This window comes from Alligator mississippiensis, chromosome 2, assembly GCF_030867095.1.
Source record: "Alligator mississippiensis isolate rAllMis1 chromosome 2, rAllMis1, whole genome shotgun sequence".
NCBI classification, from domain to species: Eukaryota; Metazoa; Chordata; order Crocodylia; family Alligatoridae; genus Alligator; species Alligator mississippiensis.
In genome coordinates, this window is record NC_081825.1 from 124,665,240 (window position 1) to 124,770,301 (window position 105,062).

Below are 105,062 nucleotides of genomic sequence, written 5' to 3' on the forward strand. Positions count from 1 at the left end.
CAGCTTACAGCTTGCTTTTCAGCCCCTGAATCATTTTGGTAACCCTTTCTTGACCTATCTCTATTATTTTCACATATTAGAAAATATGTTCACACTTTATGAAGTAGCAGTCTTACTTTGTAGAGACAAGACCTGTATAGGAGCAAGACCACTTTCCAAATTCTCTTTAATATTCACCATTCTGTATGTTGAAGGATCACATTAGCCGTTTTTGTTGCAGCATTGCAGAGAGCTCATGCTGAGTCAGTTATCTATGATGAGCTCCTTCTCTGAGTCACTGTTTTCTGTCTCCCATTCTGAGGTTTTATTTCCCAGATGTATCATCTTGCATTTCTTGTCTTGTTTCAGAGACCTTCTTAGCTAGTTCCTTTTAAGATTCTTGGGTATATAGTATTAGGGACTATTGTTTTAAAAATGTTTAATTTTTGCAGATGTGGCCTTTTATTCTCATTTAACTTCATCCACAATATTAGATGTAGCTTCATTCCAAATAACAAACAAAAATAGCTACAAAATTTTCCTACGCCACTGTTTACTTTTACCCTCTGCCTCTAACAATGGACCTTTAACTCTCCTAGAGTGTTCCATAGTTTTAATATTATAATATTACAAAAGCCTTAGTCTTCTGTCCGTAACACTTTATTCCCACTCTGATTGGTTGCCTTGGCAGCCAATCAGAGTGCTCTGGACAGACAGAGACACATAGCAGGGTGCTGGCATGACAGTGGGGACTGAGGGGTGGAGTGGGGAGGAGGGAGGCCAGTGGTGCTGCCCTCAAACCCCCCCCCACGCTCCTTGGAGGTGGGGTACTGGCTGCACAGCGCTGCCCTCACCCCGCCCCACATGGCAGAGCACCGCCATAACAATGAAGACTGGGGCCAGAGCTAGGGGGCAAGGCCAGCAGTGCTGCCCTTGCCCCTACCTCCTTTCCACCCTGCTCCTTGGAGCCAGAGGCTGGAGTGCCCCCCTCCCACAACAACAGCCAGGGAGGAGAGGGGGAGGCAGAGGGAAGGAAAGGAGGGGAGCGGGAAGGGGAGGGGGGAAGTGACTAGTAGCTGCACCCCACTGCAACTGCCACTGCAAGCTTCACCTCCACTGTGACCGCTGCTGCGGGCCCTGACCCTGCTTCAAATTGGCAGGGGGGAGGAGCAGCCCCAGCCCAAACCAGCAGGGGGGATGCAGGGAGCAGCCCTGGCCCCCACCCAAAACAGTGTGGGGAGTGGCCCTGGCCTCAGCCTGAAGTGGCAGGGGGATGTGGGGAGTGGCCATGGCTCCAACCCGAGGCAGGGAGGATAGGACCAGACACAGCCATTTGTTCCCACCCCCCAGTCATTCTTGATGGGAAATTTGCTAGTATGTTTTATAAAAGCTCTGTTATCTTTAATATTTTTGGTTACACATATTTGAGTTGCCCCTTTGGTTACCTTTGTCATTTACCTATATATTTTATATCTCTTGCTATTTATTTTCCCCTTTTTTTCCATCCCTTTTGTGTTAATTATGTATGCCTTATTTTCTCTTCCAATTTCTTTTATTCAAGATGGCTAGTAGCTAAGTGTAATTTTTTCATAGCTGTAGAATTGTAGCTTCAGACTACCCTAGTTAGTAGGTAACATGTCCACACATCTGAAAATGGAGACTTCTTTGTCTGCCTTTCCCCTAGCCTCAGTAATCCACAAATTCATCCCTAACAGTTCATAATTAATACTGTACAATTTCCCTGGGGCTGACTGTGAAGGCTGTGCAAAAACTTCACTAGGTTTAACATACAAAAGCCAACCTAAAACTGAGAGACAAAATGTGACATATAGCAGAACTGATCTAAAGACCCCACTGGCTTCTTCACTTAGTTCTAGTTCTTCTTCAAGGTCCTAGTCTCCATATTTTAAGCTACTAATGAGGTAAGATCAAACTGTTTCCAAAACCTCTGGTCTTTCTACTATATAATGTAGAATTCGAGACTTTTCCATGCATGATATAGAAAGTTCCCAGCTTTCTTCAAAGGCTGACTGCCAGGGGAAAAAGATCAGCCCAGCTCACATCAAAATATCAGAGGCTGCAGTGGACATGATCCTAACTGGTGTCATACAGGACATGTACAGACTTTCAATTTCTCTTAGGAGATTCGTTGCTTTCCCAAGAGAATCCACAAGTGTACAGATGTTGAGAAATTTTCTCAGAGCAAAAATGGCCACTCTGAAAGAGAAAAACCCTGGAAACAACCAGGCTTAAAGCACTTCTGGGAGAGCAAATGTCTATACAACTTATCCTTCTAAAAGAAGCCACAGCACAGTCCTCCAGCATCCTAGCATGCTTTGCTCCCACCTCTCACCATGTCTTCCCCCCTAATCCTAGAGACAGTGTGTCATTCAGGCTGGACTCTACTACTCCAGCCAAGAAGGGAGAAGAATATGCCCCCATCACTTCCATTATGCTGCAGGGAGATACAGACTAACACTGAGCAGTCTGCCCTGTGCACTGCTGCCACCTGTCACCAGGCAGACTGAGGAAGCCTGCAGAGCATACTGAGATATGGTCACAGGGCCCCCCACTGTGATGTGTGCACAGGGCCCCCCTGTGTGATGTGTGTACAGGATCAGCACTGCTAACTTTCTGCTCCTCAAGGGTTCAGCATTCAAATGTTAATTTGGCCACCTGTAGGTAAGTTTTTCTAACTTGAAAACAAACCCAGGAGAATTTCATAGGTTATTTGAATGTGTGTACATAGCCTTATAGTAAATGAACTATTTGGAGTCAGTGGCTACTTCCTGGGGTGAAGGTAAAATGGAATAGCCACATAAAGTAAATAATTGCTATTATATGGAAGGAAGGAGGGAGTTATAAATTTTCCACAGGCCAGAAACTATTGAAACACTTTGGAGGAAGACAGAGCTATAAATAACAAAGCAAATATAAATTGTGTTGGATTATCTGTCATCATTTTTAAGTACAGCTGAGAGGATGAAACTATATTTCTATATTTCCAACAGAACTAGGAAAAATCACTGACATAAGTTTAACATTAGATTCCATGGCAGAGAAGAGTAAAAGCCACAATGGACACATCTGTGAAAAATCTTTCCTGGTAGTCATCCAGGTGAGCACGGGGCAACAGCTATAGGAAATACTAAATGTATAAATGTGTGCGTATGTAATGTTCTGTATATTTAAACATCATATTCTAAATTTTCAAGAGTTTTTCCCCTTTTGGGAAGGCACAGTTGGCTGAGTGGCGGACCTTCTGAAAATTCAGCTATATATTTTTTTTGGCAGGTACTATAAAGTATCATTAAAATTCAGTAAACGATGTAATCTGCGTAAAGATTTCAACATATGGCACAAGGTTCATGTTTTGTATGGTATATAATCATCCATACAGTGTTTCTAATATTTAACAGCTATTTAAAACATTCCCAGCTTTAGAAGCAGTGAAATAGCATTCTTCTTTTTTGAGAACGTACATCATTCCAGTCTTAAAACACCCCTCCCTTAATGCCAACAGTACAGGACAGCTCTATTGCAGCTGTGCTCTCACAACCTTGAAATCAAATACTTCCTAAGAGACAAAATGCAAGGCTTAAAACTTATTTTATGCTACAAATGCACCCTCCTGACCAATCAAAACAGGCATTTTCAGTTTTATTGAAAAAATGTACTGCTTTGTGAACAATAGGCTGTGGTGATGTTGGATATTGCTGAAATCCCTAAAGAAGGCTATGCCTTCATAAACTAAAAATTCCTTTCCTTACAAACTGACACAAGTCACAGTTGTAGAATGACGAGTCTCTCTGAATATATATTCCCTAAATATTTTAGATGTCTGTTTCTTTAAGATACATTGCCTTGGCCAGGGTCTCCAGCTCTGCCCCTTCTCACTGCATAAGTTTTAAACAAGGTAACTATTTAAAACTTATAATCTAGGACAAATATATGAAGATACCTGTGCTGCAACATGTAAGATAACAAAAATGAGCTGAACATTTTGGCATCCTGTCTCATAGGAAAGTAATGCATTTTAGTCATCTTGGGCTAAGTTTTTTAAAGGAAACTAATTGGCCCAAGCATCTCACCATGGCACATGGCAACCATTTAGGTTCAAATGGCTTTTTTCAGAAGTTGAGTAAAGCCCAGTAAAGTTCTGGAGCAGCACACTTACAACCAAATGAGAGGCTAAACCTTGATAGGTATTCAAATCAGGTTACAGCTTGCCTCCAAGTGGAATTTCAACAGGCACTGAAATAATGATAGTGGGAGTCTTCCGACCATGCTTAGGCACCTAAACAGCATCTTGAATGGGAATGGAGATACTTACCGTAGAAACTGGGCTCCAAAATGTATGCATACAAGAACTGCATTAATCCATCAACTGCTGTCTCCAGATATCTGACTAGACACTTACTGTAGTTTGCAGATAACACTTCAAAGACTCAAAGGGTACACCCACACATGCAGGCACATGCACTTGAGCAGCAAAAAGAGGAGCGGCACAAATTTGAGCTGGGGTTTTTTGCCTCAGCGCACGTGTCCAGACATGCACTTTGGTGTGGGGCAAGTTATGCCAGTTGGGGCAAAATAACCCTGCCCAGATCCTCCCGAATCTGCAGCCAAGGGGAGCTAGAGGCTGGGGCCAGCACTTGTGCTCCAGGTCCAAGTTCTCCAGGACGTTGAGGTGGTGCTGGGCTCCCTGCTGCACCTCCGGGTCCAAGTGCAGGGGCTGGTCCGGAACCTTCTGAATGTGTACTCCCCTGTGAGGGACCCGGAGTTGGCGGATTTTTCCGGGGACTGTGGGTGTGTGGAGGAGCTGTTCAGGAGGAGTGAGTCCCCTGCCCCCCGCCACAGGGTGAAGCCCCTCCGCACAGCACGTGGACTTCCCCCCTCCACCCAGGACCCAAAGCTTTGCCCCACAAGGCACATGTTCCCCTCTCCATGGCGTACACATGCCCCCACAGGGCCCTCAGGCACCCCCCCACAGGGCCCACAGCTCGCCCCCACAGCAGCAGCAGCTGTGGGGTGTGCTCAGGGCCTGCTGCAGCCAGAGCCCTGAGTGGCGTGGTGTGACCCTAATTGCCTCTGAGCTGGCACCACTTGTGCTGTCTGTCACAGGACTGGCCTGGGCCAGCGTGGCATAACACAGGGCCATGTGGCTTCAGGCAGCACCAGGGCTGCTCAAGCTGTCACCCGGGGGCTGGCGCCACTCACGCGGGCCACGTGTCACGCCACTCCAGGTCCTGCTTCCATGGGCCCTGCATGCCATTGGGCCGGGCCGGTTAAATGGAGGCATAACCTGTGGTCCCCGTGAGCAGCACTAGCCCCCGGGTGACAGCCTGAGTGGCCCTGGTGCTGTCTGAAGCTGCACGGCCCTGCACAGCACCGTACCAAGTTGGGCCAGTTCCGCAACAGGTGGCACAAGCAGCGCTGGCTGGCAGGTGATCAGGGCCATGCCACACCACTGGGGGATCTGGCTGCAGCAGGCCCTGAGCGCCCCAAGGCGGCAGCTGCTGTGGGGGGGGGTCCCTGTGGGGGACTCACATCCCCTGACCAGCCCCCTCCCCCCACAATGCCACCCACCCCCCAGGCCCTACTTACCAGGGACAACACCCAGGTCACAACCTTGCACCACTCCTACAGCACACTAGGGGAGCAGGGGGCACCATAGAGATGCTGTGGCTGTGTGCCAGAGCATCTCTGGAGGTCCAAGCCAGGGCTTGCCAATGGGCACGGTGGGGAACTCTGCCCTGTGCCACTTTTCTCTGTGGTGTTTTTATATGATACCTGGAAATCCAGGTATCAAATTTTGAGCCAGCACTGCAAATATGCAATGTGGGGAACATGTTTTCATTCTTAGTGTGCCTCCTGCAGCGTCATAAACTGGTTTGAGATGCCACAAGAGGCACGTGTGTGCTCATCTGGACATGCCCAAAAGAGGCAATGGATGGGACAGAAAAAAAAAAACAAACAAGACAGACAGGCAAAAAGAGTAAGAGACTGGTTTGGAGATTTCCAGGATGGTAGATGGACAGTGATTGGGTTAGAGATGCTAAAAATAAAATATGGGTACAGCTCAGATACAGTGGAGCTGAAGGCAACCCCTTTGTAAATTTGGCTTCTTGTGGGTAAAAGAATCCAACTGTTCTTCTGAACTTTACCACAGAAGCAGTTGGTTAGCAGAGGGATAGGTATACATATCTCCTCTGATCTGATAGTCACTAGTGACCCCTGTGACTTTCTAGGTTAGCAAAGGATTGTTATGGTGTCTGCCATCAAAGTATCAACTTCTCACATTGATGCACAGTGTGAAATGCATCAGCTTGTTGTTGTTTCCAGAAATAGCTGTATTTCAGCAGTACTGCATATATAATTTAATATCTTTTTTTTGCTTTGGGGAGAATGGTGCTGTATAAATGGAAAATGGTGGCACAGGTCTTTCCAGCATGGCAAACTAGAAATACTACAGATCCTTACAAGTTTGAAAGTTTGAATCTTTGCTAGAGCTGCCACAAGGGGCATTTATAAGGCTAAATCCTGAACTTCCCAAAGTAACTTTATTGGCATCAGTAGAATATCCAGATTTACATCATTGCAGGCAGCTGAGATCAGAATCTGGACCTTTGCCTGTGAAATCCTGCAGGGATTGGAGGAAAATGTGCATTAAATATAGAATAAGTTAATAGCAAGGTTCTGGTTATGTCATAAGCCAAGAAGCAACTCACTTGTGGAATCTGATAATTCCTGGGTATCACATCTGTGAATTAATTATCAGGTTCTACCAATGAAAGCAAAGGGAATGATGTCACTCCAATGAACCACCATATTTTTATTCATGTTTATAATATGTTGTTTCCAGCAGTGAGTCCCTGGCAAAAGTACAGCATCCACTTGGGAAAAAAAGATTGCCTCATATTGCAATGGATAAGTCCAATTTTTCCCCTAGTATAAAGGTACACTGAGGATAGTGATGTGCAAGATTTAAATGAACAATAAGGCAGTATTAGTAGGAAACATTAAAATTATATTTCTTGCCCTTGGAAACCTTAAAAATTATATGTGTGTATGGCAAAGTTATTTTTCTTCCCACTACAATTGTAATCATTAAACTGGGCAGAAAACCCTGTCTATCTGTTCCAAAAAAGCAGCTTTCTAGATTCAAGCAGAACTGCTAAGCCCAGTGAAATGCTCAGTCTAAATTCTAATCATTCTGAGATGCTAAGACAGCTTTGACCTAAAGGTGGAAAAAACGAAACCTCTTTCTTTCTCTCTAAAGCTGAGCTAAAAGTTTACAAGAATTGTTATAATTACTTCATTTAAATTTTTTCTTAACGAATTTATTCACATTTATTCCAACATTCTCTGTATATAATTTGCAGTTCCTATGTTTGTTTCCACTACCTTGTATCGCTGTTATCTTGAATCTCATTTGGACTGTGTGTTCACACAGGAAATCCCATTAATGCACCCCTCCATAGATAATAGGTCTCTGTAAATAACAGTATGCAGAGCTGCATTCCTGCTTACTCCCTCACCAGAAGAGGTAAGGTTTGGCTTCCCCTTTTGACCAGCCGGCCAGTGTAGTAATGGTAACGCAGAGCAAGAAAATATGAAGGTGTGTTCTTTCCAGCTAGGGACAGACATTCAAAAAGCCTGAGCCTGAATTGACTCAATCTTTGCAGGTTACTCTAACCTGCCTAGGTTGAACCAGTTTGCAACTGTTCAGACATTCCCTCTGGACAAAGGAAATTCAGGCACATGCCTGCAGTGGCTCAGGCTAGACGCTAAGGAGTGCTAGAGCAGCTCTCCCTTCCCTTGTATGGTACTGAGCTGAGGTGGGGTGTGGCCGGGCCCCTGCAGGACATTCTGATTAGGGAAGGATTTAAAACCCCTACCCTGCCTGCACAGTCCTAGGCTTTTCCCTGCTTGTTGCTCAAAGGACGAGAGTGTTGCCACACCCTAGCCCCTGGCTAGCACACTGAGGCAAGGGGGGGAGGGGGGGGCGTGCCGTGCATGCATCTGTTGATGATACTGAGCTTTTCAATCTCCCTGTCCCTACTTCTTTACTGCCTGCAAACCTAACAGGTAAGGGTGCCAGCAGGGAGCTGATAACACAGCGTCTATCAGCCCATCAAGAAAACAAAAGCATCTCTCATTAGTTAAAGTTCTTCTTTAACAGCTTTTTCCAAAGAAGGAATGGAGGGACATTACCAGATGACCTGCTGATTAGCTCCAAAATGCCCTAAGCAGACACTGTTCTGTCTGCCTGGCCCAGTGAAATTAGACACACACACACGCATACACACACACCTCTTTCAGCATTAGCTAGCACACCACATGTGTAAGGTCCATGGGGCTGGGGTCCATGCTGTGAGAGATGGGAGGTAGGTGGGGGGATCCCTGTTTGAGCAATGAAGGGAGGGGTGCAGAGGGAAGCCAGGCAGACACTGCTGTGCCTGCAGTCTTAACTGGAGCTCTGGGTAGGGAGGAGAAGGGCGGGGCCAGCCCTGTCCTCTGGAGCAGAGAACACAGCCCAGCCCAGGGCTGCGAAGTATCTGGGATGCTGGAGGACTCTGGTTTAACTTAAACCAAGAAAGGGTCTGGGGCAGACATTGCATAAACTGGTTTGACCCAAATCAGTTAAGTCTAATACTACATTCAACCAGGTTTATCTTAAACCAGTTTCAGCCACTTTGAAACTGGTTTATATGCACTGAACATCTGTTCTGTTAAAGGTTTAAATCAGGTTCTGATCACTGAAACCGGTTTCTGTGTAATGTCTGTCCCTAGTCTCCCTGGTGGGGAAACAGGCTTACATGTAACTCCAAACTTTGAACGTTCTATTGTGTCTGCACAAAAGAATAAAGCCATTTGTGGAAATATTTTAAAATCACAAATTCCCTCTTATCTCCCTCAGCAGCAAATAATTAGCCCCTGGGACCATGGAGGAAACTGAAGAGGGACTGTAAGTCAGGGGAATGTCTCCGAGTTGCAAGGTTTCCCAGGGTTATGCCTGAGTTGCTGCTGTTAGTGGTCCGGCCTTTCTTCAGAATCTAAAATCAGAATCTAGCCTTACTATATTATTCTTGCTCTCTTTATTAACATAGAGGCTATAATAGGCTTTGGTCTAACAATTTTGATATTTTTTAGGTTGGCCTGCATTTTGTGAAGCCATTTTCTCCAGAGTTTGCATATGTGTCAAAGGTACATCTCAGGAATGAAGAGGTTAGATAGCAGACTGGCCAAACCTATTGTACAGACCACAATCAGTGAAGCACAGACTGAATTCTCAGCCCACCTGCTTTTTTGGCTCTGTTACATGCAGTCAGTTTTAACCATTCAGAATTGGGCTGATAGCCCATACTAGCAATTTATCTAGCTAGTATTAATGTTATATGAGTAATGATAGTACTTGTAGTAATTTACATTATTAGTCTTGTAACAGCAACAATATTATACAACTATACTTAAAAATAATATGTAGTAATAAATGTTTGTTATGAAAAAAAAAATAGATTACCTAGCTGTGGATATGTTTTACAATATATTGTGCACAAGGTGACCAAACTGTTAATAGTACTAGTCCGGCAGAAGTCCAGTGGCAAGAAAATTGCAATTGTGACTTAATTATTTTTCTTGGTCCTATTTTGGGCATGGCCATGTCTCTGTACTGTCAAGAAAGAAGCTGCAACAGGTACAATGATTACCATGAAGTTGGGTACACAGTTGCACAAAGGTGTAACAAGGCAGCCAGGGATTTGGGGTAATAGGAAGCATAGGTGCAACAGTGACTGCTGCCATGATGCTAGCACATCTGCAAAGGTGTGGCTGCAGCTGTTTATTTTTCCATGCCCCCTAAGTTGGTTCCCTGGGGCTGCTGCCTAGTTATGTTATTGAAGCTATATCCCATTTTTCCCCCCAATTACTCCCCTTACTACTTCAGGGAAGGAAGGCTGTGTCATTAGACAGAAGAGCCTTTCCACTGAGGTGATCTTTTATGTGCCAGTTAAGTCAAATTTACAACCTGATGATGCCAGGAGCACAGCTTGAAGACGCCTTCCTATAAAGTAACCATTAAATACTACTTCAGTTACTGTACTTAAGTGCTCACCAATACATTACCCTTAAATTCAGTTTTTTGTGAAAGTTAAACATTTCTTTTTCTTAAGGGTAAAATATTTGCTACAACTTTCACTCTCCTTTTGTTCCAGCTTCACTGAGAATCCTGGTTAGATCGCATAATTCATTCTTACAAATATAGTGACTCTAAAGAACTTCTAAAGTGACATATTCAAAAAAGTGTTTCCCCCCCCCCCCCGCCCCCTCAGAGCCAAACATCTTTACAATAAAGTCAATGTTGTGCTGTGCTGACACAAGTCTATTTTGCAGGAAGTGGCAGTTTTATCAAGCATGCAGAGAAACAGAAGCCAGGTTTTTAGACCTCTGACAGTGACTGCCACTCAATGTTTTTATTTGTGTCTGGGTGATGATGAGCAAAACAGCTTTGTACTGCTAAGGCAGTCACTATGATAAGGCAGGAAAAGAAAATAGAAAGGCGTGTTCTCTTCTTGCTTGCCAATAGGTCATTATCTAAAGATAATTGCCATTACAAATGCACATAAGAGTAAAATCCATTTATTCAAACAGTTAAAACTCAAACACCTTCTTATTTGAATCTCTTATTCTATTCTGTTCAGTTGCATTAATTGTTTATTCAGTAAGGATCCTGGTTAGCCAGCACCCTGTTTATCACATATTTTGGATGTTCTGAATACTTTGGATAAATCAGGTTGTGCTATAACTCTTGTTAATAAACGTAAAAAAATTGGACATGTGACATTGTATTTTGCTTAAACAATGATAAATTTAAGAAATAGAATTTGATTCTGATCTTTGCCTACTCTTAAACTACTCTTAAATTGGCATGTATCATGTATAGCTAGCAACTTAGGTGGATCAGAATCTGATGAAGTTCAACGTCGAGAAATGTAAAGTGCTCCACCTCAGGACGAACAATCTCCAACACACCTACAGGCTTAGCAGCACCAAACTGACTAGCACCATGAATGAAAGAAACCTCGGGGTAATAATAGACCACAGTATGAATATGAGCTGGCAGTGCAATGCTGTACCAGCAGGGCAAATAATACTCTGGCATGCATCAATTGATGCATCGCCAGCAAAACCAATGAGGTGAGTCTTCCGTTCTACTCAGCACTGGTAAGACTGCAGCTGAAGTACTGCAACCAGTTCTGAGCACCACGCTTTAACAAGGACATGGACAAGTTTGAGAGAGTCCAAAAAAGAGCCACCTGTATGATCAGAGTCTTACACATGTATCAGGCTTACCTTTTCAGGGCTTGGGTAGAGTCCCAGGCTCGAGGATCTGCTGTTTGATTGGTGGAGCTCATCCACCAATCCAGAGACAGCAAAAAGAAGCAATACCATGCTCTTTTCCAAATGGAGGGGGGAAAGAGCAGCTGGACCTGAATCAGAACTGCGGCAGCCAGGTCCAGAGAACTTGGGGGGTGGAGCCCCTGAAGAGTATAAAAGGGGAGCGTGCTTGGCAGGCTGGGGAGAGACGACGAGGGACAGTGAGGAGAGAGAGTTCCAGAGACATCCATCCTCGGGACCCCGCCTGAACTTCAGCGGTGCATGGGTCAGCACGTGAGGAGCTGGCCCTGGAAGCAGCTCGAGGCTGCTCAGGCTCCACATAGTGTGCGGGTTGGCACACAAAGAGTCCACCCTGGGTGCAGCTCGCGGCTGCTCGGGCCTCACCCTGTGCGCAGGTCAGCACATGGAGAATCTGCCCTGGGAGCAACTCGTGGCTGCTTGGGCCTCACCCAGTGTGCAGGTCAGTGCATGGAGAAACCACTTTGGAAGCAGCTTGCAGCTGCTCACATTAGCCCCCATCACTAGGCTGAGTGACCGGAGCCCTGCAGTGCAGCTCCACCTTTAACTAAAAGATCCCCGGTGCCCAGAGCAGGGCCCGGGAAAGTAAAGAACCCCCAGTGTGAGACTGGGGAGTCAGAGCCTGCAAGGGCTTGGCCCGCATGAGACAGAAAGAGCCCTGGGCTGCCCAGTGTGGGGCACCGGGCCATTGAGGAGAGCTGAAGGCACCACTGGGGAGAGGCTCTTGTGGCATCGGTCACCAGGGGACAAGCCTTGTCTTCTCCAGAGAGGAAGCATGAGTTACTGGGAAAGTGGCCCCTGCAGAGGAGGCTGACATGGACCCTCTCCCATGAGGAGGGTCTGCCACCTCCACCCTCCATTGTGGGAGGGGCATGTCCACATCCTAGGGCCCTAAATGGGAGGGGCTTCAGGGAAACCCCTTGGGGAGGTGCTGAGTGCACTCCCTATTTTGAGGTTGCTGTTGTGTTAAGGGCTATATAGCTAGGGGTATTCTTTAAGGGGATGTATATAGTTTATGTGTTTTAATGCCTCAATGTATATATTGGTATCATTATTTGTGAAGGTTTAAAGAAATATTATTGTGAATTTACTTGGGTTATATAGGTTAATATCCCTATGTGTTAATTGTGTTGTATAGGTTGTAAGTTATTTGGTTCATATTTGGCATATGTGAATTGTGGAATATTATATATAGTATTATATGTTAAGCCTTGTAAATATTCTATGTTTTATATTAGTGTCTATATTTATTTTTGTAATAAATTGTACATAGTTAAGTATTTGGTTTTGGCCTAGCTCTATAGAGAGGGGAGGAAGCCGCTCTAGTAGCTGACCCTTTCCTCAGCACTCTGCCTGACCACCACCACCATCATCAGAGGACAAGGCATACCCCCCGGGTGTACCCGGGCAACACACGGCAAGCTATACGAAGAAAGGCTGATGGATCTGGGACTCTTCAGCCTGAGGAAAAGAAGGCTGAGAGGGGACCTGGTAGCAGCTTACCACTACACTAGGGGAGTACATCAAGGGCTCAGTGAGCAACTGTTCACCAGAGCACCCAAGGGGAAAACCAGGAGTAATGGCCACAAACTCCTGGAAGATTGATTCAGGCTCAACATTAGCTCCCTCCAGAGGTGGTACAATCACCTACCCTAGAAATCTTCAAGAGGAGACTAAAGTAGACAGTCACCTTGTTGGTGTCACCTGACCCCCAGTTATCTTTCTTGCTTGGTGCAGGGGGCTGGACATTATGATCTTCCAAGGTCCCTTCCAGCCTTACAATCTATGAAAAGTCTATGAATATAGTGCTGTTAGGCCCAGTCATTGTATAATGAACTATAAATCCTATTTAGCCAAGTGACAATTTTTTGTCTCTTTTAATCCTTCTTATAACAGTTATTTGTAGAGGCAAAATAATACTTTAATCCCCATTTACATTTGTTTTATGTTTTGTGCTGACTTTTTGTATTTCTCTTAGTGTTTCTCCAAATAGAAAAAATTATACTTGATTCTCTAACAGGGATTTAAACTAAAATGGAAAAAGTTTTTCTTATTCTGGAATAAGTATCCACATAGGGAGTGTAACAAGTCCAGCACGTCAGAGGTGGCTATCATGCCCTCTGGTGGCAACTTGGCTTCTGACCCGCTCTAAGGCAGAGGTCAGTAATGTTTGTAGCCGGAGTGCCAAAATCACCCCAACCTCCACTCACTCTTCAACTTGGGGTGCCAGAGATGGAGGAACAACAAGGAACCTGATTCTCATTGCTGGTGGTGGCTGCACACATGCCTCCAGGTGAACAGCGGGGGAGGGACTGGGGTTGCACTGCCCCAGCCCCTGCCCCACCATGCACTGCAAGCCATGCGTGCACCTACCACCACCACAGAGCCAGTGCTGGGACTCCAGAGCCCAACGCAGCTGTTCATAGCATCCCAGCTGCCTTCCACAGCTGGCTCAGGCTCTGGGCAGCTGTAGCAGGTAGCTGGAAGGCTTCAAACAGTTGTGCAAGGCTCTGCAGCCCTGGCACCAGCTCCACGGTGGTGGCAGCCACATACTACGTGCCTCTGGGTGGATGGTGGTGGGGGAACCAGGGTTGCACTGACAGAAGCTGCCCAGAGTCCGGGTCAGCTGTGGTGTGTCAAGGAAAATGGTCTCATGTGCCATGCTGTGGCACACATGCCAGGGGTTGCACATCCTGGGTTTAAGGTCTCTAAATTGGAAAGGGGGCCTTAGAGTGAGCCTGTAGCCTATCATATTACCCAAACATCCCTCTCAAACTCTTCTGCTCTCAGTCTATCTTTTCCACTAGGTGGGTCCTCTTGGCCTGCATGTGCCATGCCCCACCACTGGACATCCATTGCCTTATGGACTAATTACAGCCTCCAACCTCTCCTCATGCCTCACAAGTGTAACAGTCAACCAGTTCCTCGGGCCCTAGGCCCCAGTCTCTCATCCACACTTCTTTGACAGTTCAGTCTTTTGTTAAACTCTACTTCTCCTGCTCTGTACCTTCTCTATCATCATTTCTACCCCCCCTTCAGGTGATGGGCTCTTGCTAGAGTCTTTTCTGCCCCACCTGGTCTGTGGGCTCAGCCCTTCTGGGCTGTGGGGTCTCGCTAGCCCTGTATTTGCTCCTCCAAGGCTGTGGGCCCCTGGCCCTGGCTCAACCCATCTCAGCTGCTGTACTACCACTTACCCTGCCCTCCCAGCACTATCAAGCCTCATGTGCCTTGCTGGCACTACTGGGATTTCCTCTCACTACTTTCTGGTCCCACCCAAATTACCAGTTAAAACACAAACCAACATACCAGCTCATTGGCTGTAACTGAGTCCTCTAAGCACAATGGATATCTGAAATCCCTGCCCCTACAGAGTCTCATCCCCCTGCTAGCCCTCAGCTCCTTACCAGTATATCTCAGGGATAGCAGGATCTTTATCAAGCTCTCATCTGCAAGTATCTTACTGCAAAGCTCCTTTCCCTTCAGCTTCTAGGGCCAGACTGACTGCTCTGGCTCTGGCTCTGGACCTGGCCCTGTCTTATATGCCAGCAAAGCCCTACTCCCTTCCAGTCAGGTGACTCCCTGGGAAGTCTGTAGGTGTTTCCTAATGAGCTTGGCTTACTGGCCTTCAACATAGCCTATAGCAGCAGACCTAATGCAGACCTACTGTGTATTAGCCTTCCCTTATCTCCCACATAAGTCTGTGTCTTGTGCTACTGCAAGGAATCTGCCAGCCCTGCAGTTTGTTTCTTGCTTTTCACACAGGTTATTCCATGAACGACTCGTGCCCACAGCGGCTGGGGGGGCACAGTGGCGGTGGTGGTAAGAGTGACAGGAGCATGGTGGCAGTAAGCAGGGGAGCTCCTATAGACACTGCCGGCACTGTCAGCAGCGGGGGGTGGCAAGCGCCGACCAAAGATCAGCGACCACCCGCAGCCACTGCCAGCAGCATCAGCAGTGGCCAGCAGGGATCGCAGACTGCCTGCAGACACCACCAGGGGTGTTGGCAGCAGGGTGGCCAGAGGCGACTGCCCGCAGGTGCCACTGATAGTCTCGTCGGTGTTTTTTTGTAGGGGGTGCATGTGCACCCCCTATGTGTCACCCCTGGGTTATTCAACTACTGTATTATTGCTGTACTATTAGCAGAGCAATAGGCACTTCCCATTCCTGGGCTCTGGCTGCCTATCTCTTTATAGCTAGCCCTCGTTTTGTCAATCTGGGCTCTATTTGTCCCTATTTTTCCTCTCTAATAGGAGCCATAGGCTACCTGTTACAGGGATTTATAGAGTCATAGAGAAGTAGGGCTGGAAGGGACCTCCAGAGGTCGTCTAGTCCAACCCCCTACCTGAATTATACTGGTATAAATTCCACTAATTTTACTCTGTATAATTATACCTGTGAAACTTTGCCACATAATAGGCAAACCCTTAGGTTGTAGATTTGGGCACCTATACCCATGACGGACCTCAGATTAATCGAGTCTGCTGGAGTATGCTAATTAGCGTGCTCCAGCAGCCTTCATATCAGGTCTATTCAGTGTCCCCGCTTTTCAAAATGGTGGTGGGGGTGTTTTAACTAAAGCTCATTGAATGAGTTTTAGTCAAAGCACCCCCACAGCCATTTTGAAGCATGGGATGCTGAATACACGTGATGCTGTAGGTGCTTTAATTAAAGCAGCTCTCACAACTGCTCTAACTAAAGCGCCACCCCCTTCTCTCCTCCACCCCAAAGCACCTGTGTAGATGCCCACATAGTTTCACTTTCAGGTTCTTACTCTTGCAGTGGAATGTTTATTTGTTTTAAAATAATTGTTTTCACTGGAAATTTGATAGTGGAAACATTTTTGTTTGGTTTTAGGTTTTATAAAAATTTCTTTTTAAATCATTTACATTTTGGCCCCACTTAAAATTCTTTTAAGATGGCATTCTTTTAATTTCTGTCCAGCTACATGACACCAAATGTTGCTATATATTAAATTATGTCTGTCCAGGCAATTGACCAAGCAAAATCTCTGCTTAGGCAGTTACACCAGATTACCTTAAAAGAAAATTAAGGGCTTAGCCCAGATGCGTCTAAGCTTAATACAAACATAAATTGATAATGGGCACGTGTACATGAGATGCTTACTGTGCATTAACCTAATAAAACTGCACAGTAGTATAGCATGCTAATAGCCTACTGCGCAGAGTTTTTAAGCTAATGCACAGTAAGCATCACTGAAAAACCATGTGCCAACAATACTGCACAGTAACTCTAGTTACTGTGCATTCTATTAGAGGTACTTATTATAGGTACTAAACTAAATGCACAGTAACTAAGGCATGTTAATGAATGCGTAGACACATCTATTGAGTAGGAAGAAACTTTGTATGATTACAAGGACAGTTAATTTCTGGCTTTCTTTGCACCTTCCCCTGAAGCTCCTAGTACTGGGCAGTGGAAAAAATAGATGCCAGAAGAGTACAATCAGTAGGGTCATCCTTAAAGCCATAAACAATATGATTATAATAGATCACCAAGTTCCTTGTATAATATTACATACATTGTATAATATTATATAGTTTTACAGTAGGGAAGATGTGCCAAACACATAGGGAAAATATTACTCCAATAATCACGTTCTCTAACAAGATATTCACTATATAATATTAGGTCAAAAGGGCAGTTTGTGGTCTAATGTAGAAAGAATGCTTCATAGAATAGGTTGGGTTTTCAACACTCATGGGAGAAAAAGCCTCATTTTCTTCAAAATATGGTGGGAACATTCCTGTTAGTTGAAATATTTCTCTGGGAAGAATGCTGTACCTCTAGCTCCTAGTGCTGCTGCTTTGAACTTGTGCGCAGTGCAAAGAAAGGCTCCAGCAGTGCTTCAGAAGGGTGATGGATTTTAGGTGGTGTTCCTTTTGGGTAGTTAAGAGTTAATAAGTAATTTAGTTTGAGTAACCTTGTTCATGTCCTGGTGACTCATGTTAGATAAGTCAAACCACCACATTTGCTTCAATTTAACTTATCCATGCATGAATGTTCAGTTTCAGCATGCTTCACTGTTTTTAAAGGTTTTAGAGCACAGTATATCACCCCAAAAAGGGGGAAACGTGATGTTTTATGTGACATAAACTGCTTCATACATAGATTTGAAACCAACTTTTCAAACATTTCTAATACATAAAAAAATGTATATTCCAGGAATTTGTTCTACTGGCACCAGAATTAAAAGGGGTAGTAATAAATGGGGCTGGTTTGTGGTTGAAAAGAAAGCCTGCATGTTCATAGTTTCCAGGGTTATTTTTTTCCCCTGTGGTGATTCCTGAAGTACTGCAAACAATCAATATTTGGGGTGGGGGGGGAGAAAAATGACTATGAAACCTCTGGAAAAGTGGAGTTGGGATCAGATCAAACCCACCAGATTTGCTTGGGCTTGTTTTCAAAGGGGAAGAGTTGTGAGGGAAGAAATCACAACAAAAGATGCCACGCTGAGTTGGCTGCCAGGAATGTCCTGCCCAGAGAGCTGGCACCAGGACTGCTGAGAAGAGCAAGTGGGCAGCAAGGCCAGACAGGAGTTGGCAGGGAGGGGGGATCCTCATGTTCAGCTGCTGTTTGAGGGGGCACACAGAAGTGACATTTTTTTTTTCACTCAGTCTAAACACAGAAAGCGGTCTATAACCATGGCCAAACACAAGTGCATGGCTGCAGAACACTTCAAAATGGCTGATGGGGTAAAAATCTGAACCCTCATTGCATGAATGCCACATGCCCCTGGAGGCTGGTGGGGCCATGGCGAGCTCCAGCAGGTGGCAACACTGCTGTTGGTGGTGGGAGCATGGCAGTGCTAAGCGGGGAGCTCCTGCAGGCAGCTGTGTTGCTGTCAGAGGCAGGGCAGGGGGTGGCGGCGAGCACCAACCAGTGGTCAGTGACCACCCACGGACACAGTCGGCAGTGGCGGCCAGCAGTGATCATGGACCGCCCACAGATGCTGCCAGCGGTGTTGGCAGTGGGGGAGGAGGGTGGCGAGCAGTGACCGCCCCCAGGCACCTTTTCGTAGGCAGTTCACCATAACACTCACAGGGTGCACATGCACCCACGTGCACCCCCTACGCATCACGAATGCCTCATTGCATGAGGGTGCAGATGACGTTTCAAAAGAAAGTGTCTTCTGTAACTTGTATCTGCCCCCACAGTGTTGGGAGCAGAGCCAGATTAACGCTTTAGTGGGCCCCAAGCAAACAAACTTGAGGGACCCTACTTAATACTGATATATATCTATAGTTATAGATATCTAGATAGCTATAGATATCGAGCTCTCTCTCGATCTACATATTGATCCATAGATATATCTAGATATCAGTATTAAGCAGGGTCCCACAAGTATTGAGTGATAGTGATATATATATCACTCAATACTTAATTTCATAGTCGTTAGGATCTGGAAGGGACCTTACAGATCATCAGGTCCAACCCCCCTGCCTTTGGGCCACAAAGGCTGCTCGGATCCAGGGCTTTTTGAAGACTGGCATGTAAAACAATATGTAAATTAAGCACAAATGGGCCCCTTCTTCACTTAGGGCCCTAGGCATGTGCCTCGTGTGCCTGCGCATTCATCCGGCCCTAGTGAGGAGCAGGCCCCTAGTCCCTTTCTCTCTTCCCTTCAGAGCCGGGGACAAGTGGGGGGAACCTGCCCCTGTGTGCGGGGAGAGAGGCGAGGCGGGGGAAGCGGTGCGGAGACTCCCCTGCCCCGGGCCGGGGAGAGGAGCTGAGGGACCAGGGACTGCCAGGGAAGAAGGGGAGAAAGGGAGAGGAGGGAGCTGCCGGGGCCGGGGAAGAAGAGCGAGGCTGAGCTGCGAGCGGGGCAGCCCTCCCGCGCTGCCGGTGCCCCGGAGGCGGCCAGCCTAGCCCAGCCCGGCGCGGCGCGGCGCGGCGCGGCTCGGGACAGGACGGGGCGGGGCAGCAGCTCTCGGCCGAGGACGAGCAGCTGGAGCCGGGCGCGAGGCTGGGCGGGGAGGAGGAAGACCGAGGCGGCGGCGGCAGAGGAGGCGGAGACGCTGCCGCGGGGCGAGCCGCCTCCCCCCGTGCCCGGAGCGGGCGGCGGAGGCAGCCGGCAGCATCCCCGTCCCGCCATGAGCCGCAGCCTGCCCGCGGGCGGCGGCCTGGGCACGGGCTGAGCCGGGATGCTGTGAGCCGTGCGCCCGGGCCGGGGAAGATGCTGGCGGCGGGCGTGCTGGCCGGCTTCTCCGCGCTCAGCCTGCTCGCCTACGGCTACCTGTCGTGGGGCGGCGCGGAGCCCGGCTCGCAGCCCCACCTCGTCTTCATCCTGGCGGATGACCAGGGCTTCCGAGACGTGGGCTACCACGGCTCCGAGATCCGCACGCCCGCGCTGGACCGCCTGGCGGCCGAGGGCGTGAAGCTGGAGAACTACTACGTGCAGCCCATGTGCACGCCGTCCCGCAGCCAGCTCATCACCGGCAAGTGAGTGCGGCCCGCGGGGGCCCGGGGGCATGTCGGGGGGAGCGCTTGTTGGACCCGGGTGGCTGAGGGTGAGGGCCCCCTTGCCCTGCACGGGGAGTTTGGAGCGCTTCACCCCTGGAGAGTCCACCTACTACCTCCTTAAGGGGCACGTCTACACATCACCCTAGGTGGCTGCATGGTATACTACAGAGATGTGCAGATCACTTGTGCCTGCACGGGATCACCAGCCACATCGCTATAGCAGCACGCTCCCTGGCTATATTGGCGCCACTTCAGCGCCGTAGCAATCACATGTGTCTACTACATGATCGCTAGCTGTGTTGCTGTAGCAGCACGCTTCCTGGTTATAGCGGCACCATAGGGATCACGTGTGTCTATTACATGATCGCTAGCTACGTTGCCATAGCGGCACGTTCCCTGGCTATATTAGCACCACTTCGCGCTGTAGTGACCACATGTGTCTGTACATAATCGCTAGCTACATCACCATAGCAGCACGCTCCCTGGCTATATTGGCGCCACTTCTGCGCCATAGCAATCACATGTGTCTGCATGTGATCGCTAACTACATCCCTGTACCAGCACACTCCATGGTTATATTGGTGCCACTTCAGCAACGTAGCAATCATGTGTCTGCATGTGATCGCCAGCTACATCAGCCATAGAAGTGCACTCCCCAAGTATGGGGAGTGTAGCGACGAAATCTAACTGTGCACCACGCACATGGCGCAGTAACTGCCTGTACTGTGCTGCGCTTTAGTACTTCCAAAAGCACTGTAGCAACATCACCATATGGTGACATGTAGGTGCACCCGAAGTAGTTTTAAGTGCTTGTTATATGGCTCAAAGTTACACTGCTCCAGGGCAGGATGATCTCTGATAAGCACTACCCATCTCCACTTTTGTTCAGGTGCGGCCACTCCCAATGTGGAAGGCCTCCAGTATCCCAGGTCTCTCTTACCCTAGCCCCTAGAGAGGGAGAGAAGCCTGTCTTGGCTCACGAGTCCTCCAGTTGCAGCTCCCAGCTACAGCTCCAAGTCCTGCCCCTGTTCCCCAGGCCTCATGGCCAGTCACAGCTGTGCAGGTGGGGGACAGTCAGAGAAGGTTTCTAGACTAAGGGTGTGGTTGATCCTAACTCCAAGCTGGCACTAATACCAGCCAGCAGTGTAAGGTGTAACAAGGCCCTTAAATGTGCTGTTCCAATGCGAGGTGAGCTTCCTCACGTCTGGGTAGTACCAGTGCAGTACAGTTAAGAAAATCAGGGGAGGGGAAAGGAGTTATGCCACCGCCCAGAGAGGTGGTGGAATCTCCATCCTTAGAGACCTGGGTAGACAAAGCCTTGGCTGGGATGAGAGAGTTGGAGATCATCCTGCTTTGAGAAGGGGGTTAGGCTGGATGGCCTCCTGAGGTCCATTCCAGTCCTCATTTCCTGGGAGAGCAGGACCTTTAAAAAAGAGCAGAGGATCAATCACACTTATCCAGTGTGAGAAGGATTCAGGGATCAAATTAAGTTATGATGTGCCATGAAACCAATATCAGCGTGAAGTCCTTGGTTCTACATTTTCCCCTTGGCTAAAACTGTCATTTTTTTTAAACTAATGACAGCAATTGCACTGTGTTATCCTGTCACCCAGTAAGAGTTCAGCGCTGTGAACAACCCATTTTGCAACATTTTAGAAGCGGATTAGCATTCATTTAATCTAAAGACGAGCTGTAACTTCATGTGTCAGTATTACTGAGGAGCACTTGCTGAGATCCGTGGTGTGCTTTTACAATTAGCAAATAGGCTGACCCAAAGTAAAATCCCATGTTAGTAAAGCAGGATGAAAGCTGCACGTTTTGCTTTACCTAACACTATGCAAATCACAACTCTGGTTACACTGAGTCTTGCTTTAATGTGAAGTCTTTCTATGAAATTAGGACTTTTAAGGGGACTCCATTGAATTTCAGCTTGGCATGAGCTAAGAATTCTGCAGGACTTTATGAACTGGGGTATTTCTTTTCTTATAATGTAATTGCCATCCTGCAAACAGTTAAAAACTTATTTCCAGTGCTACTAGAAGAATTTCCACAAATGCATGTCACAAACATGGGACTGAAGATGTCCTACCTTGTTCTGCTTGGTAGTTTTAAAACAGTCTATTGAGTAACTAATGTATCCAATGTAAGGGTTAATGCATATTATGTAAGGATGTGAATTTGAAATGCTGTAGCTGTTCCTGAATAACTCCAAGTGTGGACAGTTGTAATCTGGTCCACGTAGTTTCCGTTCAGCTTAACCTACTTTGACAGGATATTGTTGATATCACTGGATATAAAAGAAACATTTTTCTTAAAGCAAATAGCCCCATGTCTCACATTACTATTTGATAGAATCAGAGTTGATTCCTGTTCTCAGTTTCCCATTGTCCAGGCTTGCTGGGGAAGGGAGTTCAGCACAGAGAGCTTACTCATTATCTGGAGCAAGAGTTCTCAAACTCTCTCATACTGAAGACTGTATAGCAAAAGAAAGATTGTCTTGTAGGCATTCCCTAATTCACAATCATATAGCATCTCTGTGGCAAGTAAAGCAACAGATTATATAGGAAATTTGAGGTAGTACACAATGCATTTTTGCTTATCTTTTTTTCAGTGTAGCAGGGGTAATTGGGATCAGAGCCAGCTCTCTGTGGACCACCAGCTAGTACTCCACAGACCGCAGTTTCAGAGTCATTGCCTACAGAGGGAATATCATGCTGCAGAACAATGACTCATTCAGTGGTTTAAAGAATGACATTATTGGGTTCCAAAAGAACCAGTGTGCTGTGCTGTCTTTCTTGAGATCAAGGGATGCTACAGGAGAAATACAGGCATTAGCAGGACTCTGAAAGGAACAAAAACAAAATGCAAGAAGAAAAAAACTGAGTTTACCCTTCCTTTACATATAAAGCATTATATTTGATAACTTTTTATACTAATAAAAACAGAGAAAACTCATGGGCATATTCTTAGGAACCCTGCTGTTTTCATCAGGCCACTAGGAGAAAATAACTGAAAACAACTGCTGTGTTTTTGGAACCTTTTATTGGGTGAAATCTTGAGATGAAATACCCAAGATTTTCTTATGCTTCATTCAAACATCTGTTCCCCATTCCTCACAAAATAAACTTGGCTTGACCTGTCCCAAACTTCCCAGCTAGGGACAGAAGTTGCATGCAAACTGGTTTAAGTGATCTGAAACTAGTTTAAACCTGTAACAGAACAGAAGTTCAGTGCATATAAACCACTTTCAAAATGGCCGAACCTAGTTTAAGATAACCTGATTGGTTTAAGACAACTGATTTAAGTTAAACCAGTTTATTGAACTTCTCTCCCAGATCTATCTGACTAATCAACAAGGGGAAAAAATAGAGGGACTACTATAAACCATGTTCATGAAGAAGTGCTAATTGTCATCTAATATAAGATTCAGGCAAAGGAACTGCAAATTCTATATTCCTTGCAAATCTCCAGATTGTCCCAGTGAGATTTATGTTCACAACATCAAATTATGTTTATTTGTAAATAAAGCATGGTCTTATAATGAATGTTTTCAAAAGTCTTCCTAATAATGTCTTTTTTCTCTTAAATCGTGTATATAATTTCCCTTGACATAGGTTACAAAATTAACTTCTCTTGGTAGTTCTCAACTTTGTGTAGAGTGAGGGGTGGTGGGAATCCACAGATTATTTGGACTGCTAGGCTTCCTAATCTGGGGAATCCTCCAGATTATTTGGACTGCTGAGGAAGCCTAGCAGTCCAAATAATCGCTACCCCTGTTTTGTCTGTTTTCTCTTCCCTCTGTTTTATGTCTATTGTCTTCTTCTTGGGTTTTGATTTTTCCTTTCCTTTCTGAATTTCTCGTTCTTTCCACCATCTTTTTTCTTACTTGCTTATTAATTTATGAGAAACCTGCTGCATTTAGGGAGATAGTCCAGTTCTGAGATTGGGCTTCATGTGCTATTAGCAGCTAAACTTGAATCTTGGGAGTAGAGAAGAGAAATTTGAGCCAATGGGCTTGATGCCATGTGTGATCTACTCATCTAATAGAGGCCAAAACAAGGAGGTAAAGGCAGGCAGCTTTCAGGAAGCAGCTTGCCCTGGGATCTGCAGCTGTGAAATTCTGATTGCAACAGAGAACTGGTTGGATCTAAGGCTCATTTTCAGGCTTGCTGTGCTCTTTTCCTGGGCTCTACATCCTGAGATTTATTTCTCTCTGGGTTTCCATAGCTAATTTAGAAATGTCATATTGATCAAGAATATTTTCTAAGGAAAGGGGTTTTTAGGTTTCAGTCTTTCCTGTTTTGACTTTCTACATTCAGGTAGCATTGGGTTGAGCTGAACAGTGGCTCAGGTATACTTAATGAATTATTGACTATAACTTTACAGCCAAGTTGTCCCCTGTCCCCTTCCCCCCCTGCCCATGCACTTATACGAATGAGCATAACATGCAAACAACACTGGATCCTCCAAACTGAATTCATTATGTAGAAGGCATGGCAGGGCAGCACCTTACAGACTAACTCATTCAGTGAGGCATGAGCTTTCATAAGTTATAGTCTACTTTGCCAGATGCTATGATGAAGCATCTGGCAAAAGTAGGTTGCAGTCTATAAGTTAGTCTATAGACTGCCATCTGCCTTACCTTTTGCCTATCCTCAGACTACCAAATCTAAGTACCCTTTTCTGTTGCATTAGATGTTGTAGTGTGTTTGTTTTTACTTTTTCTTTAAAAATAAATGGAAGTCTTGAGAATTCTCCTTGAAATAGCAATAATTCAGAACATGTGGCTTGCAGAACTGCAGCTAAGACAGAAATTTTCTTGCATGAATGTTGGTTGTCTTGTTCTGATCAAATGGTTGAGAAGAAATCTGAAGGGTGTCTTCATCCCATGTGTTATCATATCAATTTAAAATACTGGAACACAATGAAGGACTACCATTTGGTGGGTCCCTACATGTAAGAAGAAATTGAACCCCTTATGTAAATGGGTTGGTCTAATAAAAGATATCAAATTCACCCAAGGAACCTTGTCTGCCTATGTCCTTAGACCAACACAGCTACAACCCAAACCCCTGCAACATGGAAGATATTTAATTCATCCGTCTGAAATGGAAACTGTACAACATGAAAAAGAAAGAAGCCAAACTCAACAGTGACATATATTTTCTAAGCCTTTGCAAGAAACACAACATCATTCCCCAAGGACTAAACATCTACAATCCCCTGACTACTACACACAACTCCAAATATGCTTCAGAGCTATGCAGAAGAACTTCAGAGAAAATTAGAAATCATCTACTTCACCTGCTCTACTCCAAAAGAGACCAACTCAGGAAGGAAATCATCATACACTACAACATCTTAAAAGATAGAAATCCATGCATGTTCCCTGACAATATACAGTGGATACAAAGAGACTACGAAAAACTTTCTACAGCATTCATCCTACATAAAAAGAAGAAATGGAACAAATTACTCCAAGAACAAGCTACCCAGCCACAAAACAACCATCAGAGGAACAACACCAACACCTTACGACCTTCCAACCTCAGACTCAATGAGACTGAAAGCAGCAACCAACCCACAAATATTATCAATCTCTCCACACACACACTTACCAAAACTGAAAAATCTGTCCTTTCTAAAGGCCTAAATTTCTGTCCAGAAAAACACCCTAATAAAATACTTCAATGTGGAGAACTAAAAGAATTCTTCCGACGCCTGCGCCTCAAAGAATATTTCCACGACCAAACTGAACCCACTCCCAACAACAACTCATCCTCTGACAACATTCAGGAAAGGATCAATGCCAAAAAGCCCAAAAAAACATCAGATTGGACACCTCGCAGTGACCGCTACATTGACTGCTTCAGGGAAAGAATGAACAATGAAATAATCAGCAAGACACACCACCACAACAACCTCTCTCTACCAGAGAAAAAGGCCATAGAATCTCTAAGATCTAACCACCAAATAGTAATAAAACCAGCAGATAAAGAAGGAGCCATAGTCATCCTAAACCGTGAGGATTACATAAAGGAAGCCAAGAAACAGCTCTCTGACACCACCTACTACAAAGAACTACAAGAAGATCCTGCTCTCCTTTTCACCAAAAAACTCAACAATACCATCAAATCATTTCCATCAAGACTACAAGAAAAACTACAGACCTTGATCCCCCCGCTACCTGACCCAGGGACTTTTTACATGCTCTCTAAAATCCACAAACAAGGGAACCCTGGCAGACCTATCATATCCAACCATGGGACCCTAACTGAGGAAATATCAGGTTTCGTTGAATCAATCCTAAAACTGCTTGTCACCCACAGAGCAAGTTTTGTACAAGACACTACAGACTTTCTACGGAAACTTAAAAACATAGACCACCTTCCCAGCAACACACTCCTAGCCACCATGGACATTACCAGCCTATATACCAACATCCCACACCAGGATGGCATCCAAGCCGGCCTTACATATCTACAGGAACAAGATTACAACCCAGAATACAGACCCAAAGATATTACTGACCTTATACACTTCATCCTCACACACAACAATTTCACTTTTAATAATCAACACTTCCTCCAAATGATGGGCACAGCTATGGGCACTAAAATGGCCCCACAGTATGCCAACCTTTTTATGAGCCACCTGGAAGAAGACTTCCTCAAGAACTGCACCATCAAACCCTTGCTATACTTAAGATACATCAATGACATCTTCATCATTTGGACTGAGAACCTGCAATCTCTGATTGAGTTCCATCAGAAATTCAACAGTCACCATCCCTCCATCCGACTTTCTTTAGAATACTCCAGCATCAACATCTCCTTTTTAGAGACAATGATCAGTATCCAGAAGTGTAAAATACAGACCACAGTATACAAGAAACTCACAGATCAACATACATATCTGCACAGAACCAGCAATCACCCTAAACACACCAAAAAAGCTGTGATATACAGCCAAGCCCTCAGATACCATCGCATTTGTACTGAAGAGAACACCCGGGATCGCCACCTCACCAATCTTAAAAAGGCTTTCACCCAGCAAGGGCACTCCTCCAGAGAGGTAGATCACACGTTTGAAAGAGCCACCTGGATACCACGTGAAGAACTGCTGCAGTACAGAAGAAAAACACCCACAAATCGCACACCGCTGGTTATGACATATCACCCATCCCTTGAACCTGTACGGAAAATCCTCAAAAAATTTCAACCCATACTAGAAAGAGACCCTATTCTTAAAAAGATCTTCCCAGAGCCACCCATGCTAGCCTTCAAACAAGCACTGAACCTCGCCAACCTCATCACCAGAAGCAAACTTCCTCAACCCCAGAACACACCAAAAGGATCCAGACCGTGCCAGGACAAGAAATGCAAAACCTGCCAACACATCTCTACCACCCCCACTATTACTACACCCCACAACAGAGCCATCAGCATCCCAGGATCTTACAGCTGCACCTCCAGAAATGTAATATTACCTCATCCAATGCACCAAATGCCCTGATGGAAGATATGTAGGAGAGACCAAACAACAACTGCGCACCAGAATGAATGCACACTGGAAATCTATCAAAGACAGAAACACTCAATTACCGGTGGGGGCACATTTCTCACAGGAGAGCCAGTCTCTCTCCAATCTCTCAGTCCTGATCCTCAAGGGAAACTTATGCAACACTTCCCAGAGACGAGCCTATGAGCTCCATTTCATCAACCTGCTGGATACTAGAGATCATGGACTAAACATAGACATTGGATTTTTGATACATTATAATCTGTGTGGCAACTGACGCCCCAGCCCAGCCTCTGGCTTCTTCACTTTTCATTCCATCCAGGAAGAGCGCACCCCAACTGCTGAAGCTTCCTTAGCCTGATGAAGGGTTTTTGAACCCGAAAGCTTGCTCAATAACTATTCTCCAACCATTTGGGTTGGTCTAATAAAAGACATCAAATTCACCCAAGGAACCTTGTACACCTAGTAAATGAACTCTAACTGTTTGAAAAAACTGTTAATTTTTTACTTTTAAGGAAGTAAGTGGTTAATAGAACATGGTTTCAATGGTAGTGAGGGCCAACCTTTTTGACAGTCATGTCACAAATTAGCCCTGCATGCTTCCTGTGTGTTACTCCAATCCCCTTCCCCTTCCTGATCTGCTGCTCTTCTTTCTGCTTCCTTCCCTGTGCTTCTGCTCTGCCTACTGCTTTGCTTTCTGCTCCTTTCCCTGTCTGCCACTGTGCTCTCTGCTTGATCTGCCACATGCACAGATGCTAGCTGTGCCACAGGTTGGCCACCCTTGGTATGCGGGTAGGCCTTGATTTACAGAATAGTAACAGATTGAAAATATTTACATGTTTTTGTGTACATATGAGTTAGGTAGGAGAATAAATTACGGTGAGAGCACAATATGTAGCCCTTGGTTTGTCAGGTGAGGTATTGCTCTTTTGGACAGACTTCGTAAGATACGTTACATTGACTGATTTCCTATAGCAAGTAAGGATTACTGATACATATTCAGAATATGGACAGTTTGCCCATTGAATTTTGTTGAGAAATGTCAAAGGATTAAAGTTAAGAGAAAAAGCATTTCTTTGGGTAAAATATTGTTGAGGTATGAAGTTCTCACAGATGATAAATATGAATGAATAGTCAAACAAACATACAGGTCCATATTTTAGTGCAAGTATGGCACAATGTAATTGGATGTTGTGTCAGTAGCTAATTTAATTTGAAAATACCCCAAAATGTAAAGCATACTTATAATTAAAAAAGATATGTATTCATAATCATAAAGATATACACACTTGTGCTTTTGGGGGGTAAAGATCATAGCTGCATTTCCTAAGTTGTACAATTATAAATTAGTTATGGGCATCATACTTGCAATCTTAGACCTCAACCATGCATTAGGGTCTGCTGGTTTGGTGCCCTTGAGCACCTGTTAAACATCTGTAGGACTAGTTACCTAGTAGATCATGTTACATTATAAAGGTCACAGATCACTAAAGAAAAGCAAGAAAAAAATGGAATGCGTACAAACCATAGAAACTCTACACTGTGCTTAAGTATGGGCTTTACATGATGGGGTAGTATATGCTCCCTTTCTATTGACTTCTTTTGATCAATATGTAGAGATCTCCAAAGCAAAAGATGGTGAGTTATCATTTTCCACATGGTCAACAGCTGATGATCATATATATGTAGTATGTAAAGGCTCCTGGAAATGTGTATATATGTGGGAAGGAGGAGATAAATTGTTGAAGAAGTCTTAATCATGTAGTATGCTTCCCCTCTGCTCTATTTTGGTGTACCTTCTGAAAGTAATATCTAGTTAATCAACACTGGCATGTATACTCTTAACACAACAGGGATCTAAGTATCAAATTACTTTTAATGCACCATTTAAAAAAAAAGCATAATGAAGCAAAACAGTGGGGAAGAAGACAACACACTAATATTAAAAAAACCTAAAAATAATAACAGGGAAAGAGTGGAAAGCAGAATGGATTTTGGTATGGCCTCATATTTTCCATACACTAGTTCTTGGCAATTTTAATTATATTTTTAAACTTATAGGAATAGACTTGGGTAGGTTAGGCCTAAAGCTTGCAGCATTGTACAGGCCCCCAAATCTATTTAAAACTGGTGACAATATACATCATTTATATGCATATCAGATAGGTATACAATTCATTTAAATTCAGAATACAATGTTGTTTTATATTTTTATCTGTTTACGTTACAACAGTCTTCAGTTATCTGCATATTACTTATGTGCATAAACTGCTTAAGTCCACAGAAACTCGTTGGCCCCACTGGGTACCTTGTAATATAACAGCACTCTATATTACTACAAAATTGGTAAAAATGCCTAAGAGACATCAATTTAAAGGCTTCTAAAGCAGGCCTGAACTGACAATGTCTTGTCAATTTCAGGATTGTTATTAGCTGTATACGGACATCTGAGAAAATTACCAACCTTAATGAGCTACAAAAAAGCTGTTCCTGTGGTTGTTGAGCTCTGTTTATATTGAATTCCAAGAAGTATATACTTTGGGTAAGGCCATTGATTGCTTCACTTCTGAGGCTATGCACTTAAAGGGAGTACACTATCATTTATTTTCATTGGCTATGAAGCATACATACATACATAGCACTATAAATGATCAAAAGTATACACTCTTTAGAAAATTTATAACAAATAAAGGTATTGTTCTTAATGATGGTAAAAAGTTTATATTTTTTTTAACCTGACTTTATTTAAACCTGTTTCATACTTTCTGCTAAACAAGAATGTTCTTGTTTAGGACAATTATCAAAGAAAAAGTGTAATGTAGACAAGGTGTATGGAATATAACACGAGTAGAAAGATTTTCAAGTTCTCTGGAATGTGTCTGTTTGGTAATGATTATACATATTTCATTGTACACCTGATGAAGTGAGCCTCAGCCCATGAAAACTTGTGCCTCCTCTATATATCTTATTTAATCTATAAGGGTGCATATAGAATCATAGACACATAGAAAGTTAGGGTTGGAAGGGACCTCAAGAGGTCTCCTATTTCAACCCCCTGCTTAAAGCAAGACCATCCCCAACTAGATTATCCCAGCCAAGGCTTTGTCTAGCTGGGTCTTAAAAACCTCTAAGGGTAGAGAGTCTACAACCTTTCTAGGTAACTACCCTCTTAGTGAGAGAGTTTTTTCCTCATATCTAACCTAAGCTTCCCTTGCTGCATCTTGAGACCATTGCTCCTTGTTCTGTTACCTACCACCGCTGAGAACAATCCAGCTCCATCCTCTTTGGAACCCCACTTCAGGTAGTTGAAGGCCAACTACTCTGAAGGGGTTATTCAGGTTTTGAAAGATATATCTACCCTGCCTTCTGAATGACTTTAAACTAATATGGCTAACTACCCTTTTCTATGCATATTTCTCTCCTTACGAGTAAGCTGATACACGAATAAAGCATAGGTGGGCTCTCATGATCAAAGCTGTCATATTTGAATGTATCTTCCCTAAAAGTCATTATTTGAAGAGAATCAGTGCATAGGTCATTTAGTAATTTGGGGGGGAGGGGGGTGGAATGTGCTGTATAAGACAGTGTTTATTGAAGTGCAGAGGGATGTAGACATTGTAACATCCAAACCATCTCCAGAATAATCAAAGCTAGCATGGGGCTTAACATTTGGGAAACAAAACTCAAATGCCCATTAGAATACTTTTCACATGGTAGAAATGCCAGTCAACTTACTTTACTGCAGGTTGAGAGAGGGGAAAAGAAATAAGCCTTTATTATCTCTTGCCTTTGAAATAGTGATCTTAATCAAGATTCCAGGTGTAGATTTTTGCTTTGATCATATCTGTTGTTTTTATTTTAACTCTGAGTTATTCTGTTCAGTTGTTTTTAATAGTTTTTGCTTCCAGTTTGTATAGTTACATAGTTGGGTCTCCTGGTTGCATTACACCAACTGTCAGAAGGTGACATCTGACACACAGTTCTGGACATTTCACAATTCTATGGACCCACAAGTAGTTTTCACCATTACAGTAAGGACTACTGTAGCTGCACTGAAGACAGGCTGTGCAGAAGAGCTGAGTAGTGTGGTCAGGTTTACAGAAAGTTGAAAGGGAGAGGTAAGTAGCTGGCTTGGGGTGCAATGCTGCCTGTATGTGGCCTTATTGCTTGCAGTATAGCAGCCATTATTTCTTGACCTGATGCAAAATAGCCATGTTCCTGTGGTACCAGGTGGGGCTCTACTACCTCCTCTCAGGTGACACAGCAGAACAGACTCTAGTGACAGTTTGGAACCAATATTTCAATTTGAGGTTGAAGTCCTGTTTTAAGGTCTCAGAATGCAGAGCTCTCAGGAAACTTCAGATAATTGTTGACTTTGGTCATGTTGATGATTGAAGGTGCGCAGAGGTCTCAGAACATGATAATAATTATTTTAAACATTCCGTTGAAATTTGTTTCTGCTTTTGGTTTCCTGATGTTTGTTGAGCAGAAGTGAATTAAGACAAATTTTATAGTACTATTTTATTAATATATGCTGTATGGCCATAAAATAAATCCATAAACAAAATATGATAAAAAGGTAATCTTATGCTATATGTCCACATACCAAGAGAAATAGGTGTTTTGTTGAAAATTAAGGGCAGAATCCTATTTCACCTAGTACATGACCAAAGTGAACCTTCAAAATAATTCTGAGTTACCCAGCTATTGTGTAGGAGTCACTCTATTTACCACTTTGATCACATAAGTGCCCCTCTTTATAGGAACAGTATCATTCTCCAAAGGCTCTTATGAGGGCTCTTATGAGTCCAGGTAAAAAAAGATTTGGTGGAATTTGATAATTTCCACCAAAAGTTTTAAATATTAAAATTTCATAAAATGCAACCTGATGCAGATCAGCGGTTTAATCTTCAATGCATGCAGTGTTATGTGGCTTCCTTCATCACCTAGTCCCAATTTTTTTTACAATTTCACTCCGTATTGGCACCTGCCATACTTTTGCTAGTTCTTATTATTCTCTTAATTGTAATGCCACTAAATTTCCCTTTATTTTCAATGAATGGATGCTTTTTCACCATTTGTATTTGTTCAGCATGCACATTTTCAGTATCTATGTAACCCTGCTTATGTTTTTATAACGATAAAAAAGAATGAGGTAATTTCAGCAGACATGTAATATTGCAGTAATGTTAGAACGTCAAGCCTGCGTCCCAGTTTGTAACCTATTTTAAAAGCTATGTTACTGCTATGCTACCTGGGTGCATCTACACATTCACTTTAATGTGCCATAGCCTATTTTTACTGTGCATTAAAGTGTCATGTTAAAAATTGCTAATATGCTAATGCACAGTAAAAATAGGCTACAGTACATTAAGCGTCATTAAAAAAGCATACACTATCGCTACTGCACGCTAGGGCAGCCTAATGCACATTTGTTTAGTACCTCACATTAGAGAGCACATCTACATGTGTGCTTTAATATGCATTTGCCTATTATAATGTGCATTAAAGCATAAAAAAAAAAAATACTTTCGCTAATGTGCATTAAAATAGGCTAATACACCTTTTCTTAGTACCTCATAATGGAGGTACTAAATTTAAATGTGTGTCTGTAAAAGTGCATTAATCAACATGTAGACACACCCAGAGGTATTAAATTTAATGCGCAGTAGCAAAAACACATTAATGAATGTGTAGGTACGCCTGCCATGTGCAGGATGTGCTCGCTTTCTTTATACCTATAATCTTTAAAGCATTACTTTGCCATTGATATTTTAATACCATGTTTAGACATGTCTCCTTGCAACTAACAATTTCCTATAAGCAAATGCATCGTTTTCTACCAATAATTACCTAGCCAATTTATTGCCATTTTTTTTGTTAAACTGTAGGAGATTAAGATAATCTGCTTGTATTAATTCTGTTTTTCGATATTTGGTGGCCTTCTACTTGATATGAAGACTTTAGGAAAGAGATTAACAGTAGTATTAGGCTACTGCACAGTAGCATCACAAAAAACCTGTTTGGTGGCACTGCTGCACAGTCATTTGGTACTTGCTAACGGGTACTTAATGACTGTGCAGTTAGTCTCTCACGTAGATGTGACCAGTGGTTCATAATGAATAACCTTTCTAATTCAGTGGGAATATGGGCAGTTTGTAGATTAAACGAGAGGCGTGTGTTCACGGCACTTTAAAGCGGGTTAAATGCTTTTGCACTGCTTTAACGGTGTCAGTGTTTGCATACCTCGGCAGCGTATTGCGCATTAATTCCAGCCGCTGTAGGAAATTCAGCAGCATAATGCACCCTAAATGACTTCGGGTGCAGCAAACTAAAACTCCTTCGAGGAGTTTTAGTTTGCTGCTCCAGAGCCATGAAGCAAAGCACCAGGCTCCCTGCAGCTCGGCGTCTCTGCGGGAAACCCTGGCAGCAGCTCAGGAAAGTGGGCTCCGCCCAAGAAAAGCAACGAGCCTGATCTCCACCCCCCTTGCCATCCCAGAGCCTGCCTGCCTGAGCTGCGCAGGGGCCTGGTGCTTCCCTCCACTACTGTGGTGCCCCCTGGGACTGCCCGAGCTGGGTGTCTGCAGGTGGGTGCTGTCTGAGGTGAGGGGGGGCCACGACTGCCACGGAGAGAAGCACTAAGCCCCCGCTTCGCAACCCAGGGACCACTGCACCCACCGGCAGCTCGCCCTCCCCCCCCAGAGAGGCAGGTAAGTGAGGTGTGTGCACAACACGGGGGTTTAATCATCCCTAAATTGAAACAGTGTTTTTTAAAACCCACCACTTCAATTTAGGGTACCTGTTTTGTCTACACGCACCCATGTAGATTAATTGTTTAAAGTAATTACTTGCATTTTTATTATTGTGGTTAATATATAACTGTCATCAATGTAACATCTGACTGAGGGTCAAAGTAATTGGCAAAGCTAGAAACAACCTACACTGTTTGAGTTCCTATTGATTCCTTAAGTATAATATCATCCTTTCTTATAATTGTTTGAAGCAACTGTATTGGATGATGAACATTAAGGAAATAGAGTTTATAAATGCTTTTGTTGTCTTATAGGTATATATGCACACATTTTTGATCTGATGACCAGATACCTTCCCCTTTCAAAAAGTTATAAAACATCCTACCTCACACAGGGACAAGTCAGCAAAAACCATTTTCAGGCCCCGCCTCTTCTTCACTACAACCCATCCCACATCCTTAGAAAAACAGGTGGACTTTGCATTGTGTCTGGGAGGTCAGCAGATTTGGCTTTATTTGTACTTATTTGCAGGCACAGGCAATCATAGTGTGCATGTAAGTAGATACACATGCTTAAGGAGACACTTGAAAAATATAGCTCATTAATGTTATCAAGTTTTGTCAGTTAAGTGTTGTGTTGCATTATTGCTTATTTTGTGTTGGCACTCATCTCAGTCCCATGATGCATATCTGAAAACCAGAGAATCACAACTTTAATTTTATAGGGACTCCTGAAATATTCTATAGAGCATCAAGGGGGATTGATATGCTGAAAAGTGTCAGATTTCTTCCTGCTCGTAATTAAAACTGTCTAGCTTTTGAATTCCAGAATCTCTCTTACCACATAGTAATATTTTAATTGCATTGCACCAGATAAATACATTTGGTATTTATTAATACCAAATGATCATAATGAAACTGCTTCTGTAGATATTAGCCAGCATTTTTATTTTATTTTCAAGAGTTCCTTTTGGATCAATCTCATTTTTCTCTTTTTCCTGCCTTCCTTTTTCCCTCCAGTGCACTCTGTAGCAGCCATCCAATGCACTCTCCAAGATGGCAAGATTGTAGGAACTGAGTCACATGTCTGTCTTATTCTTGATCACTGAATCTAATTTTTGCACTGGAAACTGTCCAGAGTTTTGTTCTGAATCCAGTAAATAGCAGCAGAAAAAGTGACAGTTTCTGAATGGAGACAGTAGAGGGGAAAAAATCCAGAAAGACTCAGTGACTCACCCTTCTGTTCTCGCTGAAGAGAATAATGCTAGTTGGCATGCATGGCTTATGATTTCATCAGCTGTAGGCCAGTGAATCGCATTTTACTATAACAGAAGATCATTCCAAGATCTTTGTGTCCTGTATAACAGTTACAGCTTCACCTACTTAAAATATTTTATTTGGAAAGTAGATTATCTGTTTGGAGGTAAAGCTTAGTTTATTTGATCTTTTAGATAGTTAAGATGCCATATTAAATAAATACTTTTCAAACTGAAACTTTTCATGGTTTTTATAAAGAGAAAGGTTAATGGGTTGTGTTCTTGTTTTCAGTTTATGGTCTGCCCTTTGTTGTGCAATTTACTTGGGGCGTTTTGGAATGTTTTAAAAGGAAAGATTATTCTCCCCCTAATCATTCATATGGTGATCATAAGGAAGTTCTAATTGCCTGCAGTGAAAGAGCTCTTAAGACAGCCAGCTTGGTGCTGTAGAGTTGAGAATCAGAGAGTTGGAAGAGACCTCAAGGGCCATCTGGTATATGGTTCAGTTCTGCCTCCCTGTCCGCGTCCCCCCTCCCCCCCACCTGCTTACACACACACACACACACACACACACACACACACACACACACACACACACACACACACACACATCACTATTCCTAAATATCCAATGAAATATTCCACAGTTTCCCTAGACATCCATTTATCCCTATATTACTGCTGCGGAAACTAAGGCACAGAACAGTTAAGCACACATTCTCTCGAGTTCTGTGCTACCACTCCAAGTGTCACCAATTGTTTTTCTGATTATGTTTTGCTTGATTGATTGTGGTTGGCATAAATGGAAAATATCAACAGGGAAGATGTAGCATATTGCTACAAATGTCAGCACCTCATCACCCAATCATGTGACTATTCTTAGCATTATTTTATGAAATTAAGACATGAGGTACATTTGGTTCTCCCTTTTTGTGGACAATATAAGTCCAGCAGTATGCTGATCTGTGACAGTAAAAAAAAATAACGTGGGAATTTTACATATATCTAGAGAATTCCTATTTTTCTCTTATGTAAGGGAAACAAAACTAATTTTGATTATATTTTCCATTACACCCCCACACATACTGTATTCAAAAGAATGCTGTAAAAACTACTGATTTCTGGAAAAATTCGTGTTTATTTTATATGTGCAAGGAAAGCCATTTTTCTTTGACTTGTTATTTTCATTGATTTTATGTATTTATCTCTCTTAGTTTTTTTTTTTAATTTTTCTTACTGAAAGTGGAAGTTTTCATTTAAAACTTATATGAGTCTTTATGATGTGCTGTGAAAAAATTACTTGAACAAGACTCCTTGAACTTCTTGGTAGTATTAGCTATATATGTACTTGCTGCAAAACATAAGATCCTACGTAATGATTAAGAACCTGGGCCATATTATTTTGCACTGTTATGACTTAATTTGAACATTTATTTTCTCAGATGTTTCATCTTATAACTTTGAGCATTGTCTCTCCAGTCCCTATCCCCCTCTGCTTACCCAAGGCTCTGTGCAGTAGCTGTCAAGGTCCTGAGGTTCTGTTTGTTCCCATCTTGTCCAATAATCATGTCGTAAGTTGGGTTTCCATCATCAGGAGAATTCAGCTTAAATTTTCTTATCCCTTCTATCACCTTCTCTTATTTTGCTATCTGTCTGAAATGTGGTTTTAAAGTGCTTCCTGAATCTAGGCCCTACTTCAATCTAGCCAAGATTGAACTGCTATAGACAGGCACATGGCAACAGTGGAAAGGAATATATTTTGATGGGTCAGCTATCTTGGTGTAGCTGATTCTTCTAGGAATGCATCAGCTCACTTTGGACTCTAGGTTGTCTAGATATCTGAGTTAAAATATGTTTCTGCCATAGAAACATACTCCAACATTTAACTCGGGCTATATCTGCTGTATCCTTCCAGACCTGAGGAAGGACACCTTGTGCCCAAATCTTGTATAACATCACTCCCCACTAGATAGGTGGTCCATTAAAAGATGCTATCAAAACAAATTTGTTTCTTGTATAGAAAAGCTTGGTGCATTTTTTTTCCTTCAGGAAAACATAGCACAAGTAAAACTTTTCTTATCCATGTTGCTGTTAGAAGCCAACCAGTTTTCTCTAAAGCAGGGATGGGCAAAATACAGCCTGTGGGCCATATCCAGCCTGCCAAGGAATTTTATCCAGGCTGTGGCAGGTCCCATGGCTTGGGGGCAGCCCAGGCCATGGTGCTTGTGGGTTGGTCCCATGGCCTCCGAATGCACAGCGGGGCTGGGGTGGCACAGTGGCTGGACTCCACTTCCTGGCAGCCCCGTTGTTTCATAGATTCATAGTTGTTAGGGGCTGAAAGAGACCTTACATCAGGTCCAGCCCCCTTGCACTTGGACAAGAAAGACTGCTGGGATCAGATGACTCCAGCGAGATGGGCATCAAGATGCTTTTTGAAGATCGCCAGGATGACTGCCACATTTGTGGGGAGCTTGTTCCAAACCCTTGGTACTCAACTTGTAAACAAGTTTTTCCTTGCATCTACTCTGAAGCAGTCCTCAGTCAGCTTGTGCCCATTATTTCTTATCCTCCTCTTGGGGGCCTTGGTGAACAGATAATCTCCCAGGCCCAGATGTATGCCCTTGATATACTTATAGGCTGCCACTAAGTCCCCTTTTCCAGGCTGAGCGATCGCAAGTCTTTTAGCCTTTCCTCATATGACCTGGTCTCTAGGCCTCTAATCATGTGCATGGCCCTCCATTGGACTCTCTCAAGCTTCTCCACATGCTTCCTGAAATACGGCACCCGAACCTCAATGCAGAACTCCAGCTGCGGTCTCACCAAGGCTGAGCAGAGAGGGAGGATGACATCCTTAGCTTTGCTCAAGATTGACGGTAGCTCCTTCTGGCTGCTGCTGCCAATGTTGTTACTGATGGACCCAGCTCCGCTGCTCAGGCACCCTGGCCTGTCCATCCCACATCTACCACTGGCGGCACCAGATAGAGCAGGCAGGTGGGGTCTCAATGGAGGCTGACCCAGAACTCTGCGACAGGCACCAGTTCTTCAGGCAAGGGCGTGCAGAGAGTGGATCACAGTTCTGCTCTGGGCCCTGGCCCTGCCTGCCCGTCCTGCTCCTGGATGCCACTCCCCACCTGCCCACAGCCCCATCCCATCCACCCAGCTGAGCACAGGGTTACCAGGCCAGTCTAGTGCCAACCCTGTAGAGCCAGCACAGTTTAAGAAAAAATGGAGCTGAAATTCTTTTGCTAATAATTGAGATTTTTGTACCGTTTGATTTTTGCATATCAAGTTAAAACAAACTAATTTGGCATCCAGAAGCAGACGCAAACAATGCAGTCTATCACCACGAAGGAGGAGTTACTTTCTGATTTGGGGATTAAGAAGCGAGATAGGATCTTGAAACTACATTGATGCTGAAGTTCTCATATTGGCACTTATAGTAATGGCAGAGTGCCCATCTCAACAGAGAAGGCAGGGAAAATACCCTAATCATTATCATTATCTTCTCTGACAGTGAGAAGCAGGTTTAATTTTTTGTTTCATGATCCTTGTGTGCCTGTGCATACATCTGAGAATATGAAGGGAAGAGAGTGGGCTGAGTACTGTAGTAGGAAAGCATGGATGAACAGGGACATTTTATGGAAAGCTTAAGGCTTTCTTACAGTATTCATAATAAAATGCTTTGTATATTTAAGAAGTATGGAAATAGAAAAAATATGGCTCGTACTGAAGAAAAAATTCTCACAAAGATTCAGGCCTTCTGTAAAATAGGCTGAATTTGGTTCTTTGAGCATGCTTGTTAATGAAGTCAGTGTGTCAGAACTGTGATACAGTATAATTCTGTGCTTTAACAAGTGAAAAGGTCCTACTACAGTATTTTTGTTGTACAAAATACCTACACCTAAGACAGCAGTGGGATTATTTATGAAGGTCATTGATAAGGTGTATTTTGAGGATCATTGAAGCTGATTTTGCTGCTGGCTCACTATGTGTCCTTAGGCAGATGGTTTAACCCAGGGGTGGGCAAAATATGGCCCACTGGTTGGCTCCAGCCCATTCATTCCGCCCATAGGTACTCACCAGTTAACTGTACTCCATTCAGTCCATGCACTTTGCTCCCACCCTTTTGTGAAGAAGGGCCCTGGCCAGCATGCACAGATTCTGGGTGCATCCACTGTTGCCACTGCTGCAGCCACTGGGGGACCTACTCCTTTTCCCCGGCTTCCAGTGGCTTCTCCTCATGTCCTTGCTGCAGCACTCGCTCCAGGCACCAGGTACCCCCACCCCCAAAGGAGTACTTAAGGGCTGTGGGCGGGTGGCACTTTTGGTGTCAAAAGTCACAGGTTAGGGGGTGGGACTTCTAGTCCCAAGATGGTGACCAGGGGGCAGGGCACCTGTCAAGGGGTGGGCTACTGATGCAGCCCTCGACAGCTCACCAAAGCTCATTAAGTGGCCCTCCAACTGAAATAATTGCCGACCCCTGGTCTAACCTGTCTGAACTTCAGTTTACCCATATGTAACAGACTTCACCATACTGATATTCCTGTCACTCATCATTTTAGACCACCTCTGTCTTTCTTATTAGCAGGAAACCTATGCCAATAACAATATTCTTCCTTTGTACAAAATTTTCCACACACCCCCCCAGCTCCTCTTTGAATCATCTTTTCTTTCAAAGCAGCAGTCCCAAATTTCTATTGGCATCTTCCACTAGAACTCAAAGCTAAATAAAACAGTGTAGCCATTTCAGCATGACCAAGGCTTGTTTTGAGAATATCTCCCTATTTCTTCAAGATGCACAGAACTGTCTGCCTACTTCAAAGGCCAACCACTGCAGTCCCGATGCTTACTCATCGTACCTTTTCTCAAGAAGAGGAAGCTCCTAAACAGCTGGATCTCTTTCAGCTCCCCTCTTCAGAAGAAGCCCTCATCATCTCAGGTCCTCTCTCCCTAATGCTATGCATTGCTTCTATTTGGGCAACAAATTAGCCCCTTCTCAGTAGGGTCTGATATTGAATTAAGCAGAATGTGTCCTTCAGATGAAATGAGCTAATGAAGAGCGCTAATTGGCCCCTCAGGTCCCCATTAATGCTTTTTGGTTGGTAGTTTATGTAACCCACCACAGCATCTGTAAAATAAATGATGCTTACCTTGCAGGAGTATTTTAAAGCTTAATAAACATGGACCTTTAATCATCACATTAGGGAAACTCAATACTCTACTATGAAAAATCTACTGCAACACTATGTTTACAATCTTCTATGAAATACATATTAGAAATGTTTGACTTCTCTCAGTGCAGCATGTGAACTTGCAATGAGAAGACAGTAAGAACAGAGCAGAGAAGTTAACGTATTAAAGAAGGTTGCCCTTGTCCTAATAGTCCTTGAAAAAGAAAAAAAACACAAGGCACTGGAAAGAGTTTAGAAGTTTTTGATTTTTATAAATACACGCACATGATGTAAAAAGTTGCACTGAAATGTAGGAAAGTTTAGTTCACCTTTTCTTCAAACCAATCTCTGCTTCATTGATTTACTGCAAATCATGGAATTCAGTTACTGTTACTGCTGGCTTGTCTTCACTACCTAAAGAAATCTATTACACTTTTGGTTTGCAACCTGATATGAGAACCTGATGTTTTCAGTGTAGCAGATGTTTGATTCACATCTACAGTCTCTTAGATTCCAATCCCTCTAAACAATGACTAGGTTTGTTGGACTTAGCTCATGCAGAGAAATCCAGTGTTCCACTAGCAGGGTGGAGCTTGTCATTTTTATGGTAAGGGAACCTTTAAAACATCCTGCTACTTAGCTTGCCTGTTTTTCCATTGCAATCTAGATCTGTGTCATTTTCATTGCTCAGCTAAATGAACAATGCTAAAGAAGGAAGAATGAATGGAGGCATCTTGCTTTGTATTTTACCTTTTAATCTACATTCATAGTTTATATGAATATAAACCGTACATCTGTGATGGACCCAATCTCCTTTCATTTTCACACCTCAGGCATTTATTTTAAGGCTGAAATAACCTTTAGGGAGAATATTTTCAAACAAGGTTCTTTGTGTTGATAACCCTTTTAAGTTTCATTTCTTAAACAAAATATTTTCAGAATAAAGAAAGCAAAACTTGAAAGGATTTCATGTTTCCTTGCTAGCCTTAAGGTTGAAAGAGTATGGGTATTTATTTTTTGGTTGGTTAGTGTTTTGTGCCCCACTATATAAGGGTCTTCTTTTGCAAGCAGAGCAATAAGTATCTTATCATCTCAGCTTATATCATCAAGAAAACTGTGAGGCCATAAACTAAACTTTCTTCATTTCGAGCACACACAAAACCCACCTTATTGACTCAAGACCAGTTTGTGACTCCATGTAGCCACAGTAAAGGAAATAGCAGAATTAGGCTTTTCCCTATACTCTTCCCTCCACACTCCTCTTTCCTCCTCTCACGCCATTTTAGCTCCATTAAAGATCTCTGAATCTTGGATGTGGACATGAAGTGGGTGTGGGAAGTGGTTACATGACTGACATGGAGTGAAGTTAGTAGTTACACTTAGACCATACAAAATCCATGGAATATTAAGCAGTGTTAATAGAACATGCTCTAAGCAGTCATACATTAAGAGTTCTTGCCTGCAAAGCTCTGACTTGCCACTAAGGGGTTGGCATGCAGGGATGAGTCTAGAAGCCAGGACAGCTGGGTTTTATCCATGCTCAGGGTGAGGCATGAGAGGGGAGTGGGGACAGAAAGAAGTGCACTGTGGGATGATGGAGGACTGCAAATTGCTTGTCTTCTGTGAAGTAAAAGTTACCCTAACATGATGTAGGTAGCATGGCCCTGCATTACTTTAAGTGGCATAACGTTGAGATACTCAGAAGATGCTTAGCACAAGTAAAGAGCTTTAATGGGTAAACACTCTTGTTTTAAGTGTCATTTGTTTGAGCTAAGTGTAACATACAACTGCACCCTTATTCTCTTTGTCCTGTTCAAGCAAGTGGGAGGGGGAATGGTAAGAAGAGCATGAACTGAGCACTGTTCCATCCAACAGAGCCAGATTGGCACAGGGTGGGGAAGGAGTTTCATCCTTTTCAGGGCTGCAGTCACCTACTTCTTTTAGTCATAAGGTAAGGATTTATGACTTTGGGTGCAAACAGCTGTTGCCTTTGCACCACCATGACAATTTTTATGGTGGCACAAAGGAAAAGCAAACACACCTATACCATCTGTCACTCCACAAATGCTCAAACTGGTGGCACCAACAAAAGATAATAATAGTTTCTGCAGCTTTATTGCAACAGACATCTATTAGCTTTATGGCAGAAGAGCATGGCAGCCTGGAGCTGCCTGTACTCTCTAGTGACCCTGGGCTGGCACTTCTGGGGCGTGAGGGGCCTGATCCTGCACACCCAGGACATTCCAATCCAGAATCAGGCCCCTCAAGTCATGGCAGCACCCTGGGCATGCCTCTTTGGGTGCACCTCTGCAAATAGAGAACACATTGCCCATTGTCCCTCAGGATCAACAGACAGCACAATGGGTGATGTGCGATTTGCCCAGCGAAGCAGATCAGCTATGCTAGGCCATATCCAAGCAAAGCTGGTTCACTTCATTTAGTGACATCTCTGTATACCCTTTGAATCTAAATTCCTTTCTTGGGCTCATCATGGGATGGGCTAACCCTTCTCTCCTGCTCCCTGCCCTAGTTCCTTGGTCTCTGGTTCCTAGACTATCTTCTGACCTCAGCTTCGCTCCCAGCTTCCTGACTCCAGCTTTTGCTCTTGCCTTGCCTTGTGGTTTCTGGTCTCTGGCTCTAGATCCTTGACTTGAAATCCCAGTTCTACACCTGGGCTCAGATCTCAAAGCTGCCTCTTGCCCCAGCCTGTTCCAAGCTCCAGCTCTGCACTCACGGAGCTGGGACTGAAACAAGTTCCCAGCCCCCACTCCACAATCATGTGATTGGGGAGCGAGGACTGGCAGCTCCCTGCTGCTGGGGCAGAGGGACACTGTCTCCACCTGGCCTCTGGTGGCAGAGCCTTCCCTGACAGCAGTCAGCTTCTGAGGGCAGGGAGAAACCTTCTGCCCCCTACTGCCCAGCTGACTGGGAGCAAATTAGCTCCTGATCAGCCATCTACACATGCTATACTGAGCTATAATGAATTTGCTACTTGCATTTTCAGGTAGTAAAGTAACTGCTGAGTAGAGGAAATTACTGCACAGTAAAGGTCAGCACTTGTAGATGGAGATGCTTACTATGAAGTAATTAGCTCTACTGCACAGTAAAGCACCTAGTGTAGACACACCCAGGTCTCCTGAAATTCAGGGGTGCTCCTCCAGTTTTATTTGGGTTGGAGTTGAGAGGAGAGTTTAGAATATATTATTCAAAAACACTTATAGCTATATGTAAATGGAGCTTAACAAACAGAAGAAAGCTACTTTCCCACCTGAAAGAGGTTATAAGCTAACATTACAGTCTTTTAAATATCACATTTTCCAGGAACAAGGATGTATTATATAACCTGAGTTTTCTAAAGCAAGGTTACTGTATTAGAATGAACAGCCAAATGAATAACATGGCAGAATACTCACATTTATTTTAATACTTTTGATATCAAATCATTAAGCATGCAATTGAATTTTTTAAAAGAGTTATCTTGTGTCCAACTTAAAAGGAAAAACAGTAGGATATTGTCAAGTAAAGTTTTTGTATCAAGGAGAAGATAATCAGAGAGACATACGTGTTTAATTTTTTGTATTACTGTTCTTGTATGGGAACTAAATGTGCTGTCTCATTGGTATTTTTAAAGTGCTGGCAACAAATGTGCATGTCCATACCACTGACCTCAAAAAAAAAAAATCATGTCTAGCCTGGTTCCCTGGCTTGCACGTGGGAAATTTTGAATTAGCAAATGGAATATGTGTGGCCTGAGTCCTGCTAAGCTTGCTAGCAGCTGATACATTGTGTCAAAATTGTTCTGCATACTTGTAACTTAAATGTGCAGGATTTTGAAGGAGAGACCTGCAAACATTACCACACTACAAAACTGTCTAAAACAGTTGTTGCTGATATAACACTGACCAGAAAGCAATGGACTGAAAGCATTTCCCCTAAGCCTTCTGCTGAGGGCTTATCAACTGCTAGTAATTCCATACAGATAATTGTGTCTGTCAGTGTTGTGCTGAGCCAAACTGAAAACATATTCCTGTATCAACCATCTATTTCCGAAGTGATCTTTTGGCAGTTTGTGTTTTTAAAACTCTCATTTTAATTGGAATTACCTTCCTATCACCTAGAAACTAATTGAAGATCAAAGAGGTTAACCTTTTTTTTTTTTTTAAAGGAATAATGCCATCATTTTAGGATTGGCTGCTAAGGACATATCTACACTGTTTAGAGGACCACACCAGAGGGCATGGTAATGAAGTACTGCGTTCCCCTCCACTTGCTCTATGTCCAAAAGGATTAAACAGCTTCCCTTTCGGTGTAGACAGATGTAATGCTTAAGACATTCTAATTCTACTTTATAGTCCAACCGTCTAGGTGTGCACACCACTTAAGACCAGTATGAACTTCCTGGAACTTTTTAAAAGTTCACTGGGAAAACAGAATTATTTCTCACCAGTCCCCCACAAATTGGCTTAATGTTATGTGCAGACACAGAGCATTTCATGCCTAGGGCCTGAGTCAGTCTTCCAGGCATACCAAACTGTACCATTCCACCCCGCCCCACCCCCACCCCCCCCCAACACATGCAGGACAAGGGGCTGGAATGCAGCCTGGACTTTACCATCTCCATCAGTTTCACTTCCCTGCTAGAGACCCTGGGCAGTGGTCCCATACCCATTTGACATAGGGGATAGATAACCAAGTGCAGGGTGGGAGTGATGCCCTGCTTATGGTTTCCAGGGGGCTGGATGCTCTGGGGGCGGCCCATAAGAACTCCATGGTTTGTGAACCCCTGTCCTGGAAAGCCACCTTGTGAATTTAACCTTCTTACTATGCACCCCAGGCACTATAGCCCACAGCCCCCTGAGCATCACAGGCAGAAAGTCACACAGCCTGCCCTCCCCACCTTCCCCAGCACATGGCTACCATGCTGCTTCCACCAGCAGACAGCTGGCCAGCAATTCAGTTCATTTTCTCTTTTAAAAAAGAAAGTACTGTAATTTCCTACAATGATTAAAACTCTACTGTTTGCAGTAGTAATGCTGCAGTGTTTGGGATTATTTTGTGAAATACATTGATGTATTTTTGTTAGGATATGAAGTGTTATTTGAAGATGTATTTAGGCTCTGGGTATAAAACAGTCAGAGTCTGAATACTTCACAGCTTAAAGTAGCCAGTGATCCTTCCTGTCCTGAGTTAGGCCTGTGTAAATCTGGAGTGTTTCACTTCATGCCAGTCTAATTGAAATCAAATTATTCAGATGTTGATCCTCTGTTACTTTTTATGTGAGAGGAAGGTGACTTTTATTAAAAAGAGAATTGTAGCCAGTCCCTGAACACCATTCTGTAAACTGAGAATTGATTGAGGACAGCACATTTAACTACATTCACTTCTACCTTCACAATGACCCCTCCACCCAGGTGGAGGAAAGCTGGTCATGATGACTTTCCAGTTCTCAGCAACAACAGACAACTGGCCAGAAGGCCCAAGACTTAAGCCAGATTGCCTGTCAATCAGCGGTGTCAACTATACTTGTGTGTCTCTTGAATGGTATGTGAAGGGGGGGAGTAAATGTAAATACTGGTCCAGACGGATAGTAGTTGTCCCAACACCAAGATTTGTAACTAAATTCCTAGCGGATGTAAGCTGTTTTAATAATTCTCTGTATGCCACAAAAATGTTAAAGGTTATACCTTCCCCTATAATTAATAACATTTCAAAAACGTTGTTGCTTCTTACTGTCACTGCATTCTTCTTCTTCATTTTGTTAGCTAGACAAACCAAAATTTAACAGCCAATGAAATGGTTGCTTGGAAGATTTTACCTAGTATGGACATGTTTAATATTGCCATAGTTAATTAATGAACACAATTATTTATACTGGAGCTTAACTACTATTACAAAACAAAATTAAAAGGATACAGTCATGCCACTTTTATACCATATTTTATCAGAGCTTTTCAATTTGTTTCTTTTCCTATAAACAATGCTTTTTTCCTGCTTCAATTGTTTAGTTTAATTAAAAGCAATATAAAAAATACTAAACCCTGTCTATAAACAAAGCAGTGCTTGTGAAACCAGTGGCAGATGGCACTTTTTGTATTACTCTGTGTATATGTTGGACTTTGAGTAAGCTTTTTTAATTAGTCTTGAAACTATTGCAAGAACAAAAGGACATCTAGTAAGTCTGAAGAGCAACACGTTTAATATTCATAAAAGGAAAGGCTTAATAAAGGGATATCTAACCTTTGAAGCTCATTCCTGGAATCATTCCCATGGGCTCAGCTGCATTAATCAGCATGTTAGGGAACAGAGTGATGGTCAACCAACAACTCTATACTCAGTGACACAGATACCAATTCCATGAAGCCTGCTGTCTTCCAGCACATGTAAAGTAGTGAGTCAAGTGTACAAATGAAGAAGTGGTGGGAAGTGAGGTCACAAACTTGATGTAAGCAAGCAATAACTCTGAAGGTTTTTTTTGAGAAGAGTGGAGACAGTATCATATACATGGCTGTCTGCGTGGACATGTTCAGAATGTCATCTGAATTGTCTAAATCAGTGGGGCCAATCTTTGTGGCATGCATGCCACAAATAAGCGCTGCCCCAAGTGCCACTCCAATCCTCTCCCCGTGTGATTTCCTATTCTGCTTCCTGCCCAATCTGGTGCTCTACTTTCTGCTCCCTGCCCTTTCTCTTGCTGTGCTGTTTGTCATCTTCCCAGTCTGCCACACGTCACACACGCAGGCTGCTGATACCACTTGTGGCACATGTGCTGCAGGTTTAACACCCCAATTTAAATTACAGCTCCTTTGACCTTGGAGCAGATGTTATTAATGATATTTTGGCCTTCTGTACTGCCTCCCATCTAAGGATGCTACACAGCATTACAAATTAATAAACTAAGATTCTCAAGCCACTGTAGAAGAAAACAAAGATGTATCATTTCCACCTCTATGTGGGGGAACTATAAGAAATTAAGTAACATGTCCTGGTTACTCAGGAAGTTTGTGATGGATCAACAGAACCCACATTTCCTAAGTCCCTCTGGTTTTTGTAACTGCCAGAATATCTTGGGATGGAAAACAGCAGCCTACAGATGTAGTTTTGTTTCTTGTAGTCTCCAGGAAATAAACTATTTGCAGGTAATACCGAGCCATTGGATACTGTTTACAGCAGCAGCAAGATGACATCTCCATAATTGGGAAAAATGTTGAAGTGGGAGTTTCTAAGTCAGGAAAAGTTGAATTTTATTAGCACATGCCTTATGAGCTGAGTGGGAGCTCTGAGTACATTTTGTCTGGCAACTGGGTGAGATACCATATACATATTTGTGTCTATTATTAAAGGATAAGTGTTTTCTGTCATTAGCAAACTGATTTAAAACACTTTCAGAGATGCTGCCTAAGATGATTAGCAAGAAGCTCTACAATAGCCACTTACTTTTGATCATCTGCTTTCAACCCAGGTCATCTTTTGTTCTCACTTTGAATTTAATATAAAAACCTACACTCTTTTCATCCAAGGAATGACTGTCTGAAAGCATTAAAAAAAGCTTAAGACAGCAAAACAAGAAAAGGAGGGGAAGGGGAACAGGAGACATATTTTGCTGGCTGTAGTAATTTTCTGATATTAATACTTCCATAATTCCAAAATATATATGTATTGTGACTGCATAAATGTCTGAAGTGCAGCTTCCATGGATGAGATTGTACTGCTGAACCTTAATTTTTTTCCCCAAATGTCCCTATTCTGCCTGGAGATGGAAACCAAGAACTATCAAAGCTTTTCACAAAAAAAATTGCTTGGTAGTCTTGTCTGCAATGTTGGAGACCCAGATTCAAGTCCCTAATGTTCCCTGAGACAAATAGACACTTAAACATCCCACATCTCTGACCATGCTGTTGGCTATTCTGGAAAGGGTCTCGCTCGGTATATCCTGTTCAGGCTTTTCCTTTTTGTATAAATGTCCATTGAGCCAAGCAGCAAGAAAAACTTAAGGTTTGGGCACCTAGGATGTGTAATCTGGTCCTATGTTTATTAATTACAACTTTTTACAAATGATTTACACAATAAGAATTAGGGCATTTACCTGGGATGTTGGTAGATTGCAGAGCAGGTGACTCTCATGTGAGTGTCCTAACAACCAAATTATCTGTGTTTCTGTCTCTGGGTTTTGACCAGAAATTCCATCCTGTATCTAACAAGCTTTTTCCAATGAAACTTGTGAAAACACACAATCCTGACAAAACAAATGCTGAATTTGATGAGTCAGCATTTTTCTGATGGAAAATTGTTTCGGTGGAAATTTGCTGACCAGCCCTAGTGACTATGACTTTCTAAAACGTGCTTTTTTTCTCAATGAGAAGGTCTACCACCTGGCAATAAAAAGACTATTACATAGATACTAGTTGCAATCTACAACCCATAGATAGGCTACTTTGTTAGGGTACATAGGCACCAAATACATGGTGGCCCAAGGACACTGGCCCCCCTCAGGAAGAAGCGTCCCTAATTGGGTAGGACAGTCCCAAAATGGGAACATCAAGTCCCGGTTCTGGACTGCATAACTCCAGGACAGCATTTACCCCAGATTCCCAGTATCATGCAGGCAACCGGGTTTTCCATTCACTACAGAAAAAAGTGGGAAACGGCGAGTTTCCCCTTGCATGCCAGCAGAGTTCCAGCCTGCAAGAGGCTGTGAGGAATGGGATGCAGGAGATGCTGTATGCATGTGCACACATGCACATGGCCAGAAATACAGCCCCAGGCAGCAGTAGAGAACAGCTCCCCAACCTGCCTGCAGGCGAGTCTGTGCAGGGGTAAATTGATACCCACATGGTGAGGGAGGGAGAGGGGCAGGGGCTGAGCCTGGGGGCACTGCCTTGGGGGGGGACAGCTCCCTGCCACTGTGCACACTTCCAGGGACAAGGGCCATGGGGAGCACATGCCCCCCCAGATTTGTGCATAGGGCAGAGGCAGATGCAGGCTGCCTGCTGTGGCCTCACACCTGTCCTCCCTCTCTTCCAGGAGTCCCACACCACCATGGTAAGGTTCCCCCTGCCCATCTGGCAGCAGGGGGAGTGATGGCATGGAGTTTTGCTCCCTGCTGCTGCTGGGTGGGCAGAGTGCACCTTGCCATGGCAGCACAGCTGATGTGGGACTCCCAGGGGGAGTGCAGCAGGGTGGGGAGCCCTGAGCCCCCAGCAGGTAGTCTGCATCCACCCCTGCCCTCCCACGGGCTCTGTTTGGTTTTGTTCCCACTGTACCACTAGAGGGGCATGGAAAGGGGGGCATCATCTTAACCCCCTCCCAAGCAAAAATAAGTCAGTGCCTATGTTAGGGTATATTTAGGCAGCACAATCATGCTCTTTAAATATCCAGTCTAGTTCTGAATGAGCTAATGCAGGTACTTGGAAGCAATATAGCTGTATTATCAGACCTAGTGATCTTGGATAGACCTTTCATAGATTGTTAGGGGCTGGAAGGGACCTTGTAAATCATTGGGTCCAGTCCCCCTGCATTAGGCAGGAAAAGACAACTGGGGTCAAGTGACCCCAGCAAGGTGACTGTCCAGTCCCCTTTTGAAGATTTCCAGGGTAGGTAACTGCATCACCATTGAAGGTAGTTTATTCCACAGTCTGGACACTGTGAAGGAGTTTTCCCTGAAATTAAGCCTGAAGCAGCCTTCTAGGAGTCTGTATCCATTGCTCCTGATCTTCCCCAGGGGTGCCCTGGTGAACAACTGTTCACTGAGTTCGTGATGTACACCTGCGATGTAGCGGTAAGCCACTACCAAGCCCCTCTTAACCATTCTCTTCTGTAGGCTGAAGAGGCCCAAGTCCCTCGGTCTCTCCTCGTATGGCTTATCTTTCAAGTCCCTGATCAAATGGGTGGCTCTTCTCTGGACCCTCGCAAGTTTTTTCCATGTCCTTGTTGAAGTGCAGTGCCCAGAACTGGACGCAATACTCCAGCTGCAGTCTCACCAATGCGGAGTACAGTGAGAGTATCACTTCCTTAGTTTTGCATGAGAAGCAATGATTAATGTGTACCAACGTGTTGTTTGCCCTGCTGGCCACAGCATCGCACCGCCAGCTCATGTTCATGCGATGGTGGATCACTACCCCTAGGTCCCTTTTGGCTGTGATGCAAGTCAAATTGTCACCACTGAGCCTGTAGGTATGTTGGGGATTGTTTGCCCCCAGATGGAGCAGCTTGCACTTCTGAGTGTTGAACTTCATCTGGTTCCGGTCTGCCCAGCTCTCTAACCTGTTCAGGTCTGCCTGTATCTGTAACCTATCTTCTGGCATGACCACACTCCTCCATAACTTGGTGTCGTCTGCAAACTTGGCCAGCAAGAGTTTCACCCCCACATCCAAATCATTGATAAAGACGTTGAAAAGCACCAGTCCAAGCACAGACCCCTGAGGGACACCACTGGCCACTTCTCTTCAAGATGACACAGATCCGTTCCTGAGAACTCTCTGGGTCCTACCATACAGCCAGTTTTCCACCCACTGAACTGTTGAACAGTTAAGCCTATAATCTTCCAATTTTTCCACTAAATACTAGATACCAAAAGCCTTTTGGAACTTTAGGTATATAATGTCGACCATCTCTCCTGTGTCTGGGTGGCAAGAGACCTGTTTGTAGAAGGAGATAAGATTGGTAAGAGAAGACCTACCCACAATGAAGCCATGCTGGCTGTCATTCAGAATCTTACCCTCAGTGAGCACATTGCACATAGATTCTTTAAGGAGTTTTTCCAGGATTTTCCTTGCGATGGAGGTTAGGCTGACTGTCCTATAGTTGCCCAGGTCCTCACTATTCCCCTTCTTGAAGATGGCACAGTGTTGGCCCCCTTCACGTCCTCAGAGATCTTCCCTGCGTGCCACGATTTCTGAAAGAGTTTTGCCAGGGGTCCCACAATGACCTCGGCCAGCTCCATCAGCACTCTCAGATGAAGTCCATCTGGTCCTCCTGACGTATAAATGTCTAGCTTTTCTAGATGGTTTTGCACCAGCTCAGCATCCACAGTGGGAAGGCATCCTTATCTGCTTGTCTTTCCCCTTGGTCCGGTGAAATCCCAAAGCAAAGTGGGCATTCAGGAGTTCGGTTTTTTCCTGAGTGTCCATTACCAGTTGTCCGGATGTGTTAAGCAGGGGCTCCATGCTTCCATTTATTTTCCTTCTGCTACCTACATACCAAAAGAAGGACTTCTTATTGTCCTTGACTCCCTTGGCTAACTTAAACTCAATCACCACCTTGGCTTTCCTAACCATTTCCCTACAAGTGCAGACCACTGTTGCATAGTCCTCCTTGAAGACTGTCCCTAGCTTCCACTGTGTGTACGCCTCCTTTTTCTTTTTCAAGAGGACCGCAATGTCCCTATTGAGCTAGGAGGGCTTGCCAGCCCTTCTGCTACCTTCCCTTTTCATGGGAACAGTTTTCTTTTGTGCTTCGAGGATGATGTCCTTGAGGAACAACCACTCTTCATGTACCCCATTTGCCTTCCATCCCTGGTCCCACATCACCTCCCCTACTAATGCCCTGAGCCTGTTGATGTCAGCATTTTTGAAGTCCATAACTTCAATCCTGTTACTTGATTTATCAACCTTGCGGTGGACAGTGAACCTGATGAGCTCATGGTCACTGTCGCCCAGGCTACCCTCAAAGTTCAAGCCGCACACCAGATCATCTCCTTTGGCCAAGACCAAGTCTAGGAGAGTGGTACTTCTGGTTGGCCCTTGCACTTCCTGAGTCAGAAAGAACTCCTCAATTACAGTTAAGAAGCTACATGACCAATCTGACCTGGCTGAGTGTTCCTCCCAATCTATGTCCAGGTAATTGAAGTTGCCCATCACAACCAAGTCCTTTGTATGTGCAGCCTCTGTCAGTTCTTGAGAGAACTCCAGATCAAAGTCTCTCTCACCTTGCCCCACTCCACCAAAGCTTGACCCAGAGGGTTTCAAGCTGTTTATTTTTGGAGCCAATGGCAGCTTCCAGAGAGGTGTACTGCTTCCTCACATAGAGAGCTACCCCTCTGCCTTTTCTCCCTGCTCGGTCCCTTCTGTGCAGGGTGTAGCCCTCTATGGCTATGGCTATGCTGCTTCTAGTACCAACACAGCTATGCTGCTTCTGGTACCCCAGTTAGCTGGGTTCTCTCAACATGGCTTGGCATTGTGCCATGTAGCCATAGCCTTAGAGCAGGTCATTATAGATTAAATTACCTGGATTGTGGAGACTCAGTGTCAGAACCACTGCATCTGTTAAGCTTTACAGAAAAGTCAAGTTGATGAATGTGGGCAGAACAGTGGCTGGGACTCTGCTTACATAAGGAAAAAAGTCTAGGTCATCATGGAAGGCCACCAGAGGAAGGACCACATTTAACTCCATGGCATCCATGATTATTTCTAGATCCACTGGGTTAGTACCCTTGTTTCTGATAAAGAGGGGCTGCCATTGCTTTCCAGTTCATAAACCTGTAGAATATAGATGTTCTAGAGGTTTGCAGGAGCCTGAAAAGTAGTAACTCACCCTTTTTGGGCAAGAAGGGTAAAGCAAGCTTGGACGCAAATCAACGTTTCAAACAGGCTGAATGCTTAAATTTTTAATGTTGAGCTAATAATTCAAAAATATTTTGACCTGATATTCACATTTTTTAGACAGAATCTATTTGGTTTCCAAATAAAACTGGGAAGTTTCAGGCTAAACCATTGTTACTGGTTTAAGAGGCCCTATGAATGCATCTGGTTGTAACTTCAAGATGCAACTCTAAAAAAGTTTTCCCACTGTAACAAGATGAAGATACAATGAGATAGATGGGAAAGTGCAGCTTTTTAGAACTTTAGAAGGGGCACGAGGGGCATTTATAAATATGCTCCACAAGGCTGGGGGCTGGGTACTTCAATTAGTGCAGCTCCGAGAGCCACACTAATTAAAAGCACCCAGAGCATCACATGTAAAAGCAGACCTGCATTGAAAAATGGCAACCAGTGGGATGCTTTGAACTAAAGTTCATCAAAGGAGCTTTAGTTTAAAGCATGCCACCACCATTTTTTAGCGTGGGGACACTGATACTCATGATGCTGGAATCTGCTGGAGAGTGGTAATTACCATGCTCCAGCAGACTCTATTAATTAAGCTGGAATTACAGCACATCAGAGCAGCCTTCCTGACATGTATAGGAGTCCTAGAAAAGTAGTCCATGAAGTTTAGTCAATGCAGATCTAATCTTATATATGCTGTGTTCAAACACTGTGATGAGCAGGGGTTTGGTTTTTCCCTGATAAAAAATTGCAAATTCTATGATAAAAAATGGCAAATTCTCTAATTTTTTCAAGAGTTTCAATGAACTCAGGCAATTAGTCAAGGATGCACTGCAGAGTAGGAGTTTTGAAGTGATGGGAGCCCAAGAAGGGTGGCTGTGCCTTAAGGAAACGATCCTTCGTGCACAAAGCGAGATGATCCCAATGCAAGGAAAAAGAGGGAAAGGGGCCAGGAGACTTCCTTGGCTGACCAGAGAAATCCAGGGCAGCCTAAGGGCCAAAAGGGGAGCACATAAAAAGTGGAAACAGGGAGAGATCACCAAAGATGAATATACCTCCTCTGCTTGCGCTTGTAGGGAGGCAGTTAGGCGGGCCAAAGCTACCATGGAGCTGAGGATGGCATCCCAAGTAAAGGACAGCAAGAAATTGTTCTTTAGATATATAGGGAGTAAAAGGAAGGCCCAGGGAGGAATAGGACCCCTGCTAAATGGGCAGAAACAATTGGTGATGGACAGGGGGGACAAGGCTGAATTCCTCAACGAGTTCTTTGCCTCAGTGTTCCTAAGCGAGGGGCATGACAAGTCTCTCACTGGGGTTGTAGAGAGGCAGCAGCAAGGCGCCAGACTACCATATGCAGACCCTGAGATGGTGCATAGTCACTTGGAAGAACTGGATGCCTTTAAGTCGGCAGGCCCAGATGAGCTCCATCCGAGGGTGCTGAAGGCACTGGCCGACATCATTGCAGAGCCACTGGTGGGAATATTTGAACGCTCATGGCGCACGAGCAAAGTCCCAGAGGACTGGAAAAGGGCCAATGTGGTCCCCATCTTCAAGAAGGGGAGGAAGGAGGACCCGGGCAACTATAGGCCAGTCAGTCTCACCTCCATCTTTGGCAAAATCTTTGAAAAAATTATCAAGGCTCACATTAACGAGAGCCCAGCAGGACATATTATGCTGAGGGGAAACCAGCACGGGTTCGTAGCAGGCAGATCGTGCCTGACTAATCTAGTCTCCTTTTATGACAAGGTTACGAAACGCCTGGACACAGGAGGAGGGGTGGATGTCGTATACTTAGACTTCAGGAAGGCCTTCGATACGGTATCCCACCCCATACTGGTGAACAAGTTAAGAGGCTGTGACTTGGATGACTACACAGTCCGGTGGGTGGCGAATTGGCTGGAGGGTCGCACCCAGAGAGTCGTGGTGGATGGGTCGGTTTCGACCTGGAAGGGTGTGGGCAGTGGGGTCCCGCAGGGCTCGGTCCTTGGACCGATACTCTTTAATGTCTTCATCAGCGACTTGGACGAGGGAGTGAAATGTACTCTGTCTAAGTTTGCAGATGACACAAAGCTATGGGGAGAAGTGGACATGCTGGAGGGCAGGGAACAGCTGCAAGCAGATCTGGACAGGTTGGACAAGTAGGCAGAAAACAACAGAATGCAATTCAACAAGGAGAAATGCAAAGTGCTGCACCTAGGGAGGAAAAATGTGCAGCACACCTACAGCCTAGGGAATGACCTGCTGGGTGGCACGGAAGTGGAAAGGGATCTTGGAGTCCTAGTGGACTCCAAGATGAACATGAGCCGGCAGTGTGACGAAGCCATCAGAAAAGCCAATGGCACTTTATCGTGCATCAGCAGATGCATGATGAATAGATCCAAGGAGGTGATACTTCCCCTCTATCAGGCGCTGGTCAGACCACAGTTGGAGTACTGCGTGCAATTCTGGGCGCCGCACTTCAAGAGGGATGCAGATAACCTGGAGAGAGTCCAGAGAAGGGCCACTCGTATGGTTAAGGGCCTGCAGACCAAGCCCTATGAGGAGAGACCAGAGAAACTGGACCTTTTCAGCCTCCGCAAGAGAAGGTTGAGAGGCGACCTTGTGGCTGCCTAGAGTTCATCACGGGGGCACAGAAGGGAATTGGTGAGTTTTTATTCACCAAGGCGCCCCCAGGGGTTACAAGAAATAATGGCCACAAGCTAGCAGAGAGCAGATTTAGATTGGACATTAGGAAGAACTTCTTCACAGTTCGAGTGGCCAAGGTCTGGAACGGTCTCCCAAGGGAGGTGGTGCTCTCCCCTACCCTGGAGGTCTTCAAGAGGAGGTTAGATAGGCATCTAGCTGGGGTCATCTAGACCCAGCACTCTTTCCTGCCTATGCAGGGGGTCGGACTCGATGATCTATTGAGGTCCCTTCCGACCCTAACATCTATGAATCTATGAATTAAAACTCCAAAATCTGTCCTTAAAATGAAAGACTGCATATATATAGGTATCAGTTCAACACAATGTTGTTCTTGATATATTTACAATTTTAAAGCAATTTGTAAGTCTACCAGTGCCTCAGTCACTATAAAAAATACATTTTGGTATTTGATTTTTGGTTTTTTATCATGGAAAATCAGAGCTCCCCCTTCCCCCTTAGCTTACAGAACACAGGTACAGGCCCCTCACTCCCAAGTCACAGCCTCCCAGCCCTGCTGGTACCGCTCACTCCCTCCCCAGACCCCTGGCCCCCAGTCCTGCCAGAGACAGACCCCACCTGCCAGGGCTATGGAGCCAGGGACCTGAGTCCATAGCCTCCTGCCCCCTGCAGCAATGCCCAAGCCTTGGCTGCCGCCCATGGGAGGCAGCAGCTGCTGCAGCCGAGCAAAACATGTAGCATGAAGTCTTGCTCTCCCTCAACTGCCTGCCCACTGCAGGCTCAGGCTGGGGAGGTGGGGGGCGGCTCCTCAGTGCTGCATGCACTCCTGGAAGGTCACAGGGGATGTGTGCCCCCCAGATCTGTGCATGGGGTGGGTACAGACTGCCCGCTGTGGGCTCCCTGGCCTACTGCCCTCTCCCAGGGCCTCTGCAGCCCAGCAGATGTGACCCAGCACTGCAGGACAGAGTGGGGCCATGTAGGGAAACTCATTGCCATTGTGAGCTCTGCGCTGCCCTGGCAAGGTGTCTCTTTCCTGGAAGGGGTTGTCCCTTCACTGTTGTTGGGCAGGCAGGGGAAACCTTACCAGGGCAGCACGGAGCTCATAGCAGTACCGAGCTTCCCCATGTGGCCCTACTCTGTCCTGCAGTGCCAAGTCACACCTGCTTGGGCTGCAGAAGATCCGGCGGAGGACAGAAGGGTGGTGATCCTGAGCTTACAGCAGGAAGCCTGCACCAGCACCCTCCTCTGTCCCACGCACAGATCTGGGGGATACGGGTGCATGCAGCACCAGGGAACCAGCTCCACCTCCCGCTCTCCAGACAAGCCACCTGTGGCCCCATCCCACTCCCCACCTGGGCCCTTGGGCCACACATTCCAGCCCCAAGCCCCCCACACCCTCCAGCTGGGCAGTAGCCCCAGCCCTGCCAAACTACCTCTGTCTCTTTGGGGGCCTCAATTTTTGCCTCTGACCACTTAGCTGCAGGAGCTGCTCTCCAGGCTGCCTGGTGGCCATGTGCATATACATGCACATGGTGCCCCCCTGCCTGACCATCCTTCTCCTGCTCCCCCCACCCAGCCCCTTTGCAGCCTGCAACTCTGCCAGCCTGCAGAGAGCTCTTTGCAAAAGTGCAAAATCTGTGGGTTTCTCCATTAAAATGAAAAATCTGTGTTTTCCTTGAATAAAGGGGTAAATCCGTGTTTTTCTCCATTATTTCATGGGCAACGGAAAACCCAGATCCCTGGTGATAAGGGACTTTATAGAATACCTTAAGACCAAATCGTGTTTTCCAATAATATCATAGGATTTTCACCACTTGAAAAAAGGTATGGCAAGTGAAGGATTGAGTACCTCAGAAACACTATCTCCTACAGCTCTGATCCTACGAAGATCTAAATTAATGAATGCATACATCCTCATGGTTTCTGTTGTAGAATCAGGATATAAACCAATTCATATTCGAGGATAAGCATTTTCTTTTAATTCCCTATTTAACTCTCTCTTTAAAGGAAGCTGAACGAAGTCATCTTAAGGGAGAATTCCTCGTGGGTTGTTCTTACTGTACTAGTTCTAAGATCTCCTGACTTCATGTTTACTGCTTATACAGTACAGCTGTAATGATTTTTTTTATCCTAACCTTATATTAACAATACCAAGAGGAGAGTTTTGGGTTGGCTCTTTTTCTTTTCTTCTTGTGGGATTACTGTTTGTTGACAGTAGAAGGTAATGGGTCTGCAATAACACATGAGGTATAACTGCAGGGAGACAACTGAAATTCATTTTATGGGTCAGGGAAATACAGTTCAAAGACTCTTAATTCACAAAACATTTATATACTGCTGTAAAAATAAAGAGAAAAAGAAGCTTATGTGGCTTAGCAGAGAACTAAAGAGTCAGCATGAAATGTTCTGTCTTTCATATCCCACAACCAAATCTAACTTACATATTTCAAGGGGGAGTCTGTCTGACCATGACTTTTTTCTAATTGTCTTAGGATGTAAGATGTTTTTCACCATAATAATTTAGTGTCCCACTTTCTTGTTGCTCCTAGGCAGCTCCCTTAATTCCAAGCCACACTGACTGCCAGTGTTAAAATAGCTTGGTACCCAGTATTCTCTGCATTTGACATATTGAGTGAAACTGATTTTTGATACTGTAGTCTTCAAAGACAAAAGAAGGGACTGCAGCTACAGAAAATTTCCAATCTCCTAGTGTGACTAAACTTCTATGTGATTCCTGACACTAATTAAGAAAAAGAAATACCTTCAAGGGTTCATGGAACTGAGAAGTAATTATTTCCCCCATCATGCAGCTCACAGTATGCTTTACATCACCATTTCATGTCATCACTTTTGTATTAATGTTATTAGCATTCCTTCTTGCCTCTCATAAACCTGCACAGTGCTTAAGAGCAAATAAAAAAACCTCTGCTTTGTTAGCAAAGCTAAAAACTGATGTATTTTCTGGGAGAAAAACATTCTTTATCATGACATATCCAGGAGAATGCAATAAAAGCTATGTGAGAATTAATTTTGTTCATGATCTAATGCTCCTTGAAGATGATGAGAGATGCTTCAAGCCCCGACTGTATTTGTTAGTCCCTCTTGACCTTAGCTTAGAGTCCAAGGAATCCTGCCTGTACTTTTCCCCATCTTTTTCCCCAACCCTTTCCTCCTACCTTGGTGGTGCACCAGCCATTGTTCCAGGTAGTTGGACACAGTTTCCTTAAGAGACCACCAATGCTAGGACTATATCCATCAGATAGTTGCTTCAGAGCTATACAAGAATCTTCATTCTTGCAAGGCCTGTGTATAATGTCATCATATCATTTTCCATTCCTTACTGGTTGAGTGGCTTAAGTTAAGGTTTCAGATTTCTCTTGTGGCATCTCATTGTGCTGCTGCTAGATTTCTTTGAGCCATCTCCATTGCATTTTGGTTTAGAATGTGCTTGCTCGGGCACATTTTTAAATGTGGGTTTTTTAAGATAAAAGCTGTGATGCAATTTATGGGACTCTGCTGAGGAAAAGCTGAATACAATGTAAGGTATTAGAAATTTAGCATGCAAAAAGTAAAGCTGCTAATGTTCTAATTCATATATAGAGTATAATCACGTGGGACCCCAATGGAAACCCAGTTCGTTTTAACAACAAGGTTCATAAGGGCTAGGGACAGACACTCAAAAAGCCTGAGCCTGAATTGATTCAATCTTTGCAGGTTAGTTTAACCTGGCTGGGCTGAACCAATTTGTAACTGGACAGACATTCTCCCTGGACTGAGGAAATTCAGGCATATGCCTGCAGTGGCTTAGGCTAGAAGCTGGGGGGTGCTAGAGAAGCCCTCCCTTCCCTTCCACAGTACTGAGCTGAGGGGGGGCATGGACAGGCCCCCACAGGACCTCTGATTAGGGAGATGTGCCTGCATGGTCCCAGGCTTTTCCTCACTGGCTGCTCAAGGGGTGGGAGTGTTGCTAGACCCCAGCCCTGGGCTAGCACTCAGAAGCAAGGGGAGGGTATGCAGTGTCTGCATATTTTGATGATACAGAGCTTTTCAATCTCCTTCTCCCTGCTTCTTTATACTGTCTGCAGCAAACTGACAGGTAAGCAAGCCAGCAGGGGGCTGAAAACAGCAGTTATCACCTCATCAGCAAAACAATAGGCTCTCTCCATTACTTCAAACTCTTCTTAAACAGCTTACTGCTGACCTGTTAGTTAGCTCCAAATAGCCCTAAGGGGTCACTGTTCTGTCTGCCTGTCCCAGTGAAATTGGAGAGAGACACACACAAACATCTCAGCACTAGCTAGCATACCATGTGCCTCGGGTCCAAGGGCCTGGGGTCCATGCTGTGGGAGTTGGGAGGGAGTAAGTGGGGGTGGGGGACAGGATTCCTGTTTAAGCAGTGAGCAGTGAGGGGGAAGCAGGGCAGAGGGAAGCCAGGCAGACCCTACTGTGTCTGCAGTCTCTACCGGAGCTGTGGCCAAGGAGTGGAGGGGAGGGGCCAGCCCTGCTGTGGAGCAGAGAGCTCTGCCCAGCTCAGAAAGCATGCTGGGATGCGGGGGGAGTCTGATTTATCTTAAACAAGCAAGGAGTCTGGGACAGACATTGCATAAACCCATTTGAGCCAAATCAGTTAAGTCTGATACCAAATTCAACCTTATCTCAAACCAGTTTCAGCCATTTTCAAACTGGTTATTGTGCACTGAACATCTGTTTCTGATCACGTAAACCAGTTTATGTGTAATGTCTGTCCCTAGCCAAGGTCTAGGGCCAGGTTCTAAGAGGCCTTGTCAAAGCAGGTCATGAAAGAGTTTTTGTTTCATAGGTCAGATATACCTGTGAGAAACATAGTTCACTGAACATTGACCAAATATACATCCACTGGTGTGCAAAGATTTTCTCTCTCTCTCAGTTTCTTCCTGTACAGCAGGGTATGAGACATAATTAGTTTGATATTTAATAAAACCAGAAAAATAGAATACCATCTCTAAAAGTTTTAGAAGTACTTGTCCAAGGCATAAAGGGCATTTAGTAGCTTTGTGCACATAACTCTCCTTTGTGCTTTTGTACATCTTCATTATGCTTATCAGTTTTATTTTTTTGGTGTAGGTGTCCTATTTTTTATGTCCAGCTTCACTGAAACTTATCACAAGCTCTACTGCTATAATGTGTACCTTTGTGGCACTGTGGCTTGGACCACTAAAAGAGTTCTGGGTTCTATTTACAGTTCAGTCAACTATGTGCTTGGTAACCTTGTATGATTTGCTTCATCTCACCCTTCACCAGTTGCTTATGTGTTACTACAACTAGTAGATAAGTGCAGAAAGGGATTTGCTCCCACAGTTTACTTACCAGGTCACTGAGTAATTTCCACGTTCCCCTGACTCACTAATTTTTAATTAATCTGTTAAATTGACCTGGAATAATTAATCTGAAAAGATAGGGAACTGTTTGGAGAATGATTAAAATCTCAGAGAGATGAATAACCACACTCAGTGGTTTGGCATGATCTTGTTTTATTGCCATATTTATACTCTAATACAGAGGTATCTTAGTGCTGTTGTAACAATGCAGTTGTGCCATGCATTACAGCAGCATCATAACACAGGCACAGCAGTGCTATGTTAGCATATTACTTTATGATTAATTTATTGTCTTTCTGACTTAGCTTTTCACTGTATCTATGGTCTCCTTCTCTCCTGGCTGCTGGGAGGGAGAGAACATGCTTTTCTTCTCTTCATCTTTCCAACAGATGAGTATTATTTCTCTTTTCCATTCTCCCATGTCCCATCCTGACTGCTGAGGAAGAGGATTTTTTTCTCTTTGCCTTTTCCAATTACCTCTCTCTCACTTAGTAATAGTTGGGAATGAGAAAAGGCTCACAGTAGTTCCAGTCCATGTGTTCAGCATCGTTTCAGTCAATACAATTGGAACTGCTGTGATCAGGGTTTCAGTCTAACCATAGACTACATTTTTGGACCCTGAAAATTCATAAGTAGTTCTGGAACCCTAAGGTATTTATCCCTGATGTAGTCACACCTGCATAATCAATTCACTGAAATTGCAGTGTGGTGGGTGAAAAGACATTAATGAATTTCAGTCCATACCAAAAATATTTCAATAAATACTTGACTACCTAGAGAAGCTCTAAGATTGAGCATGAAAAGTTTTAGAGTTATTTTCATTATAGTGATGACAGATTTTGCTTTCCAATAGTGAGGAAACCTCTGTTACTTGGAAATGAAAAGGTTCCTTTTTTCGATTTTGCTTTCCAATAGTGAGGAAACCTCTGTTACTTGGAAATGAAAAGGTTCCTTTTTTCCCCCTCTGCAAAAATTGAAACTTTGAAAGTACTGTACATAATTCCATGGGGAAGACAGGGTTAAAAACTGGGAAAAGGGAAAATAAGTACTGTTTACCTACCTCTCACATCTAACACTAAATATTTGGGACAACAGTGGTTTGCATGTCAAAATATTCAGTACTTTATGAGTAGTGTTTACTTGTACTCTTTTTCTTTTCTAAATTAGTAAATACAGATTAAATTGAATCACAAATGTTTAGACTTTTGCTTCACATGGATATGTGAATTATATCCAAATCCCAAATTACACTAATCTCACCCCACAAAGTGTTGCAGTTTCTGGCTTTTCGCAGAATCATATTGATTCTCCTAGATTACATAGGGATAATATTTTGGTATGTCTCTTGTTTGATAATTCTGTTATCCTATTTTCTACTTCTGTTTGTGAAAATTTAAATTAAGGTTTGCTTCTTATTGGTTGAGAATAGTTGTTAAATTAATTTAAGAGGCAGAATAACCTTTACAGGATTTAGATAAAAAATGATTCATTGGAAACAAATTTTTAATCTGAAAAACTCATACAGGTGGCTAATTGTAGACGACATGAACACCTACTACAAACAGTAAAATACGGTGTGGGTTTATTAAGAGTGTTTGCTCATTTATAAGAAATAAGTTTAACAGGCTTTTAGTATGAAATTTTAATGTTTGTTTGACTAAATACAGTTATTAGGTAGCTGTGAAACATGACCAGAATTAGCGATGAATGAGAATTATACTTTGCTCTTGCACTGCTCTGTTACCAAGGATCTTAAGACACATGACAAAGGTTAGTTAAGCCTCACAGAATTCGGTAAACAGTCTTGCCTTCATTTTACAGGTGAAGAAACGAAAAAATAAGGAATTTATAGGCCTGATGTTTCAGAAATGTTGGGCAAGCACAACTGCATTAAGGCTGCCAGTCCTTGGCCTTTCTGTAAAGTGTGCACTCTCCTTTCCCCAGCTTCCCATGCTTGCTCTAGCATCTCACAGACCAGTAGACACCCCATACAACGGCTGCCCTCCCCTGCCTTCCAGCATGCAAGTGCTACCTGCCCTCACACTCTAAGCAGCATGCTTTGCTGTGGCTTGGCAGGTGGATGTGTGATCTGAGCCATGTTTTCTGGCCCAGTTGGCTCTTGCAGATACTCCCATGCTTTCAGGGCCAATGGGAGGGGAGATAGAGGCAGACAGCTCTGTTTGCTGGCATTCACAACCCCAGGGGAGGAGCCTTGGAGACAGGGAGGTAGAGGGCAAGTGGTGGAAAGAGTGAGGCACAGTGATGTGAGGTCCTTCCTTGATGCCCTTCCCTAGCACCAACTAAATCAACGATTCTTAGTCAGCAGCTTGAATTGCCATTACATTCAGAAAAGTGATGAAGGGGTGTCTTGAAGCTACAAAGGTTGAGAAACACTGCTCTAGATGCCTAAATACTTTTAAAAGCCTAGTCCTGAGTTCCTAATTGTGTTCATGAAGCAAGAGGTGCATCTAGTCATCAGTATAGGAAAGCACTATGTTTAAATCCAAAGTGTATGTTGAAATCCATCCCTATTCAAGATAGCACTTCACTACATGCTTAACTTTGTTCTTAATAGCATGGAAGTGTGTGTGAAATTAGTATCCTGAACAGAGGTGCTTTTCTGAATCAGAGCCTTATGTTAATGTAAGGAAATATGCATTTCTATACATCAATAAATGGGATGTCTTTCTTTGTGAAAGCCTCATCTAATGTCTATGAGAATCATTGATTTAATTAACAAAAAAAATCTAGTTTTCCTAGGTGTTGAAAAATCTAGCAAGTTGCAGAAAGAAATACAAAACTACTAAACTATTAGTTCCAACACAAGGTGACAAATAAAATGAACATAATAATGTTTATTATTTTTTTTTAATCTCATTATTTTTAGTCCCATCTCATTACATATTGGACTTGACTCATGACTTTTAACAGTGGAAGTTGACTTATGTTCTTAGTATGTTTGGGTCTTGGCAGTATGTACCATTACTTAATCATCTAAAATGTTTTACACAATGTTTTTTCTTCAGTATATATAACCAGTGAATAGTGGAATCCTTGTAAATCAGAAAAGTTTACACTGTAAAAAGATAGATGTGGATGTATGAGCATCTTGTTTGGATTTTGGTTTTGAACACAGAATAAAAGATCTAAGAACATGAATGCACCTGAAAAATTGTAGAATATGGAAGAAAGAGACCTGAACTAAAGTCCAGTGAAATCAATGAGTCCTTTTTTTTTACTTCAGCAGCCTTTGAATCAGGCCAGTAATCCCATCCACTTATTGAAAAATACTGGCCTTGAAATTCTCTTTCATGAGTCATGTATTGCCTACCTTGATGTGAAGCAGTCTATACTTTCAAAAGGACATTACTCTTGAATATATCTGTCACAGCATGTGTAGTAGGAGCATCATTCTACTATACAAATGCTTTTAAGTTGAAAGAAGTCTCTATAGAAAACAGACAGATAACACAAACGGTATAAAACATCATTGACATGTAGGATTAAATCTCATTGCATTGACAGCTTACCACAAAGACTCTTACGTATCTGATTCCATTAATTTTGCCATCATAGATTCATAGATGTTAGGGTCAGAAGGGACCTCAATAGATCATCGAGTCTGACCCCCTGCATAGGCAGGAAAGAGTGCTGGGTTTAGATGACCCCAGCTAGATGCCTATCTAACCTCCTCTTGAAGACCCCCAGGGTAGGGGAGAGCACCACCTCCCTTGGGAACCCGTTCCAGACCTTGGCCACTCGAACTGTGAAGAAGTTCTTCCTAATGTCCAATCTAAATCTGCTCTCTGCTAGCTTATGGCCATTATTTCTTGTAACCCCCAGGGGCACCTTGGTGAGTAAAGCCTCACCAATTCCCTTCTGTGCCCCCATGATGAACTTATAGGCAGCCACAAGGTTGCCTCTTAACCTTCTCTTGCGGAGGCTGAAGAGGTCCAGGTGCCCTAGTCTCTCCTCATAGGGCTTGGCCTGCAAGCCCTTAACCATACGAGTGGCCCTTCTCTGGACCCTCTCCAGGTTATCCACATCCCTCTTGAAGTGTGGCGCCCAAAACTGCACGCAGTATTCCAACTGCGGTCTGACCAGCGCCCGATAGAGGGGAAGTATCACCTCCTTGGATCTGTTCGTCATGCATCTGCTGATGCACGATAAAGTGCCATTAGCTTTTCTGATGACTTTGTCACACTGCCGACTCATGTTCATCTTGGAGTCCACTAGGACTCCAAGATCCCTTTCTGCTTCCGTGCCTCCAAGCAGGTCATTTCCTAGGCAGTAGGTATGCTGGACATTTTTCCTCCCTAGGTGTAGCACTTTGCATTTCTCCTTGTTGAATTGCATTCTGTTGTTTTCTGCCCATTTGTCCAACCTGTCCAGGTCTGCTTGTAGTTGTTCCCTGCCCTCCGGTGTGTCCACTTCTCCCCACAGTTTTGTATCATCCACAAACTTGGACAGAGTACACTTCACTCCCTCGTCCAAGTCTCTGATTAAGACATTGAAGAGTATCGGTCCAAGGACCGAGCCCTGCAGGACCCCACTGCCCACAGCCTTCCAGGTCAATACCGACCCATCCACTACGACTTTCTGGGTATGACCCTCTAGCCAATTCGCCACCCACCGGATTGTGTAGTCATCCAAGTAACAGCCTCTTAATTTGTTCACCAGTATGGGGTGGGATACCGTATCGAAGGCCTTCCTGAAGTCTAAGTAAACGACGTCAACCCCTCCTCCTGTGTCCAGGCGTTTTGTAACCTGGTCATAAAAAGAGACTAATTAGTCAGGCATGATCTACCTGCTACGAACCCGTGCTGGTTTCCCCTCAGCATAATTTGTCCTGCCGGGCTCTTGCAAATGTAAGCCTTAATAATTTTTTCATAGACTTTGCCTAGGATGGAGGTGAGACTGACTGGCCTATAGTTGCCTGGGTCCTCCTTCCTCTCCTTCTTGAAAACGGGGACCACGTTGGCCCTCTTCCAGTCCTCCGGGACCTGGCCCGTGCACCACAAGTGTTCAGATATTCCCGCCAGTGGCTGTGCAATGACGTCAGCCAATGCCTTCAGCACCCTCGGATGGAGCTCATTCAGGCCTGCCGACTTAAACGCATCCAGTTCCTCCAAGTGCCTCTGCACCGTCTCAGGGTCTATGCTTGGTAGTCTGGCACCCTGCTGCTGCCTCTCTACTATCCCAGTGAGAGACTTGTCGTGCCCCTCGCTTAGGAACACTGAGGCAAAGAACTCGTTGAGGATTTCAGCCTTGTCCCCCCTGTCTGTCACCAATTGCTTCTGCCCATTTAGTAGGTGTCCTATTCCACCGTGGGCCTTCCTTTTACTCCCTATATATCTAAAGAACAATTTTTTGTTATCCTTAACTTGGGATGCCATCCTCAGCTCCATGGTAGCTTTGGCCTAACTGCCTCCCTACAAGCGCAAGCAGAGGAGGTATAATCCTCTTTAGTAATCTCTACCCATTTCCACTTTTTATATGCCCCCCTTTTAGCCCGTAGACTGCTCTGGATTTCTCTGGTCAGCCAAGGAAGCCTCTTGGTCCCTTTTTCCCCGCATCGGGATTGTCTCCCTCTGTGCCCGAAGGATCATTTCCTTAAGGCACAGCCACCCTTCCTGGTCTCCCAACTCTTTTAAAACTCTTACTCTGCAGTGCGTCCTTGACTAAACGCCTGAGTTCATTGAAATCAGCTTTCCTAAAGTCTAGCACTTTCTCCCTACTAGTTACCTTACCCACTCGACGTCTTATGGTGATGTCAGTACAAGCTCTATTCTGAATCTATTTTTTATGGAAAAAAATAACTCCCAAGCCCCTCAATAAGTATACTTTAATTTAAATATTGAAAATAGATATTGTATGGTATATCTGCATACTAGATACTAGGCATTATTTTCATGCAAATTCTTGATGTAAGTAATAATGCTACCTATTCATAATTATGTACAAATTAGGCTTATCAAATAATATTTACATTTATGCCTGGCAAATCAATTATATGCAAAGTACTGTAAAACTAAATCTTGATGTCTTTACTCAGGCTTAGATCATTCCTACCATATATTCCTGCAGATCTCTCTAGAGGGGAAAATAAAGTTTGGAAACCCTGGCATCCTTTGAAAACCTTTCCAGTAGGGCTGCAAATGGAAATAACTTCATATTGCCTTGAGAAAAGAGGAGGATTGTCAATGTGTGAAACAAATAATGTACCATCTATTAGTAAGCGGGTTCTCTGCAATAATTCTGCCACTGCATGAGGCAAGATAGGCAAAAGATCAGATCCCGAATTAGAAAATGTGACTCCAGCGTAAGCACTTAGGTTCAAAGAACTAGTTCACTGATATTATTCAAACTAACCTCCCATTATCATCAGTGAACGTTCTGTGGGGATATTAGATGCCTCTCTTTGTATCCTTTTTCTAACTTTGGACTATACAATAGTCAGTGCAGAGACCGTCTCTTACCCTGTGTTCATGTCAAGCTCAATCCAGTATGACCGCAATCTCAATTTTATGCTATGGTAATACATTTAATAAAAAAGAAAAATTTCAGGAACCGCATGGGTGGAGAATAGGGATGGATACATGATAATATATAATAGCTGCTGGCCATTATCTTGGAAAACTCACTGTGATCAGGAGAGGTCCTGAATGATTGGAAAAGGGCAGATATAATGCTCATCTTTAAGAAAGGGATGGAAGATAATCTGAGGAGCTACAGATTGATAAACCTTACCTCAGTCACTGGAAAAATTATGAAGCAGGTCCTCAAGGAATCCATTTCTAAGCAGTTGGTGGAGAAGAAGGTGATTAGGAACAGTTGGCATGGATTCACCAAGGGCAAGTCATGTCTGACCAATCTGATTACTGTCTGTGCTGAAATGACTGGCTCTGTGGATGTAAGGAGAGCAGTGGATATGATATACCTTGACTTTAGCAAGGCTTTTGATATGGTTTCCCACAAAATGCTCGCAAGCAAGATAAGGAATTAAGGGTTGGATAAATGGACTGTAAGATGGATAGAAAACTGGATGGATTGTCAGGCTCAAAGGGCAGTCAGTGGCTCAATATCTAGTTGGCAGCCAGTATTGAGTGCCCCAGGGCTTGGCCCAAGGGCTGATTTTGTTCAATATCTTCATCAGTGTAGCAGGGCACTAGGTGCCTGCTACCGAGAGAGCCAGGAAGACTCCTCAGGTGCAGGTTGCTGAGGCAACTAGAGGGAGCTAATGATCCGCACCTGCCTAGCCAGCTGACAAGAAGGGGCAGGGCCTGGCTCCTATATAAACCACAGGCAGGAGGCCAGGTGGCAGTTCCCTACCAGCAGCCAAGGCAGAAAGAGCTCCCTGCCAGAAAGAAAAGAGAAGCCAAGCCAGGATGCCAGAGCAGCTTTGGTCACCGCGGTGGGATAGAGAACCCAAGTAGGCCTGAGCGTAGTTTGGCTGGAGGCTTATGTTTGTGTTGTAGCCCAGGGGCTTGTGTTTATGTTATTGTTTGTGACCGGTGGTTTGGGAGAGGCTATTAGGGGATGGAGGAGGCCTCATAGGGGACTCACAATAGTGTGGGGACCCCAGCGCCAGTGAGGGTGCTGCATACGGGGTACAAGACAAACCTGAGGGCTAAAATAAGGACAGAGAAGGGGTTGTAAGAAGACAGCGGTAACAAACCGAAAAGAAGGCAAAGTAGGAAGGCACTGCCCTGGGACGGTACTGGGGAAGCCTGAGGGACCAACCAGTGAAGGTGTGAGGCCAGGATGGCGACAGCAGAGGATATAGAGAGCCTGAAACAGGAGAATTTTGCCAGGCTATTACAAATAGATGAGTTAGAGGAAAAAATTGAACAGCTGGAGTGGGAGCTAGAGGTGGCCCAATTTCAAAAAGAGCAAGTAGAGGCAAAGGCTGCTGGGTTAGAACAGCGGGCCCAGGCAGGAAAAAAGGAAGGAGGCTCAAAAGAAATCAGGCACATGATAGCAGCAGAAGCAGAGAGAACTCGCGCACTAGAGTAGCTTATTGCAAATGGAGCCCAAAAGAGCCGGGAGAGGGAAGAGAAGCTGCAGAAGATGCAGAAGGAGATGGCAGCTTGGAGAGAAAAGTCTACTACAACCTGCACAACCCAGGCAAGGGAACAGAAGGAGATACTACAGAGGTTGGAGGTCTCTAAAAGCGTGATTGATGTCCTTCATAAAGAAGTCCGCAGCCAGGAAGATCGCGTACAGGAACTACATGATGAGTTGGATGAGTGGCAACAGAAGTGCTTTCATGCAGAACCCCAGACACAGGAGCTGCGGGACGAGCTGCTTAAAAGCCATGCCCAAGCCAAAGAAACGGGCAAGGTTTTTGCACAGGAGATGGAGAAAGTAAAAGCTAACCTGGCAAGTTATGAGGACCTATACAATCGAAGTTTGTCCCTTGAAAGAGAGTTAGAAGCTGGGACAAAAGAGAACGAGAGGTTACGGTCCCAGTTGCAGAGTACGGAGGCGGAAAAAGACCACATGGGAGAACAGGTACAGAGCCTTAAATCCCTCATGGAAGATAACATGGCTAGAGAGGCAGTGACTAACGCAGAGAGGGAGCAGTCACAGCAGCAAATGCAAATCCTAAGGCAGCAGATTCAGGCCTTAGAGGCAGAAAAGGAAATGCTAAGGGCAGCCAGCAGTCAGACAGCTACAAAAGACCAAGATCCTGGGGAGTTGGAGGGGCCAGAGATAACAAGTACAGTAACCCACACTGAAGGCGGACAGGAGGATCCAAAAGAGGAGACTGAGTTAGGGCCATTGGAGAGAAGCAACCCAGAGAAGGGATCAGTAGGGGTGAAGCCTACAGCCCTACGAGAAGAGGTCCTACCAGCCCTCTTGGAGTGCTGGAATAGGAGATGGGACCAATGGGTGAAGCTTCATGCAAGGGAGATGAGCCATCTAAGACATCAGCTGGGTGAGCTCTGTAAACCTCGAGCCAAGGGAGGAACTACAGTGCCCAAGCAGAGGCAGCTAGTGGAAGGAGACACGATAGCTGCAGGGATAGCAGGGAAAAGTGCGCAGGCTAGCCCAAGGAGCGAGACATGTCAGCAGGTTAGCCACGGAGGTATACAGGTGACACAAGGCCTGAGACAAAAGGAGTTAGAGATGAGTCCCAGGAAAAAGGAGTCCGTGAGACTCAGAAAAGAAAGCCAGGCCCAGAAGCCAGAGATACAGAGGAGGGAACAACCACCCGAAGAGGGACCAAAGCTGGAGAGAAGACCACAAGTATATGTAAATAACATCCCAAGACAGGTCCAGTGGTGGACGTTAAGGAAACTCATTGAAGCAACAGTGGGAGGTGTGGCCTATGTAAAAATTTATAAAGGGCCTAAAGGAAGACCTACCGGCTGCGGGAAGATAGAGTTTTGGAGGGAAGAGTATGCTTGGAAGGCATTGGAGAGACCGTGCGAGATCTGGGAGAGGCTTCAGGGGCTCCAGAGAGCCATAGGAAAGCCAGAAACCACACAGCCTACATGGAGAAAGTGACTAGGGTATGCAGGGTTGGAAGGTAGACAGGCCAGAATCAGCAGGGAGAAGAAACCCCAAAAGGGAGGGGGGAGCCCGACCGACAGGGACCGCAACCTACCAAGGTCGGCTAGTGTGGGGGGACTGCCCGTGGTGGGGCAACTCCCGTAAAATCCCACATGATGCGTCTTGGGTAAAAGGTGAGTAGGAGGCACCTGAAAACCTCCGCCTCCACACGTTGGAAGTGTTGGTGGGCCAGCATAAAAGCATAAGAAGAAAAGACAGAAGATGCGCAGCAGAAGAAGAATCAAGACGGCCTGGTGAGTTGAAATCTTAAGCGGGGAGGTGTGTAGCAGGGCACTAAGGTGCCTGCTACTGAGAGAGCCAGGAAGACTCCTCAGGTGCAGGTTGCTGAGGCAACTAGAGGGAGCTAATGATCTGCACCTGCCTAGCCAGCTGACAAGAAGGGGCAGGGCCTGGCTCCTATATAAACCACAGGCAGGAGGCCAGGTGGCAGTTCCCTACCAGCAGCCAAGGCAGAAGGAGCTCCCTGCCAGAAAGAAAAGAGAAGCCAAGCTGGGATGCCAGAGCAGCTTTGGTCACCGCGGTGAGATAGAGACCCCAAGTAGGCCTGAGCATAGATTGGCTGGAGCCTTATGTTTGCGTTGTAGCCCAGGGGCTTGTATTTATGTTATTGTTTGTGACTGGTGGTTTGGGAGAGGCTATTAGGGGATGGAGGAGGCCTCATAGGGGACTCACAATAGTGTGGGGACCCCAGCGCCAGTGAGGGTGCTGCATACGGGGTACATAGACCTGACCCCAGAGAGGGACAGTTGAGAAGCCCAGAGAAGGGGGCAGCCTTGTGGTGAGCCTGAGAGACAGGGCGGCGTATGGAGTGGGCCCCGAGAGACAGGGCGGCATAGACTCGAGAGAAGGGCACAGAAAGAGAGGAAGAAGGATGCGGATAACCTGGAGAGGGTCCAGAGAAGGGCAACTCATATGGTCAAGGGCCTGCAGACCAAGCCCTACGAGGAGAGACTAGAGAAACTGGACCTTTTCAGCCTCCGCAAGAGAAGGTTGAGAGGCGACCTTGTGGCTGCCTATAAGTTCATCACGGGGGCACAGAAGGGAATTGGTGAGTATTTATTCACCAAGGCGCCCCCGGGGGTTACAAGAAACAATGGCCACAAGCTAGCAGAGAGCAGATTTAGATTGGACATTAGGAAGAACTTCTTCACAGTTCGAGTGGCCAAGGTCTGGAACGGGCTCCCAAGGGAGGTGGTGCTCTCCCCTACCCTGGGGGTCTTCAAGAGGAGGTTAGATGAGCATCTAGCTGGGGTCATCTAGACCCAGCACTCTTTCCTGCTTATGCAGGGGGTCAGACTTGATGATCTATTGAGGTCCCTTCCGACCCTAACATCTATGAATCTATGAGAGAGAGAGACGGGACTGCAGAGAGCCCGAGTGCCATAGAGGGCATGAAGACAGAGAGAGGGACAGAACAACATCCATTACATCTGCGAGGGTTGGGGCGTGGTATTGGGGTGGTAGGAGCCACACATAGCCCATAAAGCTTGGGTGCATGGGACACCCATGACAGGAGAACCTTAGCCAAGAGGACAGAAGGTAGCCTCCCTATAAAATATAGAAAATCAAAGACATGGCGGGCGAGAATTGGAGGGTGCAAGAAGGCCGCTTGGCACGGGGAAGGAGGCGGCAGGGGAGAGCACGGCGACCCTGACGTCCCTCCTGTTACAATCAGTGATATGGAAGATAGGATGGAGTGCACCCTTAGCAAGTTTGCAGATGATACCAAGTTGTAAGGAGTAGTAGATACTAGATATGTTGGAGGGTAGGGCTAGGACTTAGAGAGACGTCAACAAATTGGAGGTTTGGACCAAAAGAAATCTCATGAGGTTCAACAAGGACAAGTGCAAACTCCTAGGATGGAACAATCCCATGCACCAGTAAGGGCTGGATACTGACTGCCTTAGCAGCAGCTCTGCAAAACATGGCTTGGAGATTACAGTGGACGATAGGCTGAATATGAGCAAACTGTGTGCCGTTGTTGCAAAGGCTAACAACTTACTGGGCTGCATTAGAGGAGTGTTGCCAGCAGATCTAGAAGTGATTATTCCCCTCTATTTGGCACTGGTGGGTCACATCTTGAGTATTGTATCCAGTTTTGGGCCACTCCCTACCAAAAGTATGTGGACACAGAGAGAGTCCAGTGGAGGGCAATGAAAATGGCTAGAGGGCTGGGTCACATGACTTCTGAGGAGAGGCTGACAGAACTGGGCTTATTTAGTCTGAAGAAGAGAAGACTGAAGGGGGATTTAATAACAGCCTTCAACTGAAGGGTGGTTCCAGAGAGGATGGAGTTAGACTGTTTTCAGCAGCGGCAGATGACAGAACAAGAAGCAATGGTCTCAAGTTGCAGCAAGGGAAGCTTACGTTACATATTAGGAAAATCTTTCCCACTAGGAGAATAAAAAAGGACCGGAACAGGCTACCCAGAGAGGTTGTAGAATATCCATCCTTGGAAGTGTTTAAGACCCAGATAGACAAAGCCTTGTCTGAGATAATACAGTTGGGAATGATCCTGTTTTGAACAAGGGGTTACACTAGGTGACCTCCTGAGGTCCCTTCTAACCCTAATTTTCTATGATTCTATGAATAGAAAGTGGGATATGAAGGAAGTCATCACTATACTACTGTATTCATTTAACAGTCAAGAATTTAGACTGGGAAGGAGTATTCATATATCCAAATTATACCATTACTCTGATGTATGGGTAAACATTGGTGTGGTGTTAACTTCAGTTTGTTCAATTCGGGTAACTATATATCCATGGTATTGGAGGGAAAATGTTTTGACTGAGACCCATTCCCTGGTATTTCACATCCACCAAAAGTGCCAACTAGCCATTTGCTTTTTATTTTTAGTTTACAGAATCTCTTTGGATAACATGTTACAATCTTTCTTTTATAGCTTAGGTTTGCAAAACCAAAACCCTTTTAATGTTCTAGTAAACAGTCTGTGTAGGACCACAAGAGTCCCCATACTAAATAAGACCATCAGTATTTCAAGTCCACTAGCCTACCTCCTGTGAAATCTGGTGTTTCAGAGGAAAGAGAAAAAATACCTTCAATACATTTGGTCAGCCATGCACAGCTGCCCATTTCAGGGGGAGGAAATTCTCTTCTGATTCACATAAAGGGTAGCCTGCATGCTGAAGTACAAATTTTGTTTATTGACTGAAGTACAAGCTTTATGCTGGTGACTTAGAAGTCTGCTTGTCTGCTGTATCTTATCATTCAGTCCATTACTGAAGCATCTTTCTGGTATTTCTTTGTGAAGGTGCTGGTGCCAGCCTCCCCTACCCACTTCAGCAATTTGCCCCACACCAGAGCACACATGTAGGGGCATTTCCCAGGGATGACTAGCAATAGCACAACTAAGTACCGCTACTAGTTGTCCCCAGGGAAGCACGTGTGCAAGTCTGAATGAGCCCAAAGGCCGTGTCCAGACAAACGCAGCCATGTGGTATTTAGTGCATCAGACACCTCTGCTGCACCACATACCGCACATTCAGTTGTTCTCCGCACTGCAAGGGAGCAACGCGGAGGGGTTTTTTATGACTCTTGGATATCCAGGGGTTAAAAAAATCCTTGGAGAAAAAAAGCAGCACAGCACACACACAGTCACCATGCTCTGCTCAAAAGCAGAGCCAGGCCATCCACAGCCACACTATGGATGACAGCCAAGCTCCGTGCAGCAGAATCACTGCTACCGCAACCCTGGGAGGCCCCTAGGACCCCAGGTAAGGCTTCTGGAGCTAGCCCAGTGCTAGCCCCATCCCCCCCTTACCACCCCCAGGTATGTTTTTTACCCCCAGGGTAACCTGCTGTTTGCCACAGTGCACATGGCACGAGCATTGCCCAGGCACAATTAGTGGTGGCACAAGGCATGCTGCTACTAGTTGTCCCCAGGGAGCCAAATGTCCACATGATGTGTGCATACAGCCAAAAAATCCAATTGCCTCAATGTTTTCATTGTTGTGCATGAAATTAAAAAATAACAATAAAACACAGTGCTTTGAATGTTGACATTCTATTAATTTGATTTCCCTTTTCATGTTGTTTAATACAGCATGTAACATCTTTGATGTGTTAATTACACTTTGTCAAGTAAATGAGTGACAGTACTGAAACACTGCCACCCACTCATTCTGTAATGTTCTTACTAAGGCATACCCAACTATATAGACACTGGTTCAGGTGGTGGTAATGAAGTTGTTTAGCTTCTGTGGTGAATCTATTCTATGATTAAACAAAGGACTTTGGTTTTCCTTGCTGTCAGTCACCCACCTTTCATTAGGGTGTACATTTTAATTAAAAGCAAAAGGACCAGATTGTTAGGGTAACCAATTACCTGAACATAATGCCCTTTCTTTTTGTTTTTATTGAACCCAGTGCCCAAAAACATTTTAAAATTAATTAAAAATAAGAAAGAACAAGCAAATAAATGAAACTGGAAGAGCAGATGGGGAAAGTGGACCAAAATGGCCAAAAATGTGTCAAAACAAATTGAAAAGCTTTACACAAATCAATGATGGAATAAACATCTTTAGAGAGAGAATTCCATAGCTCAGTTCTTTGAATGAAGATGGGCCAAACTCTGGTTTAATTTTAGCTAAAGTGACAAGACTCAGGTAGCTAGTTTTCAGTTGCATTGGATTGACTTAAGAGGAGAAAACACAATTCTGGAGAAAATCCAGTTATTTAAAGAAACTATTTTGCAGATTCTATCCATTTTTTAAATTTAGATCATGCCACCAATTAACATTGTCATCATGGTAATATATTTCTTTGCATTCTATGATGCTTTCTTGCTGAGAAGTAAAAAGTTAATCGAGACTTAACACATGGACTGTGTTACTAACTCTAGTCTTTACCTCAGGTCTGAAGAAGGGAAGTAGTATCATCAAAAGATCTAAAAGTCATGATTCAAGTCCTGCAGGAAGTTTGTAGTAGAGCCAGGAAAAAAAACTTGGATCTCCTGCCTCCTGGTTCTGTGTTTTAAGTCAAGATTTTAAGGCATAAATTATCAACATTATTCAGAAAGCAAAATACATTTTGATATCATCCAGAAAAAAATATTTTTTAAATATCAAAGCTATAGCTTTTCTTGGAAACTTAGTTCAGTTTCATCAGAAGATCTTGGAGAACACAAACCAGTTTCTGGCATGTATCCATCAGACGGCACCATTTGTAATAACACAGTTGCATAATATTGTGTTGCCAAAAACTGCAACTAGGGTTTAAGATTAAATAGAAGGAGTTGGTGTGGTGGGGTGGGGAAGAAGTGGGGAAGGGAATCAAGCTATAATGTATGTTTTTATGTTGTGTTTAATGCTATCATATTACTTTATTGCTTTGAATGAAAGATTATTACACAATTTAGTATTAAGCTACGTAATCTATGTCAGCAGATTAAAATTTAACTAGAAATGCTTAACTGAGTTATATATCCCTACTTAGATGTTTTGCTGGATGTATTTACATTTATGCTGTCTTAAATTTACTGTGCAGTAAGTTACTGTGCAGTAAGTGGGAATAGGCTGGTGCCTACACATGCAGGTGACCAGATCAGAGAAGCCTGCCATGTGTCCCTGTGGCCACCAGGGGGAGTTCCAGCCTCTGGCCACATGGCTCCCAGCCCTCAGGACTAACTTTAGTCGCAAGTTGAAGCCAGGACAGGCAGCCAGCCAGAAGCCCTGGAGCTAGGATCAGGCCAGCCCTCTAGTGGCTGGGCAGACCCAGCCAGGAGACCCCCTGAGTTACTACGCAGTAACACATCTATATGTACATTACTGCACAGTAACTAATCAGGTGTACATTTAATACATGCCATGATGCAAGTATCATATTTACGCTCAAGCTGGTGTAAGTCACCATATTTACTTCGCAGTATGGGCATATGCGTATAGATGCACACCCGTACTGCTCAGTAATTTTGGTTACTGTGCAGCAAATGCACACATGTAGACACACCTGCTGTGTAATTTTTTGCAGAGAAAAGACAGGTTATTTATTTTAAAATTAGATGTGCACCAATGCATCAGTCCAATATTGGATTGGCACCAATATAAAGAAAATTTTCTGTATCGGAAATTGGCCTGATGCAGCCAATAATTTGTCCAATAAATGCCCATGCGTGCGTGTAGCCACAGTGCAGCATATAGGCAGTGAGGAGCAGAGCCAGCAGTGTGGAGTTCTGTGTGCAGCTGGTGAGTCTGTTGTGGTGGAAAGGGAAGGGGAGGGAAGGGGCATGATGGGGCAGATCAAGGCCCCATATTAAGGGCGGGTGTGGGGCTGGGGCTGGGGCTTGGGCAGGGGCTGCCCAGCTGGGGTTGGGACGGGCGTGGGAAGGGAGGGGCAGTTCCGCTGCTGCATGCGGCTTATCTGGTGCTCGTCTGGTAGCTCTCACCACTGCTTCTGCCGCTCGTCAGGTATGGCATGGGGGGGGTGGCGTGTGCCCTTGGATCTGCGTGGGGTGGGGCGGGGCAGGCTGGAGCTGGGCTCTTCCCGGACGGACAAATCTGGGGGCACACGTTCCCCTTATAACGTCTTGGACAAGTGGCAGGAACAGCAACAGGAGCCTCCAGACAAGCACTGGATGACCCACATGCAGTGGCGGAAGCCACCCCCCCACCCCCGACAAACCATGCATCAGTCCTGTGCCCACCTCAGCCCCAGCCCTAGCTCTCAGCTGCAGTCTGCCCTGCTCCACACAGATCTGGGGGGCACATCCCCACCCTACTCCCTGCCCCTCAGACAAGCTGCTTGCGGCTCTGTCCTGCACCCCTTCCTGCCCTAGCTGAGCAGTGACTACCCCAGCCCCTTTCCCTCCCTCACCACAGGGGCCTTGATCTGCCCCCACAAACTCCTCCCCTCCCCTTCCACCACACCAGACTTACCAGTTTAACATGAGCTGAAGAGCTGCGTATCAGAAATCGGATCAGTATTGGTCAATATGCTTCCTTAAAAATCAGTATCGGCTCCAAAAATCTCTATTGGTGCACCCCTATTTAAAATGTATATGATGTGTTAAAATCTGTATATCACAAGAATGCCGTTATATTGTGCCAATTAGGCAGAACAGAGATCATGATAAAAATGAGATGGCATATAAAAGGACCTGGGGGTTACAGCGAACAGTAAGCTGAATATGAGCCACAGTATGCCCTTGTTGCAAAGAAGGCTAACAGCATACTGAGCTTTATTAGTAGGAGCATTGTGAGCAGATCAAGGGAAGTGATTCTTCCCTTTTCTTTGGCATGGGTGAGGCCACATCTGGAATAGTGTACCCAGTCTTGGCTCCCCACTACAGAAAGGATGTGGACAAATTGGAAAGAGTCCAGCAGATGGTAATGAAAATGGTGAATGCTGGGGTACGTGACTTCTAAGGACAGGGTGGAGGGAAGTGAACTTATTTCATCTGGAGAAGAGACAACTTGGAGAGGATTTAATAGCAGCCTTCAACTACCTGAAGGGTGGTTCCAAAGAGGAAGGAGTTAGCCTGTTTCAGTGGTGGAAGATGACAACAAGGAGCAACGATTTCTAGTTGCAACAAGGGAAGTTAAGGTTAGATATAAGGAAAAAAATTTTCATGAGAAGGGTTAGAAAGTACCGGACCAAGTTACCCAGAGAACTTGTACCGTCTCTATCATTACAGGTTTTTAAGACCCAGTTAGACAAAGGCTGGGACGATCTAGTTTGGGATGTTCCTGCTTTGAACAGGGAGTTGGACTGGATGAACTCCTGAGATCCCTTCCAACCCTAATTTTTCTATGATTCTGTTAAATAACCACCTATGTATATTCCAGGAAAAGGCTGCCTTTCTATAACTTAGAACCTAATTCTACCATCTTTACTATTCCAGAGTAGTACTTTGTTGCTAAAATAGTCCTGTTGGAATCAAGGGGTCTAATGAAGGTATAAGTGATTATTCAGTATAAAAAAAGGTGACAGAGTCCAGCCAGTGTTTTCTGTAACTGCTGCCTTTACAAGGTAGTCCTTGGCACTTGCACGTTAAGGTAATTAAATAATTAATAAATATACCAGAGAGGCTGCAGCTGTATGCACATGAATGTAAAAATTATATAAATACATGATACGTTTCTGGATTTAGCACTATAAAACTGTGAAGGTATGTGTGGTTTAGAATCAGTCTCAGAAATGTATCACATTTATGTCATTTTGACATTTTTGATGATACAGTATCCTTCACAGAATCTAAACTTGGTGTAAGGATTCATAAAATATCTGCTATAGCTGAAGATTTCAGAATAATCCCAAGTTTCTGAAATAACAAGGCAGTTATAATCTTATTTTATATAATACAGTAAAGTCCCTGTTATCCGGCATGAGTGGGGAATGAGGGGTCCCGGATATCTAAAAATGCTGGTTACCTGAGGAACGTAGGTTTCTAGACGGATGTGGAATGAGGAGGGCAGAAGAGGGGAGAGTGGCAGCGAGCAAATGTGGAACAGAATGTGGGGGCTAGCCGCAGCTGCACACAGAGCAACAACCTCGCAGGGTGGTAGGCGGCGGCGGCTGCCACCACATGCAAACTCCCCACTCCCCACCTCTGATGTTCAGCTGGCCGGCTGGAAATTCTCATTAGTAGAGTGTTCTGGACAGTAGAATGCCAGATAACTGGGATCTTACTGTAGTATGTCATGTTTTTGATTATCCTATATTACAGCTTTTGCTTTTTGGATTAGTGCCATTTTTGTGGCCAGTCCTTGCCATCAAGTCAAAGTCTTTGTATAGTATTTAAAGTGATATAGAATCTAAGGAGATATAAATTATACCAATAGATTAAATTAAATCAGTTATAGTATGATGCGTCTTCAGTGTGTACTTTGACTAAAAACACAAGAAAATAACCTACTGTTCAATGAAATATATAAATTGACAAAGATCAATTCTGCCCTTACTTTATATTTTTGAAACCTAATTGAGCTATTTGTTGAATAAATTACTCTTGGTTGCAGGAAAAAAAAATTCTTCCCTTGAATTCAACCTTGAGAAAATTTAGCTGAATAAATTTCAAGTGTGTATCACAATAAGTTTTATTCTGGGCTGTAGATAGTGCAGATATCTTAAGTAATGTGTTTCTTCAGGCTGAATGGTACAAAAAGATACTGACTGATAACACTTGAAATGTTGAAACTTCCTCTTCCAATAGAAGCAGTTGGCTCTAGATATCGGTCGTAACTTGAGATAGTAAAGCCCTCCATTTCTAGGTTAAAGAATCAAATCCAGTATTGTTTGGCAATGACCAATAGTCAGCATGAACTGACCATTGTAAGGCAGTATGTAGGACAAATTAGCAGTATTTATTTCCCAGAAGATGTGTCTGTGGATCACAGAAGCTATTTTGTTAGTTCTCACTGGAGGACTCGGCAGAGAGGGAAAATACTGAATGGATATGAAGACTGAAAGCCTTCTAGCCTAGTATGGTATCCTCTAAGAAATGGAGCACAGAACTTGCAACCCACAGGGACTGTGGTGTATACAAACCTTAAGTCACATTTATATCTTCTCAGCTGGACATTGCTCAGGAGGCTTAACATGTAACTTGGCATATAGCATTGTACAGATTGTTCTCTATGGCCGTATCCACATGAGCGTGGACGTTTGTTTCCCTAGGGACAAGAAGCAGCAGCACACCTTGTGCTGCTGCTGCTACTCCTCCCTGGGGAATACCTGTGCTACATGCCCTCATCTCTGGGGGCCTCCTAGGGCTGCAGCAGTGGCAATCCTGCTGCTCAGAGCCTGGCTGGCAGCTGGAATGTGGCTCCGGCTGGCCAGGGTCCAGTTTAGGGTGGTGCACTTCCCCCATATGCGCTCCTCTGCTTTTTTTTGCATGGGTTTTTTTGACCCCAGGATCTCCTACAGTCAAACCCTTCCCCCACACTGCTACCTTGAAGCATGGAGAACAGCTGAATGTGCAGAATGTGGCACTACAGACCTGTCCACATGGCCGCACTCATCTTGATGCAGCCTATGAGCACATCCCCACATTCAGGGTTGTGTGCTTGCAGCAGCAAAAAAAGTAGCAGCGCAAATTTGTGTCGCTACTTTTGGCCAATGTGCATACCCTACACCAAAGCACACATGTAGGCGAAGAGTGCCCTATTTTGGGGAAACTCCAGTTTCCCCATGTCTCCCAGTTTCAGGCATGCTGGAGGAGCCAGGACAGCACTAGAGGAGGGGAGAAGTTCTGGCCGGCAGTCAGAGTGTCTCCCAGGAGGACCAAGCCTCTGTGTCTGCTTGCACACACTCCTGTGGTTCATAGATTCATAAATGTTAGGGTCAGAAGAGACCTCAGTAGGTCATTGAGTCTGACCCCCTGCCCTGGGCAGGAAAGAGCATTGGGGTCGGATGACCCCAGCTAGGTGCTTGTCTGGTCTCCTCTTGAAGACCCCCAAGGTAAGGAAGAGCACCATCTCCCTTGGAAGCCCATTCCAGATTCTGGTAACCCTTATCATGAAGAACTTCTTTCTAATATCCAACCAAAATCTGTTGTCTGTCAATTTCTGGCCATTGTTCCTAGTTACTCCAAGGGGTGCCCTAGTAAATAGAGCATCTCCTATTCCTTGCTGCCCTCCCCTGATGAATTTATAGGCAGCCACAAGATCACCTCTCAGCCTTCTCTTGCAAAGACTGAAGAGGTCTAGGTCCCTCAGTCTCTCCTCATACAGCCTTGCCTGTAGGCCTCTGACCATATGAGTGGCCCTCCTCCGAACCCTCTCAAGATTCTCCGCATCTCTCTTGAAGTGTGGCACCCAAACTGGACACAATACTCCAACTGCGGCCTAACAGTGGTATGCACTGTGCCGCTCTTTTTCACAGTGGTTTTGGGGTTTTTTTGCTATCAGGATTTCTGATGCACTGGATTCAGCCACATAGTGTTTCATGATGCACAGAAATCCGGTGGGTCATGTTTTAATGTGCTGGGTTTGTGGTTTGTGGTGCCACAAACTGCACATGCCTGCATGTCTGGATCCGGCCTATGGGTACATACAAGCATTGTATTTAGATTACCCTAACTGAGTTTAAGACGATCTATATGGCTGTGTGCACAAGTGTTCACAGAGCCTAGGTCACTCTAAAAACAGCACCAGATCTAAAATTAGTTCTCATATGAGAACTAACTTTAGATCTGCATGAGTTAACTCAACCTAAAATGGGTTAACCTGACCTAACGAATGCTTGCACGTGTTCCCAGCACAGACCTATGACTCAAAAAGCCCAGCCACTCACCACAGTGCTGGAGTTGTGCTTTCTTTACCCCCCAGACCCTGACTAGGCTAGTCCCCCACACTCCCCGAACTAGCTCCCCCACCAGACTAGTAAGCATCCTCCCTCTCCTGACTTCCTCGCCTCCAGCTGCCCACACCTCCTTCTGGCAAGCAGCAGATGTTTGCACATGGCACCTTGATTCAGGTTAGGCAGTTTAAATTAAGCCACCTAAACCTGAACCAGGTTCCACAAATCATTGTTAGCACCTTGCGTCATTGCAACTACCCAGATATGCACAGCTTGTCCAAGTCCCATCCTGGCATTCCTTTATGCTAAAGCTTGTGTAGGAGTTTGCAACTGTCTTCCTGAGCTACTGAGCCAGAATTCTCCCTACCAGGCCCCACTTACACCAGAGGATTTTTAAGTTTAAACCCTTTGTATGTCTCTATAGCTTTTCTTCCTGATGTGCAGGGAGTGAGAAAGGGATGACAATCTTACCCAGTTTGAATAAGTTTACAAAAGTACATTTTCTTCATTATATCATAGTGATCTGGTTCAGTTCAGAAAAGGGTCTGCTTTCACTCAGAACTGAAGAGTTTGTAGAAGTGGGTGGATCTGTGACAAACAAAAGTTTTGTCAGATTTTTCTTGTTTTCATGTTATTAATATAGAGGCATGAAACTAAGAACACTGATTATGCAATCATTTCTTTTTATTTTTTTTAATGAAAAATAGTCATGATTACGTTGGAAACCTCTCTGTTTCCACAGCTGCACTGAATTCTAAACAAAGAAAACAATAGTCACATATACACACGTATTCCAGCTGTTTTTTGCAACCATATTCTCCATTGTCCTCTTTCTTTGATTTTAAATAGATTGTCTCAGTGATAGAAAAGGCCATCAGGTGAAATAATGAGAGGGTTAGTAATGGTTTATTAAAATGAGAACTAATGAATGAAAAATACATAATGAAGCCATGGGTGCTAGAAGGGAATGGAAATTTTGGACCATATTTACTAAGTTTCATGGGGAAGTTTAATTTGCATCTCCCTGCATAAGAAGTGTCCCTCTGTATCCTGGGACATTCACCCATGGAAAGGCAGATGCTTCCTTTCTTCTCTGGATCTTGTTTTGTAGCCAGCCATCTTTTCTTGAGTTAAGATTCCAGCCCCTAGTAAACTTCAGTTGGATTTTGCCACCTTAACTCACTCACCCCCCTTGGAAAATCCCACTTAATTGAAAACTTCTAAATTATTATACCTTGGATATGCTGTTTTATATTTGTTGGCTTTTTTTCTCTTGTATTTGGTGGAGTAGCCCTAGCCTCCTCGTATTTTTCTGAAAGAATTAATAAAATGTTCTGAAATAATACAGAATATGAAATCTTTCAAATGAAATACCAAACAGTTCGGCTGCTTACGTGATAAAGCAGCTAATAATATTTGATAGGTCTTTCTAATGTATACATTATTTAAAAAATGACTCTCTTATTCAAACCGTACAAAAATTTAAAAATAAAGATGAAAATGTGCGTGTATGTACATTAAATATCTCCACAGTTTTGTTTTATATTGGTAAAAACAGTGAAAGCCTGTAGAGAGCTGCCTTTTTATTATTACATTTGAATCTATCCCATGGTAACAGTACTCTCCAGTGTTGTGCCTTGCAAGATAACTGCTCAACAGTCTAGGTCTAAACCAAAAGATACAAATGTCAAAAACCTGGGCTAAATACACCCCAAATGTATTCTGGCTTATGCTGAGTGGAAACACCACTAAATGGCCATGTCTACATGTGTGGGCACGTGCGGTTTGTGGTGCCACAAACCTCTTTGTTGCATCACAAACCACATGCATTGCACGTTAAACAGTGCACAGCACTGCTAATTTTCAGCCTGGAGAAAAAATTACTACTGGAATTTCCCAGTAGCAAAAAAAGAACCTTGGGGAAAAAAAGTGGTGCAAAGCATGCCAAAATAACATGTGCCGGGATGAATGTGAAGGCAGGGGAGCAGGCAGCCCAGGGCTGGAGACATAATTAGCTTAGCCAGAGCTGTTCCATTTTTGGGTATTCTTGCTCCCCTTTGTCTCCCATATGGGCCATGTCTAGATGAACAGAAGCATGTGCTTGCAGCAGCACAGATAGTACTGCTACTTTGTGCTGCTGCACACACCCCTGCGTGTGCACTTTTTTGTGGGATACATTGTTCCGCTGTGGGCAAACTGCCTTCCTGGCTCCCAATGTGCTGTTCTGACCTGGTTCCATTGGGGGTGGGTAGAGTAGGGAGGACTTGCAGTGGCACAGGGAGCCTCAGTTCAGGGCTACCTAAGAGGCAGCCCCAGCATTGAGGCACCCTGCACCCTAGGACTGCCCACTCCCCAGTCTCCACATGCCACGGAGCCCCTGTGCACACTACGCACCAGCCAGCCATGGAACAACTAGCTGGGATGCAATGTGCCTTGAGATGGGGGAGCAGGCAACTCTGTGCTGGCTGCTTCCCCATCTCTAGTGCTGCAGGGCCTAAGGCTGCCTGCTCCCCCATCTCCATGTGCTACTTCCCAGCTGGCACTGGGGTACAGAGTGCCTCAGCACAGGGGCTGCCTGCTGGCTAGCCCTGCACTGAGACACCCTGTACCACAGCCAGCACCCTCTCCTCGCTGCAGCACATGGAGCATGGTCGGAGCCGCATGCTGGGAGCCAGGAGGAATTGGACACAGGCAGTTTGCCTACAGCAGGACAATGTGTCCCACAGCAAAACACATGTGCAGGGTTGAGCATTGTGGTATTATTTGTGCCACTGCAAGCGGATGCAGCCCATGTAGGAGACAAAGGGGAGCAAAAGTTCCCAAAAATGGAACAGCCCTGACTGGACTAATTCTGCCTGCAGTATTTTCCAAGAAGGCTGTATGGAGTTCCAGAATACACTAAAGTTGTCACTTCCCTGTGCAAACCCTAGAGAAGGGCAGTAGTAGAAAAATTGTTCTGATTTCAGAAGTGAATCCCTATTCCCTCAGACCTCAGAAAGGCTTAATAAGTACAGGGGAATTTATCCGTCACTTCAGAGAATCTAGCCTACTTGCTGTTATGCCATTTTTCTTGTGTTGATGAAAAGTCATCTGTATCTAATACAAACTACAGTAAGAATCTTGTAGATAGACAGAATATATTACCCACAATCTTGAACTGGGAGGAAAAGATGTCTCTTATTTTCTATCCTATCTATATCTTCTAAGAGATTGCTCTACTAGATAAGGTATTCCTTTGATTGCCAAGGAACCTCTCAGAATTTAAACTAGGACAAAATGGCACGTTATCACGCATGTTTATGGGACAAACTTTGATTGCTCGCTTTGGTCCTGATTCAGCCAAAAACCTGACTGAATGCAATGAAGCTGCATGTGTTTAACTTTGTTGCACCAAAGCTAAAATGTGTGCATGCTATTTTGGAGTAAGGTATCTAGGTCTCAGGACAATATAAGGAGTTGTCCTCTGTTGCTGCGGTATCCACTCTCTTTCAAAAGAAAGAGGTGTTTTAAAGTGCAGATGCTAAGTGGGTATTTTTTAAGGTTATTTCTGACGAACAGCCTTTATTGCTTGAAAAATGTTGAGCTTTTATGAAAATGTAAGAGGCAAGAGATTTTTGAGATGATATATTTTATTGGATCAACTGTATAGTTGGGATAAAGTTAGCTAACTTTTCAAATGCAATACATTTGAAAGCCTGTCCAACTTTATCCCTGTTAGACAGTAGTCTTGAACCTGGGGTCTTATTCTGCTTCACATAGCCACTCATCCTGGTCTGCCACCTCCCTCAGCAGAGTATTGTGGCAGATGCAGGTGGCCAGAGCCCTCCAGCTGGGCCTAACCACACACCCACTCCCTGCCACCAGAGTGGCCAGACAGGGTCAGTTGACCCCTTACCCCTTCCAATATAAAACCCTGACCCAGAAGAGGAAGTGTTTGGGCAACATGGCTTAACTTCGTACCTATGCTGCTGCACCCTTGGCTTATGCTAATTCCAAGGATGGATTCCTTGGATAGCTGACCTGGCTAGCCTCCTGACCTTGCACTCTGTTTAACGCTGTAGATCTCTGACTTGGTTCCCTGGACAGATCTCCTGGCTTCTGACTTGCTGGCTTCACCTGACCCTGGCTGCCCACAGCCTGGCATAACAATCCCAACTATATAGTTAGTCCAGTTGGAGACATCACCTCAAAAAATCTTTGCCTCTGACAATTCCTGGACCATCACAGCTACACCACCACTCTAACATTACTAGAAAAGTAAGACTGTTAAATAACAAAACACTTCATTGACAGTTACATATGCAGTAAATAGCTTATTTAACACTTTTTAAAAGCCATATTTTCAGTACCATTTGCAGTTTTCATTGTTACAATTAGCTTAACAGGACTTAGTTTTGTGTAATACTTCACTTTGCCAGGATTGGTGTGAAATTCTAATAGGCTCATTTAAATTTATGGGGAGATCCTTGTCTGGTATAAATTGACTCCTTGACTCCATTGGTCTGTCCCAATGTCTTCTGCAGTAATCTGCCTATGATCACTCTCCCTGACCTGAGGCTTGGGGTACAAAATAATTTTAAAAAATCAGCACAAAATCAGTGTGTAACATCTGTTTTTTCTATTAATTTGACATTTTTTTTTAAATGCAAAATCTTATATAATCTGAGGTTCTTTCAAAGCTGGGCCCAGGTTTGATCAAAAACTTGTAAACCTAAGCAGTCTTGTTGACCAGCCTCATTTCATTGGTCATGTGCACTGAAACCAGAAATGTTTTGTGTGGTTTCTGATTTAGTTGAGAATGTCTTGCACAGCTTGAAAGAGAAAACCCATTTGAGAAAGTTTTGGGGACATGGATAAAACTCAAAACAGCTGTCCCATTATAACTGCTGGAGACCAGGTTTAGAAACTCAGTCTACACTTATTCATGTGGAGTGTGCCATACTTTTTAAATAATCCCTTTTATTTTAATGCAGTTCCTCCAGGAATAAGGTAAGAACACAAGTGAGTAAATGAAATGGGAGTAAAAGTGGCACAGCCCTTGGCAAAACTTAAAATTTGCAATACCACTGTCTTTTCCCCTTGCAATTTGCATTATGTTCAAGTGATAAAGTTCTTAGTTTTATCAAAGGAATGCGTTTTTTATTATCCCAATTTTCACAAGTAATCTTTACAATTAATGTAGTGTTCAAGCTTCAGTCCCACTTATAATGTTCTACCAAATTCCAAAGTTCATTCATCTCTTTCTGAGTTATACAAGCATGAAGGAAATACATTATCCACTTGTGTTGTAACTGGCAGCCAAAATTAGAAACTTCAAACTACAATTTGTCGGCTTTTATCGAGACTTCAAAAGAATCCAAATTTGAAGAAAATAATGGAGTATTTTTTAAAAGCTGTAAATGGCTAAAGCCAGCAGTTCCATGCATGCATGTTGCAAAATAAGAAACATTTCCGATTCTTACTTTCCTGTTTGAAAACTCACATTGAAGGTGAGAGGAAGGTTCCCATTTGAGAAAGGTGGTTAAGGAGGCACCTGTATAGCATAGGTCAAAAGTACATAAACTGAGACATTGGGACACTCTAGCTGAGTCTCCTACATTACACATGACTTCAGTTTTGCTGTAATTCAAACTGAATAGATGGAACCAACTCAAGAAACTTTTGATCTCCAATGTAGAATTTCTGTAATCACCAAAAGTTGCCTAACTCAATTTTCTTCTTTTTTTTCCCTTTTCTTTGTTTGTCCCCCAATAAAATGAAAACAGGAAACTACCATAGGCAAATTTGCTTTTACTAAAACTTGGAAATCAGACATCTAAAAGTTTTTAAAAAATTAAATTCAATAAAATAGTTTGGTTTGTGCTGACTTCAGTGTTGGTATGTTGATTTAAATTGGCTGAGGGTCTAGCCTCTTAACGCACAAACTGACTTTTAGCAGCAGAATATGCATTCTACTTTCAGGTAGGAAGATGTAGCATCAGTGATGACTTGCCTTAATGGAAGCATCACTCACTTTCCAGTCCAAAACAAAACTGAAATTATTTTTCAGATGCCAAGGTTTGGAGACGGGTTCAGTATGGACAGTCAAAAAGCCTGAGGCAAAATTGATTCAATCTCTGCAGCTTCCTCTAAGCTGCGTAGATGGAACCAATAACCAACTGAACTGACATTGGTTTTTAACTGGGAGAGGCAGGGGGAGACCTGCACTGACCCAGGCCAGTAGGCAGGGGCACTAGAGTACATCTCCGAGACTGCTGGCCATTGCCAGCCCAGCCAAGCGAGGCTGTCCCTGATCAGTTCCCCACTACATGCCCCCAGCCCCCTTGTGTCCCCCCATAACAGGTTGAGGAGTCCCATCCAGCTGCTGACCCACCTTGGGGGAGCCTCCCCCATAAGGGGCTTCCCCAGCCTGGGTTCCCCAGTCCAGTCAGCCCTGGGGAGGCGAGGAGAATTCCCCATCTCCCCCTTCCCAATTGCCGATTGCTTCTGCTGCTGCCACAGGAGGGAGGGAGAAGGATTCCTCCAGGTGGGTGCCTACCCATGCAGCCTAGCATTGGAGGCACCAGGGAGCCCTCTCCTTGGGGGGCTCCTCCCCACCCCAGTCTGGGGCAGCCCCAGGGATCTGTGGAAAATTCTTCACTTCCCAAACCCCAGTGCTGCTTATCTCAGCTGCTGTGAGTCTCAGAGATAGCCTGGAGTGGAGGGAAATTTTTCCACTTCCCCACAGCTGCTTTTGCCTCAGACTCACAGCAGCTAAGGCAAAAACAGCTGCAGAGGAGTGGGAGAATTTCCCTCTGTTCCCTGAGGCTGCCACAGGCTATCCATGAAACTCACAGCAGCTGAGACAAGCATCTGTGGGCTTGCAGACGGGAACAATTCCCCTCAGCTCCCTGGGGCTTCCCCGGGCTTAGGGACCCTAGGCTGGGGTGGGAGGAAGCCCCCCTAGACAGGGGCTCCCTGGTGCCCCCATGCCAGGTTGCATGGGAAGGCACCTGGCCTGGAGGACTCCTTCTCCCTCCCTCCCTCCTATGGAAGCAATCAAAGTAAATTAGCACCTGGGAAGGGGGGAAATTTCCCTCAGCTACCCAGGGCTGTGCCCAGCTAAGGGCCCCCAGGCTAGAGTGGAGGAAGCCTCCTGAGATGGGGGCTCCCTGGTGCCCACGCCTGGGGCCTTGTGAACTCCTTCCCCCTCCCTCCTGTGGAAGTGGCTAAGGCAAGCAGCTGTGCAGGGGAGGGGAGTGGGGGGTGTTTTGCCTCAACTCCCCAGGGTGCCCCCAGCATGGGGAGGGCTGTGGAGGGGTGAAAAGTCCCCACATGCTGTATAGACCTGGGCTAGGGACATCTAGGAGTCTGTTCCCCTGTCCCCTCATCGCTATGGGCTGATGGACACAAGCAGGAAGCAGGCTAGGGAACAGACGGGTGTGGCAGTCCCTGCTTTGCTAGAGCAGACAGCACAGCCCAAGGCTGCAAAGCATCCTGGGATGCTGGGGGACTGTGAGTTAACTTCAGCCAGGAAAGGATCTAAGATAGAAGTTCCATAAACTGGCTTGACCTAAATCAGTTAAGTCTGATACTACATCCATCTAGGTTTATCTTAAACTGGTTTTTGGCCATTTTGAAAGCACTTTATGTACATTGAACTTCTGTTCTGTTACAGGTTTAAACAGGTTTCCGATCACTTAAACCAGTTTATGTGTAAATTCTGCCCCTAGCTGGGAAGTTTATAAGAGGTTTCCTTTTCATTTGAATAGCCTAACTGTAAACATTGTAATAGCTTCTATGCTAGTCAAACAGAAAGAGTAATTGAAAATACACAATGAATAGTCTGAGATGGGATGATCTAGTTGGGGATGGTCCTGCTTTGAGCAGGAGGTTGGCCTAGATGACCTCCTGGGGTCCCTTCCAACTCTAACTTTCTATAATTCTATGATTAATTATGGTGTAAAATAAAAATCATTATATTTGTATTTCCAATGGCCACATTCTTGTTGTATTTATTTACAAATTGTACTTAAGTATTTCCTTTGCAAGTACAGAATACTCCTTTGGTGTTTTTAGACATAACAAATGAAGTCAGCTTTAACCTAGGTGCATTGATTGGGAAGAATGCTGTATATGTCCCAGCTATGGACTAGATTACCTAACAAAACAGTACAAATCACAGTACTACCTTTATGTAAATGTAATTTGTAGAGATCAAAGTCAGAGAAACTATAACTTTAGTTATAGTTATGGCTGACCAGAGAAATACAGGGCAGCCTAAGGGCCAAAAGGGGAGCACATAAAAAGTGGAAACAGGGTGAGATCACTAAAGATGAATATACCTCCTCTGCTCGTGCTTGTAGGGAGGCAGTTAGGCGGGCCAAAGCTACCATGGAGCTGAGGATGGCAACCCAAGTAAAGGACAACAAGAAATTGTTTTTTAGATATATTGGGACTAAAAGGAAGGCCCAGGGAGGAATAGGACCGCTGCTAAATGGGCAGAAACAATTGGTGACAGACAGGGGGGACAAGGCTGAACTCCTCAACGAGTTCTTTGCCTCAGTGTTCCTAAGCGAGGGGCACGACAAGTCTCTCACTGGGGTTGTAGAGAGGCAGCAGCAGGGCGCCAGACTTCCATGCGTAGATCCTGAGGTGGTGCAGAGTCACTTGGAAGAACTGGATGCCTTTAAGTCGGCAGGCCCGGATGGGCTCCATCCGAGGGTGCTGAAGGCACTGGCCGACGTCATTGCAGAGCCACTGGCGGGAATATTCGAACGCTCGTGGCGCACGGGCCAAGTCCCGGAGGACTGGAAAAGGGCTAACGTGGTCCCCATTTTCAAAAAGGGGAGGAAGGAGGACCCGGGCAGCTATAGGCCGGTCAGTCTCACCTCCATCCTTGGTAAAGTATTTGAAAAAATTATCAAGGCCCACATTTGTGAGAGCCCGGCAGGACAAATTATGCTGAGGGGAAACCAGCATGGGTTTGTGGCAGGCAGATCGTGCCTGACCAACCTAGTCTCTTTCTATGACCAGGTTACGAAACGGCTGGACACAGGAGGAGGGGTGGATGTCGTATACTTAGACTTCAGGAAGGCCTTCGATACGGTATCCCACCCCATACTGGTGAACAAGTTAAGAGGCTGTGACGTGGATGACTGCACAGTCTGGTGGGTGGCGAATTGGCTAGAGGGTCGCACCCAAAGAGTCGTGGTAGATGGGTCGGTCTCAACCTGGAAGGGTGTGGGCAGTGGGGTCCCGCAGGGCTCGGTCCTTGGACCGATACTCTTTAATGTCTTCATCAGCGACTTGGACATGAGAGTGAAATGTACTCTGTCCAAGTTTGCAGATGACACAAAGCTATGGGGAGAAGTGGACACGCCGGAGGGCAGGGAACAGCTGCAGGCAGACCTGGACAGGTTGGACAAGTGGGCAGAAAACAACAGGATGCAGTTCAACAAGGAGAAATGCAAAGTACCTAGGGAGGAAAAATGTCCAGCACACCTGCAGCCTAGGGAATGACCTGCTGGGTGGCACAGAGGTGGAAAGGGATCTTGGAGTCCTAGTGGACTCCAAGATGAACATGAGCCGGCAGTGTGACGAAGCCATCAAAAAAGCCAATGGCACTTTATCGTGCATCAGCAGATGCATGACAAATAGGTCCAGGGAGGTGATACTTCCCCTCTATAGGGCGCTGGTCAGACCGCAGTTGGAGTACTGCGTGCAATTCTGGGCGCCACACTTCAAGAAGGATGCGGATAACCTGGAGAGGGTACGGCGAAGGGCAACTCGTATGGTCAAGGGCCTGCAGACCAAGCCCTACGAGGAGAGACTAGAGAAACTGGACCTTTTCAGCCTCCTCAAGAGAAGGTTGAGAGGCGACCTTGTGGCTGCCTATAAGTTCATCACGGGGGCACAGAAGGGAATTGGTGAGGATTTATTCATCAAGGCGCCCCCGGGGGTTACAAGAAACAATGGCCACAAGCTAGTAGAAAGCAGATTTAGACTGGACATAAGGAAGAACTTCTTCACAGTTCGAGTGGCCAAGGTCTGGAACGGGCTCCCAAGGGAGGTGGTGCTCTTCCCTACCCTGGGGGTCTTCAAGAGGAGGTTAGATGAGTATCTAGCTGGGGTCATCTAGACCCAGCACTCTTTCCTGCTTATGCAGGGGGTCGGACTTGATGATCTATTGAGGTCCCTTCCGACCCTAACATCTATGAATCTATTTAGGTTCTGCATCCCAGTCTGTAACCATTTAATTGGTTATTAATGGTGTAATTGTGATTAACTCCAGACTATTCAGCATAATAATTCTAGTTTTTTATACGGAACTAAAATTCAGGGGTAGACAATTATTTTGGGCACAGGGCTGCTTACTGAGTTTCGCCAAGCCATCGAGGGCCGCATGATAGTCAGCCAGGGGTGGATACATATTACTTTTCTAAACTTTTTAGGAGCCCCATGGGCCGGATAGAATGGCCTGGTGGGCCACATTCAGACCGCGGGTCAGATTTTGCCTACCTCTGGATTAAATTCAAGTTATTTCTTCTTAAAATTTCTTTAGACCTTCAGTACAGAGCTAGACAAGAGTTACCACGACCGTCACAGCTGTTCACAAAGTTTCCTTCCAGAGAACCAGAAAATCAATACCTGTCACTTACAGTCTCTGTAGTTTTGTTCTCATGTGCAATCTGTGTGCAATTGCAGAACAGCAGTGTTGAGATGCCTTTCCCATTGCTGTTGATTCTGTTTGACTGCCACAATAATCAGTGTCTTTTACCTACTCAGCTTTGTATTTCCTTCAACAGCCTGCATGCCCTTTGAAAATTGAATACATTCACTAAAAAGATAACACTGCCCATAATGGATCAATTAGGCACGTAGAGAAAGGGAAAGAACAAATCCTGTCTATTACTGCAATAACAAAGAATACTCTGCTCTTCATTTAAACTATTTCTACAATTGAAACATTTTCATGTACAGTCAATGGTTTTACAGAATTATATAAATATGCACACATACAAACACACACATGTGAATCCAGAACATAGATAACAAAATGTAAAATCTGTCCAATAAATAGGTGAAGACAACACACATGTGAACTATATCCTAAAACTGTGAAAGTAGAGACCAGAAGAGAATTTAGGCAATTTTTTGTATATAAAAATAATAGCCAGCAGATTGAATGAGAAATAGGGAACCAGGATACTTTAATGTGTTCAAGAAAAGATTGGATAAAATCATATGGTTGAGGTTAATTCCTGGTACTAGTTGGCTCAGGATCTCTCAAATTAAAATTATGATGGTAGGTTTGAGATGCTTTATTTGAGGAATCTATGTTTACTTTATGAATTCTGTATGTAACTTGATTGAGCTGCAAACTTTTTTTTGAGTGTGGAGTTTGCTTGCCTTCTCTGTTGTCCTTTTAGCTCCATGTTAGATTTGAATTCCAAAAAGCTAGTAGTAAAGAGATAACAGTAGAAGGCCATGTTCTTCTATTCAAATGGAAACACTAAATAGTAGGAAAAGTGTTATCGTGGAAGAGTCACCCAGGAACCAAGTTACGTGGACAGATTCTGAGATGCTCTTGAGCTGGTCAAGAGGTCTCGTGGCAGGAATGAGTGGACTGGACTGGACTGTCATAAGAAGGCTGGTGCAGTTCTGCTTTTGTGAACATTTCTGCAGGAATCCAATGGGGCAGGGGTGAACCAGGCTTTCTTGAACATAGGTAGGCTTTACAAGGAGTGTCACGGAAAGGACACTGCCTTCAGGATGTTTAATTCTCTCCTAAACCATCTGTCCTATCTTTTGAGTAAGGACCAATGGTGTTTTCAAATACTGTGCAAAGAATTTGGTCCAAATCTAACTCCTGTTTAGGCAGGGAAATAGCACTTATTCAGCACTTATTCACTTAAGATTGATTAATCGTGTCTTTAAGTAATGTAGCACATTAGGGTCCCAGGTGTGGCCATGCTGCCCCCTGGTGGTTCTGCAGCTGTGCCCTGCTCCATCCCTAGGGTGCCTTCCCTTCTCACCTACCATGCCTTGACAGTATAATAGTGATAATAGGGAGGCTGCCCACAGGCCTTCACATGGCCCTGGTTCAACCAGTAGGTTCAACCCTACTGGTACTTACTATTCCCCAGGCCCCTTGTTGAGCCTCTCTGGTTGACTGTGCCCTGAAGGGCACCCAAAGCCTTAGGAGCTAACTGCATGGCTTCAGTCCTTCCCTATACTACGGAAGACTCACAGGTGTTACCATCACGTTCGCTCCTTTGGGGCTATGACATCCTTGGCCTCCGCCCCTTTAATCTAGCTAGGCTGTTTTTCCTGGGCCTACTGTATTAGACCTGGCTTTGAGACACTAGTTCTGGTTATTCCCTTCTGGTCACCGGGCCCCTGGCCCCTGACCTCTGTCTGCTGGACCTCAGGCCCCTGTGTGGCTGCACCTCTCTTGGGCACCGGCCCCTGATCCCTGTGTGGCTTCAACCCTCCTCAGGCGCAGGGCCCCTATTTCTGCTCCAGGCTCAATAGTCACTTGGGCCTTGAACCTGCCCCTGGTAGGGCTCAAGACGATCACATGCCCCTTGAGCACTAATGAGACCTCTGTATATTGCTCCTATAGTCCCACCCCAAACTACTGGTGTAAATACAACATAAACATAAGTCCCCAAGCTATAACAGAAACACAAAGGGGAAACAGCCCGCTGCCCCTTTAAGAGGGTAAACTTTCCCTCACGGCTTGGCTAGGATAGCCTCCCAGCCCTGGGCCATATCCTAGCGAGCTCCCCTGGCCACACTGGGGATTAGGGTTGCCAACTCTCCAGAATTGTCCTGTAGTCTCCAGGAGTTAGAGATAAATCTCCAGGAGACTGCTGAGAGTCCTCCAGGAGATAATTGATAGGGCATTCATTAAAATAAATATTAGATGTTGAATCTGATTTATACAGTTATCCAATGGGTTTTTTAAATGTAATAGTAATGTGCATTTGCCTTCCTGACATAGTCATTAATGTCATTACATCATGTGATGAAACCTCCCGGAATAGATTCAAACAGAGTTGGCAACCCTACTGGGGATCCATGTGCAGCACCGCAGTCCCTTCCAGAGCCCTGCCGCCAGGAGCTCTTCACCCTATGGCAGCCAAGGAGAGACTAGCTTGCCAGCTCAGGCCCTGGGCTTGTATCTTCCCAGGGCCCTGGCCCCTTCTGGTCAGCAGGCTGCCTGGGCTGCTTGCAGGTGCCTGCTAATAGGCCTCATTGGCCTGTTGCCCCAGCAACCTGCAGCTGCTGCTTCACCCTGCCTAGCCTGCAGTGCTTCCAGGCTCTCTCTTACAGTAGTGTCCTGGCACACGCTTATTCAATTAATAGCATGCTAAAATGAGGAATAAGCCATAAAGTTATTACATATATGTTGTATTTTGTATAATAACTTTGTGGCTGGTTCCTAAAACACTTTTAACTGAAGGTGTGGCCAGTGCCCACCTTCTGAAGCAAGAGGAGACTTTCAAGACTCCCCAGTGCTCCAGAAGCTGAAAGGGTTCCTCAGCTGATGAGAGCTGCTAGTGCACCATATGCTCCTCCAGATGGGAGCCCCATCAGCTGATCAGAGTTCTCATCTGACTGGTCAGAAATCCCTGCTCAGTTGATCAAAGCTGGCAGCTGCAGGAGCGCATGGGGCATGTGACTGGGCTCCCCTTGCACTGGCAATATGGCTCTGTACGATCTGATACAGGGCATGTGGTATGGCAGGAAACATGATTGTTGGGATCCTGCATCAGATCCCATTGTACCTTTATTCTGTCTGTCAGGGGCATAAGTGACATGTTTAGATCCTATTCCCACTTGTGCAAATTGTTCTCTTGAGCTTGCTCACTGCTTGCTTTGAGCAGATGTATGGTTAGTTTATCCTGGCCTGCTGAATTGTAGTTTTTGGCTTTAGATTTAAATTTCCCCAAGGTAATGTCCTCAAATTTAAAATCAAGGTCTTCCATCTTATCTACATTGTCAAAAGTGAATTTTATTTCAGGTAGAGACCTGTTCAATAAAAATGAAAGTGCTTTAGCATCGTTTAATTTATTCTTCATGGTTGAAAGATTTTTTTTTTTTTTTTTTTTTTATGGTTCGTTGTAGCTGTAACTCATGTCACCCATTATCCTCTTTGTATGCAGTTTTTTGTCTGCCACTTCAACTTAGTGGGTCTGCCTATTAACATATGTTAATTGTTTTTCCTGCCTCAGCATTTTAGCAGTTAATCTAGTTTTCTAACTTCTTTTTATTTTTTAATTTCCTCCTATCATTATCCCTGAGGAGGCAGGAAGCATTTTCTGTTTTCTTTTGGTAATGGCGTTCTGCGTGGTCTTAGCGACCAGTTTTCTCTCCTACCCCTTCAAAGTCCCAATATATTCTCAGTCATACTGGTGTATTTTTGATACCCTTCCTTACATAATCATCCTCATCTATCATCAAAGATAGAATCCTGACATATTTGAGAGCTAAAGTTCAAACTCTATTCATGTTTGGAGGTTTTTAAGTTTTGAGGAATTGTTCTTGATTACTTTTATTTCAAGTAAACTCTTTATAATGCAGTACAGTACACAGGTGATGGTCACTGGCAACCTAGAAACTTTTGTTAATCTATCTGGATGTTTTGGCACACTGAAGGGAAGATACAGGTCAAAGTGGTCTGTTTTTTTTCATACCATGATGTTCACCCTTTTTTTATGTGAGTGTGGTTACAGGAAAAATAATCCTGCCACAACAGGATGAGTTCACTGGCAAAGATTCATTATGTAAACCGGTTCCATATGTATCAATGATGTTGCTTAGTCCACGGACATCTGTCAGTACTTTTCCATTTATAAAATTATTTATACATTTATAAAATTATTATATATCAAATTGTATCATATTGGATCGGATAATGTTGTATCATATGATATGCAGCTACAATGAGGGTGTCATGTTGTGTGACTCTGCTATTGGGGTCCTCTAGGATGTTATAAAATCTGTGACTGCCGTCCTCATGCTCATTTGTGGGGATGAAGCATTAAATTACTTTTTCTCTTATATACTGCATTTGGACTTGTATATTGTATTTTATTGTTAAGTGGCTTCTAGTCCTACATGGCTCTTTGCAGTGCCTAATGATCAGAGTAATTCCTTCTCTTCCTCCACCTGGGGTTCATTTTCTTGTTCTGTGTAATACAGTCTGTCCCCAGCCACATACACGTGAGCTGAGAATGTCAGTGCTGTAATTTTCCCTCTTTCGTGTAATATGAGTTGATTTTTCAATTTGGAGCATCGTATGTACATTCCAGAATCCTTCTACACATAATGCAAAGCAAACCTAAAGCTGTGGATTCTTCAAAGTACCATCTTAGTACCAAGGCAAGATTTGATTAGTCCCTGTAATGTGGATTCCTTCATCCTCCCCACTAACCCAAGGATCTGAGATAGAGAAAGGTGACCTCTTTACCATGTCCATGAAAAGTAAATTTCTTGCAGGGTGGAATTGTCAACTTCACAGTGAATCTCCATATTTGGAGGTCCGGAGACAAATTTTTACCTGATCTGTATCCTTCACTGTCTAACTTAGGTGTAATTGCAGGGTAGAACTATCATTGGCATAGCTTGTGAGGTTGGGGAGCAAGCAACAAGTAGTCCCACCATGACAGGGTACCAGACTCAGTAGGTACTATAAGAATTAAAAGGAAGGTATCACTGGACGCATCTACTTGTGAAATCATTGTGATGCAATAAACTCTGCATATCATGCCAGAGTTTATTGCTCCTGGTCACCGCATTTACATGCGTGCCCAGGACTGCAGCACATTGAGCTGGGTCATGTAGCCCCAGCAGGTAGGGGGCCTGGGGTATCAGCTTGCTGGCCCGGGACTGCTCCAGCCCAGCTCAGTGTTCTGCAGAGCAGTTGGCTGGTGCATGAGGGTGCTGCAGTGTGGGGCTAGTCAGCAGGCAGCCCCTGCACTGAAGCACCTTTGTGCCCCAGCCAGCCCCGTCAACATCTACATGTGCCTTGTTGTACAGTAAATAATGCTGCGTTTATTATTTTACTGCAACCTAATAAGGCTGCACGTGTAAGCGCAGCAACATTACTGCAGAGCTAGTCAGCTCAGCAGTAAATGTCTCATGTAGACATGCCCACTGAGTAAGATATGAAATAATGATTCCATCCAGTTTCCAGAACTTAACATACTCTTATCCTCAGGGAAAAGATTTATTTAAATTTTAAAAATTAACTTACAGTTTTTGAATGTTATAGTATCAAATTGATATTAGCCAATTTGGCTTTAATTTTTAGTACTTACTACTCATCATATTGAATTCATTTTCTAATCATATGGATTCAATATGTCTTTCTATAGGAATCATCTGTATTTCAGAATTTACCATTATACCATTTAAATAAAATTCTGCTAATGTTCACAGTCCAGTGTACTTGCATGCAATTGATTTGTTTACCACTTGTAAAATAAGAGACATTTGTAACAAATTTACATAAACATGTATTCAACAACAAAATGTTCTATAAATCAGATACGGCAGGCATAAGGAAAGCTTTCCCAGATGAATAAACATCTTGGTAAACTATCTGTTCATCTATAGAAGATAGACATGAGAAAATATTTGTTTGAACATTTGTGTAGACTGCATGCCTTACTGATGAGCATGATGCTTTGAGTGCCATGTATCTGACCAGAATTGAAATAAGACAAATAGAAATCTTTTGATGACATTATCATTCTCCTTCAAGTGATTGTTTATAAACAGGTATCTCATGGGTTGAGTTTGAAGAGATTTTGACCAAGAGTATCTATATGATGTACATGTATCGTATTGCTCCTCATGCTTCACATTGAAACAGTAGAGGAGAATGGGTCTACTGCAGAATCCCGTGTATACAAGATTCTGTCAACCAGGGCATGGAAGGAGGACTGTGGAAATGATATGGCTAACACATCTCAAATAACTCCACTTACTGTAAGATGAATAACTTATCTTTTTCCTCCTATTAATTGTCCATATGCCCTGTCTCAGAAGGTGACTCAGAAACCATGATCAGTTCACTGAGATTCGAGCACTGTGCAAGGTTGCTAAGATGTGTTCTGAAAGCCTGTGCCAAATTATTGTTATGATGAGGTAGTGTTTGATGAGCTAGGCTTGTGGTTAAATAAATAAACGTAAATGGTCAAATGTTTTGTTTTCACCATTCTTAGTATTCATAGAATATAGTTAAAAAAATAAGTCGGTTTGATAAGGCTGACTCCCAGGTTTTCATAGCTTCATAGAAACACCTTTAAAGTATAACAGTTCTTGCTTCAGTAAAATTCATGGCATGACCTCATTATTCTTTGGGAATAACACTTCATAACATTTATAGGAAAGACTCTTTTATGCAGAGACAGTTTTTATTGTTGTTATACATGTCTCCTTTTTTGAAAGTGGGTGGCCATAGGTTTCTTTTTTTCCTCTCTCACATTCTTTTTCCTCCTCTAATGTGTATTTCTCCTTTGTTTGTTGTCTTCAGGTACCAGATACACACAGGTCTTCAGCATTCGATTATAAGGCCTACCCAGCCTAACTGCTTACCTCTGGATAACATGACACTACCTCAGAAGCTGAAGGAGGTTGGCTACTCAACGCACATGGTTGGCAAGTGGCACTTGGGATTTTACCGTAAAGAATGCATGCCTACACAGAGAGGATTTGATTCCTTTTTTGGATCACTTTTGGGCAGTGGGGACTATTATACTCACTACAAGTGTGATAGCCCAGGGATATGTGGCTATGACCTGTATGAAAATGACAATGCAGCTTGGGATCATGACAATGGCATCTACTCAACACAGATGTACACACAAAAAGTACAACAGATTTTACAATCTCATAATCCCAAGAAGCCTATATTTTTATATATTGCTTATCAAGCTGTTCACTCCCCATTACAAGCACCAGGCAAGTATTTTGAAAATTACAGATCAATAAATAATATAAACAGGCGGAGATACGCCGCCATGCTGGCATGCTTGGATGAAGCTGTCCACAATGTGACCCTGGCTTTAAAGAGATATGGTTACTATGACAATAGTATTATCATTTACTCTTCAGATAATGGTGGGCAGCCAATGGCTGGAGGAAGTAATTGGCCCCTCAGAGGAAGCAAAGGGACGTATTGGGAAGGAGGAATCCGTGCTGTTGGTTTTGTTCATAGCCCGCTTCTGAAAAACAAGGGGTCTGTGTGCAAGGAGCTCGTGCACATAACAGACTGGTTCCCTACCCTGATCACCTTGGCAGAAGGACGGATCGATGAGGATATCCAGTTAGACGGCTATGATATATGGGAGACCATTAGTGAAGGTAGGCGTTCCCCAAGGGTGGATATCTTACACAACATTGATCCTATTTACACCAAAGCCAAGAATGGCTCCTGGACAGCAGGCTTTGGGATTTGGAACACAGCAATTCAATCAGCCATTAGAGTAAACCATTGGAAACTACTGACAGGAAATCCAGGATACAGTGACTGGGTCCCTCCTCAGGCTTTTAGCAATGCTGGTCCCAATCGCTGGCATAATGAACGGGTTTCTTGGTCAGCTGGGAAAACAGTGTGGCTTTTTAACATAACTGCTGACCCATATGAAAGAGTGGATCTTTCTGGAAAATATCCTGAGGTAGTAAAGTATTTGTTGTGGAGACTTTCACAGTTCAATAAGACTGCAGTTCCCGTTCGATATCCACCTAAAGACCCTCGGAGTAATCCTAAGCTCAATGGAGGTGTTTGGGGCCCATGGTTTAAGGACGATGAGAAGAAAAAGAAACCAGGGAAAAATAAAAAGGGAGAAAATAAACAAAAGAAGAAGAAAAACAAAAAAAAATCAAATCAGAAAAAAGGGCAGTCCTTAAATTGCCGCTCCTGGCTTGCTGGTGGATAGACTTGACTACTGTCTTTGCTCAAACCTAAGTCTGGCTGTTCTTTGTTGAGCTTCTGACATCCCATCAAAGTACAAATGCCAGATGTGCACTATGAGTGAAAGCTCTCCTCTTCTGATTTCTTTTCACATTTCACTAGCACAAGTTATCTTGACACTGTACCTGGAGAATATATAAACACCCACATAAAAAAAACTTTCTTCTCTCCATTACTAATAGTGTTTATCTTTCACAGCTACATTCCAGATAACAATGGAAATGACTCTCAACTTCAGTAATTCCATAGTTGAAGCACACATAATGGAATAATTCCATGACTGAACTACTAAATATCTCAGTAGTGGTATGGAAAGGTTAATGACAGATTTTTCTCAAGCTGATAAACATCATTTATATGGAAAAATAAAAAAAAGGCCCTGACAATCAGTGAAGTTTACAGTGGGTTGTAATCATCGAGCTGTGAATTTCTTATGGAGCGCAGCAGAAGATTAAGCTACCAGAATAACCCAAATATTGGAGGAGAACAAGCTGCTTTAAATTACATTATTCTGTTCTACATAAATGGAATAATTTTTTTCTTCCTTCATTGTGCTAGGCTATACTTCTTTCTGGTGAAATCAAAATGCTGGTATCCAAATACACATGAAAAAACTAGCATGTGCCTTATATTACGTACCAAAGGATTAGACAGATATGGAGTCTTTAAGCACACCACCAAAATGAATGTAATGTTTAAATACTTAAATATCCTGCAGTACCTGAAAATAATTTATTTTTACAGCACAAGTTTGTTAATTCATTCGTATTGAAACATTTACCAGTGGGTGATGCAAGTCGCCCTTTTTTGTTTTATTTTAGCTCTGTCACTAGAAGAGTTTTATTTAGCTAATGTATCCAAATCTACAGAGTACTGTAAAACCAGAAAATACTGTAGACACTGCTAGAATGCAAAAGACGAATGATTCGGGTACATCTTTTTTCTTTATGTATTTGCCTCCAGTTATTTTGAATGTATCAAAGTGATTATTTTACTTAGTAGTCACTTGGAGTATGTTGTTCAGTTTCTTTATAGAAGCTAGACCACCTATATTTGTTTTTTGGGAGGGAAAGTCTACTTTAAACCTTTTTATTTATGTATCTATTAAAATAGTTTATTTTTATGGCATTCATAAAAGTAGTTGGTCTCTCTTTTGCACCAAAGAACTTAATTCACCTTTTACTTGTGAAAAAAATCTTGCAAGGGTTCTTTTTTTTATGAAGGCACGATTTTATGATATTTCATTTTTGAGATAAGGTTCCTCTGTCAACAAGTTACAAAGTGCTGGGCACTAATAAATCTTTGCCCTTGTTTCAAGGATGCTAAAGAAAAATTCTCAAGTGCCTGGGTGGACACTTACAAGACATTCTGATTTCTTTACTCTTGTTGTTTAGCTGTAATCATATAATTCAAATGCAAACCTGTACTTTAACATAAATCATGCCAAGTGAAATTAAGGACAGCTGATACATGTGCTACACGGCCATTACTCTGGTGAAACTTAAAATAATTCATCATTTCTAGCATTTGAAACAGATGGCCTGACTCAAGCATTTCAATGTAAATGCTAGTGTAAATCCACTGTAGTTAAAAGAACATTGTAAAATCAGTGCCAGCTGAGATCAGAATCTAGTTCAGCATACCAGTAAAAGTGTATTCTATTTTTGGATGATAAGATTAATACTAACATACTCTCACAAAAATCAGTAGATTGGAAAGTTGCATAAATGTGTCAAAATTAAAGCATCATCAAACAGCTCTCTGGCACAAGAGTGATCTCATCTCATTTTGCAGTTTAGTTAGGACAAATCTTAGGAGAGAAGATAACATGCACATATAGGGAATATATATTTTTCAATAGGTTTCCATAACCTTTTTTTAGGTGTATGTTTAAGTGTCCATGTCAGATTTTCAATATTGTTCCTGTTCTCTTTTTCAAGGTATACAGGCCTAAAAAAGAATACTGCATCTGACACTGCCTACCATAATATCAAACAGAAATGCAGAAAGTCAAGACATTAATCTTTTTCATTAATCTCTTGTGGCACCCTTAGGAGAACTACTAATAACACCTTAAGATTTAACACTGGAAAGGAAAAGATCTCAAATATATATCCTCATTTCTTCTCTAAAAATTAAATTATTTTCTACCAAAGAAAAAGTACAATATTTGCATAGAATTACATTTTTAAATACATGATACATTGTGGGTGTGTCTACACATGCATTTACAGCGCAGTAAGTGGCTTTTATGCTGGCACCTACATGTACAGACTTTACAGTGCAGTAATGCTGTGTGTGGACTAACTTGGGACTAAAGTTAGTCCCAAGTCAGTCCACACAAATAAGGTTACTGTGCAGTAAGGCATCTACACATGCCTTACTGTGCAGTAACTACTTAGGAGGTTGAAGATGACTTGGGAATACATTTAAGTTGACTTCATGCAGGTAGCAAATTTACTCCCAAGTCAGCATAAGTCACCATAGTTACTACACAGTACAGGCACACACATGTAGATGCACATCCATACTGCGTAGGAACTTTCAGTTACTGCACAGTAACAAGTTACTTAGGTTACTGCGCAGTAACAGTGCACATGTAGATATGTCCAGTTATATTCAAGTTTTAATGCAAGGATAACTTATTGTGTGTCACGAATCAGACTTTGATTTAACAAATTGTTCTTTAATCTGAATTCCTTAAAACACTCCCTGCTTCTGCAATAAAATTTTCAATCTGTTTGTTACATTCCCAATAATCACAGGTTCCTTCTGTGAAAGATTGTCATAATAAAATCTTTAAATCTTTTGAATATTAACCAAAGACATTTTAAACCTAATGAATAGAGGGTTTTCAGCTTGCTTTTGAAATGTACTGAATTTTAAAAAATATATCAGGACTAGGTCCATTCTGCAAAGAGATACATGATCTCAGAGACTGGTAATGGAATATGTGGCATTTCAACTCTTGGTCACTGGTTCAGGTAAAAAAACAACACATTTTTCATGCTAAAGTGTGTCTTATGAGGACAAAATTAATTCCCCCACCTTTTGAAAAGACAGTGTGAGGAAGCTTGCTTTGTCTGTTCTCTGGATAAATAAAAGCTTCCTATTCTGACGGTTGCCATTATACTACCTTTTAGTAAGCAGTGAATTTGCAAATTATAAAAAGATAGAATAGCATCCCTTGGACACACACAGCTTATTTAAAAGAAAAAATTGCTATGTTACACATAGATAATAATCTCTTTCCTGACATTTTTTGAGCATTCACTTCATTTTTATTTTATTTGCATGTCATTCTTCAGTGGATGCTTTTTCTACAGAAAATCAAATATTATTTATATTTTGCTAGTACTCCATTATTTATTTTCCTGGTTTCTGAGGCAGAAGACATGTTACCACGAAGAGGATCATGAGATCTACTTCTGCACTGAGAGAACTCAGGCCTCACAAGAGCCTGTCCCCATTCAGCACAGTGCATAAACACATGCTTAACCTTATTTCAATGGAACTTAAGCACATGCTTAACCACTTTCAAGAACTGGACTTTATGAAGTAAAGGGTGGGTCAACAAGCAAAAAAGCAAGCTTTTTCTTTTTGTATTTCATACTGCTTTTCACATCTGCAAAGACAATAATAACATGTCAGTAGGGCCAGAACAACAACATAAGGATGAAGGGAACACTTGATTTTCAATGAATGTGCTAGCCTAGCTATATTCTAGCTGCATGTACAAGTGGAATTCCATTTATTCCAGTTACAATCTGGAAGACAGTTGCTAAATGTTAGCTTGCCACCAAAGTAATTCAGGTCATTAATTATCTTCGTTGTCCTTTTCCACAAAGGATGCAAGATAAGGACCTAAAATGTCACACTGACATATTCTGAAAAGACTATTTAAAATACATATAGTTAAGAAACCTTGGTGTCTCTGTACAAGTCACGTATTTAATCATTTTAAATTACTGCAAAACTTGAAGGAACATATGCAGTGTTTGTTGCTGTTCTCTAGGCTTGCTTAAAAGATCATTTATGGCAATTACTTGACAAGACCACATGATTCATTTTCTAAACGTACTCTTGCTTCTGTAAGTTAAAACAGCTAACACATAGTTGCACACAAAGGAAAGTCAAG

The 105,062-nt window shown here is 43.9% G+C and overlaps 1 protein-coding gene across 1 annotated transcript; it reads left to right on the forward strand.

The window, feature by feature from the left end:
* Window positions 1-3,031: 3,031 nt before the first annotated feature.
* Window positions 3,032-102,052, forward strand: ARSJ (arylsulfatase family member J). Its single transcript, XM_019495033.2, has 4 exons — window positions 3,032-3,097; window positions 9,136-9,189; window positions 19,280-19,857; window positions 99,485-102,052. The coding sequence occupies exons 1-4, from the start codon at window positions 3,032-3,034 to the stop codon at window positions 100,887-100,889; spliced, it is 2,103 nt and encodes a 700-aa protein (XP_019350578.2). The 3' UTR covers window positions 100,890-102,052.
* The last annotated feature ends 3,010 nt before the right edge of the window (window positions 102,053-105,062 follow it).

Coding starts and splice junctions, on each gene's coding strand:
- ARSJ (XM_019495033.2), top strand. CDS start 3,032: ATGGCAGAGAAGAGTAAAAGCCACAATGGACACATCTGTGAAAAATCT. Junction 3,098..9,135: donor CTTTCCTGGTAGTCATCCAG/GTGAGCACGGGG, acceptor GATATTTTTTAG/GTTGGCCTGCATTTTGTGAA. Junction 9,190..19,279: donor AGTTTGCATATGTGTCAAAG/GTACATCTCAGG, acceptor GGAGGCGGCCAG/CCTAGCCCAGCCCGGCGCGG.